Genomic DNA, 105,972 nt, shown 5'->3' on the forward strand with positions numbered 1-105,972 from the left:
TATCCATGTGGAAAGGCAAAGGTATCTAAGCCCATACCACCTTGAGGACCATAAACTATTAGATATTTATTTTCATAATCGATGGGCTAGCGATCAGCCACTATCCACTAATAAGCTCGCCATATAGCTAAAGTCGCCCTTCGAGATTTTGACTCTAGGCTCTGTCTATCCCGTAAGGAATAAAGACGTGATATCTATATAATTTGATCGTTACATGAAATGGAAGCCTCGTAATTTCAGTGTGACGGCTCAGAAGATATTTATTGATCATATGTCGACCACGGTCCACGGTTCGCTTTCCAATTGATTTCACGATCCACAGAATGGGTTTCGTCGTGGATCTGACGTTGTCGTTGGTCTTGGCAAGGGTCGGCTTGCTTGATCACATGTTCCTTATTATATTATCGTATTGGCATGTGTTTCGTGCGTCTGCACTTGTAACATATTATTGTTAACATCTCGGGTTCTAAGCAACGTGTCACGATAAAACTTATACCAAAATTTAAGTTTGACCATTTGCTATACAACTGTGAACAAATTGCATTAAAATTCCATACAGTAGATTTTGCGTGATGCGCAAACAAACACACAGACAGACAGTTAAAAATTCTTTAAAAAAATGTTTTGGCTTCTATTAGTCCATAAAGATACCCCATAATTATTTTTCATTAATAACTCCTATATCCAATTACAGTTTTATTATAGTATGGATTAAACCTTCACGGTTACTTTCCCACGTTAAATTTGAATCTAGCTAATTATTTAGCACCGTGGAATTAGTAGGTACTCCGTACTGAGTACTTACTAAATCTATGTTTAATACAGCTAGTAAAATAATTATTCTCTATGAGCTGAGGCTATTAAAAAAATAGCTACAACCAATTAAATACAACTGCTTTTTAAATTTTTTGTTGGTCTAGCCGGTACAATTACATTAAGATTTATTATTTTTTGTTAATCTATGCCAGTGGGTACTAAAAGTTTGTCTATCAATTTGAACACAGTTATTTAGTAGATCACAATTGTCACACAGAAATAGATGGACTGAAAGTGATTTCGAGCAACAGGTGAGACGGTGAACTGTGCCCAAAACAACAGATCTCGCTGCCACGCTACACGTATCTAGAGTAATCTACATTGAGCTGAAATTCAAAAAGCAAACATAACACCATTGCTTTTGTGTTTTACGATTTCAAATTTTTTCTCCACACTACATTCCAACTAATCCTACCTATTATAAATGCAAAAGTAATTTTCTTGAAATTATTTGAAATTTGGCATATAAGTGATAAAAAATAGTAATAATTTATTACAGTGAGACCTTGATGTACTTATACTAATATTAGATTAATATTTAATAATTTTAAAAGAAAACAATCGCCAATAGAAAACAATCGTTTACAAGTATTGCATCGGAGTGAGTAAATAATCCTATATGAAAACATATTCACACTAAGTTGCCTTTCAAATTCAAATTCAAAATTTTTTATTCAATTTAGGATGATATACATCACTTATTGACGTCAAAAAAAAATTACTTAAACTAAGTCTACTGCCGGCTTCCAAAGCGCAGGTGAAGAAGAAGCGGCGCAACAAACTTCACCGCAGCCTTTTCTCCAAGGACGTCAATTAACAAATATAGGTAGGTTATACATATATTAAAAATTAGGAGGACGAATTTACATCATTATTAAAAATGTCAAAATTTGAATGTCTCCTGTACGGCGTAGAACACACATGTTGTTTTTTGTAACTTGGAGTCGCGCAATAAACCGACATCTGAAGTTATGAACTCTGTGTTTGCTCTCAATCATCATCTAAATGAACCCAACACTAAAAGTAGTCCCACAAATTAATAAATAAAACAAAAGTTGTATTTCCAATGAAATTATTGAAAATTGTCACACAATATATATATATATATATATATAAATAAAAAGCTAAATGTACAAAACGTCCGTAATAATGTCTTAAATCAATTACATATGTTATGAGGATACTACACACTGAGTAGAATTTATGTTAAAGTGGTCAAAATAATTATTTCTACCCTTCGTACTAGTGAGCACTGTATGACGGTAGCATATATAATATATAATTTGAAGTAGAGAGTATGGAGAAGGTCACAAGGGTACCTTTCATCCCGGAAAAAAATCTGTTCCCTTGGGAAATTTACGCGGGCGAAGCCGCGGGCAAAATCTAGTAATATTATAAATGACAAAGACTGTATCACGATCATGAAATTAGTAACGAAGTACTTACTAAATCCATGATCACGCTTTCACTGCTGACCGACCAACCGACATGACAGGATTCGATTTTTTAAATATATATTTTTTTATATATGACTTTACTTGTGGCCGTTTACCTGAAGTTGACTTGAGACAGACGGCCGCTTGAAGAGAGTTGGCCCTCTTTGAGAATGCTGTTTCCTATCAGATATCAAAGTTTCTCAATTCCTTAGTCGTCTCATAAGTTTTCCACGAGAGGAAATAGAGCGGTTTATATTTTATGACAGAAATCACGCGCCCAGTCGATTCTATGCGATAAACTCACTAGAGAAACAAATCATTACCACAGTATAATAAATAATGTTAGCACAGTATGTTAATAAATGTTGCCAAAACGTCCCGCAATTTGACCGATGACTTATGATGCAATATCAAAGGTATTGATTTTGACAAATGTTTGCTTTTGTCAGTTAGTGATTCGCTTCGTGCATGCAATTGCATGGCGTATATGCTTTGTAGTGAAGTGACGCCTCATCTAATTTACTCGGCATGAGCCTCAGTTGCACCAATTGACGTTAATTTTAATTTTAACCTGCGCAGAACAACGCAAAGTTTCGCGGATAGAATATTATGCATGTTACGTATGTATACATATATAACCTATATAACCTCCCACTTGAAACACTATCTACATTTTTAAAAAACCAGCATCAAAATCCGTTGCGTAGTTTTAAAAAGTAAACATATATAGGAACAGACAGACAAGCGAATTTGTTTTATGTTATGTATAAATGATATGATAATGATATCCTTACATATTTTAAAACAAAGTCCTCTTACCGCGTCTGCCTGTCTGTTCATGTTACTCAAAAACTACTGCACCGATTTACAAACGGTTTTCACCAATAGATACTGTAATTCCTGAGGAAGATTTAGGTGTATTATTTATAATGGGCCGTTAGTTTAACAATCAAATATTTGATTAAATGTTTATTACATTCCTAAATTATTATTCGTCGAAAAACAAAATTTAGATAGATAGATAAACTCTTTATTGCACCATTCACAAAGGAGTACAGTTACAACAAGATATTCAAACATAATGAGTGCAAAGGCGGATATTAATTTACTATTTGAATAATTGAAAATTTACTATTTGAATAATTAATTAAACCTAACCGAAATGTTGATTTTCTGTAAATCAACATTTCGGTTAATTACACAAGGAAAACATTAGTTCATTGTCACCACAATTGTAGTAAATCGCTTCGCAGTGTATTCTTGTGTTGCATGACATACTTAGTTCGTGTATGACATCGCGAGTGAATCACAACGAGGTCACTTATTTGTGAATGGAGCCACGTGCACTTGTAGAATAGCTTGTAAAGAGAGTTTTGGTATATTATTACCAAAACTCTCTTTACAAGCTTTTCGATAGTTTCAAGCAGTTTCGATGTTTGTTCCTCTGTAATCATTTCACATACTGTCTTGTTCTACAGAGTTGAAATTTTTCACGTCGCTTCAGTTTTAATGAAAATGAATTAGCTACTCATACGAGTATTGTGATATGTATAAGCTTGGGGTGCTCCCAGGATCTCAAAGAGGGTTAGGTACCCTCCTGAACGATTTACATGACGGGCATGAGATTTTTTGTCACGCGTTGAATGCATCTAGATTTTTTTGACGACATTAAATTTTGGGGCAAAAAATTACATTTTTGACATGGAACATACCTACTTTCGCATATCTATTGTTTAAATAGTCGGTCTATAATAAATTAAAAGTAGCGTGTAGTGGTAATGAAAATAATTATATTGAACTTCCAAAATGACAAATCTTAATTTTACATATTAAAGACCATCGGCGGCAATCTTATCTGTCAATATGAGAAAATATTTAAACCTAGAATACATTTTGATTTATTCTTTTATTAGTGGCCAGTGTACTGAATATAAAACCTGGACATACCGCCCGCCAAGGACATAATTGCATAATGTCCTTCACCAAAATACCGCCCGCCATGCCAAAATATGGATAGAGATGCATGGCAGATGCTTTCATGTCCTTGGAAGTGGAATCATGTTGACATCATAAATGAAAACTCAAAAACCTTTAAAAACATGCCACAACTAATTATAATAATATATAGTGTCCGTAATATTCCAAAGCCACCAATTAAGGACAATAAAATAAATGAAAGTACTTAGTACAATATTAAAACTGTACCTAAATTATAGATGCCTATAAAATGAAATATCCTGGGAGACAATACCCTTATAAGCATTACAATAAATTTTAAACTGATAACACTTTATGAAACCTCCGATGACACGGGTAAGTAACAATCCTTATATTTACTACAATTTATTAAATGTTTCTTAAAATAAGTATTATTTTTAACCAATCACAATAATACCGACATCAACATTACATACCTATCTAAAAGTGCCTATACTTTTCATATTCGAACTCTATGCATGGGACAGCAGACCTGAAGCTGCGAGGGATGATGGTAAGTAGTTTTACATTTAGGTTTATTCATACCAATTTCATAAACCTTCCTACATTTATCACTAGATTCATAAAATTTTACACAATGTTGAGGTCCTTTACAAAATTTATCTAACTTACAGCCTTGACCAGTAACCTGACAAGGTAAATTAGCCACAGGCCTACCCCTGACATATTGGGTGCCTAGTTGGTAATTACATTTATTATAAAAAGGCTTTTCTGAATAAGGTCTCCTTTTTATAGATGGTCTAGCGGCAAGCGATCGATTCTCTAAAGTGGAGTGCATCACAGCTACATGAGAAAGACCATGTGAAGATACTTCTTCAGCCTCTACTTCTTTGTGGACTGTATCAATAGATGACGACACACCCTTCCCCTGGACCTTACAATGAGACACAGAAATACTGCAAGGGTGAAGTAATGTGTGGTGTCGTCCCCTACAAAATTTACATTTAAATATACATTTACAAAACCTAGCTGTATGATTTAATCCTAAACATATAAAACACAAGCCCTTTTCCTTCGCAAAGCTACGACGTGAGTCGTTAGACAGTTTGCGATATTTTATACAATAACTTAATCTATGGGGCTCTGTACAATATTCACACGACTTTTTACACTCTCTTATATGAAAAGACGTCATACGTCTTACACCTCTGTCATCACTGGACAGCCTGGGGTTATCCTCTAAATTTTCCAATCCTCGGAAGCGGCTCGTTAAAAACTCCGAAAACTGCACCAAAGTAGGAAATTCGTCTGTACAGTCAGACGAAACCTTAAGTTCCCACGCTTTCCGAGTCTTCAAGTCTAATTTAGCACTTATTAAGTGTACTATTAAAATGTCCCAGGATGAGACATCAATACCCAGGTTTTTAATAGACTCTAAACAGTCTAAAGTCGTGCTTATCAACTCCTTGATACCACTAGCCGATTCAGAATTTGAAACCTTTTGACTAAATAACCTATTCAAAATTGCATTTACCATATACTTCTTATTATTATACATACGCTCAAGCTTATTCCAACTGCTTAGGCAATTATCCGAAGTTATTTGAATGTTTCGTAACAGTTGTTCAGCTTCTCCCGATAAATGGCCTTTAAGGTAAAAGAACTTCTGTGCATCATCCAAAGATGAGTTTTTATGCACGAGGCCTAGAAATAAATCACGGAACGTCTGCCATTCAGTATACTTTCCTGAGAAGGTAGGTATTTTAATTTTAGGCAACTTAAGCTTGACCGCACACTCACTATTGGTTTGGTTGTTAGTGCTCACTGGATTGGCTAATGAATCAATATTTTTATTAAATCTAAACAGCAACTCTTTTAAATCCGTTTTATACAATATATACAAATCCTCAACCTCTTCATACATACTTTGATTATAATAATCCGAACTGTGTAGTATTGCCTCACTTACTGTGGTTATCAATTTAGTATGTGTGCTGTTGAATAATTCCCACTGCTTTTCTAACTGTTCTAACATAATTTCTATGTAAGACACTGTAATACGTTCCTTAGGTATCTTATTATAACTAGTCTGACCTCTGCAGATTTTCTGCTTAATATCAACTTGAAGAGCCAGTAAGGAATCCATGCTTATTAAGAAATATGTACAAATTAAACCAAATAACTAAATGAATTCGCAATAACAGTACCTAGTTACACAATATATACACAACGCACTATAAAACTAAATTAATAAATGTACAGTACATAACAAAATATATAAGTAAACATAAGTGAAACCTCATTTAAAATCTACGAAAGTCCGACGTGTCCACACAAATCCGATATGAGCTGCTCTATTCAAATCTGACACTACACAAACAACTCTTCATCACCACTTGGGACTTCCGAAATGTAGATAAACAAATGTACTTACAATTTCTCACTTGCATCTATGTATATCACTCACTAATGCAGGCCAAGGTTACTGCAATCTTAGCCACTTCCAATCGCTAATCCACACAGTTAAGACGTATGTAAATCCGAGATGTTTGTTGTTCCTCCGGGAGTCGAACTCCCGGCCTCCGTATATACCTCACACTGTATCGCTCAATCCTCTTCTTGACCAATCTTTCCTTTGCTATCCATCAATATAAGCGGTCCGAAGCACGACAACATCAATTTGTTGTCCCAATATCAAGCGTACAATAGTGTACCACTACACTTTTAAACCAACCGTTGCTAGCATAAATATCCGGCTCGAAGGACCAAATGTTTAAATAGTCGGTCTATAATAAATTAAAACTAGCGTGTAGTGGTAATGAAAATAATTATATTGAACTTCCAAAATGACAAATCTTAATTTTACATATTAAAGACCATCGGCGGCAATCTTATCTGTCAATATGAGAAAATATTTAAACCTAGAATACATTTTGATTTATTCTTTTATTAGTGGCCAGTGTACTGAATATAAAACCTGGACACTATAATATGTTTAATTAAATTTTGTTACAAAAATTTTACTTCATCCTAGTCCTGTAACGTGTCAGTCTATTTGTCATTATCAGAGTATGAACTTTAGTCTTCGTCCTCTAAAACTGATTCATGAATGATTAATCAAATTATTGTAAACTAGCCTTTGTCCGCGGCTTCACCCGCGTTTATTGCGTGATTACGTGCTCATAACTTATTTTTGTTATTATCTCTGGTTCTAAGCTACGTATCGCGATGAAACCTATATTAGATTTTAATTTAGACCATCTGTTAAATAACTTTGAAAACCGAATCAAATTACATCCAGCAGTTTTTGCGTGATACCTACGCGAACAAACATACAGACAGACAAAAATATAATATAAATTGTTTCGGCTTCTATTAGTCCCATAAAGACTAATTTATTATAAAGTTTATATTTATTTTTTCTTTATTATCTCCTATGTACAGACATAGCTTACTTACAGTTTAATTATATGAATTCCTGTATAATTTTTAACGTTCAGTAGAGTCAACAGCACATCAATCTAAACAAATTTATTGCAAACTCGTCGCTATCACCGCACCACAGAGGTTCATGCAGGGTAACTTGATGTGCTGTTGACTGTACGTGACACATACTGCACTCTCAGCCGAGTAATTGTTTTTACAACTTTTTCCCTATCAATAGTGATGTGGGAACACTGTGTTTCCTGAAATTGAGATAAAATTGTAGGTCAAGTTAAAAATAACGCGGTGTGTAATGTGTCAGTGTTAGTTGTTAGTAAATTGTATGGTTCTTTTGATTTTATTTAAGTTATACTTTTTCCCAGAACGGCTTTGTCGCCTGGAAGCCATAATCAAGGTCGAGCCGCTTTCACTGCGTTTAAAATAAACCTAATTTTGATCATAAAACAAAGTCGTGTCGCTTTGTTTGTCCCTATGTATACTTAGATGACGACCTCGGTGGCGCAGTGGTAAAGTGCTTGCCTCTAAACCGAGAGGTCCCTGGTTCGATCCCCGGTCGGGTCATGATGGAAAATGATCTTTTTCTGATTGGCCCGGGTCTTGGATGTTTATCTATATATGTATTTGTTATAAAATATAGTGTCGTTGAGTTAGTATCCCATAACACAAGTCTCGAACTTACTCGGTTAACTTACTTTAACCATCTTTGAGAATGTTGTTGTTGCCTACCCTGTCAAGGCTTCTCTTACTCGCTTAGGATAACTTCCACCCGAGAACATGGAGTGGTTTATTACATTGTTGGATCTAAATGATTTTAATACTAACCGTTCATGGAGAAATTGGCAATATAAACAAAAATAGGCACAGTTTTCAATAATATATAAAAATAAATAGACAACACTCAACGGCCGACAATATGCAATAACCTTATATTGAAGAAAAATCATCGGATTGTGTATTAATCTCAGCAAATTAAGGAGATTCAAGGAAACATATGCTTATATTTCATGGTCGGAGGTGTATGATATATGTCGTCGTCCAAATCAAAAGGGACCTTATATTATAGGCATAAGGTCCCTTTTGACTTTTGACAACCACATATGACAACAATATTCTCTCTTCTCTGATGTCGGTTAAAATATTGCTCGAGGTCTATTTATTCACTGACATTTATTGAGAACATTTGTATACAAAACTAGACAAGGAAAAATTTTATTAAAATTGTGGATGGTTTTTACTTTGGTATGTCATGTCGTAAAACATGTAAGTGAAATACAAGCATATATATATATATATATATATATATATATATACCCCAACAGGGGTTAAAATAGTGTGAAAAACATATATCTATTAGTAAAAATAAAAAGAAAATGTACTTGTAAAACTATATTATTTAATTAACGGTAAATAGACCAAGAGGTGTTACTCGCGACGGCGGTCGGATGACGACTGAGGTCCATTTGTCCATGGAATACACCCGCAAGGGACGCATACACACATACACACAAGCTAACAGTATAAGTAATTATGTACTTGTGAGAAAGTTTTCGCGAATTAGACCTTAGGTATCTCTAGTTTTGGCCAAGAATCAAGTTTGGTTACAAACCACATGAACATAATAAAAATCATAACTTCCATGCAATAGCAAAAGTTTCAATTGCCATTTTAAATTACAACAAAAGTTTACTATGCTTTATTTAACCCACTAAATAGTGATGTGGCTCGTTAGTTCCACGTAAGTGACACTCTTGACAATGATGTATGGAACAAAGACGACAATAAAGTACTTATTCAATGAAATGTCATATGTATAGCTTGGCACTCAACGCTCCACAATTGGGTAAATGTTTCTCTCTGCCCGCGTGTTCCATTCGGAGATGCGACGCCGCCGTAAAGCGTAAAAATAAACGTAAAAGATTTGGATGTGATTTTATAACCAGCTTCACATGAACCATCCTTTTAGAAATGCTAAGGCTGCTAAAGTTATGTGTCCCTTAGTCGCCTGGTACGACATCCACGGATACATATACAACATCCATAAGGATAGTTCCCATTCTTGAATCCGTCCAAGTCCGTTACTGGTAAAAATATATATTAGGAATGTAGTTACTTATTGCAGCTAATACTAGAACATTTTCAGGCAATGTTTGGTTAAAACTAATAAGTATCAATATTTTCTATGCGTGTTTGTGGCAAAAAGAGAAAGATCTGGCCAAATCATACTAAAATCCGCTTTTTATAGAAGTAACTCCTTCAAAGTATAAACTTGATAATGAACGAAAAAAACTACATCATGTACACTTTTAATTAATAATACTTTAATTCTAGTTTGTTCCATCGATCGCGAAGAATCGTCCCGCAATGCATAAAAAATTTTTATTCGGTAGCCTGTTACCGGTTATTAGGCGATAGGACCAATAAAAAGTGACAAAAAAAAAAATCAAAAATCCATTGTATAGTTGTATCCATCATTAAATAATTCCCAAACCACATTTAAATGTATTTATCCCGTGTACAATCTGTCCAATTTCCAAGATCTGCGAATATAAAAAATAAATAAATCATAAAACGCCGTACCTACCTATCTCGCACGACATAAACAGCCGATAAATTGGGAGACATAAAACAGAACGAATTATCAAATTGTATGTTTTGCCGCCAAAATTTACGACCAGCCTGTTTATATTAAGCCAATTATTGCGTTTTGCTAAATTTTAATTACATTTTCGCTATTGGGGTGTTTTGCTTTGAATATTTTTAAATATCTAGATTGAGAAAAAGTAAAAATTACCACGGGGCTTTGCTTTTGTAAAAAAATCTAGACATATTACTAATCCAAGTATATCTATACTTTGTAACGATATTAGAATCAACTTATTAATTTGAGTGAACGAATAAAACATCGAAATTTTCGATTTGACCAAACCTTCAAATAATTCAAATTTAAAATTCTTTATTAAATTTAGGATAATACATCATTTATTGACGTCAAAAAATTACTTAAACTAAGTCTAAATATTAAATTACTAACTCCGTGTGACTTCGCTATAGTAGAAATTTCGTCGTAATACAAAAAAGTATCGTGTATACTACTAGGTTATATATACCTAGTCGAGTACCAGTAAATTTTAATAGAATTCGACTATTAACTAGGGTTTTGTGTGAATAAGAAAATTTTGACATTTGAAATATATGTAACTAAACATTTTTTGACAATAAATATATATTAAAATTATATTTACAGTTTGTTTTTTATGTTACTAATTTTAGTTTAATTAAACTAAAAACAGTAATTTATAAAAAGTTTTAGTAATAGGGAGTATTACTGCACATTTATCCCGCCAGAGTACAGCATTATATGTTAGGTGTACACAAAAGCTTTGCCGCCTTTTATTGCTATGTCGATTAAAACGTATATTTTAGAGTACTTTATAATCCTTTCATTATGTGAGCATTCGTTTGTGACAATATACAATGTAGCATATTCTGGTGCCGAAATATTTGGAAAAATCGTTTTCCATAAGATAAAAATACTTCGAAAACTTTGGGATAGTACGCCTCACGACGTAAAATTTTCGAGCCAGTAAACGATCGAAAAGAAGCTCGGAACGCTTCACACGTGAAGACTTATTAAAATATGGCCTTCATACAGGTAAGATCTTCAGTCAAAATCAAGTTTATATCAGTTTATGACCACAGTTGACCAAATAATGCAGAACATAACTTAAAATAGTGTTAATATTTTCAGGATAATCCATATATCCTTTCTTTTTCTTTTAAACTCGCACCACGACTGCATAGAAGGTATTTTTGGTCATAAATCTGCAACAATATTGAAAATTGGCGCTTTTTGCCTCCATTGGCAATGTTTGTGTATCTTAGTTAGTTATACCAGTAGCGCCATCTGCGCTGAACTTTGCCTAATATGCCCTATTCCTATCATGGAATTAGTAGGTACTCCGATGCAGTACTTATTAAATCCATGATTCCTATACATATCATCTATCGTCTATGAATCGAGAAAAATCCGCGCCTTGAAGATCCCGCCATTGAGAGATAGAACTGTCATTTCGAACAGTTTTAATTTTAAAAAGTTACGGCATGGCAGAAGAGATGAAAAGTTTGATACAATCGTAGGGCCGGGAGACAGGTTCGAAATTGATTTTCTTGCTGCTCCAGAACTACTTGACATTCAGAAATATGCCATAGATTAAAATAAGTACAGAAATAGCATAAAAGATTGGAGAAAGCTTTTCGTCGTCGCTGCCATTGTATTCATTTTACAAGAAAATTACCTTTTGAAATTCCATGAGCGTTTCAGATTTCAATCACCGCGACAGGCGTAATATCCTTATCGTTCTGTTGAAAGGAGTAACTATTTTCATTTATATACATTATTATGAGGTAAAATGCCAGCAATCAATATTATAAAGCATCATATTCATCTACGTAATGTTTAATTTGTTATACGAATGAAATCTGGAAACTGTGCCAATGCCAAAGACTTATGAAAAGGGTTGACAATTTGTTCGTTCGATTTGCTAAAAATGTCGAAATATGGTTTTATAGGTATTTTCAAACGTAAAATCAGTAAAAAATAACGAATTAGGTATATTACATAAATTATGTTAAAATAGCTTGAATTTATTAGGATAGATAATTAATCCTCTTGTTATAATTCTGCAGAAATATCGATAGAAAAAAAATGTCTAATCTACCCGTCATTACTGGTACTTACGCATTCCGCAAATCCATAGATTAGATTTTACGTGATTGAGTTATACTTTTTAAGTTCCAAACAAACCTCACATTATCGTATTTATCGCAATTAATACATTTATACCGAAGTGTGTTATTCTTCATCACATTTTTTTGATAAAAATAACATATTTCCATTGATATAAAAACATTGAAGCATATTTCTAACCAGCGTTAAGATCTTAATTACGACCTTCATTACAGACAAAGGAACAAAACGCAACTGTGTCAAACTAACCCAAAAGTACATTCTTCAGCTAATATTGACAACTGTAATGGAATGCATTTCTAGAGCAACGGAGATGGATCCCTCTCGTTTTTATGTTGTGAATAACAATTAATAATAATCCATCAATTGTGTTTGTATTTATATTGTGTAGTCGGAGAGACTGGTGCGAAGTAATATTTCATATAAGATTCATTCCTTGATGTCATGTTTAAAAAAAAAAAACTATACATGATTCAATTTCTGTTGTTGATCAAGGGCCTCAACATATATTTCAATTTATTGTTATTAGCGTAAATCTGATCACATATTTCAGTAGATTTTAGTTGTGTAAGAAAAATTTATAAAATATGATATGAAAATAATAAGCAGATTTGGTGTGTGTAAACAAAAAATATTGTTGATCTGAAATTACTTTTATAGATCAAAAAATACACATATCATCTAATAAGATATCACCATCTACTTCTCTAAGAGTTATTTGAAGACAATAATTTATTCTTTCAAATAAATCCCGGGCCGTATTCTGAGCACGTCAATCTTACTTTGATACTTTTATATGTCATTTTCTGTCGCGCGCTCCCAGACTAATAATTTACGGATCGATCATCGGATAGCTATTATCTTTCATAAGGGACGATTTCCTTTTATATAACTAGGCAGTGTGTAAATTGTTATATCCGCTAAATACAAACTTACTTCCATTTATAATATTGTGTTTGTATTCATATTGTATAGTCGGAGAGACTGGTGCGAAGTAATATTTTATATAAGATTCATTACTTGATGTCATGTTTAAAAAAAAACTATACATGATTCAATTTCTGTTGTTGATCAAGGGCCTCAACATATATTAGACAACACAATAAATAAGTAGTTATGGATAAAAGTCTACTGCATCGCTCTAATAAAAATTAACAAAAGCGTTTATTTGATTTCATCTATCCCAATATTTGTCTGTCTTGAAAACGTAGTAGACGTGCGTTATGAAGGAAAAATGTCTAACCCAAGCGCTGCACGTTTCGTCTAGATTTAGACAACAATAAGCGATTAATATAGACGAATTAAGCCTTGATTACTATCTGTTAGTTATAGGTTAATGAGACCCGTATTCGGTTGTAGCCTTGAAGTTTACAATTTATGATGTTGCTTACATGGATTTTAGAAAAAAAGGAATTAATAAATTTGTAAGTCGATTTTGTTTTTTAACCTCTAACAACAGAAGGTAAGTTATAAGATTGATTAATCGAGATTGTTATTATTTATCTTTGAAAAATGTATGTTTAGCTGTTTGGAAACTATCAGCACTTTTCTAGCAGATGAGAGGATGTCATCAACTTGATCTTTGCATTTAATTTTTATATCCTGTCTACTTTTCTATCATTATCATTAATCAGCGCTAATGCCTTCCAGTCATAGCACAAAGCTCAGCTGGGATTCCTTTTCGTATACGGCATATATCTCATTAGTTTGTAAGCAAGTGTGTCATAAGTGACGTATGGTCCCTAAATAGAGACTCTCCATATCCTCCCAGGGTCTCATTAACCCTTACGCTAATTAGGCTGCAGCTAAGGGCGCGAGGATCGGGGGCGCTGAAATCGTACATATATTGATTTAGCATCATTGTACCTATGTAACCTAAATATGTCAAATATACAGACAAAACATTGAAAATAAATCCTACAAAATATATGTATAAATGCTCTGCGAACATAACATTTTTGGGAACCCCTGGTTCAAATTGGGGGGAATGACAGCGCGGCCGCAGCGGTCGAAACGCTCTGAGAACCATCGATCATCATAAAAGCCTAGGCTGTTACAACTCTTATTCAGTCGATGTAACTTCCCGTGGTGCTTGGGTGCGTTGATTTAGTCAAATGTCATTTTGGACGTACAATCAACAGCACATCAAGTTACTCTGCATTAACCTCTAACTGGGTGGTTTTCAGAGCATTTCGACCACTGTGCAACTGTTATTACAATTTTTCAAATTCAACAAAGACAAGAGATTAGTTTTACTTTCTGACTTTAAAATAATTAATCTGGAAGTGTGGTAATGTCAATTTTATGAATGATTGATTTAGAAATTTTAGAAATGATTTAATCCTCGAGAAAATTGATGGCTCGTAATGACAACGCGGTCGCAGCGGTCGAATCGAAACGCTCTGAATTGTCTATGTCTGAGAACCAAAGAACTGCGTACACGAGTGCATGTCAAGGTCTCTCCTTAAATTAACAATTTTCGTGGTGTTTGGAAGATAAGTTTTAGGATAAATTGATTTTAGTATTTACACAACGGTAATTTATTTTATCTATTCGGAAAACTTACAGGTAATTTTTGCAAATTTAAAAACACTTAGACAAATAACTATAAAGCCATTTACAAGTTTTCACGGTAGGATTTCGTAAGTAACAATACATAAATAATACTTACTTATGAAGATAGTTTTTAGTCTAAGAAACGCTAACTTTACACAAAGGTACCGATTGTAAATTAATTACTCAATATTATTTTAATATTGAAAATTAAAAAAAATCTAATAGTCATTACGACTATCACATAAATATAATAAATAAAATTCTATGGTTCTTCATCTTCATCGATTGTCGATAGCAAATCTATAAACACTTTACCACCTTTGGATACTAGGGTTCGTTGTGTCGTCAAATTTGACCTCGGTCAAACGTTTAGACAAAATGGCGTACTTAGGTACCTACCTACCTAATTACGCCATTTTGTATAAACGTCAACGGCTATTATAACATAAAGTGCGCAGAAAAACGTAAAGTATCTACTTTACGTTTTTCTGCGCACTTTATGTTATAATAATTTTCTTGATCGAACCGAGCCACTTTAATGGTTTCATCAGAAACTACAATATGTGATTCTAATAATTCGCATAATTTATTTTTATTTAAAGAAAACATTGCTCGGAAGAATGGGATTCTTCCCTCCATAAAATTTTAAACACGCATATTTGCATCTCATGCCGCCTACACTAACGCCGAACTCAGACAGATGCCCACTAGAATGAATGCACATTCATTACCTAGTTTTTTCGAGTGCTTTAATTTACCGCAATGAAAACCGAGCAATGTATGTCGAATCCATCAATGTTTGGCCAACTGTTCAGCGATAGTGTATTGCCATACCGGCATGTCTATAATTTGCAAGGGGCAGAAATATGTTATCGATAAATACCTCCCATAGACATGGCTGAGATTCCGTAAGATTATCTATGCTACAAGATCGTGCAGCGACGTAGTTCACGAGTTATAAACTATGTGTATGTACTAATAAGCTAAATTGGAATTTTGTACTTTTAGAACAGCATTATAAGAAGCATTTGAAGTCATTCAAGTTTATAGTTTTCGATGTGACGTCAAAGTGATATCGAATAAGAATATAATGAAAGACAAATGTAATGGTTCATTATGATACAAATGTGCGAATGTTGATCATTACACACGAGGCAAAGCCGAGCGCCATAATAGAGCCGAGTATGTAACGATCAATCATGCATACACATTACATACGTGTTATGGGACGCTTTTCAATGTTTTCAACCAGTTTTCAGTTGCATTTATATTACGGCGAGTGTGATAAAAAAGTTAAATAGTGTCATTTTGAATCTTGGCGACTAATGTCAAAAGCGAATAAGTAGGTACAAAGTACAAGTAAGTATAATACAAAAATCTATAAATTTGTCAAATATAATGATCTTTCCTAGATTTTCTCTCATTTCACTACAAATAACAGTACAATGCTCATGTCATGTACATTCAAACAATTTTAACAATTTTACAATGAATGAATTCCACGAAGACAGAAAAATCACAAACGACTTTTTCATTGACCTCTTTTCGCACATAGGAAAACTTAGAACGCGTCATCACTACCGCGTCATAGACAAGAACATTCATGATTCGAACGCGGCTTTCCCGCCCTCGCATTTCAAACTGAAAATCTTGGGAAATTTTCGTCTTCAGCGGCCAGTAGTCGCGCGGCTTGCGCTGAGAGAAGACGTCTATACGTGATTTGCATTTGACGCTCGTAAAGTTTCTCGCGAAACATCGCTACGCAATAATCGATGCGTTGAAGTTTCTTGTGTTAGATTTGTGTATTTTTGTGGTGTTTGTGTGTGAAAAATTATCATCGAAGATTATTTCATGTAAGTGAGTTTTAATTAATTGATTAAATTTACATTAAATAAACATATTAAACATTTAAACTTACTACACCAAATAGAAATACTTACAATAATGGTACTAGGTAAATACTTAATTTATTTTATGTAAAAAAAAAATATTTTTTCATCGGATATCTACTTGTTTAATAATTAAATTATAGACTAATCTTAATTTTATTGAAACCTTTTAAGGGTTGATTTTTCATCTTTTGAGTTTATTGATTTAAACGAATTTAAGATTTGAACGAAAATCCGTGATTAAGATCATGCGAATTGTCGATTTTTGTGTTTTAATACGTTTCTAAGAACCAAATCGTTTTCATACTCGGGAACATATTTAAATTAGCGTTTGTATCACAGACATTTAATTTATCAATTACTAGCGACCCACTCCCATGTTACATGTATATAAATCTTCCTCTGGAATCACTCTATTTATTAAAAAACCCGCATCAAAATACGTTGCGTACTTAGTTAAGTTGTATGCATACATGTATAGGGACAGACAGCGGGAAGGAACTTTGTTTTATACTATGTATGTTTGTAACTCAATTGTCACTCCTATTTACAAGATACAGATTCGCTATTAAATAAATAATATTTTAAAAAGACGAACGATTTGGTTTTGATGGCAACACATTATAACTGAAAAGATGCCGCCGCGAATGAACATATTTACGTAGATTGTACATACGTGAGCTTTTTTTTACCACAATGGAAAACTGGCTATGTACTCGTACGAATAGTCGAAGTTCGACGAACTGTTTGCCTATAGTAGGTATATAGCCGTCTTCTAGGGAATATTACCTTGTGTTTGAAATGAGCCTGATCGATTTTTTAAATACAAAGATTATTTATTTGCAAAAACATGAGTTTACATTTTTATGCAATGTGGTGTTAAAAGAAAAGCTTAATCCTACATGTTCCCCCGTCCACGGGTATGCAAATTTAATTGGAGAGCATGCTATCATCCCACAAAACAAAATCGAATAAATAAAAGCAATAAAATTTCTATCTGAGTTTATCTTTAAAAAAAGTCGTTCAAATTGTAATAACGTTTATCAATCTGTACGGACCTGAGGTGATTTTAAAATAAATTTAAATTCTGATCTTTATATTGTTGTGTTCCAAAACCACAGTTTTAGATTTTATCTTTGGACACTTAAATAACTGTTAATTATATTATTCATATTCGGTTCTCTTCTATCTCTTCTCCAAAGGTTGGTTGAGAAGAAGACACTGCTTTTGTGCTAAGTCCATCCAAATTTGTGCACATTTTAGAGACCGGCCGATCGATATGCTTTGTAAAACACGTTTTTGAAATCAAATCTTGACTACGTACTGTTGAAATAGAAGTATTTTTGATGTCATATAATTTTATAGTTTACTAGCTTTTGCCCGGGCTTCGCCCGCGTGAATTTCTCACCGGAAAAGTTATTTTTCCGGGATGAAAGGTATTTTATGTCTTTCTACTTCAAACTAAATGGTAGCAAAATTGCATGAAAATTGGTTAAGTATATAGAGCGTGAAGAGGTAACAAGCAAACAAATAAGCATACAAACAAACTTACTTTAGCATCTATAATATTAGTTAGGAAGTTAGGATTAGGATTTATTATGACATACATTTTATATAGGTTAAATGTAAATTCAAATTCAAATCATTTATTCAGAAATTAGACTTTCACAGGCTGTTTTTCTCGTCAATTTTTATATTTATAGTTATTTCTCACAAGCTACAAACTACTGGCATTTCGGAACGACCACTGCTGAGAAGAAATGCCGAAAGAAGCTCATTTGAACAGTGTTGGTCCCTATCATGCCAGATCCGCTTACCATTATTGTTTTTTACAATGTTTTTTTTTCTAATAATATATAAAAGTACATAATGTACATAGTCAAAAGGTATATCAAAACAGGTTATGATAGTGATCCGAGTGCTGATTATAATATATATATATATATATCGATGTGAAACACCATTAACTTACATGAAAATATATGAGAAACGAGATGACCAGTTCCCTCTGGCAACACCCGTTCACGAGTTGACGCATGGGACAGCCATCGCGTAGCTCAACCATAATAGAGGGAACCTCACGACCCGGCCCACGACGCCACCACCAGATTGACCATTTGAGTGAGCATGACACACTCGATTCCCATGACTTCATAATTACAATTCTTATTCGTCGAAATAGAAGTATAATTCAGACACTTGAATATCACAAATCACGTAAATGTTTTACAAATAAAATTTAAATGTCACAATATATGAATTATTATAACAAAAATAACAAATTATGAATAAAATAATAAAAAAACAGTAAAATAAAAATTAGGAGATCATGTGTGCAAAGCTGTAAATGGTTGAATAAAAAGTTGATCAATTTAGATGTATTGCACAATGTATTTAATGAGTACTTCGCACAACGGAGTACCTACTAATTCCATGGTATTGTTTCAGTCTAAATTTTATCTTTGTTTAAGTTTGAGATCAGACATAATATTTCATAAAATAAATGACACATTCTAAAACAAAAGCCACCATTTTGGATGCAGTTTATCTTCTATTCTTTTGTTTCGTGGAAACGAATGGGCTTGAATATCTCTCTAGAGTTTTTACCTGGTTATTTGACTGTTACAAATTTTAATATATTCAAGAAATTACTCAAAGATAATACAAAATTAAAACGGACTAACTAATGATATGCTATGGCCTTACACTAAATTAAGTTAAATATAAAATCTTTCTATATACGAATATTATTTTATGATAGATAGTAAATCCTAATGTTAAAAAAACAAAAGTTTAGTAGTTTTTTGAAGTGAAAACTTCTTTAGCGGCGTTGTGCACTTTTTGTGATGGGTAAAAAATGTTAAACTCGCGTCAGGACACGTGACCCTGATCGAATATTCGTAAGACGTCAAAAGCATTTTTGACTTTAATATTAACGTTGTGCATACAACGTTAATATTAAAGTTTTGACTTCTGCCGGCACTCCCGGAGTGCAACCAGTTTTTACTTGTTTTTTTTGCACAGGCACAGGAATAGAAAAAGCGTTCAGAAGTAAAAAAGGACTAAATGCAAATGAAGTCGGGAACAGCCACTATGTGCAATAAAGATACCTTTATATCTCCGCCTTGTATAATAATGTTTAGCACGATTCTCAGGTAGCAGTAATATTTTTACCGAAACTGAATCGCATTGTGAGGTTTATTCTCTATGTGACCACACGGATCTGACCATATGTGGTCAAATTGATTTTTTAAAATATTTTTTATGTAACCTATAACTGTCGTGTCCCGCTGCTAGACAAAGGTCTCCCCTCATAAAATGCATTTTTTGTTCCTTATCTGTTTCCATTGCTTCGGGTCGACGACAAGTGTGTTTATCTAATAACTATCGAAACGAAACGCAACTTTCACTGATATTGCACAATATATTGTGGTCTCAAAGTAAAAAAAAAATCGAATTGTTTTTGTGTGTTCCCGTTTGCAGTTTCGGCTGAAAATCAATGAAGCGCGTCAACGTAAAAATAGACCTTTAAATTTTGAAGACTCAGCTGTAAGTTTACAACTGGTTGCCTGCCTGATATTAACCCTCGTTGGAAATGATATTGTTGCCTATGAGCTGCTAAGATTATGTATTTCAGTAAACAACCACGGGAGGATATGGAGCAGTCCTATTCTAGGGCGGAACCACACGCCCCATAGGGAATAACCAACTAAATCGCGTCGACATCGTGACTACCTGCCCGGTAGATTTTTACCACTGAACTTTACAAACAACAGTTGACATAATTATACAGTTTTTTTTAGTTAAATAAATCGACCTGAATCACATCTTTATAATTATTATTCATGATAATATAATATAGGTATCTTATTGTGTTATTTTTAGGCGACTTAAATAATTACTCATTGTTCCTTGAATGGGTAAGGTTTTAGACATAGGAATTAAGGGTCCCCTTAATTCCTATGTCTAAAACCTTACCCATTCATGACGGTATGTCCATACCGTCATGTTCTCTCCCATTTAAGAGTGCACTTTGTTGCATTCACGTCCAGCCACCATTTTGACAACTTCCCTCCTCGGGAATGCTGTTTATTCCTATGAACTGTCAAGGTTTTTTCAGTTCCCTTACTCGTCTCGTACGACACACAGAAGGATATGGATATATCTCTATTTTTTATATAAAAAATATAAGATTTTATTTAAGTGCACTCACCTCAAAAAGAATATTTCATTTGCATCACCCCTAAAAGCTTTAGCCTAAGATCGTGTTTTACATGCTTTTTTTTTAAATAAATGACAACTCTAGATTATAATAACTCAAAGTGAACCCGAAATCTTGGTCCCATTTAAGCACACACCCGCCTATAAACCAAATCTCTGAGCTATAAAAAGAGTCCCCCCCATGTTTCTCCATTAAGATACACGGAAACGAATGTGTTATGTCGTGGTGACCACGTTAAGGGCCCAATCTAATAGGGTCAAACCTTACAAATTGTAACTTTAATTATTTAATTATTTGCACGATTAAGCAGAGTTTAAGCCAACATATAATCAATCCCCATGCAGGCAATCGACAGCCAATTGTAACGCCGGCTCCAAGCTGTCATCGAACAGTTTGCCAAACTGTGGCGATTCGGTATATATTGCTGGTTTTTCAATGCGGTAAATAAAAGCACTAATACAAACTAGGCAACGTTCACGCATTTGTCTCGGCATGTGTCCGAGTTTAGCGATAGTGTGGAGCTGACAGAATGAATTAATGTATTAACACGTTATATTTATACCTTAACTAATTGGCAACTAAATAACTATTTAATTGGCAATGACACAATAAGGTATGCAAAACTATTTATTTCCTAATTTCCTTTTTATAATTATTATATATCCCTATATTATTTATTTACTCCGCACGGATTACACCATCCTATATACTCGATTTGGTCCCATACATTCGGAGTAAATTGACTGTGACAGACGGACGGACAGACAGATGCAGGATGTGATGATGCAACCGCAGTAAAAGAAACAAAAGTATAGGTAACACATAGGTATATGACGAATAGCTACTTATTTGTTATCAAATATAATAAAACCAGGCCATTAAGTAATTGACCACACGATAACAAAATTTTTGTCTGATATCGAATGGAAGGTTTCTATGATAAATAGAAGCTCTCTATATCAAAGTAACTTAACCTAATTTATCATGAATTTAATTAAAATGATAGGTATGTCAAACATATTTTATTTTCCATATAAATAGATTCTTAAGAGTTGTTGTTCATTTGCTTCATTTATCATACGTTGTCCTAATGATATTTAAGCATAACTGTATTTTCGAATATGTATGTTTACAAACTGATAGTATATAATTATGCGTAAACGCATAATTTTTAAGCATAATATTGTTGAAGGCATATCTTTCGAAACATTTTTGTGTTCACTTGTCTTAATTATATTTCCCTTCGTCAATATGTTGGCTAAGTAGTATAGGAAGGAAAAGTAACTAAGTTCAATAAAAAGTCCATCACGAACTGTCGTCTAAATCACACGTGCCATCTTTACATGGCGACCCTGCCAGGATGATATATGTCCAGATAGTCTGCAATAACCGCTAATCTCTCAGTAACTGGGTTACAGTTTGATCTTCAGTGATTTATACCAGCTTTTAGACTTCAATAATAGACAGAATTGATATTAATTGAGATGATTGCTAGATATGATAATAATATGGACAGGAAATTAATTTACGAAAATAGTATGAAATTAAAACAATGAATTATGTATTTTTACAAGGATTTATTGATGTTACTATGTATGAATATGTTTCGGGTGGAATTGTACACATGTTTAGTTTGGATGATAATGCATTATTATCATATGCATGATCGGATGGTTCATACAGGATCAGTTCCCAATGAAAAAACTCCTCAATGGAAAAACGATTTTTTTATCTTAAAAAATCTTGTGTAAATTGGTGTTTTTATAAAAAAAACTTGATTGCATACGTGGTTACAAGTTTTCAGATATTTTGCTTTAAATTTTATATAGGTAATATTTTAAATAGGTAACTTTTTCCTGACATTTTTGTACAGGGTCATAATAAACTTTGTTTCAGGTGCGTTTAAATCCGCACGTAAACTAAAAGCTCGCTAAAAGCTTCATAAAGTTTTAATAGAACTTTTGTTTTATCAAAACGTTATTACGAGCGTGAAACAGACGGAAAACGGTTTGCGCGATGTTTGATAACGCTTTAGGCGACATCTCTGTTCCTTCATAAAATTAAACATTAAAGACTCAGTGTCACAAACGTTTTTAATATCCAATTGAACTGAAACTGTGGTGGCCCAGTGGTTAAGACCGACTGTAATCGAAAGGTCAAATCCATACAATTTGAAAATTTGTAATGACAGACAAACGCTCAAGACAAAACGCTCTGAAACGTACAAAAATAAGACAAAGAGTTCTTTTCACGCCCTTTTTTAATATCTCCATGTTGTAGTCCCTAGGGGAAACTATTGCGGGGAGCTCATTCCTCTCCATAGAACGCGAAAGGCAGTTCCTTTTAAATAGGCTGGGTTTTCAACAACAGTCAAAAACTCCAACGGCAAAAGCATACATTTGAAGTTCAAATCGCGACGTCTTTATTTTTTATTCTATTCTAGCTCCATTCCAATATGTCACGGCAAGCTTCTGGTTGTCTTTGTATAAAGCCCATTGTGTAAAACTATTGAAAGCTCAGTATCGAAAGTTTGTGAATGTGTGAAATAAATCAAATCTATTCGAAACAATATGTATTGTTTCAGATACTTTTGTTTGTTCTTTACAAAAATCTGTTCGCGAAACATAGAGTGGGTTGCACCAGTCAAATTAACCTGGGTCTTGCAAGTTTTAAAATATAGCGTCGTTGAGTTAGTATCCCATAAAACAAGTCTCGAACTTACTTTGGGGCCAACTCTATCTGTGTGATTTATTCATTTATTTTATATATTTATTAAATTGGAAGTAAACTTTAACTAGCGCAGATTAAAGTAAGCCTTTTTGTCTTATTGACAGCGGCTTGCATTTTAATGTCAACGTCAAAGTTGACCGGTACAACCCATCCTTAGTTGTTGTGGTTTTACGAAAATATAATCTTGTGCATTAAGCTACGAATACACTAGGCAGCATTTGACGCGCAACATATCACGCATACACTACAGTAAATTCTAAATTTAGGCTTTATTTACATACACATTTATCAAGATATACGGAAATAAAGTTCTAAAAAAAACTTTAAAAAATAAAACAACTGAAAAAATATAGCTTTTGTAGTCGTTGTGACCAAAATAGATATCATAATTTGGGATAGCCATTTCGGTCAGAGGTTCATGAATAATTTGATCTTAATCGTAAAAATCACAGCGATGGCTCGTAAAATACAGGGTTACAAAGTCCAAGGTCTTTTTCTCTATCCAATTCCCCCCAAAAATCAACGTTTGATAAAAATATCCTATCTATTCATTGGTCTCGAAAATTATAATTTGGTGAGGTTGAGCTGAAGATAAATACCAATAATGGCCTAAGTAGTAGATCTGTTTCGCGAATACTCAAAGGGTTTAAATTCATAATTATCTGATCTTCTTATTTAGTTCATCAGATTCAGATCATTTATTGCAAGTCACAGGTTTAAAAGATGTCACATCAATATGTCTTTTTTATTTTAATGTTTTATTTTTTGTCTATTTATTTAATACTGTCAAGTTTACTGCACCCTCTTAGTTCACTTGTTTCCCTTTCCATCCAAAGGTTGGCTGGAAGAAATTGCATTAGCGATAAGTCCGCCTTTGCACTCATTATGTTTGAATATCTTGTAACTTATAACTCCTTTGTGAATGGTGCAATAAAGAGTTTATCTATCTATCAATATAAAGTACAGGTGACGCCCTGTAAGGAAGGGCGCAGTAAACATTGGATCTGCAGCTACTAGATGCTAAAAAGGTATGAAGTACAGGTGATACCCTGCATGGGTACAGTAAACATTGGGGTTACTAAATGCCATTTATTTGAATATAATTTAACAGGGTTATGCTAATAAATAATCAAGGAAATCGAAGGTTTCACTGATTAATTTTATCATAAAAAATCTCTGAGTTACATAATAACATTTGAGCTATATAATAACATTTGTCTAAAATATTAACTTTTTTTTTCTTTTTTGTTTATTTTATCATTTCTTACTAACATATTTTTAAGTATCAAATGTTCATTTACTAACAAATGGATTCTGTTATCCGAAATAAATAAATTTTGAATTTTGAATTAAAAGGAAAGCTTTAAGATGCTTATTAAATATAAAAAAAAATATATATTTGATACTATTTGGAAAATATGATTAAATATTTTATAATAGCCATATGGTGAGGACTAGACGCGACTAATTATATATTGGTAAGTGGAATTTATAATTTGTTTAAATAGCGATCTTTTTTTCTATTGCGATTATTCCTGAAAGAATATAACTCTTCGTGATTTCGTACTAATTTGCATTGATTTATGTTTCAAATATGTGGCGTGTGGTTCGGTTAGAATCTTTCCATGGACGTCGTATGAGGCGACTAAGGGGTACACAGTCTAGGCAGCTAACTAGTAACAATATCATTCCCAAGGAGAGTTGACGTCAGGCAAGCAACCTTATTTTTACGCAGCCACCTACGTAAACGGAAGTCACCGTAAACGTAACCTAATGTTAGATTTGGTTGCGTTCGGTCATTGGGCAAGTGACTGAAGGAAAAATGTAAAGAGCTCAATCTAAATTTAAATATATCGACAGTCCTCCATTTTATAAAGCCGGCGAAAAGATTGATCATTGCAAACTCTTTACTTATCTATGCGCAATATAAAATGGCGTCTCCATTCCTCACAAGTGAGGTTATGATAGCACATATGTATTTATGGAAATCAGTGACTGTTCGCGTCGTAAAGACATATTGAATTTGATTCATAGTGAAATATTGGATTATTTGAGCCACATTTCGACACTTTCAAATTAAAAAAATATGTTTCACTAATCTTCTTTTTTTTTTTTTTAATTTTACTTTCCAACTGACCATAGATATCAGTCACACACAGCTTATCAGTTCCCCATTAACTTTCTTCATATAAAAACTTTTAATTTATCTGTCTTGATTCATCAAAATAAAAAACGCATTTATTTTGTTGTTATTTGTCAGATATTTATGTTATATTTTCAGTAATTTTTTGGATAACATTTTCCAACTGTTTGTTATCACCATGGTGAATAAAACATCATATATTCTCACAAATTTCGGGATAAAAGGTATCCTATGTGTTATTGCAGATTAAATTCTACCCGTGTACCAAATTCCATAACAATCCATCCAGTAGATTATGCGTGAATGAGTCACAAATATAAGCTCTTATATCTGTGACTCTCAATCAATCAATGTAATGTTCTTATATGTAGATAGAACACACATACATCCTCACAGTCTTTCACATTTAACCATGGATTTAACTACGAGTATAATATCATTAGGATTTAATATTTTTTGTTCACATTTCATTACATAATGAAACCGCTTTTTGACTCCAACATTGTGACGCCACTGCGTGCGGCTATTTTTTGTTTTATTTTTGACACATGGAAAAAACCTTCTTATTTTATTTGATGGCAGCTAAGTACCCTACAAGCTCACATCTCCAAGTAAACAACAGTAGCTCGAATTAACCTATTTAATTAACTAGATTGCTTTATGAGATAGCATTGTTTTTGACAGGACGTTCTAGAAGGAAGCGCAGTGGGACACCAACTGCATCAAATTGGATGTGGCAATTGGACATTTAGGTCGATAACACGAACGCACTATAAATAAATGTCTGGGGATCGATACCTACGTCATGGAAAATGTATTTTATCGTGTTTTCTTGTCCATATTTTCTTTGAAGTTTAAGTCTTACCAAGCTTAATAATTTTCACAACAAACTTTTATTGTAGCTGAACGGTGTTATGACGTCACTGATTTTGGAGTCAAAAAGTGTTTCTAATATATACCTTAATGAGACAGAAAATATATTAAATATCGTGATTAATAAAACTGATCAATAAATAAATATATTAGGACAAATTACACAGATTGAGCTGTAGTCCCAGAGACTTGTGTTATGGGATACTAACTCAACGATACTATATTTTATAACAAATACATAGATAGATAAACATCCAAGACCCGGGCCAATCAGAAAAAAATCATTTTCCATCATGACCCGACCGGGGATCGAACCCGGGACCTCTCGGTTCAGAGGCAAGCACTTTACCACTGCGCCACCGAGGTCGTCAATCAATCATACATTTAATTATTATTTGGTTATTTGCATATATGTGATACATATACATACCTATATATTAAATATCGTAATAAATATGCATTTTATTATATATATATATGCATTTTATTTCATCGCTGAAATAAAAACCCGTCAGCGGTCTTAGATGAGTAACTATATGACAAAGAACTTCAAAGAAAAACCACAGTGAAATTTAAATCCATCAGAGCAAACGCTATCAGTGTCCAACAATCGCAACTTGCTCCAACTCCCAGCTAAATGTACCATTAATCCTTATTTTTCCAGCTCATTCGACTTCTTAATCAATTTGCCGAGTTTTAAACTGTTTCAACTCGGTATCTCAGTTACAGAATGTTTGTTGAGTCAACTATTTACTTATTTGAGTCTTCTTGTCTCATGCATTAGAGAAGATTTGTAAAAAAAATTGGAGTCGAGTAGGAAATTAATACTTTGGGGCTAACACAATCTGTGTGATTTGTCGGTGTACATATAATTATTTTATTTATTTGTTGATCACATAGGCGTGGAGATTTTGACCGCGCCGTATATCCTACACAGTTTAGTCTTAGAGTTCGAATATTTTATCCCAATCGTTCATCAAGAAACTAAAATGGATTCGCTTCTGTTAACCACAGATAATCTAACAACTTGCTGAAGTGTTCTTGGCATTCGTCCCGTCATGGCCGATGATTTACGTCACTAGTGCAAATTATGACGTCACAAAAGTGTTAGATCGTGAATGCAACGAATTAATATTATAACCTAATAAAATGCATATTTAAAACTGTAGTAAGTATGAAATAATAATTTAGTAATCTTACTCGACATACACGAAAAGCTAGTAGTTTGTAGCTTTGAGAAATATTACATAAATATTTATTTATTTATAAAAATAAATGATTTGTCTTTAACCCAAGGCAAATTCAAAAGATATAGATACTTTATTAAATTCCTTCATCTACGTAAAGGCTAGGCGATAGGTGAGCTGTAAGCAAAGGCTAGTTACATGTAATCGCACAAGAGAACGCACCCAGGGCAGCCAAGGATGAACCACCACTACCCGAAGAAGACGTCAACAAACTGTTCAAGCCCCACCCTGTACCACCCAGGCTAAACCCGATGATAGTCGCCGGACAAATCAACACATACAGCCAACATATTAGCTCGTTCTGTTCTCAAAGCTTGGCGAAGTTGTATTTGGCCCAGGCGATGCAGAATGACAAGGAGGCGAAGCAAACTACATAGGTTTTGTAATTGAATAAAATTTGGATAAATTAATATCGAAAGCAAAATGAAACGCCTCTCAAAATAAATTTATTTATTTTTAATTTTTTATTATATTTTCACGCGGACCCGGAGGAGTCACAGCCTATTATATGAGACGATAAAATACTCTGAAATAGTTTCTTAACTTTAAGAAATGCCACAGTGCAGCAAAGTTCTCACAGTCGTCTAATTGTGTCCGTGGGCGTGCGCTTCGTTATTTCTTATTGAAATTCACATCGCATACAGTTTGTACTGAGCTGAGGGCCCCGGGGCATTCAGAGTGATTGAAATGTGAAACCAATTTGTGAAAATACCAAGATGTGAATTTTTTGACCTGATGTAGTTATGCAAGCGGTGGTGTAATGGTTAAGACCTGTGGATCGAAAGGTCACAGGTTCGAATCCTACTCGTGCCACAAGAGTTTGTATACCAATCTGATTCATGTATAGTTGTTTTCATCGATCACCACTTGCTTCCGGTGAAGGGAAACATCGTGAGGAAACCTGTACACTGGTTGATTTCTAACTTGTGTGTGAAATGGAGAAGGCAATGGCAAACCACTCCATTACTAATGCCAAGAAAGTTGTTGTGTGTGTTTCATTCCATGTAGTGACCACGACCCTCAGCCATAAGGAATACGACTACGAAGAGAATCTAGTTATATATTTAGATTTTTTATAACAGGCTCAAACTTGATGGGATTAGGAAGATATGTTTTTTTTTGTTATCTACAGAATTTTCACCTGTTCCCATAGCTATTTCTTTGCGCAGCGTGAAAAAAAAACCTTCAATTATTCTATCTATGATATTACAACCGGCAGCGCGTGGCTGATGGAAGATTAGAAAGCCTCCTTGGGGATGCTATTGTGACGCCTCCTCATACGACACCCACGATATGCAGTGGTCCTATTCTAGGGCGGAACCACATGCCACATACTATAACATCCATAATCAGATCTATTATAATACAAATCTGTACTCGTGATTAATGTGTGCTAGGTGCTATTCCGGTTGTGTTCAATCCGTGCACTAAAACAGTTTGTAAGTTACCTGTGGCAAATTAAGAGGCCAAAGAAAATTATATAATTATTTTTTGAATAACATTATTCAAAAAATAATTCGCGTTTCATTTTTAAATATAATACAAATAATGTTAACAGGTATTACACGCGTATGTACCTTTTTTATCACGCATGTTTCGGATCCACCTGTGGGTGACAACGCGTGTACGTACGCGTTTACCTGTATACGTTATTTATATTTAATTTTATTTATTTATATGTTACACAATACAATACCAACATCCTTTATTGCACATTATAAAGGATTATAGAATAAATACAGAATAAATTATACATTTAGCTTAAAAAACTAAATAGTTAGGTAACAAACAAATGCGCAAAAGGTGTCCTTATTACTGGAGCGAACTTTTGTTCACGTTATAAGATTGCCTGGAAGCAGGCAATCTTATAACGTGAACAAAATTTTTATTATAGAACCCTAGTAAAGAAACTCAACCTGAATCAAAAAGACTTGACATCAAACCTATTTAGCTGCATTTTAGCGACTGTAAAGTCTGACCAAAATTGTACACCATTAGGTATACACATTAGTGCAAAACTAATCATGCGAAAATTCTCCTATTTGGTGTGCCATTTCTAATAATAGATTGACTGTGAATTGGTTTGTCTGTCTGTGCCGTATTTCCAGTATTTGCATACGTATCACAAAGGGTACGTGTTATGTCAAAATGTGGAATTTATTAACCGAAATGAGGTCTTTGTGTGGACTTGCCTCTGGGAATTGGGAAATTAAGTATTATTTGGAGGCTATTTAAAATTTACGTTTATTTTCTCGGACAAAAAATAATCTAATTTATACTGTAAAAGTGTGTTTGTATTTCATTTAAGTCGCAACGGAGCTACGGATTTAGTTAATTTTTGCCGTGGGGATAGTATTGCGGGATAGTAGAAGAGTTGAAAAGTGAGTGATATATACTTACCTACAGGGTTACTGGTATCAAACGCAAAACCTCTGTAAGACTACTTGGGTAAATCAAAACAAGGAAATTTTATTCTACGACTTTTCGTGACTCGTAGTTTTTTTTTTTACAATTTAATTTGCGATTCTACACATCCTAACTCTATGTAATATAAAGCCAAGTACAGTAGCGTTATGTAGCGGAATCGGGCATAGAGATAACGTATCATAGAAAGGACAAGGATTTTTTTTGTATTTATTACATTTAGACAAAAGATGTAGAACAAAAGGTGTTAGTCTCTATGTACCTTATGCGCCTTTGGAAGGTTATGCGTTAGGTAACCCTGTATAGGCATTTTTTTCGCCCGAACCTGGAACCTTGGACTCCTCGTAACACATTCATTATCACAAGTTGGATTAGTCATCTGAATCATTTATTTTTTATTACAGTAGCACAGTTATTTGCAAACGAATAACATTTAAGTGCAAACATAATTGCAAAAATTATCGAAAAGTATGCAAGCGTTATCGTAATTGGGCTGAAACTGGTTCGAAATTCAAATCATGATTAACATTGCAAAGGAAACGCTGCACATAAGTAATGCATTGATAACAATTTCTTATCGGGTGTTTTGAGGATGTCGTTTGTTCGGATCACTAAGAAAGAAATAATTAATATATATATATATATTTGTTAAACAATCGTAGATGCACAATGTGTTTAGTAAAATAAAGCATACAAATACATGGATGACGATTTATGGGTAAGAAAATTAACAAATAATTATATTAAGAGCGAGAGATAATTATATATTAATGGTGAGGCGTGTGGTCCCGTCCTAGAATAGGACCATTCCATATCCTCCCGTGGATGTCGTACGCGGCGGCTAAGGGACACATAGCCTTAATAGCCCTCTCTCATCTGAGCGTTTTCTCGGTTTCTTCTTCAGCCGTTGAGCTTCGGAGCCCAGGGTCCGCTTTCCTACTTTTTCGTCTTCACTTCACGCGGTCTTCGGCATCCCTAGTTGTCAGACCATTGGCACGGATATCATCCCAAAAATTGTTAACGACAACAGGTTGTAAAATCTTCAAAAATATTAATTTTTATTTTTTTTAATATTAATTTTTTGGAGACCTTGGGCTTTAGGCGTCACAGCTCCAATTGTAACCGGGAACACGCAAAGCTGAGAGAAGGAGAGATAATTATATTGATTGGTCAGTATCTTATCAGAAGGAGGTCGCCTTCATGGAAAACAGGCGTGCCATGTTCAGTCAAAAGCACATCGACCTACCCAAATTCATTTTATTTTCGTCCTTATTACCGGGAGTATATGGCGGGTAACTTTACATGCGCTCGACTGTACAGTATGATTCCGGAGCGAAGCTACTTGGATATAAGATATTACGAAATTTTATTATGAAACCTAAGACAAGTCGATTTAATATTAAAACCACGCACTGGTAATCTACGATATGTCTCATTTCGGTTAGCCACACCGTATGGTTAGGTATTTACTTACGCTTACGCCCGCGGCATCGTCCATGTAAATTTTCCACGCGAACAGTTATTTTTCCGGGATGAAAGGTACCCTATGTCTTTCTTCATACTTCAAACTAAATGTATGCAAAATTTCAAGTTAATTGGTTGAGTAGATAGAGCGTGAAGAGATAACAAACAAACTTATTTTCGCATTTATAATATTAATTAGAATCTTCATCTATAATAAGGGGTCGTTAGGCGATTGGGACTGCTAGAATATGTTGTATAACATTACTTTCGCGGACGCACGACTTCTGTAGCAGTCGTGACAATTAAACTTATTTTGTGTCTCGACGAGCGTCCACGAAAGTGTTAATCCCATTTGCTTAACCCATATACATGCAAGCTATTTCTATTAATAAGAAACGAATTTTAAACCACCCATCCGTCTATTATAGATACACCTGAGCTTCTTTCGCTATGAGTAATGGGGCCACTAACAAACAGTGATCGTTTTATAGCCAATATAACACTGTGTTAACACTAAAAATAATTTTATAGTTGTTTAAGCGATTACAAAACAGAATTTGGAGTATTAATTGCACTGGTGAAGATAAGTCATTAAGAAAAATGAAGTTTTTGACACAAGCTTTTATTGTGTTGTCAGGGAGATCTTATAGCCCAACATACATAATATACAGGGTTACTGGTATCTAACGCATAACCTTCCAAAGGCGCATACGATACATAGAGACTAACATCTTTTGTTCTACGACTTTTGTCTAAATATTTTTTTTCCTTTTTTTTTTTAGTTTTAATGTCGTTTCTACAAAACGTTAACTCTATGTTCGATTCCGCTACATAACGCTACTGTACTGTCTCGCCTTGCTTGGCTGTTACATAGAGTTAAGATGTGTAGAATCGCAAATTAGATTGTATTTTTATATCAAACTAAAAACTACGAATAACGTAAAGCAGTTGAAAAAAAAAAGTTGCTTGTTTTGATGTATCCAAGTAGTCTTATGGAGGTTTAGGTGAGGATCTAAAACTACTATTCCTTTACTGTACATTCAATGTATGACAAAAAAAAAACAGGTTTACCGTGCAGTAGCTGATTAGTTCCTGGGTGCACCGTCAGGTCATGCTTATCATAATAATGCATTGTCATCCAAATAAACGTCGCGATTCGATTTACATGCATCAAAATTGAGTTACAAGATTCCAACCGAACATACATTAAAAGTATACGTGGTATACGGTATACCTGTGTAAGTGTATCTATATAATTATTTTTTATACCTTGTATGAACTGGACAAAATATGGTTCGAATCCCTCGGCGGCGCACGGACGCCATAAATATTACATTACATAAATATTACATTACATATTACATTAGAATTAGATTATATTTTATATATATATATTATATTTTATATATATATATATATATATATATATATATATATATATATATATATATATATATATATATATATATAAAATAAAACAGTAAGTCGCGCAAAACGTAAAAACTTCTGGATGGAATTTGATGTGGTTGTCTCAGATGTATAGTACATGGCTTAACTTAAAGTCTTGTGTAGGTTTCATTGCGATAACGCGGGCGAAGCCGCGGGAAAAAGCTAGTATGTCAATAAAACCTCATGTCAGTCACTGAAAAACATTTTGAAATGGCAATAAAACAATGTTATAGCATTTTAAATAGCTCCCTACGTTATTGGCGTGCGTGGTAAACAAGACGAGCTGTTTTTTTGGCCAGTTTATCTCGTAAACTGTGGCTTTAATTTACAATTACTCCGAATCTGATTTTATTGTGGATTTGTAATTTGTAATTGACGAGATAAAATGTCATATACATACAAAGGAACAAACAAAAGAGTAATGAACCATTGTCTCAATTTATTTGAATACACAGATACATTTAAACTCATGGCAAAAAACTCATGGCAAAAAACTCATGGCATTATTTGTAATTTTATGCTTCGATTGGTGTTACTTTACTATTTATTAACAGACTAGCTATTCCCTCGGCTTCACCTCCGTTTATTCCCCACGGGAACAGTTATTTTTCCGCGATGAAAGGTACCCTATGTCCTTCTTCATACTCCAAACTATATGTATGCAAAATTTCCAGAAGATTGGTTGAGTAGATAAAGCGTGAAGAGGTAACAAACAAACTTACTTTCGCATACATATATATCCTAATTAATTTATAATATTAATTAGGATATATTGATTAAATTTGGTGAAACATGGCTTATTTGGAGTTGTTAATCTATGGTACATTTTAACAAGCGAATAATATAATATAAATAAAATATATTACCTTATAAATTTTTATAAATCAAAATTATCTGAAGAATGTCTCATCACATGTAAATGATGTGCCAATTTCATAATATTATCGATTTGTTAGAACGAACCATTTGAATGAAGTGTAAGCAATAGTGTACAAGCATTCTTAATCGTAACAGATCTCGGCAATAAAAGTTTACAGGCGCACTCCCGATGTTTACTTTCGTCTAGACCACTTTAAAATTTGGGATATGTATTATAATCTCAATTTTAGCCGGATAACCAAATTGGACGTACAAGCGATAACTAAAGTACTGCCAAATATGTGATTTGTCAGCACATTGAAAGTGTCATTTTGGACGTTTAAATCTACCGATTCTTTCATTCACCATAATTTGTACTTACAACAAAATTTATTTGTTGTATCAAACTTTTAAGTAGAATAAAATAAATTTCATTCTTTAAAAAAAAATACTTACAATTCCGCAGCCGTTAAGTGTCGGATCGGTGCCCTGGGTCGTCATTGCTTATTTTTCTTTTCTACGTTACACGTTATTCTGGATTTACACTTGTCAGACTATTGACACGCATATCGTTGACAACATCAAGCCAGCACTTTCAGCAAATACGTTATCAATCAATAAATAACATCAAACTTCAAAGAATTATAAACCAATGAAAAATCAAATAAAAAAAAAAACAAGAACACCATATTAACATCGTCAAATCTTCTCAATTACATATTAACAAGTCAAATAGCTCACGCAAAAAGTTACTTTGAAATAAAATAAGAACAGATTTCGCAATAATTTATAATGAAAACGACCTTGAAAGTAAAAACAGATTTATCGTAAGAATCTTTTTTTAATGAATTCGCCCGACACCTGATTTTGATCTTTATATTAATTTAAAAAGTAGGATTTTTTTGTGAGTTCATTCTATTAAGTATCTTAATTTGTAGCACTATTTAAACTTTGCTTTAATGCTTTGAAAAAGATTTCTTGTTCTGCCTTCAGAGCAAAAAATCTTAATCTAAGTGATATAAAAAAATGTAGTGTTATAAATGTCTGAAATTGTGAAGATTCACGTTTTATATTTATAGTATCATTATAAATCTTTCAATTCTTTTTTTGTAGGAAACTCTAAAAAGATAAACTACTCATTTCACACAATCTCTGTCGAGACATAAAGATATTATCTCGAACACTTCCGACCTCTGTGCGATTCTCATCACCTTTTATCTCATTCATTCAAAAATACTCATTCACTTGATGTTTATCACTGGTGCGCGCGATTGTACTAGCAGCTTGGCGTCTATCCAGCGCTTTGATGTCGCCGAACTAGTATAAAAGCTACGATTCCACTGGCGCGTACTATGTGCTATTTCTATATGGGTCTGCTGGAAGAGGTTTCTTTAGAAATAAACAGCTTTTATATACTAACACTTAATGTATAATTAGTCTATATATTATGTTTCGTATACATAAAGTAAATAAAAACAGTTAAAGACAATTAAAGGAAAAATGAAGTGAGTGAATGGAAAAAAATATGTTATTTCTTCTCTTTATCAATTAAACTGCAATATCAGGGGTATTATTCATGCCCTGTCTACTTTATGATTTATTTCTTATAAAATGGGAACCTTTATTGCCCATGGTTAACGCAACTTTAACATATAATTATATGAAAAAGTTGCGTTAAGCATGGGCACAATGGAATTGCGCCTTACTCCGGCCGACCAAAAATGTAATTTCTCGATGTAGTCCAAAAATTTGGTTTCGTATAATATAATGATGCTAATAAAACTATTTGCCCGACAAAGAACTGATTTCATTTTACGAGGAAAAACTTTTGCGTTTGATTGTACGACGTATTTTATCACAGATACAAAATAAAAATACTGACTTATCGCCGACCACAGAAATCTATACATACGTATTATAATAAAACTGTAAGTGGACTATGTCTGTACATAGTGGATATTAAAGAAAACTAATTATGGGGATCCGTTTTTTGATTCTCTGTACGGAACCCTAAAAACCTTGATGGAATCCAAGCTGATTGTAGTTTCATTGGAGCTCAAACGAAAGCTAGATTTGGTTAAATGCTTCGTATAATTAGATCCAATTAGGTTTTCCTTGGAGTTCCTAAGGGGACTGTCTACCAAATGTGAGGATTGATGTAAAACAACACAACAATACCTACACGAAGAAGTGTACAAAATACTATAAACTTTTGTATTATTAACTCCGATTTTGGGGAATTTCGGACAAGATATCTATTTGGAAATTTCCCAAAAACATTTATGTAGATTTGGCTTGCATTGATAACACGAGGATAATCAGACATTTTCTAGACAATTTGGTATACCTAGGTGATAATTAATCAAGATTTATTAAATAAAAAAAATAGACATCTATCATAAAACTTCATAAATTTAAATTAAAAATAGAAAAAATGCCCGCGACGCGTCGTGCCTCGAACGCTGGCTGCAATCCCCCGTTGGACAGCGAGACTTGGAGATCTTCTGAGATAAATAAATAAGGGTATTGAATCACAAACATAATTATCAAAACTTTCTACTATACTAGAAAAAAATATAGTTACGGTGTGACGTCATAACAGTAATATTAAACATTTAATTAATGATATACATATTGATGTATGCTCCCATTGTATGTATTGTTTAATTTTGTTTATCTATGAGTTGTGATGACTATTGGACTGTGACACGACACCTAATTCAGTTTTTCAATTTTTTTTTGCGATAGCTTAGTTAAAAGTGGAGTTATGTATGATTCGTGCGGAATTATTTGTGTCCTCGTTTCGTCTGAACTACGTTGTAGCTTTTGATAAATAAAATGTGTATCTGCATATTGTGCCCACTTGTCAGTTTTACGATTATTTTTTATTCATTTTTCGCTAAAAACAAGCTAAATAGGAACAAGTGATTTTTATACATTTGTCTGAAACTCATTTTAGCGTGTTCCTGGTTGTACAGGCTTAGGAACCACAAGACATGTCACATACATATATATATATATATATATATATATATATATATATATATATATATATATATATATATATATATATATATATATATATAATATTTATCTTCTAGTAGTTTATGATTTTTTTGTATTTTTATTTGAGTTACCTTTCCTTGTATTTAAAAAAAATCCTTGTATTTTTTGTATGGAATGGAAATAATTGAATGAAATGAATTTTCTTAGTATCTGCTCATAAACCTACTTATAATGAGTCGCTTTGTGTTTTCAAATATGTATTTCAAAAATATTATGCAATAAGATTTCCTAAAGGTTCTGTAATCTAATTACACCTTTAGCAATAGAAAAAAAGAAAAATGAAAAGAAAAAAAAGTTCAAAAAATCCGTCCCCTGACCACAATACCCTGGGATTGTCTCGCATCATTACTGTGACCTAAAAACGTAGATAAAAACACAGAAAAAAGTAAGCAACAGATCTCACTGGCGATAAAATCGTGCCGGAGTGCCTTTACCATTGCAATGGACGAAAAAGGGATGTCGCTTCTAAGCTTACCCATGTCTATGGCTTTACGATAGAGGAAAATCTAGAAAGTAGTAGTTTATTCTGAAAGAACATTCTGGATCTTACAAAATTTTTAAAACTAATCAGTTTTCCATATATGAAGTGAACACACCGCTGTATTACCCGTGTAGGTAATAAAAATAACTTTGACGACCTCGGTGGCGCAGTGGTAAGATTCTTACCACTGAACCGAGAGGTCCCGGGTTCGAACCCCGGTCGGGTCATGATGGAAAATGATCTTTTTCTGATTGGCCCGGGTCTTGGATGTTTATCTATATATGTATTTATTATAAAATATAGTATCGTTGAGTTAGTATCCCATAACACAAGTCTCGAACTTACTTTGGGGCTAACTCAATCTGTGTGATTTGTCCTAATATATTTATTTATTTATTTATAAAACTTATGTTTTATCCAAAGTAGCGCTATCAACCTACTTTATAAAGCGCCATTGTCAATCAGACTTACTTAATCTTACGGGAATCGCGTACTTTTGAGTATTATAATATATAATCCAAGTTTGAAAGTATTATAATCCAAGACATCAACTAGTTCAATAACAAATTTCATAAAACTTGTTTCAGCCGTTTGAGCGTCAAGGTCGTTGGTAGTATAAATACTGGTCAAAACTGCTTCAGTTTCCCAATAATCTAATCAGTTACGTCGATACGAGGAAGAAACAAACAGAGTATACACATGAGATGCAATACGATAGAGTTTTAGTTTAGGCAACAATAACATTCCCAAAGAGTGTTGACATCAGGCAGGTGGCTGGTTCTACTAAATGCAGCGGTCATATTCCAGCTTCCGTGCTGGAATATGACCACTGCATTTAGTAGAACCACTAATATTAATACTTAAAATTTAAAAAATAAGTTTATGTTTAAAAAATAACTCTAAAAATGTTTTTTTTTATAAGGAAAAATTACAATAAAGACAACATAATACAGAGGCAAGAAATCGTCCATTTTCTCGCGGAACGTAAAGCGATCTTGTACTTAGCTCCCTCCCGTACTATGCACTGCACTTGCATCGCTGAGTGCATTATCCACTCGATTCCATTAAGCAGCTTAGGGTTTGTGACTGTTTGCCAGCGAAGAGAGTGTAGGATTTCTCTCTACTCCATGGCATACAAGAATAAGCTACGAAACAAAATTTAGGTTCATGTAGGGAAGTTGACAAGGTCAGAGAATTGTAAAAAATATGTATAATCTAGGTAAAATAGTTATTAGACTAACATTACACTTGGGGCAAAAATACATTTTTGTAGTATGTATGTATGTTTGTAACGCGATATCTTTCGAACCGTTGGTCCGATTTTGAATGAAATTTAAAAGGTATGTAGGATCTGACAATAGAATTTTTAAGTTCGTGGGGTATCAAAATCGGTGAAGTCGTTTTTGAAACTCATCAAAATGTATTGTGTTCGCGAGGTGCAAGTTCGTGGCGAACGATTCAGCTGAAAACAATTCAGCTGGATCATTCTGGATCATTATACTAAGATTTAAAAAAAAGTTGGAATTTAAAAAAAAGGTCGGAAAGTCCATTTTCAGAAAGTTTGAAATTATAAAAATAAATTGAACCATAATAAAAAACAAAACTTTTGTAACAACTATGTCCCATCTCTACGGGGTGGTAACATCACTAATACCGTGCTGTGATTGGTCGACGGCACGCGGCTTTCGGTGGAATGGTCATTCAAAAAGACCCGACATGTTTTTTCAATGGCTCTCGTTAATTCGATTTATTATTTGTTGATTATGTATTATATCCAAGTTTATATATAGATATATTGTAATCGAGATAAAGTCACAGTTTCATTTAAAGCTCCCTAATAGCACCCACATTAGCGCTAGTAGGTACCATCACATTTTCATCAATTTCTTTTATTTCTTATCGAATTATTTGAACTGATTCAAATTCAAAATTCAAAAATTCAAATCATTTATTCAGAAATTAGACCTTCACAGGCACTTTTTCTCGTCAATCTTTATATTTATAGTTATTTCTCACAAGCTACAAACTACTGGCATTTCGGAACGACCACTGCTGAGAAGAAATGCCGAAAGAAACTCATTTGAACAGTGTTGGTCCCTATCATGCCAGATCGGCTTACCATTATTGTTTCTTACAATGTTTTTTTTTTCTTTCTAATAATATATAAAAATACATAATGTACATAGTCAAAAGGTATATCAAAACAGGTTATGATTGTGATCCGAGTGCTGATTATAATATATATATATCGATGTGAAACACAATTAACTTACATGAAAATATATGATTGAAATATATGTTCCCTCTGATCAAGCCATACTAGATAAAGGATTTTCTTAGAAAGTATTATAGTTTGCATAATGTAGTCACAGTTGACTAAATCGAAAACGTTGTGGTCGCTAAATTCCTTTTAGTCTACTGTGACCACATTGTATTATAGAAAACTATAATATAACTTTCTTAGCGAAAATTAAAAAAAAATATTTTAATAGATTATGCCACATTAAATAAAGAATTTTAGTAAAATTATTCAGTGTGCCATAATCTGTTTTTTTTTTTCAATTTTCGCTAAAGAAATAAATTAAATTAGAAATAATTAAAAGAAATTAACAAAAATGTGAAGTGGCGTTAGTATGCGGGGAGTAAGTAATCACATCAACATTAAAAAATAGACAATTATTACTAAAAGCTTAGCCTCTTCATGTTAATTAATCCAAGGGCAGGTTTGGGCGTATTGATAACTATATACAGATATAGATATGTACCGTAAAGTATGTTTTATTGTGTTATTAATGACGTGTCTAATAGAGCGGGTCTGCGTAATACCGCGGTTATTGGCACGAGATGTGTGTGAGCCTGGGTAAAATCAGCAATTTAATATTTTTTTTTAATCATGTATATGGGTTAGTAGATAGTTTTCTATGTTAGCTTGTTGAAATATCCCACTGTTTTCAGACAAAATTTAGAAAAAAAAATACTTTGTTTTAGTTTCAATACCGACGTGTCAATGTCTTTCTGACACAAAGACTTGGCTGTATGGGCTAGTACCCTTTACCTCCTCAATAAAACGAGGGAATAAACAAAAAAAAAAATCTTTCTGACACGACAACAAACAATAAAGTTAATTTCGTTGGCAAAACCATCGTTTTGCCAGCCATAAGTACAACAAAAGAAGAAGAAAATGAGTTTTAAATAAAATAAATAAATCTCCATTGCAAATTTTAGCCAATAGTTTTAACTAATGAATGTATGCACAGCACAGCATCGTTGGCCAAAATCTTTGGTCAGCAAAAAATAAATCGAAGATGTAGCAGTCATTCACTGAAATTATATTGCCCTTTTGGTTTTTACAACAAAAAGAACAAATTTGTCAATTTTCATATTAAAATCAATCGGCGGGAATCCTTGTATATATCATTGTAAAAAAATATTTTAAATTAAGGAATGCAAAAATAAACTTTTTTTTTTGTTGGTTGCCAGTGCAACATCAATCCTGAACAATCGTTTATTCGTCACTTTCAAGGCGTAAACACACCCCACAAGAGAATTTACAGATATTCATTATCTCTTACTTTTTGTTATTCTCGTTGAGCTGCCTGCAACGAATTTCCAATATGAAGGTTTAGGTTAATGATTTATTATGGTTAACACAAGCGAAGCCGGTACGGTCCGCTAATTATTAACAATGTTTTAATTAATCACCTGGTGCAATCAACGTATGTTTCAAGAGATACCTGTTACGAAAACAGGTATATCTTGAAAAAACTTATCACGTTTTTATCAAGGATAATAATCACTCCTAAACCCATTGGTCTGAAACTGGGCCATTTTTAGCAAAATCTTCCATTTTCACTTGGTCTTTTTCCATCGTGGTCATGACATGATCCAAGTCTTCTTTGTAATTGAATCCATCACTTTACGACCACTTACTGTTTGACGGTTATATAGAAATAAATTGTTAACAGTTAATACATTTTGTGGTTATGTTTAAGACTTGGGTCGGATATTTCGAGGAGCTTCTATTTATAAACTGTTTTAAAATTACTAAAACTTCATAAATTTGAAGAATTTATATTATTTTACTTTTGACTTCGGCTCTTTGTTTCGACACTTCGATCATAAGGTGGACATTTTCTACTTTTTTTTCTACCTTTTAAAATACTTTGTTTCAGTTTGCATTGTCAAGATAATTTTCATGAATATTTTGTACGAATCTTCGAAAAAATTAACGCAATTACAAAAAAAAGAACGCGATTTTTCTTCATTTTTTTATTGATATCTGGGTATTAGCAGCCCGTCCCGGCTTTCCTCGGGCAAAACTATAATAAAAAAGTTACCTACATAGGTCAGGAGTCACATGACTCCTAAACCTTTCGTCTATCTTAGTGAAAAATTTAATAAAAATCAGTCCAGTAGTTTTTTCGAGTTTATTCATTACAAACAAGCCGAGTACCGGTGCACACTATGAGAAAAATCTTCATTGGCGTTTGGCTCGGTGTGTACACAGCATTAAAACAATAGCATTCTACATACATACTCCGGTAAAGTTCAGTGAACCCCGGGTTGGCGTGAGCACAGAAAATATCCCTGTTATGAGTTCACAATTCAAACCACACAATGCAGGGATGACCTGACAATTAGACATGTCTTTAAGTGGCTTTGGAACATTCTGAATTAGCATTACCTTTAAAAGTTTTTAGGGTTCCACTAAAGCTAAAATTATACAAAACTAGCTGTTGTCCGCGGCTCCCACCACGGGAAAAGAAGCTTAATATAACTGTTTCTATATCTCCCACTATCTCCATACCAAAAACCAAGGATACTAAAATGTATTGTATAATTTCAAGAATACTGATTGAGTAGATGAAGCATGAAGAAGTAACAAACAAACCTACATTCGCCCTTACAATATTGGTTAATATATATTAAGATTGGATATGTAAGTAGATAAAGCAAACAAACCAATTTACTCTCGCATTTATAATATTAGTCTGACGACGCCGTGGACTGTCCGAATCGAGGGAGAAACAGTGTGAAAACGGATCACGGGCGCTATGGCTGAGGCTCTAATGAGAGAAAGAGAGAGAATTGATAGGATAAGAATATATTCTTATCCTATCAATTCGCCCCGGGGCGAAGCTAGTAAGTATATATACTTACTAGCTTCGCCCCGGGGCTTCGCTCCTGTGGGAATTTCGGGATATAAGCTACTTGTTCGGTGTAACCGAACACCTATGATATGACGTCGGCCGACGCACGGCCGACTTTAACATAATTATTATACTTAATTTATTATTTTATTTTATTTTTATAAATATATCAGGACAAATCACACAGAATGAGCTAGCCCCAAAGTAAGTTCGACACTTGTGTTATGGGATACTAACTCAACGATACTATATTTTATAACAAACACATATATAGATAAACATCCAAGACCCGGGCCAATCAGAAAAAGATCATTTTCCATCTTGACCCGACCGGGGATCGAAACCGGGACCTCTCGGTTCAGTGGCAAGAACTTTACCACTGCGCCACCGAGGTTAATAGTTTCGTGTAAATAAAGTAAAATGCTTTACACCGGCCTTTTCTCACAACATCAACATCACCTCAATCCCCGAACATTACTATGTGTGTTATTCCAGGCTATATTATACCCGTGTACCAAATATCCTAACAATTCGTCCAGTAGGTTTTGAGTGAAAGACTACCATACATACACTTGTCGAGGTTTTATCGTGGGTTGGTTAGTAAATAGGCACTAGGCAGTAGGTAGTAAAGTAAGTTTATTATAAAACTTAAGGTAAGACCCTTATTGGGTTTGTTCTTATTATTTTATTTAATATTTTTAAATTTATCACGGCCACCCTCTTGCCTCGCTAGCTTGATCGTAATGTTTACGTCAAAGTGTTCGAGCGGATTTAGAATTTTAAAATGTATGACAGTAGATCCAAATGTGCCAGCGCAGGCGAAATACATCGAAAGAGATTCCAAACAAAGCGTAGCTGCGTTGCCCACTCTCACAAGTATAGAATATTCTGAAAGGATATATCAATTTATAAGAGAATAATAGTAAAACGAAAGGGACCAAGTTTTATTCGATAGCCTAAAGAAAATCTATTAAACAGCCCATAGTCCAGATTGTATAGCCATTCCGGAGTGAACATAAAAATGGCCGTTTTTAGCCAGATTCCCTTTATAAATGGATATTGGGAATCACTAACACTGTATTATATTGCTTTGTTTTTATGATACCGGCGGAGATTTGTTGATTTGGCAGATTTCATTCGATTTTTACAAGCTTTCATTTCTTTCTCTGTCCGCGGCTCTGTCCGCGTATATTTTCTATGGGTACAGTACTTTTTTTTCGGGATATATGATACCCTTTGTCCTTATGTCCTCATGTACATATATAACATTTCAAGAGGATTTGTTGAGTAGATAACACCGGAAGACAAATTATCTTGCGAACGAATAGCATCGATTTTGAACCAATTTTTGTTCCGATTTTAGATTTTACTATATATATATTTAGATAATTTTTTAAATTGTCAACTGTAAAAAACATAAGATAAAAGAAAAATTTTAAAATATATTAATACTATGTAAATAATAACTCCCAGCTCGAGTCTTGAATTTTTTTTAAATCTCATATTTTAAAAGTTTAAAAATCATTTATAACTTGCATACCTACCAATATAAAATATCACTATTGTTTTAAATTTCTGTTAATTTTTTTTATAGTCGTATTCCTCATTAATGGGGGGTCGTGGTCATTACGAGGTTTGAAACACATACAGCGACTTTCTTTGGAGTGGTTTGCTATTGTTAAAAGGATGCCTTTTTCAAGAAAATTGACGGATCGTAATGACAGCGCGGCTGCAGCGGTCGAAACGCTCTGCCAATCAACCAAATATACTAATAGTAACAATCTTTTGTGATCCGGTTCAGTTGAAATTAAACAAGACGTAAAATAAAAAATACTTTTTTTTATCGAATACAAGATAATGTAAAAAAACATCGGCAACGTTGCCAAGAAATCCTTCAAGCTGTCCACAACAACTAAACGGATTCGACGCGCGAACTTGTTGACACGGTAATGAATTTATCGCTTTTTTCTCGATTACTCCGGATTTCTGGCTAATCCGGCGTCCTAGGTGAGCGACATAAAGCGCCACATCTTGTTGCGATGCCTGTTTTTCTGCTGCCTTGCGTCTATCCGGTTGTATTTCACAGCTGCGCTGTACTCAAGATCCGCGCAAAAATAAACCTTTTATTTTGATCTAAGATTTTGCGGCTGGTCTACTGACGTCAATTGTCTTTGGGAATACGGTTGTGTCATGAATTCATATTTCTTAATTACGCGTACGATATCCATAAGAGGATATGGAGTGGCACTATTCTTGGATGTGTATTACACGTCTCAGAGACGCCTTTGTTGCTTGTACAAATACAAATTTGATGTAGATGCATCTCATCGCATCTCTTCGCGCTGCCTTGCTGCTTTTATCGTTCACCTAGAACGCCGGGTAAATTTGGCAGGCAAACTTTACAGATGTAACATACTGGCCGGAGATTTTGAATAATGTAAAAAAGTAAATGAACAGTAAATATACGATAGTCTAAAATTGCATCTTGCTCTGTGATTTTGCTTTTCTAAGCTCCCAACGCAACAATATTATAATTTTCTTATAGGTATCTATCGAAATTATACATCCTTATGGACGGGTGTATAAGGTATTTGTATATATCACTTTTTTTTAAATATCAATATATTTTAAATCGATTTTTATGATTCAAAATTTGGGTCAGGTAAACATAACCTCATCACAACATTAGCACATTTATTACCACAGGGGGTCAGGTATATCTGCTTCCGACTGTATACGCTTTTTTAAACTTCTCTCGTCACCTCTGTATTTTTCTTCTTGCAAAACAAGTATCTATATTTATATTTAGAATTAATTAGCGTTTCGCGCCATGTTGCTTGTCAGTTGTGACGTCACTGTCCGAGCAACAAGTGGGTCATTGGGTGCGGAGAATAATGGACGCTATGGATACGGCAAATTTTCAATTAAAAAAAAAAAACATTTTTTTTAATTATGGCACAAACATTCATAAGTATAGAAAGTATTATAAAACAGTAAACAATATAGTAGATCAAACTGTGTCGATTATGTATATTTTACGAGGCATCTTGTGAATTACAAATTACAACATAAGTATTTGACTACGTGTGTCCCGGGCCTTCGCGTCTGTAGGAATATTGGGATGAAAAGTACCTATGTACTATTCCCGGCATTATATTACTTTTGTATCATAATTTCATCGAAATCCATCCAGTAGAATTTGCTTTATTAACCACGATAATACAAACTTAATGCTGAAAGCATTATCTATCAGTCAACATTCAGGAAAATGTGCAAGAAAATAAAAATAAAAGTGTAAATGAATATTGAATAATGAATGCTATTTCACGTTACATTCTACCCATGTACTAAATTCCAAAAGAGTAACAAACACACACACACACACACGCACGCACGCCGCGCGCACGCACGCACGCACGCACGCACGCACGCATGCACGCACGCACGTACGCCGCACGCACGCACGCACGCACACACGCATGCACGCACGCACGCACGCACGCACGCACGCACGCACGCACGTACGCCGCACGCACGCACGCACGCACCCACAAACACAAACACACACGCGCACACACACCCACACACAGACACACACAAACACACAGACACACGCACGCACGCACACACAAACACACACACACACACGTGCGCGCGCACACACACATACATCCTCGCAAACTTTCGCACTTATTAGTATAATATTAGTTGGGACTAGGACATTTAAGTATAAAAGTGGAATAGTTAGAAACTGAGGTGACAAGCGTTTAGATGAAATTTAACTCGTCAGATTTGAAACACACAGGTGAAACTACATGGACGCCTGTTGTAGGTCCAAGGTTCGAGTCCTACACTCACCACATGAGTTTGTATAACCAAACTGACTCATGTTAATAGTTTTCAAAAAGAAACAATCAAGCTTAAAACTCATTAGTGCCGTTGTCACATTTCGCATTTTGTCGCATTTTGCCAAACTTTGGCGGATTCGGTGTACATTGCTGGTTTTTCATTGCGGTAAATAAAATCACTCATACTAACTACGCAATGTTCGCGCATTCGAGTCGGCGTGTGTTCGAGTTCGGCTTCGACTGGAGTTGGCATAAGATTCGTACATCCTTGCGTTTGTTTTTATTAAAACTTCTGCGAGCTGAATTAAGCGGGCTGTACTTGCAGAATTAGTCCAGTCTTACCTTTGACGCTTAAATTTCTCAAACACCTTGCTCTTCTTAACTGGGTTAACGATCTCTTTTTATCTGAGGTGGAATTTGTTTCTTTGTATTTTCTGCATTCACATTATAAAGGTACTCGTTTTTATTAATCTACTAACTTTTGCCCGCGGCTACGAACGCGTTGATGTTTCATAAGTCTTCTGTTAAATTATGTTTCATACGTATGTACATTCAATAACTCTAGACAAATTAAATGTCTGTGGTTACACACAAACTAACAACATAAAAGTTCACCCCTTTAGCGATGGAATTTCCTTCATCTACCTTTCTGACAAATTTCATCTTTATTGACTTAGTAGTTTTCTAGATTTCGTGATGAGTGAGTGTTTTTCGCTTTTATATAGATAGATAGATTAGGCTTCGAAACACATTTTATTGTCCATCTCTCTGTTTATGGGTTATGACGTCGCGAACCCCGTCAGACCTCCTCGGGAATGCTATGTAAAACTATCTGTGTCCCTTTTTGCTTTCTACGACATTCACAGAAATATATGGTGTGGTCCTATTCTAGGGCGGAACCACAGGTCACAAGCGTATAATATGAGACTTTTAGTAAGTCTGTAATGGGTCTTTAAGTAAGTAATGGCATTGACAACTTTGACGTTAACTTAACGCGCACAGAAAAACGTCAGCGGCGGCGCGGCGCGCCGGTTAAAATCAACATCAAATTTGACGGTGCAACTCACCCTTACAATTTCAAATCAAAGTTTTTCCAGTAGGTACAAGTTCTCTCAAGAAAATCAAATCCCTTTTCAGAAGCCAAAAGTCGCACGAAGTTTTCGCGACATTTTAAAAATATTTTGAAACGCGGAACAAATTGAAATTCTTGACCAGACGAACTTCATACTTAGTTAAATGGATTTTATTACTCTAAGGCCTTGTATAAGTACAGTCGACAGCATTTATGTGTACCTAAATTCGTCGAAAACGTATCGTAATTATCGCCGTATAATACAGGGATGTTTTTTACTTAAGATTTGGATAATGAATCTGAGTTGGTTTTGGAAATAATGTTCAAATTGACTGCCTGCTGCTGATCAAGTGATTGGATTTTGTGTGAAGAAGTCGAAGCTTTATGTTCTTTCACTGTAGATATTTTTTTGGCAGTTCTTGTATACCATGTGTATACCAGTATACCAGTCGAAAAAACTTTTTAAACGTCAATTGCGCCAATATTTTTCATGGAGGTTAAAGAAAATTTTGGTTTGATGTTGTTATATTCTGTTATATTTAATCCTCGGGCATCGGTTGGCCAACGTTAGAACGTCCTTTGTTGGGAACTGTATTCTATTTTATAATAAATTGCCTAAATGGATTCTTAATATGCCAGATAAAAAAATTTGGAATTATATGAAAGAAGTAAGTAATTTGTAAAAAGGCATATTACAAGTCTGATGATTATGTAAATGACAAGAATGTTTGGCCCAAGCATGGTGCAGTGTCCTCATAACATATGTAATTGATTTAAGACATAATTACATATACGTTTTGTACATTTAGTGTTATATATATTATATACATTTTTTTAACAATTTTCAATAACGTTATTGAACATATTATGATTTTTTTATTTATTTAAATTTTGTCATTTTTTAATAATGATGTGAATTCGTCCTCTTAATTTTTAATATCTATATGTATAAGACCTACATTTGTTAATTGACGCCTTTGGAGAAAAGGCCGCGGTGAAGTTTGTTGCGCCGCTTCTTCTACACCTGCGCTTTGGAAGTCGGCAGTGGAGTTAGTTTAAGTAAGTTTTTTGATGTTTCAATAAGTGATGTATGTCATCCTAAATTGAATAAAGAAGTTTTAATTTGAATTTGACATTGGAGAATTATATAAACCTTCGAAATATAATCGAGAGAATCGGCAACGTTTTTCCACCACCAGAATCAAGCCGATAAGCATTTGTAATAAATACTGCAGTGATAAAAGAATTGACACGTAGAATACGGAAAACGTGTCATGTGGCTCACTGTATTATGATTATAATATTGGCGCGTTTCAACTTTGATTTAAATAACAAATCATCATTTGTCAATAGTTATTCTGTTCATTATTATAGTGATTATGTTCATTTGTTCATGTATTTGATTGACGTCCGTTCATTTATCGCGTGCATTTGAATGTATCTTGAATGGAAATGTTTATTTACTGTTCTTTGAAGGCCAACCACAATGATAATATGCAACTTGTTTATTTAATTACCTACTAGTTTTTGCCCACAGCTTCACCTGCGTTTTTTTCGTGCCACCGCTAATAACTTATATTGACAATATCTCGAGTTCTAAGCAACGCATTGCGATGAAACCCATACCAGATTTTAAGTTAGATTATCCCCATACAGCTGTCAAAACCGCATGAAATTCAATAAAGCAACTTTTGCGTGGTGCGCGATGAAACATAAAGACAGATAAAAATTAAAAAAAAAATTGTTTTGTCTTCTATTAGTCCCGCATAAACCCCCCATAAGTACCTATTTTTCTTTAATATCTCAAATGTACAGACATAGCCAACTTACAGTTGTTTTATACGTATAGATAAAGATAAGATATGTATCACACAGTAAGTACATAGTGGCTATTGGTCAGAATCCTATTATAGGCAGCCCTGTTGGTTTTTCTTGGGTTCCTGCGAGGAGTGGGTTACCCAATTGTGAGGTTTATTCGATATCTGATCCATCTGTAATCTGAGCATGACGTCTCGTCTGAAACGTGCCAGTCAGAAATGTGGTAGTATCGTGTTTGTGGCTAGTGTAAGATCTGTGACTGTCTGAGCTCGTCTGTTGATAAAAGTTGGTTTATTACCTTCAAATCAAAATCAAAATCAAATCATTTATTCAGAAATTATGCCTTCACAGGCACTTTTTCACATCATATTCTAAATTAAATGATGTTTACCAAAGCTACAAACTACTAGCATTTCGGAACGACCGCTGCTGAGAAGAAATGCCGAAAGAAACTCATTCAAACAGTGTTGGTCCCTATTATGCCAGAAGGGCTTACCATTTTTTAAATATAAATGTATGTATTAACGATGTTGAGGTTGGTCTGGAATAGGTAGTTTGCAAGTTCCTCGCCACGTGGATTCGGATCGTCCGAACCCCAAAGTGGGTGGTGTGCGTTAGCGTCAGTAGAGATGATGAGATCTAAATTGTGGTGTTCGCAGTAACTTATCAGCTCTGTGAGTTCAGGGGTAGGTGCTTCCGAGTCAGATGGTAGGTAATGAAGTAAGTAAGTAAGTATCACGTATAAAAAAACTTAGGTTAGGCTTACCAGCCTACCACTTTATGTGTGGTCGGTACAGCATGACAGTCTTTTGACGTCAATAAGTGATGTATATCATCCTAAATTGAATAAAGAATTTTGAATTTGAATTTGAGTCTCCTCCACGTCTCCTTGTCTGATGTTAACCGATCTGTTACATATCTCTTTATACTTTAATACTTTCGCGTTGCATAATTATATACTGAACAACAGGTATTAAACGCGCACATACCTTCACAAACAATTCGGAGCTTGTTACAAAGGTCCGTGGTCACTGAGCGACTGACTCAGCGAGATACGGCGACGACGTCTGTCAGCTGTCTGTCTGCGTATGAATGAATGAATGTTGTGACCAATAGATAGTCTGATTCCTGAAGGTTTTGGTGTATAATAATTTATTATGTTGTTACCCGAGCGAAGCCGGTTCGGGCCGCTAGTCTAGATATATTTATGTATAATTTTTAAAATGCAATGTGTTTCGAAACAAATAAGTCATAAAAATGACGCCAATATGTTAAAAACAAACAAACAAATTGACGTGCACCAGTAAATAAGATAAAAGCTTAAAGCTTTCGAAATAACTCAAAAGAACCGTGGAAATCTCTTTGTTTAAAAGCTCCCTTGTCTACTTAGTCTATGTCTAAGCTAGTCAAGAGCTTTTAAAGTGATGTATCCATACATGTTTGCATTTGAACATACTTCGGTTGTACCAAAGATTTTTAGTACCGAAAATTGTCCTACTATTATTATAAATGCGAAAGTTTGTCATTGTTGTTTGTTACTCTTTCACATAAAATCTACTGGACCGATTATTATGAAATTTGATACACAGGTAGAATATAATCTGGAATAACACATAGGGAACTTTTTATCCCCAAATTCCCACGGGAGCGAAGCACCAGGGCGCAGCTAGTATTATTATAAATGCGATAGTTTGTGATGTATATTTGTTACTCTATCACGTAAAATCTAGTGGTAATCCGATTGTTATGAAATTTGAATATGAAACATGGGGTACTTTTTGGAAATTACCACGGGAGCGAAACCCCCTGGACGTCGTAGCCGAGAATACAACCAGGAACAAGCGAGTATGATGCGTGTGTATATTTACTGTGTTTATTTAATTTAGTGGTTATTATATTAATTATTTAATAAAGTTTGAAAGGTCACGTAGACAGAAACGTGACGAACGTCCAAAGCTATGGATTAATTAATGGGACTCGATTATGATACAGACAGACAGCTATGACAGTTTTCTATTAGTTGTATGACACGCACTTTCAATTTTATCTCCAACTAACTTTTGCTTTGACTTCGCCCGCGTTTATTACGATAGTTCAAGCTAAAGCAATAATATCGAACAGCTATTGATAGCTAATGAAGCAAAATTGTCGATAGTTTTTTTTATATTTTTACTTACCTGTTCCTTCTATTTGTATAATGAAATTTGATGTCTATAGGTGTTTTTGACGAAATTATGTGTAAAAGCGTTTTTAATGTCACGACACAATTTCCGCGACACTAATGTCGTTGTGAAAATTAAACTATAGAACAGTGTTGTGGCCAATCAAAGCCTCTAAAGCAATTACTGCAATAATATTATTGAGACTGGTGTCAATCTCCCATGCGGCGGTAACACTTAACTCCTTAATATGGCCGCGGCCTGGTCAGGACTGGGTCAACGCTGACACGTGGCATATCCTACATCTATGACGAGATAAAAACATGGAGGAGACGCCTTTTTGCTAGTTCTCTAACAAAAGTTGACGGTACGCGGGGCTGAGGCAGACGGGGCGGGGAAGCGGTGGCTAACAATTATATGAAACAACTCTAGCATTTATAATGTTTGTTGGATGCGATATACAACGCCAAAAAATAAATTAAATTGAATTGAAATAATGAGATTTTGAAAAATCTAGACAGCGGACTCAAAATTCAAATTCAACAGATATACGACATACGATATACATGATATACGTCAAAAAAAATATTTCAACCAAACTGAGCCAGAGGCTCCGACGGCTGAGGAAGAGACCGTCAACACGTTAACATGAGAGTGTGTTGTGGCCAATGGTTGTGGCAATAATCTCTATAAGTGAAGATTTGCAAATGGCCAAATGGCTATTAGTTGCTATTTTTGTTATTACATAATCTGTTTAGCCGATAATCTTCCATTCAAATTAAAAAAAAAGGCCAATCATAGCCTCCAACCAAACCGGTGACTAGTAACAACATGGCTTCCCACGGAGGCCGATGTAATTGCCCCATGCAGGCTTAACAATATCTGTTAATATCGCCTGAACGGCCCTGGGTCAGCGTTGACACGTGGCATATCCTAGAGGCATAGCTATTGAACAAAATCAAAGAGGGCGTCAGTGTGTACGCCGCTCGTCAGTGTGTACTTTTGCCGCTGTATTAATAAACATTTAATTATCTGATTGGGCTTGGAGTAGTTTTTCATTGTTTTGTCCCTCTCTCTATTTAAGTCTCATTGAAAGAACGAGATAATACAAAGAATATTCTAATAATTTATAATATTCCGGTCTGAGGCTAATCAGAGAACAATGTTTTTATTAATAAGTTTGAAAACAGCGAAGCACGAAGAAATTACAACGTGGTGCGTCGGCGCAACGGAGCACAACTGAGTAATGGGACATGGGCGCATGGCTCTCATCTACACTGTAACGCCGAACTGTGACAGTATTGCCGACGCGAATGAACGAACATTTCTTAGTTAGTAGTGCGAACAAGTTAAAACGAGTCATGTACGTCGAATCCGCTAAAGTTCGGCGAACTGTTTGCCGATAGTGTATGGCATTGCTAAAGTTGTGTGGCGAGACTCGGTGCTGAGGACTGGGGGAGCGGTTCTGACGAGATATCCTTACATTATTATAGAACAAAGTCCTCTGCCGCGTCTGGCTGTCTGTTCGCGATAAACTCAGAAACGACTGCACGGATTTTCATGCGGTTTTCACTAATAGATAGTGTGATTCCTGAGGAAGGTTAAGGTGTATAATTTATATGTTTTTATCCGAGTGAAGCCGGGACGGGCGGTTAGTATTGAATAAAATTATCGTCACAACCAAACATTACACACATATTCCGTCCGGGGTAGATAGAGCCGACAATTACGAATCTCGAAGGCTTTATGGTGGGTTTATTGGTGGCATATTTCCAAAACTTTCGCATTTATAATATTATTTCATATAGCACCATAAATTAAATGAAAAGAAATATAAGTAATTACTTAGACGTACAAATTTTAGGACTTTGTTTTAAAAAGTATGCGTGGTATGGTACTAATTTCAAATCAAATTACTTACATTAAAAATAAAATGAAAGCTAAAATTCGAGTACATTCTGTTACACGCGGAAAATATTTAAACCAAAATATCTCATCACACGAAACGTGCAAAATATTCCATTAGCACAAGTTTAATCACGGAAATTATTACTTCGGACCAACCTCACAAAATGGCGACAGACAGATACGTAGATAGATAAATAAAACACTTTATTCACCATCATTTTGTACTTGTAACTTCCACAATACAAGCAATAATTAAATAGTTAATTAAACAGGTTGAAGTTAAGAACGAAGTTGACTAGTGTAGTCCGCCTGTATGTGGCCGTACAAATCTAATGGGACCTAATGGCGGCTGGCACTTAGGTCTTTGTTGCCGTTGTTCGAATACAAAACAACGGCAATAATGGCGTAAGTGCCGGGCGCCATAAGGTTCATTTTGTTTTGGACGAATATGATTAGATTCGACCATAATAACTGTAAGCTGTTACTATTCATCCGTGAGGGGCAAGGAAAAGGGCGTGGCGAAAAATATAAGGAACTTTACAGTTGAAAGACATACTTAACACTAATCATTACCTGTCCATACTGTATGTATCTACTAATCACTTAACACTCGCTCTTATCACTGAACAAAATGAATAGGTACTTCCGCAGATTCTATATGTTGTACATCTCTCAAGGATTAATTAAAATGACCGGGCAAACGGATGTTAACACCTATACCAGTTCGCCCAGAGTCTCTGATGAGATTTAAATGAAATCAGGGAGCCTAGAGTAGATTGAATTTTTCACGCTGTCTCCCAGAGAATAGTTTTAATTTTTAATTGAATTTCAGCGCTCGTTCAAACGGCTTTGTCTCCATGAAGTTTTTAATGGCTGCGGGTTTGAACATCAACCGCCCGTTCTCGTTCTGAGTTACTTAAACTGATTGAAAGGAAGTTTTCTTTCTTTCTTATATAGGGTTACTGGTATCAAACGCAAAACCTCCTAAAGACTACTTGGGTACATCAAAACAAGCAACTTTTATTCTACCACTTTGCGCCATTCGTAGTTTTTTTTTCATATAAAAAAAATACAATCTAATTTGCGATTCTACCCATTTTAACTCTATGTTATAGCCAAGCAACACGTGGCAGTACAGTAGCGTTATGTAGCAGAATCGAACATAGAGTTAACGTTTTATAAAAACGACATTAAAACTAAAAAAAAAGGAAAAAAATTGTATTTATTACGTTTAGACAAAAGTCGTAGAACAAAAGATGTTAGTCTAGTAGTTAGATACCAGTAACCCTGTATGTTTTATTGCTAACAGTGATGTGAGATGGTATCAAGTTGCCTGAAAGCTTGTGCCATGACTTTTACGACTGCCTACCAGTATCTACTAGCAAGTACTCACATACTAGTGAATTAAAATGTAAATTTTTCCTCGCGATGTTTTCCTTCGCCGGAAGCAAATGATGGTCTATGAAAACTACTATACATGAAACAGATTGGTATATAAACTCATGTAGCATGAGTAGGATTCGAACCTGGGACGTTTCGATCACAGGTGAACGGTCTTAGGTTATTATTTTTTAATTCGACATATATTTTTTAAAATGACATAGTTTTAATATTTGACGTCACACTTTACCAGGTTAAATGTAAGGGCCAAGGGACTGGATGTATGACCTTTTAACATACATTTACGCAAATAAGTAAATTTGAATATGAAATATTATTTTATACACTTCTTCGTTGCGTGTCGATGGCAAATCTACAACGCTATCTATTGGGTTCTAAATATATTCATTTATCGAAATAGAAATAAATTTGTTCATAACACTAATATACACACAAAAATGTAACAATCAGAATTTTTTGAAACATATACACCGTACATTTCTAATGTAGAAAGTAGTAGTAAATACGGTGGGTAAAAATAGCGGGAAAACGTTACCAGTGTCATAGTTATATCGTAAAAATTTGTTCATAAAACTTGTTTGACATCGGCCTATCTGGAAGACCCAGGAAATGAATTTTGCCGCGAAAAATTGACTTTTTTACGGTGAAACCAACTTTTGTCATCAAATTGGCGAAGTTTTTGTTTTCGTTTAGTAATTACGCGATTTTACCGCCGCTCGTAATTTTAGCTTAGGTATTTATGAGTTGCGTGATTGGTTTAGAATTATGAAATTACTTTTTGGTTATAAAGCACAGATTTTAGTATTATTTCCTATGTACGATTGTATCTACTCATGTCTCAAACTCAAACTCAAACTCAAATATCTTTATTGCAGTAACTGTGTAGTACAAGGTGTGGCACATACAATACAATAGTTTCAACAGTTTACCCTTACAGGCATGCAATATTAGCGTTATGTTACACTTATAACACATACTATATTTCTATATATATTTATATATATATGTAGATGTAAATATAATTAAAAATAGTATCAACTATTTTTTTTTCAATTTTATTTAAGATATGGAAGGGTAATTGTGAGAAATACCTATTGTTCTTAGAATCCTGCTTATTCACCTTAATTTGGCCGTTATAGTAAGGTCACAGGTAACAGGTACACTGAACAAAAGTTATCGAGTACAGTTGTTTACTGTCGATAAATGAGTTATCGATAAACTTTACTCATTAACAAAACTTTATTTGTTTACCTCTAGGGTTATGGGAAAGTCAATCATTCGACATTCGTGAAATATTGCAAGAAATGATAGATCTCTGAACTGTCCCCGTGAGAAATAAACGCGGGTGAAGCCGCGGGCAAAAGCTAGTATTTTATATAAATTTTAACCTGTTAGATATTAATTATTTACATTAATGTGTGATTTATGTGTTTTCTTTTGGATATATTAGTTACATTCTTGTTACACAACAAGAAGTCATTATGTTAAATTTTCATAAAAATATAATCTGTAATAAGTCGTTGATTACTGCTTGAAGCGTGTTGACACGATATATTTTTGTTATTGTGACATCTTAATACATAATGTTTTTATATTTGGGTTTGGAATTAAAAAATCCTTTCTGTCGATATTTTTATGAACTAGTATGTAGTACTAGTATGTATATAGATAATAATTAAGCATGGAACTTTATTATTCAGTTATAATTAATAATTAAACTATTATTATTGTCATAAGTGTTTTATGCGTCAACATATTCATAAATAGGCATATGTTTACGTCAAAAATAACATAAATAACATCTCATCTAACATAACTGTCACAGATATTAGAGCATAATCACAAAGTGCTTGTCAACCGAACGGACAGACGGACACAAAAGTAATTTTATATAAAGGGGAATAAATTTAGAGAAATATATTTAGAAATGACGACAATAGTTCGTTGACAGCGGCGTAGGAGAGAAAAAACGCGGGAATTTTTTATTTTTAAACTTCAGTGTCATGGCCGTTAAGACTCGTCTTTTTGCGTGATAGGAAACACTGGCTGGAATTTTTCAAATTATTCTACAGCTTTTCCATTATTCTACCTACCCTAATTAAACAATAGAATAAACATATAAGAATTTATTTAATTTGTTTCCTGTACTTAAATAATATAACTTAAAATCACACGTCTGACATTTTTGGGTAATAGTATATAATGCTAGTCAGCAGTTACATTTTTAAGACTAAACACCTGGATCGTTTTAGATGCATTCAAAAAAGAAAACTGTCAGAGAGTTGAAGATCGTAGCTATTGTAATAGTTTGCAAACAAATTCTTTAGTTCAACGTATTTTTATCGATACTTTTGACAGCACTAACTTGGTTCGCAAAACTTTAAGAAACCGAAGTACCCAAAGGGTTATTTATCTTTCAAGTTCTAAATTAACTGAGATTTACAAAGCAGGTGGGTATGTGTTGTAAGACAAATATACATTTTGATTAAAAGTGTTGCGACTTGTCTATGTAGGTGTGTGTACATATACAATAGAATGTGTTTATATAACACCTACAACCCTGGAAATCAGAGATAGAATTGACCTAGAGTTCAAAACCGTTGAAAAGAAAAAACTAAATCACCTGCCTTGCCTTAACAAACACATGAGCTGGGGTCGGCGCAATATGTCTGCTCTAAACAATTGCCTATTTCTTGATAAAGAAGAAAAAAATATGTAAATCATTTTGTACTAGGCATTTTGATATTAAGATATATATTCGATTAATCAATTTAATTTCTCCTTGTTACAGATCGCGGCATCAACATTACTGACGTTACTGCGCGACGAACAATGTGAAATATGACCGGACAAACCCCCACACGCACATGATTTCAATAAACAACTTCACACAAACACAAAATGCGTACGACATTCCACTCACATACAAAAATGACACACACAACGACACTGTCCAATCAGACTTCGATTACGAGAACGTTACGTTCGAATATTCAAATTCGACCGTTGCGAATTTCACCGAGTACCCGGAGATTCCGTATTACATAAAAGCGACGTCAATGACATTTTGTATTGTGATAATGTGTTTAGGTGTGATTGGGAATGTGATGGTGCCGATAGTTATATTAAAAACGAAGGATATGAGGAATTCTACAAATATTTTTCTGGTGAACTTGAGTATAGCTGATCTGATGGTGTTGTTAGTGTGCACTCCCACTGTTCTTGTGGAAGTCAATTCGAAGCCGGAGACCTGGGTGTTGGGTAAAGAGTTATGTAAGTATTAAAACTTGTTCGATTTACAAATTTGCTCTGAGTTCCATATATAGTTAGGATCACTTTTTGAAAAAAACTCCACCTGAGTAAATTGCAAAATATTAAAATTCTCCTACTACTATTATAAATGCGAAAGTTTTTGTGGGTGTGTGTATATTTGTTACATGTATGTTTGTATATTTGTTACTCTTTCATACAAAATCTGCTGGACGGGTTGTTATGACATTTCGTACACGTTTAGAAAGTACCAAATTTCATAACAATCGGTCTAGTAGATAATGCGTGAAGAGGTAACAAACTTACTTTCTCATTTATAATATTAGTTGTCATTGGGAAATATTGAAATGGCTGACTGTCATTGTAATTTTAATTTGAGAACATTCACAGTGGGTTGCACCAATCAACTTTGACGTTAACTTTAAACTGTAAAATGGCGTTGGTACTTTACGCATTTGCGCAAGTCAAGTTAACGTGTCAAAGTTGACTGGTCCTCATGTCGGAGTGACTTCCATATCAGCCTATCCTTAGCCATCCTTTTGTTTCCCTCATACGACACAGCTATTGTCCTTTATTTGCTCTATGTAAGCCCTTCTCGGCTTACCACTGCGTCTTTTCCTTCAATTTTCTCAATTTTTCCTTCAATCAAGTTCTTAAAATTGTCATGTCGCACAAGGTCGCCAAACATCTTTCGTACATCGTACATAATATTATTTATGTGGCTTTATCTATTTATAACTAGCATTTGCCCGCAGCTTCACCCGCGTGATTTTCTCACGGGAACAGTATTTCTTCCGGGATTATATGCGAAATTTCATGTATTGAAACGTAAGGTACGTTTCGCATTTGTAATAACAATAGAGTGAAAAGTTAGCTTATAACATAAATAAAAGAAATATCTATGGCTTATAATATTAATTACAATGTATATTTTATACTTGATAGGTACATAACTGCACACATCATATTTTTACCAATTTTTTTTGTTATTAGCGAAAACTAAAAAATCCTCTTTCCAAATTCTTCTACACTAGATAAAGGAATTTATTGCAAAGTATTAAAGTTTTCCATTACACAATGTAGTCACAGTCTGCTAAACCGAAAACGGTGGCCATCAAAATCTTCATAGTAGAGTTATGTATCACCTTAACATGTACCTAATTTACTTTGTATCGTAAACAATACAGCGTCAATCCAAAATCAAACAAAACACGGTACGCATGATGAACTCCGAATCTTCATTACCCACTTGCATCATTAGTAAATAAATATTCAAGGAAAAAAGCAGTGACGCAAACGACCACGACGAATTTAAGGCACGAGTACAGAATATCGAAAGTGTAGATGTACCACTTCAAATATATTTTAATGTCGCTCAAAAATCACTCTCTCATCTGAGCGTTCTTTCTGCATCTACTGCCAATTATATTTATATATTTATTAGCCAACTGAGTGTGCAATGGTCTTAAAAGTTTTAGTTCATAGTCCGCTTTCCTACTGTATCTCTTCTCGTGAAATGATAGGCGTCTTTATAAATATCGCCTCGCTATACATTCTAAAAAAATAATAACGTATGAATTTGGGTTAAAAACCTTATATCTAGGTTTTTAACCCAAATTCATACAGGAACAATTCGCAACCTATTTATTTTTCTAGGTTTTGGTCTAGTCCATTCATAATTCGTCTAAGGACATAAGTTCATCTTCGAACAAAAAAAAATAGCGGACCTTTGGCTCCGACGCTCAACGGCTGAGGAAGTAACCGAGAAAACGCTCAGATGTGAGACAGAGAATCCTAAACCAAAAAATGTTAAACATTTAATTTGTAATTTTAAGTCGGATAGTAAGTTGTATATTATTGTTTACATCGTTGTAAGTTTATGTATTGTTTTTGTCGAATAAACATATTTTCTCTATTCTTTTTTCATTTTACAATGAAGAAAGAATAAAGAAAATATGTTTATTTATATAAAATTGTTGTTTGTTTATAAAAAGTTTGTTTATAAAAAATTGTCTTTTGTCTTTGTCTTTAGTTTCGCTCGATATTAGTCAGATTAAACATCTATCCACTATTTATTCCGTAACACGATTATTCAAATGTGTCGGCCGATTGCACTCACTTTACGAGCAATTCATGAGCATTAAAGATCATTCTTAAAGTCATTTGGCACAAATGTATTTAAAGAAATAACAACACTCCTCTTTTTTTAAGCTCAGTAAACGTAATGGCCGCCACCTGTTAATTTATTCCATTAACTTGGTAATTTTGGGTTTTGGAAAAGTCGTTTATAATGCAGATTTATTAATTTTTTAAGCTGCATATGTTGTGAGCCAAGGGACCTACTTACTAGACAATAACATAACATCTATTTTTGGCTTTTACCTTATATGTAGGTTTTTCGGGTTCCGGATTGTACAATCAAAAGCACCTAGACGATCCAAATTCATTGTAATGTCGGCTGTACAGTACATGACTCCAAATTACACCATTTTACTAAAATACGCAATTTTAATAGAAGGAAGATATTCAAAACGAAAAAGTTTTTGCAAGCCTAACACAAGGAATACTAAGAACAACTAATTTAGTACACAATTACAAAGGAACTCGGAAACTTAGATCAGTATGTGAATCTTTAAACTTGTAAACCAATTTGCAGAAAAGTTTCTGAGTATCATTATTTAGGGATTAAGGGCAAAGTTCCACGTAAGAACCCGACGAAGTTGATGTTTTAAGTTGGTGAGGTGTAATTAAAGTCTAGTTATTTACACTGGTACTCATTCATATTATTTATTCGCCAAAATGTTCCAATGATCTTGAAATAATTACAATTAGTGTGTATGACTAAATAAATAGATATATTAGGACAAATCACACAGATTGAGCTAGCCCCAAAGTAAGTTCGAGACTTGTGTTATCGGATACTAACTCAACGATACTATATTTTATAACAAATATATAGATAAACATCCAAGACCCGGGCCAACCAGAAAAAGATCATTTTCCATCATGACCCGACCGGGGATCGAACCCTCGGACCTCTCGGTTCAGTGGCAAGAACCTTACCACTGCGCCACCGAGGTCGTCAGACCTCGACTTGAGTCACCTTTTACAGGTATTGTGAATTTGCGGCGCCTACTGTAAACCTATTAATAAACATTTAGATTTATAGTTAGAACCAGAGATTTAGACTCGTATTTAAAATATCCTAGCAATTAACAATTATATGCGAAAGCGTGCATATTTATTTCTCACTCAATTTCGCCAAAACGTAAAGACTGATTTAGATACATTTTAGCACTCTGGTATACTCGTATGCCTACTGTATTAATAAACATATATGTTGACTAAAACACGATTTTTCAGCAGAGTCCAAAAATAAAATTGCGTTGTAAAATATATTAAAAAAATATATGTTTGTGGGTTTATATGGTTGGCGATTTTATATTAAATATTATTCTTAAATCAGAAGTCGTTAATTTTCGTTAAAAAAAGCATTTAAAATAAATAAAAAACTAAAAAGCAAAAAATCCGTCTACATATCGACTGAAAAGATAAAACTAAACAGAAGAAAACAAGATCAAATGAAAACTGATAGTAATGTTGAGAACATTACTTTTTTAGATAGTTTAAAATGTTGTTTTTAACATTATAAGAAAGTTTCAAAACCATATTTTTTCAAAATTACGTTTATGTATCTCAAATAAAATAAGATTTTTATTTTACTTACAATATTTTTATTCAAACGTCTCAATTAGCTATCGTAAAAACAAAATACGACCATTTTGTGTGAACTGAGTAAAATATGAATATTAAATTATCATTTTAAGAGCAATTTCTGAGCACATGTGACGTTAATTGGTAATTGGTGTACAGAATAAAAATATAATATTATATTTGATACAAATGTTTCCGCCGTACAAAAGCTTATACCAAATGGCTTGTGGTTCCGCCGTCAAATAGGATCACTCCATATCCTCTCGTTGTTATCGTATGAGGCGATTAGGGAACACATTCTAGGGAACTGCTAAAAAAAGTAAAAGAAGGAAAGCGATTCCTGGACCCCGACACTCAACGGCGGCGGAAGAAAACAGGAAAACGCTCAAATGAGAAAGAGTCTAGTCAGTTGGTAGGTAATAATAGCATTCCCAAGGAGGGTTAACGTCATGCAGGTTGTAACATTATGGCTGAGCGCGTGCTTTTTGTCTTTTTATTAACATATACGTTTTTTTCTTTACGGGGTAAATAGAGTCAGGAAATTAGAAGTTGAGTTTGTTATAAATTATGATTACGTTTTACTGCAATCTTGTCTGAATATGTGGTTTCAATGAATATTTGTTTTTATACAATGAAGTTAGGTAGGTACCTATCTCAATCATTCAATGTGAAAAAAAAAAAATGTTTTTTTTTATCTCCCGGAAACTGCCCTGTGACAATGTATCAGGATATTAACAAAGATAGTCGTATTTTCCGTATCTCCCCGAGTTACAAACCAAGCTGTTTTTGTTACAATTACTTGACCAGCGGTGACAATGGCGGGAGAAAGGTGTGGTCCCATTGACAGCGCATGCATATATCAAAAAATATAAAGACAATGTTCTGCAACTTTTAAAACTTGCTAAGGTAAGAAAGAGACGTAGAATATGTCAAAATTCTGCCATATAACTGACGTAATAATAAATAGCGTAATTAACTGACATAGTCAATAGCGGCCCAAAGCCGCGAGCTGACCTCCAAACTTCAATTCGAAGATGGCACCCCATGTTGATGAAGAGTCAATCAATAAAATGAAAAAAAAAATACAAGTAAGTATGTACTAACAACGTAAACCAGAGTAAAAAAAAAAGCTATGAACATATGTTAAAATGGAAAATTCATCTGATTCCATGGGAAAATTACACAATCTATTCAATAAATTGAAACTTATTATTAATATAAGTGTTAATTTACTACTAATTCAGAGCGGAATATTGTCCGAACATCAGAAGTGAGTATGCTTTTGTAATTAATTTAAATTGAAAGCTAATAAGTAGTTAATAAAAATATCGTTTATTTAGTGTATATTATAAATCTTGTAGGTTTTCCTTGAGGTATAGGATGGGAGTTAAGCTCAGGCGGCTGAGGCTTAAATTGACGTACGACTAAAGTAAATGTCAAAGCTCCAGCTTAAGACTACGTAAATTAAGTTAATTACATTCGGTAATTAACTGCATTTCAGTAAGTCTACTCAGTTGTTTGTTTGTACCCAAATATTTTCATATAAATCCGCTGTCACTCACACCGCACTAATCGCTGGCAATTCGTACCACATGCTGCCTTTGCCCCGAACGACCTATACAAGAAAATACAATTTTTCACCAACACAACCTATAGCCCTTTCTCCCGTGAGATAAGGTTCACTTTTGCTTGTACGGGCTACGAAATACATTTTTAAGACCACAATACGCCCTAATTAAGTGCAATAAAGTATTCTTTGCGAATTTATGAACAGGGATGCGTTTTTTTTTAAATTTAAAATTTTGACAATGACAGTCCTTTTTTTAGGATTCTGTACCAAAAACGTCAAATGGATTCCTAAATATGCCTCTTCTGTCTGTCTGTCAGAAGTTCTATAATAATAGGTGGAGCCATAGATAAAAGAATAGGGAGAGTAGACGGATATTTTAAAAATAGTTACATAATATACTTTTTATTTGCATACATGTGCTTTCAATTTAATCTTGTCACTTACTTGATAAATATTAATAAATATATTGAAACAACCAGGAATCGACGGCTTAGGTTGCTTGATTAGTTTTTTTTTTTGTTGAAAAGATGAAGGATTTTTTTTCCCAATCAATTTCTCGCATGTTTTATTTCCTTGTGACCGTAAAATATCCGTTTTTGTCAAATCAAATCATTTAAACAGAAATTGAGACCTTCACAAGCACTTTTTCACGTCAAATTTTATATTCATCATCATCATAATTTCAGCCACTTTGTGCCCACAGCTGGTCACAGGCCTCTCTCCGCGTACGCCACCCTCCTCTGTCCTGTGCCTCTCTCATCCATGTACAACCTGCGACTTTTATTATATCGTCCGCCCATCTCATCGTATTCGTCCGACACCACTCTCGCCGGCCCTAGGCCACCATTCAGTCAGCACTTTACTCCACCTGCCATCACGCCGACGTGCCAGGTGTCCTGCCCAGTTCCACTTCAGGTTCATGACCGCGTCTCCCACGTCCCGTACTTTGGTACGCTGTTTTGGAACGCGTTCTTGCAATCTGTTGTCGAGCATGGCCCGCTCCATGGCTCTCTGTGCGACTCTCAATTTGTACACAGTCTCCTTCGTGAGCGTCCATGTCTCGGCAACATAAGTCATGGTGGGCAGGACACTTCGGTTAAATAAGCGGGTTTTTAAGCATCGTGGAGTGTCAGTTGACTTTTAAATTTTATATTAAATTGTAATTTTTCAAAAGCTACAAACTACTGCAAACTACTATTGCTCTAGATATTCCCTTTACACTTAATCATATTTTTAATAAATTAATATTTGTTTGTGTATATCTGGAATGTGACAACCCTACAATTACTTAAGAAGTTTAGTATCCTCGCTCATGAAGTATGTCTTCCATGAAACGTGATAATATAATTACTTTATAGCTCTTTTATTGCCCTTCATTTAGCGAAGTATTGCAAAATTATTGTTATTATCATTCAACTCCTGAATATATGTCAAAAAATTTCTTGTTGATGTCAATTAGTGTCAGTGTTCACACAAAAAAAAATTCAAAATCTCTTGGAGAAGTGGAAAAACGGATCCTGAGTTCCGGCGGCTGCGAGAGGAACCGATAAAACGCGAAGTTTGAAATGGTTGTGTTGTAATGGTTAAGGCGCCCGCGATCGAAAGGTCTCAGGTTTGTGACATACAAACACACAAACGCGGTAAGCGTTTGTATGTTTTATTTATATGATTTGCTCTATCGGAAATTGTTTTTTTCCATATTTTTCATCCACAATCAAGGAAGTAAACTGTCCATAAAACAGTGACAATTGACGAAAGAAGACAAATAATAATCCAATCCCTGAAAATGATCTCATGTCTCCCTCCAAGAATGAAATATTCCCGAGTTCCTTCGCATGTTTTTGGCAGATATTAAATTTCTAGAATCACAATGAGATTGGCTTGCCACAGTTCATATTAGGATCGGAGAATGGAAGAGATGTGGCAGCAGATTAGGTAGCTATATAAACGTATTTATTTATAGAGAATAAAAAAAGACATTTGCAATAATTTTCAGTTTTTCATAGATAAATTAATAATACAAATTTAAACTAAAACTTAATCTCTAAACTCTGACTGTTTTACCAACTCCTTCCGCAGCCATAGAGTATATAGTCTACTTTGTTACTTTTCTAATTGCAACAAATATTTTTCAGCACAAGAGTTGTGGAAAAATAAAAGGTATATAATATTTTTTCAAAATTTAATTAATGAGATTAAAAAATTTAGGACTCTCAATAGGACGTGTGATATGCATGCATGCTACCTATGTATATAAAATATTTTTAGTTTTCATAGATTCATTCACTCACATATTTCTCATTTCCTACATCTACGTATGATATGCGGGTATAAGTAGATTATGTCGACATTGGCAGTTCGTTGTTTCGAAAAAATATATATCAGTATGTTAATGTATGTGGGCCGGCTTTTTGGCACTAACATATACTTATTGAGGTTTTATGTACGTAGATAACACCTTAATAGGATAAAGTGACGCAGATATTTTGCAGTCTCCCTGTCATGACTGCAAAATATCTGCGTCACTTTATCCTATTAAGGTCCTTATCCGACAATGTTAAAATGAGTTTCTTTCGCCATTTCTTCTCAGCAGTGGTCGTTTCGAAATATTAGTAGTTTGCGGCTTTGGTAAATCTTATTTAATATAGAACATGATTTGATTTTGTAGTTCCGAGACTGGATTAAAGTTAACAGTTTTCAGAAGATAGATAAAATCACATATACTGCTAGTGTAAATGTCAGTGTTTTTCAGTTAAATTTGGTAGGATGGATGAACGAAGTGAATGAATGGATGGGTCACCATTGCCTCTGTTGACATGCAATCGGGTGTAATGCCGGTTCCACACTATTTGCGAAGAGTTCGCCAAACTATGGCAGATTCGGCATACGTTGCTGGATTTCATTGCGGTAAATAAAATCACTCATATAAATTGCGCAATGTTGTGCATTCTCGTCGTCATTCCAAATTCGGCGATGGTGTGTAGCCGGCGTAACGTGTAACTGATTTCAATGCAGCGATGTATTTGTGCATGTGCACTGTTACTTGTTTAATGCAGCTTTCGAGCTTAATTAAATGCTTTTCAGCAAAGTTCTCAAGTTTAAATTAAGTTTTCGTGAGTTGTGTGCAATTTCACAAGAAACTGAATAAGAAAAAAAAAACAAAACTAAGACAAACATGAATTAACGACTATTAATATTTTTTCTATTGCTTTGTTAGTGGCAATGGAACTTAATAACTATTAGTTTAATTATTTAGAAATGATTTAAACAATGACGTTTATTAATGTGATAAGATGATAATACCTATTATTAATGTTAAAAAAATATATAACTTTAATTATTTTTTTGTGAAAGGATAAAGGTGTTTTTTTCTTTGTGTGTGCAAACAATGTCCACATTTATCTCCTGAACGATCCAATCGATTTAAACTAATGTCTTTGTAAACGACGTGTGATTCACTATATAGGTATATTTACCTACTTAGATTTTAGATGTCGCATATGTTTTTTTATTTCAAAGACGCGTGTGTTCTCTCGAGTCGACACTTTTTCATATTCCTAATACCAAATTTTTAATATGTACTTAATTAAGTTTTAAAAGATATTTTTAGGCTACAGCTAAAACAGTAAAAAAATAAAAGTGTTCAAACGCTGACGTGGCATTTGAGTTCACCCAATCTTGATTTATTACAGTCAAGATAAAGATGACGGACTTTATCACAATTTTTCTAAGATCCTTTTATTTTTTTGACTTCGAAGTTATTTGGAAAAATCAATATTTAAAGGAGACTTTGGTAAACTTAACATAAATGCATATTTAAAATAGAATTAATCTTTTTTTTTGTTTATTCCCTCGTTTCTCGAGGCAAAGGGTTCTAGCCCATACAGCCAAGTCTTTTGTTTTTTTTTTTGGAATAATAGTATTAATCAATTTTTTTTTTGGTTTTGTTTATCCATGCGGAAAGGCAAAGGGATCTAAGCCCATACAGCTGTCGTCTGTATTATCCTATTTACTTAATAATGTTGTATTATAAGACGTAAGCCAAGTCTTTTTTATCTTTTAGTCTTATTCCGAATATCTTTCTTTCTCTTTTTATTTTCTTTGTCAATCAAAGTCATTTATTCTCATATAATAAAATAAAAAATATATATTTCACACCAACTAAAAGAGTACCTAATCTACATCAAACATAAAACTGTTCCATGCCACGGGTTTCAAAAAAAAACATAGTACATTCAAATAAAAAATATTGTACATACATTCGTCCACTCTTGTTTTCAATATATTTACAAAACCTTGTTATTTGATGTCCTTGGTGAAAAGGCTGCGGTGAAATTTGTTGCGCCGCTTCTTCAGCTGCACTTCTGCTGAGTTGGCGGTAGTAATATTTTGACATCAATATGCGATATTTATCATCCTAAGTTGAATATATAATTTTAAACATGAATTTACCCCTACCGAAATTGCGTGTTGGCTTCTGAATGATACATAATCTCACGTATACTAGAATATCGGATGGGTTCAACCTCAAGACAGCAATATTTCAACAGTAGACTGTGACAGAGGTTTCTGAATAATTACTATGGGTGATTAATGTCCTATGATCGTTTGTTATTTGTACAGTCGACTACATTATAGGTTACAATGAGTCCTCTATTCGGTAGGCATAAGGGCGAGTTTGCAATGACTTTGCGCTGGTCCAAGAGCGGTGACTGTAAGTACGTGATACAGGATGAAGTCTATTTATGTTTCAATGAGTTACATATATCTCCATTACTTTAATTGGATATAGATACGCATGACGCGTCAACTCGAGAATTCTGTCTGTTTAAATTATAAAGTAAGTTTGTTTGTTACCTCTTCACGGTCTATCTACTCAACTCATCTTATTGAAATTCTGCATTTCAGTAGTTTGAAGTTTGGAGAAGGACATAGGGTACCTTTCATCCCGGAAAAATAACTGTTCTTCAAAAATTTTGGCGGCCGCTGGCAACAGCTTGTATTACATACAATTTTCAGTTTGAAAAAGTGACTAAAACACATGAGACTCAAACACGTTTTCTCCCCGCAGGTCTTGCAGTACCGTTCGTGGAGCTCACCGTCACCCACGCTTCAGTCCTCACCATCCTCGCCATCAGCTTCGAGCGGTACTACGCCATCTGTGAGCCTCTGAGAGCTGGCTACGTCTGCACCAAGACCAGGGCGACCTTGATATGTGCTCTGGTTTGGTTTTTCGCTGCCCTTTTCACCAGGTATACATTCGTTGGGAATTTTGTGTGACTAAGTTCATGGTGATTCTAACGGGGCATTACACAACTAGCCTTAAATAAATATTTCTAGTTGTCATCAAGCTTCTAGCCATAAATCATCTTCAAGCCTATTACACAATAGGAATTTCGTGTTTCGTTTTCTGATTATTATGAGGCCAGATATTTTTTCTTTAAGTCAAGCTTATCGAAGCTTGACTTAAAGAAAAAATATCTGGTAAATATCAGCTCATCATCCCAGTTAATGATATAAAAACTCGTTTCTGGCATCTCTCCTGTGAGATGTTCCTGCCATTTCACGAGTGACTCGGTTGCTCGTATGCTGCCGTATTCTATAAAACAGTCCTATAATTCACATTTGGTCTTAACCCTGATGGCTCTGTGTGCAACTTGACAAAGACTAAAAATCTGCCATTTCTTTCATATTTCACTTCAGATTTTACATCTGACAGGATATATTATTTAAATATCTCCTCATAGCCGGTCATGTCAAAGGCTTCTGCATTTAACGACGCGACGCTTGAAATTTCAGCTGAAGAGGTTTTAAGCAAATAGCGGGAGTTTTTTGACGTTTGAAGTTATTGAGGTTGTGGAGCGAGTTTTTTTATTCGATTGAGTTTTTAGACCGGATTTATCATTATGCTATTGAAAACTAATGATTTATTTAACGATCTTTTTTATTATAATATTTAAAAGTTTGTATTATCACACATTCTTAATTGGTTTGCAATAAGTACCATTCCAGAGATCTTGAAGCGGTGGTAGTGTAATGGTTAAGACGCCCGCTTGTGGATCGAAAGATCCCAGGTTCGAATCCTACTCGTGCCATATGAGTTTGTATACCAATCTGACTCATGTATAGTAGTTTTCATAGACCACCACTTGCTTCCGGTGAAGGAAAACATCGTGAGGAAACCTGCACACTGGTTGATTATTATTAACTTGAGAAGGCAATGGCAAACCACTCCATTAATAATGCCAAGAAAGTTGTTGTGTGTGTTTCATTCCACGACACAATGACCACGACCCTCAGCCATGAGGAATACGACTATGAAGAAGAAGAGATCTTAATTCCCAATGTTATAAACCATAGAGTTTCATTCGTCGTTTCTGCACAGCAGTGGTCGTATCGAAATGCTAGTTGTATGTATCTTTGAGGTTAATAATAATCGATGAATACTTACGAAAGACGTGCTAGTCAAATTTTATAATACTTTTGATTTACGGGAATGAGTGTGTCTCTTTTTTGCTTCCAGTTTCAGTCTACTTTACATATTTCAATAAAATTTGTAAACATGTTGTATAGGTAATACAATTTCCGACATTGTAACAAGTGTGGAATCTCTTTACAAGGCCACAGAACTAATATTAATATGTAATCTAAGTAGAACTGTAGGTACTAGTATTTTTAAAATGTATATTCGCAATGTTTATCCGTGTAGTGCGCCATTTTACCGGGAGTTTCATAGCTGGTAGTAAATGCTAAATTGTATTTTATTAGCATCAATAAATGCATTTGAACAAATTTACAGTTGAAACATCTAATGGAATAACCATCTCGTTTGTTACCTAAATGGAGACCTCAATAAATGTTATTAGGTAATACGGCATTTTAGGCGAGACGAGAATCATTGTTATTTATTTCAAGTTCAAGATAAGAGTTCAATTGGCAATGAAAAGGCCTTGAAATTATTACAACCGAGACAGAGATAACTATAGACTCCGCCTTATCTTCCATTTCACTCATACAAACATGAGAAACGCCTGTTCCCACGGAATAATAAACCTGTGTTTATTTTTCCGTGCCTGTTCCCTACTTGGCTACTGAAAGGGCACCAAACTGTCGTCGAACAGTTTGCCAAACTTTGTTAGATTCGGTATACATTGCTGGTTTTTCTAACACTCATACTGGCATGTGTATTAGTTCGGTGACACTGTGGAGCTAGTTATATAATCGGTGTGGTCCCTCGTTCTCAGGCACCAGAACTCTGTCCTGGGTTGTCTGTGTTGAGTTTTGCGTGTTCCATATCCTTGCGGAGATGAGATCCACGGATGAGATTACGGAGCGGAGATCCATGTGGCTGGCGGTCTGCCATTAACTGTCTTCTTCTCTGTATAATAAAAATATGAAACATAATAATTACATATGATAATCATAATTGTCGATAACTCCTTGTTATAAAAATGTTACTACTAAAAAACATTCTGTGGTAGAAGCGTGGAGCACTGAACTCAGTCCGTGGATACAAGTCACGTATGGATTGCATTGGACAAGCTCCCAACCCGGGTTCGTTCGTGTGGAAGATATTGCACGAGTTTGTATTACGAAATGTTCATATATGAATATAATTTGTACTTATTTACTTATGCCTCGTGCATGAATATTTTGAAAAATAATATTTTAATTGACAATTGAAATTTGAATATACGAATCTAAAACAAAACTTATATAAGCCTAATTAAAAATCATAAAACTTAACTTTAATAATGGTAATCTAGACTTAGAAAAGGGTGGATAAGCAATGGGGAGACCTACCGATTTTTATGGGAGACCTTTGCCCAGCAGTGGGACCCGATTAAACTTAAATAAATTAAGTAAAAAATTATATTTCTAATTTGTATAGTCCATCAAGTGCTTTGCCAGCCGCATTGTGCCCAAAAGGCTGCAACCAATGCCTATTTGGATAGCAATCCTTGCAATTAGGTGCAGCAATGACTCTGAAAACAGCAACATTGAATCCCATTTACATTTTGGCAATATTTATTTCAATCTGAAACAAGCATCAGTTCAACTGGGGTGAAAATTAGAGACATATTACAAATTCAACTAAATTACACATAGTACTTATTAAATTAGTGTATATTTGATGTAAATATGCTAGAAAAAAAAGAAGAAAGAGAATATGTTGATTTGTCATAATTTACAAAACCTTTACAGTACACAAAGAGATATCAAAAATCTACTTAAACAAATTGATCTCCGCTCAGCATAATGCCATGGCTTGAGACCACGACGCTGATCTTCCGCGGATGCCATGAAATAAATTAAAAAATAAACACAATACCTATTTAAATTGAGACACAACAGAATATATTAAAAAAGAACTCAAAATTATCTATAACTACATACAAATAATAGAGCTGCAAATTACAGTTGTGCTGCTGTGCTAATGTTATTTGAATTCCTGAAATATATTTCTTAAATTTAACTTTAAATGATTTTACAGATACAGGTTTCTAATAGGCGATTGTATGCTAGGTTAATTAGGTTTTTATTTATTCTTCACAGCGTTACCGTATATTATACGAAACATATTTACAACTAAAGTAAGGCCGATCAATTAACTCATTTGCGATTTATCAGTTCGTTACGATCCAAGAAATAAATTAAAAGCGATAATTGTACCGCCACATGAAATTTTTATATATAATATTAATATCGCGTCGATATCTATATATCTATTGTAGACAGATTTGAAAATCTCTGTAATCACTTCAAAACAAATGGCTTTTTTTTTAATTTCAAAAATAGAATTATTATCATGAAAAATTATTATCATGAAAAAAAAGGTAACCTACACGAATAAAGTAAGAATCGGTCATTGATTTTTCTAAGTAAAATATAATTTATACATTCATTACGCGACAATGTGCTATTGTTCAATGTAATCCAAATTTAGGCTTTGTGATTAGAATATTTGATTTATAAAATATATCTATAGTGAAAAAACATACGTTTTAACTTTTTTTATGAATAGGACAATACTATCAGCAAGATATATATGTTTTTGGTCATAAAATAGTACTTAGGTACTATTTATGTTTAAAAAAATATATAGCATAATAATATTTGAAAAAAAAAATACTGTTATGGCTAATAGTGGAGTTTCTAGCGTCAGCTAAAAATTGTCTAGGAAATAAGAATATACTAGAAAAGGTATAGAAACGGCAAATGAAATTCCCAACCGCCACGGGACAAACGAACATTGCAAATACACAGCATTCCTAGACATCTTTAATGCCAGTGCTATTGACTAAGTTGAACGGACATACGGGAATGGATTGTGAACTGTCTGACGCGTTTAATAAGTCCTCATTTTTAAATTGCGAACATAGCGTTCTCGAATAACTTTCATAGTATTGGAAATATACTAGAAGAAATTCGAAATTCTAAACATCGTGCATCGATATCAGCATAAAGTCAATTTTATTATTGTTAATAGCGATTTAGCTCACACTGCGTGGTAAAGGTCTGTATCTCCCTTCTTCCCTCTATTGTTTCCTGGCTGTGGAGAACCTGTCAGCAATGTACAATGTACAAGTCGATCAAAAGCAAGACAATTAATTAAAAAAAAAAAATGGTTATATTCAACGAGATGTTCCGAAGTTATATTAAATAATTAATTCGACTGCTGTTGTATAAGTCACGTTTAATAGTACCTTGGAAAATAATTCACTCAAATCCTTGCTACTTCATCTAGTGCAGATTCCATTCCATTTTTGTCAAGAGGTCGACTTCATTTTTGTCAACAGTTAAAACATTTGTCGAGAAAGATTTTCTGTGGCCTTAAAAATACTTTTCGCGTCGATTCTAAAGATAATGTACACCCGTATGTTATGAAACTGTCCCCTGAATATTGGTTCCGGCGTTTAAAGAATAGATGGTGTTAGCTGTAACAAATTCAGTTGAAACTGTCCGCCATATTGGATTGCCAGTTTTGCCCGCCTTTTCCGATTGCTGGCGTAAGGCATTTTTCTTCATTACCATATATCCTTTTTCACTATATAAGTCGACCAATTATTTCGGAATAACTTTTGTGATGATAAATGGTATTAAAATGTTTTTTTTTTCACTCAATCTGTGTGATTTGTCCAGATTTATTTTCTTTAATTGAGCCTTTGAAATCTTTTTCATTGTGGGATAATGGTATGAGATTACATAGTCAAATTATATTCTTGTTTAGATACTAGCTACGCTCGCGACTTCGACTGAATGTAAAAATTCGAGAAATCTTGTCTACATACGTACCACGACTGTCTCCGGCCTGAAATTAGGGATGTGCAATAATCAGTTTTATTATTATATAATCATAATATTATGAATGTGATTGTAAGTTTGTTTATTTTTTTAATTATTACCGTAACGTTCCCGAGGATTCTGGAAGTATTGTTACATATGTGCCGATGATTATTCTTGCCCATTGTAGTTCGCGACCGAGAGCGTTATTTTTACGTCGCAGGTTTTTAACGAACAAGTTTGTTCTTTTAGTTCGTTAGTTCACCACTTCAAGTCAGAAAGAGCTACTTGTTGTGACCACATTGTTGCAGTGCATTGAGAGTGGCGCCGCACCGCGCTATCGAAAACGAACGAAAGAACGAAACGAATTAAGTAGTGACGGATCTGGGAATTATATAATCACTCTTCCGAACTATAGTTCGTTCGCGAACTACACAAGAATCGTTGCCGGGTGAAGCCGCGAGTAAAAACTAGTTGATGATAAATAGTAGAAGTTAATCTTAATGAATATATAATTGAAAACATGTTAACTTGAAATTATTTTTATATTTTCACAACACACATAAAATACACTTAACGATTTTTACGTTTCTCCTAAAAAAATTGGGTCAATAATCGAGGTTAATGTTTTAATTAGATAAAAAAACAGGCATATTAACCCAAATATCGAATGAAGTTTTTTATTACATTTTATATGTTAACATTAGATATCAAAGACTTTCGCCATGCGAAATTTCGGTAAACATCACTGCGTTAGCTTTAAAAATAACATAGTTTTTGCGCGTAATATTATCCTAAAATATATTCGACAGATATATTTGAGAATGTTTAATAGGTCAAAAATTCGTATTCAAATTTAACATTGGCGTATAAATATTCGGATTGTGCTGTATGTGTTCGATCTCAGCCAATTTCTTCTCTCATCCGTAAATACTCTTTCGTACTCACTCGTGCATCAATTTATTTTTTTTTCTAAATTTATACGGAATCCTTTAGGAATGCACCTTAGTCATGCAAAATAAATTTTACCAAAAATTGTGATATAAATTAGGTTGAGCAAAGAACATATGTAGTAAGTATGGACAATACTGGATCGGATGAATGGATAACGGCTGAAATACGGAACAAACCTGTAATTAATTAACCGTTCTCAGTATCGAGTATTTAAATTTGATTATTAGAAATTATGAAATGTGAATCGATTTGCAGATCTGTGATTTCTCTTTGACATTTTTCTACACGAAACTGGATAAAAAAATTAAATATTTTCTCAATTTCTGATTTTTTTTTTATGTGTATATTTTATAACGTGAATATTTTATTTTTGAAGTGACTACCGAAAGCTTTCAGACAAACAAAACCCTTTATGAAACAAGGTTCGTAACAGTTTGCTTCAGAATATCGATGTTTCAGCTTCAGTACAACAGCGCTTTTTTTGTTCGTATGTCCGTTTTTTAGGGTGTGGTCTGACTGCTAGCGATTTATGATAACGACATGTAAGGCGATTCAGCGGTCGGTCGGTTTTCACTGCCAGTGCGACGACGTGAAGCCTTGTGATAATCGCCTTATACATTTAACCTATGTAGATGAAATGTAAAATTATTAAATTTCAGTTTAAATAAAAAATATTTCTGGCAAATCAACTTATTTTTTTAGCTTACAATCGATAGTTGTTTGTTTCGGTGCATTTGCTTGTAGCCAGACTAAACATTTTTATTATTGCTTTAAAGTGTGTGTATTTGATAACAATAAATGTTATCAAAAACACACTTGAAATTTAATTGAACATATTATTTTTTAATTTAAAACATGCAACTATAAAAAATAATCGAAGAACATGAATGTTGAATGTATTTTATTTAATTAAAGCTTATAAAAGTTACAAAAATTATTCAAATTAAATTAAAATCTTCTTTTTAGTCCCAGTTTACTTGGGGTCGGGACTCCCCGAAGAGTATTTTATAATTCAAAGTCAAAATTTACAAGTTTTTTGATGAAACAAATACAGAGTTAGAGAGAGACCTACTACATCAGAATACGCCCCTCGCTGTCAGTCAGGCCTCAGCCTTACATGTTAACACACACCTCAGTCATGCTTCGTGATGCACCATTAATTTTTATTTTCCGTTTTTCCATACAAATGTTTCGACTCGTTTTGTTTATTATATCTGTAACTGTTTATTGTATGCTTCCGACAATATTTATCGTTTTTACATATGTTAATTTTACACGCAATTATGTTAAAGTTATTAGGTTTCATATTTTTATATAAATTATACTAATACTAGCGTCCCGAGCCGGCTTCGCTCGGATAAAAACATGAAATATTGAAAACAGCATGAAAATCTGTGCAGTTTTTGAGTTTATCGCGGACAGACAGACGCGTTAGAGGACTTAGTTTTATAATATGTCGATAAGGATAAATTGAGGGATGATGTGGCATGGGGTGCTGACCACCCCACCCCACCCTAAGAAAATTACCTCTCGTGGATGACGTACGAGGCGGCTAAGGGATACGTAGTCTTCCCAGTTCATAGGCAGCAATAGTGTTCTTAATGAGCGTTGACGTTAGTTGTAAATGGTCGTAAAAACAAAACCGAATTTTTAAAATTCTAATGTGTATTTTTTTGCATTCGGGAACAAGGGAAGATGTGACAGAGAACATATAAAGGAAGAATGTGATCAATTCCTAGCAGGAATTATACATTTTTGCAATATAATTTAATAATTTCAAAGTTATTTGGGAAGGGGAAAATATCATATGACATTATATATTTAATCTTTTATAATAATTATATATTCAATATATATTTAATCTCCCTACAGATATATATGAATTTAATATTTCTATCATAGAAAAAAAAAACACTTTTATACAAATATATTTCCATCTCATTCTCATTATAGACATTTTATAGAGACAAAGATATATTCATAAAAGTTATAAAAAATAGCGTTTCGGGACGTTGTTCTTTTTTCCGCTCGTTTTAGAAATGGACTATAGTATGTTCCTTAACTACTTAAGAGGGATCTAAAAGTCAAATAGCGAAATTAATTACTCTCATAGTAATTTGGGCTAACTTTATGGGGTTCACTAACTGTTCAGATGGACGTAAAACATTATAAATTACTATTGAGAGGCCATTCCCTCTCACATAAGTGAAAACTTCCTATATAATTCAGAAAGAGGTCGCGACCATGTAAATTATTCGCCTTATAACTGCTTGTATAAGTCGACTAAATAAAAAGATTTGAAAACTTTGTCAACTTTTTTCATTTTCATCTAATCGCCTTCGTGCGCAAATATCAAAAGCTTCTTTTTTTTTAAATTCAGAATAGACCTTTCCTGCCAGTAACTTTATTGAAGTGTTAGTTATTAGAATTATTATTTTTTTTTATTATGTATTTTATGTTTTGTTATACTTTTCTGTAATATTGATCTGTCCTTTTTTATTGTCTATCACTTCAATTGCTAAGTAAGAACAAAAGGGCTTCGGTTACTGCGATCTTTTTTAGCAACATTAAAAAAATATATATTATTTTATAATTAAATCCACATTGCTTAACTTAAAGTAATTTATAAATAAACTCATATATCATAAATGTCTCTAATATTTGTTATCTATATAGAAACGAAAAATAATTGAGATAGATTTTACAAAACTAAGTTTCATTAGAAACTAGTTGTCCGTCCCGACTTCGCACGTGCATGCACGTGGAATCACACTATCCATTGGTGAAAATCGTATGAAACAATTTTTGAAGTTATCGCGAACATAGACGTAGACATAGACGCGGCAGAAGACTTTGTTTAATAATAGATGAAGACGGAAGGAAGGACTAAAAAACTTAGCTATTTTTGAAAATAAACTGCAACTTGTAGTGTTAACGACCTTCCATTTACTTTTTTAACTTCCCTGAAGGAAACCGTTTTACAATGCCTAAACGGTTTCCTTTAAAACTTTTTATAAATAGTTAACTCATGTGTATATATCCGACGACCTTTTTATACCGCTCCGTTCGTTCGGTTTTACTCGGGTAAAACTATAATAAATTGTATACACTTATACCTTCCCCATTAATCACACTATCTATTGGTGAAAACCTTACAACAATCCGTCTGGTTGTTTTTGAGTTTATCGCGTTCGCGTTCACACAGACAGACGCGACTTCTTATCAAAATAACGTAAAGACATTGCAATAAAAGATCGCAGTCACTCAAGTCCTAAACGAACCATCTTCTAAGTTACATTTTTCTTTTCTTTCAGCCCTATATTGGCGATTGCTGAGCACAACAGCTTTTCCGGACCAGACGGGATCACCTACTCACAATGCCTCACTCAAGCCGTGAATTTCTGGCAGATAACCTTCTTCATCACCATTATCCTCTTCCTCTACGCTTTACCCCTCATCATCCTCGTCATCCTTTACAGCATCATCGCCAAAAACCTCATCACTGCCGCTTCCAAGGTCGTCATGAACAAAACCGTCGATCCCTATAACACACGGGCCAGAAAACAAGTAATATTAATGCTCGGAACTGTCGTTTTGTGTTTCTTTCTCTGCCTCATGCCTTACAGAGTTTTAACTCTATGGATAATTATAACACCGCCGGAAATCACTGAAAACATGAGCCCGGAGAAGTGGTACAATATTTTGTATTTCTCTAGAGTAATGCTGTATATAAACTCGGCTATAAATCCAATACTGTACAATTTGATGTCGTCGAAGTTTCGCATCGGCTTCTGCAAAGTTTGCGTTTGGTGCAAGAAAACTTCAGACGATCAAAACAAGCGTGTACAAAGAACTATCACCAACGGATCCACTACAAGCAGTAGTTTATCACGTACCACCAACAGTCTTAAGAAACTTTTCACCCACAGAGGCAGTATCGACAAAAGCGACGACGATTCAACCAAAGATGATTTTGAGAGAGGATTTTTTGATAAGTTTGCAAAGAAATTTGTTAGGCAGCAGTCTGTGCCAGTCTGTAATCCAAAGACTATAGATAGTATTACAAGTGAAGGTAATGTTGAGATTTCTGATCTTACTGATGTAGATAAAGGAAGAGGTGATGCTGAAAGATTTATATGTCATTCCGATGGTAAAAATAGAGATATCGAACTAAATCGGACGCATGGTTCGTTAAGGCGTAGTGTGCTCATAAACAGTGCTAAAGCTAAAAGTGTTGATAGTGATAGCAAGAAATCTGTGTCGTACCAGAAGGTAAAGGTGGATTGTGTGGTGTTCCAGAAGTCGAAGAGTGTGGATTTTGAGTGTCCGGAAAGTTATGTGTGATTGATTTTAGCTTGTTTACTTGCAGAACGTGTTTATTGTTTTTTTCTTAAGAGAAAATCGTTCAATTGTTTCGATGTTGATTTTAGGATGATCACATCATTAATTATTGTGAGATGATTGAAAGTAATTATTTAAATAATTAAGAGTCGATGAGAAAATTTTCGACAATAGCACTTAGTAATTAGCATTTTAGTGGAAATTTAACGAAGGAATTTTGAAAGAGAATTTTTGGGAGTCGTCGAAGGAGATTTCTGAGAATATATAATTTTCTATACATTAATATAGAAATGCATTTTTACATACATCAGTATGTTTTAATAACAAAAAAGAACAATTTTTGACGAATTATTAAAAAATTGAAATACAATACTTGAGATATTTTGATATTAATGTGCCAAAATACGTAAAATGACAGTGTTTCAAATTAGATATTTAAGTAAGTTATAGTGCTTTTGTAAGTAAATAATCTAAATGAAACATTTAAATTATGATAGAAAATTAAATGTTATTTATGTATGTTGTATATTTATTACGCGAAATATAATGAAATCTATTTATTCAGACGAAATACGTTGTTTGTTTCATAATTATTTATAATATAAACTTTTTTTCACAGTTCCCTCGAATCTTGGTAAGTTAAGTTTGTTTAATTTTTCGTTTTTAAATAATTTGGTCTTTTTATATTTAATTTCCTAATCGTTATCGGAAAGAAATTTTCTTTTAAGAAAAATATTACTTTCCGAGAACGATCTCGTAAAAAATTATCTATCGTTTGATCGGACTTATATACTACCACAGGTATTTATAATACTTCCAATAGTACTACTATTAAACATTTTGGGAGTTGTATATTATTATTTATTTATTTATTGCTATACAAAGGCTAAAATGACATCCTAAATTCAAAAGATGTAGCTTTATTTCCTTCCATCATTCCCACACACTGCTAATAGGTTTACTCGAACATACAGCATTGTTCTGTATGACAGATGCTTGCAATAAACTCGTGAGCGTTCATTCACATGTCTCTTAGCAGTATTCCACGTCATTCATAACACAGTGGTATATGGAGATTTGTTCACGAGGTTAGCATACCCAGTGTTCTAGTTGAATGAGCAAAGCTACGCGACGCGGCACGCCGCTAATTTTGTAGCGTATGTATCACCGTACTCACTCCAATTCTCATTTATAATTACAGCAGCTCAGTCTTGAAATGTTCTCGGAATTTCTTGAGAAAATTCCACAGAAAGTTTCCGAGAAATTTCCAGTGAGAAAATCTTCAAAACATAGGATTTTTGTTTAGGAAGAAACTTGCGAGATGAATGTTATCGAAGATTTATTCCCAATAAATATCTCGCAGGCATCATAAACTAATAGTAAAACCGGCCAAGTGAGTGCCGCGCCACGCATTCCGTGACTACGACAACCAAACAGGTCAGTGAATCTGAATTCACTGACCGAGAGTAATATAGAAAGTAGTTTACCATAATACTACAGAATCATTGTTCATAGAAATAGTAGTTTTCTGGTTTGGTAGCTACCCGGGGGGTTCTTAGGGAATACATAACGCCACGGGAAGGATAAGAAGAAGCGGAATACCGTAAGCCCTAGATCATAAGTTATAAGGTTAGATTGTTAGATTGGTTAGATTGAGGTTAGTTGCCGGTTTCTGCCAGTACCGAAAAATGGCAGTGGTAGCCGACTGCGAAGTTAAGGAGGTATTTGCCTGTCACCGGGCAATTATCACCAACAGAGGGGTTAGTGCGCCATTACGACGCAACGGCAACCACACTGCAATGTGATCGGTTCGCTGCGTCTCACTTCGAATTGATTCGATGGTGAGAAGTGAAATGCAAATCCGCACTTCGCCTACAGGTTTCGCGTTATTCTGTTGGGTTATTTATTATTGTTTCATAGAAATTTATCTGGAACTCGAAAACTTCCTCAATTATAGTTAATAATTAGGCAAAAGCCTAGTCAGCATAATTAAGGTGCGATTGACGACCTCGGTGGCGCAGTGGTGAAGTTTTTGCCACTGGACCGAGAGGTCCCGGGTTCGATCCCCGGTCGGGTCATGATGGAAAATGATCTTTTTCTGATTGGCCCGGGTCTTGGATGTTTATCTATATATGTATGCGTTATAAAATATAGTATCGTTGAGTTAGTATCCCATAACACAAGTCTCAAACTTACTTTGGGGCTAGCTCATTCTGTGTGATTTGTCCTAATATATTTATTTATTTATTTATTGGCTTACTTTACTAATTTAACCGCTATATCAAAATCCAAAAATAAATTAAATATAAATAGCCAATGTGATACAAAATATCTTTCGAACAATAGCGAGCAACACTGTTCACATAAAATATTACGCGTCGCGTGAATTATGATAGTATTGTGTGTTAATAAACAGGGCCGTCGGGAGATTCTGCAATATTCCAGACTAACTTCTTATTCATAAGCTAAATTATATCTTGTTCTGTCAATGTCAAAATGTTCGAAAGTGCTTTGACAAATCTTTTCTTTAGCAACCAATAAATTCTTTTGTCCAACTACGATCTTATATTGTTCTTCAATTGAAGGTAGTTATAATTTATCATTTTTGTAAGAATTTATTTACGAATAGCTGCGCTCATGTAGGAATGTTAGGATAAAAGCTATCTATAATTCTAATCTCGAACCAAATTTCATCAAAATCCATACAAGATAACTCCATCATCCATCTTCTCGGTTACATTCCTGACTTTGAAACATAAGCTCACCCGATATGCGTAAAAAATAATCTATTTAAATTTTGAATAATCGCCTTTACTTTAGGACAAGCCTTCGGCTTTACTTCAGGACAAACCTACTTAACTCCAGCAACGGTAGAGATCCGCCTTTAAGAGTTGCACCAGTTAACTTTGACATAAGATGCGCACAACGACACAAAGTTGGCATTTTTATCTATGCGACGATCTAGGTGCGTAGGTTAAATTGCTGTTAAAGTCGACCGGTGCAACTGAGGCGTTTAGTTTTAAATGAACACAACAAATATAAAATTGCGCAGAATAGCCCATAAGTATAGTGATGATAATTTCACGCTCACATTTGTACAAATTCCTACACGGAGACAAAATTTGCATCGATTTTGACTAATCATATTGTTAACTGTTGCGTGTTTTGTATGTCTGTATATTACCGAGTTTGAATCTAATAGATTAACAGAATAGCTACCATTTTTTTTCACCATTGGGCAATTCAATTTAAACCCTATCACTATAATAATAACATTTTCTGTATTTACATTAAATATTATTGTTAATTGTGTAGATTTATACTTTAGATTGTTTGTTACAAACTGATCGATCACTCTAGCTGTGATAGTTGGTTTAAAATTGAAGTAAGTAACATTTTATAATTTTGTACTCAACACCATTACTTCTGTGTTTACCAAATTAACTAATTAACATTGGTTAATAAAGTATAAATTTAATAAATAACTACAACTCGGCTTCCGGCCTAATGAAAAGTCGCCAGTTTTTTCCTTAATTTCCCTTATGACTACTAAAAGATTTATCTTTGAAGTAAATGAGGTTACTAAAATGCCAGAAAAGAAGACGGAACGACAGAAACGAAAAGCTTATTTTTTTGAAAAAACCTTTGTAATTACCGAGTACCAATTTGTTCATATTATTCGTGTCAGGAATTATAAAGGAAAATGTTTTACTGCATAAAATAGTATGTATTTAAAGTCTGTGAAGGTTTTTTGCAACAAATATTTATACTTATACTAACAGGAAACTGACATTTATAATATTTTTTAATAATATTAAAATAGTATGTCCCAAACCAAACTCTGCGCCGACGCAACTAAATACAACTCAAGTACTGTTGCACGTAAACTCAGATCTTTCAACTTTAGAAAAATGATATTTTTGGCACAAGTTTTTATTCTCGTCAGATACATCGTGTTGCATTAAACATAAAAAAATCATGTCGATCTCGTCATGTCGTGTAATCAGCTGAGGAGTTCCCTAGTCGGGAGCCGAACTTGGGTGCACCATCACGTCATTATTACGGAAATTGAAGCGGCGTGGAAATTTCAAGACAGAGTGGAAGTAGGAGAAATGTGACTTGACTTGCAAGATTTGATCACAGATAAACATCAAGTTGAATTAAATAAAAGCTTGTAATAATATTACTTACTTTTTCGTAACTTATATTCATAGATAAAGTAACCTAAAAATAGCAGAGGCAAAATAAATACAGAAACCGCAAAACAAAACTGCAGGCGGCGAAAATTAACTGGGTTTTACTGAAAATAAAATGAGACAGTTAATTTTCAAACACTCGTAGTTTCGGTGCTCGTCTCCGGCGCGTAAAGGTCGGGTCACACTGTTGGCGGGACGTTGATAGAGTGACTGCGAAATATATATTTTTACTAGCTTTTGTGACTTTGTATGCACTTGAAATATTCCCTATCCGTTGGAATTTCGACGACATATCTCTGTATTCGCTAAACAACCTAAACTTTTAATTATTTTAAAAAACAGTTTTAAACGTGCGTTATCTGTTGTCAGCCACTGAAGAGTTTTGACATACGAAGGAAGAACCGTTTAGATTTAATAATAATGATACTTAGTATAATACTTGGATAAATATAGCAACAGATTCGTTGAAATCTAGTTATTTACAACTAGCTACGCCCCGGGGCTTCGCTCCTGTGATAATTTAGGAATAAAAGTACCCTATGTAGTGGTGTTGATTGTATTCTACTCGTATACCGAATTTCGTCAAAATCCGTTGAGTAGAATTGAAGAACACATGCAAATTCTCGCATGTTCACCTCTACAATAAGTCAGTAAGGAAGTGTTATTATGTGAATATTATAAAGTTTACTTTTTAACCAGGCAACCAACCTGAGAAAATGTCATAAATCTAAAAATGACAGAGTGCACTTTTACGATACAACATTCATCGCGTGAGTCGGTAAAAGTAGATCAAAGAAGATCATAATCTAAACAAAGACTATTTCAATATTCGAAAGTACATTTTGCATTCTAGTCTTGCACTGCTGTTCAACACGAAAATGTCAGCTAAATAGTACATAACTATTGAGCCAAGGGTTCAATGACATTAGAATTCTACTAGAAAACTTGCTGAGTTTGTGACAAATAAATGGAGAACACTCAACGGATAGTGTCGCGGATCCGATGGACAAAAACATAGAAACACTCATACTTAATAAATACTCATACTCAACTAAGCATTGACTTGTATTGAGTGTCCAAATGGACACAACAGACGTAGAACCGCAGACAAACATCTATAATGACAAGTACTAATATTACCCGAATAGTACCCGAACGAATCGATCCAGGACCTCCAGGTATTTCCAATTCTGTACAGCACACAATTCTCTAAATTTTTGGATGTCCTCTTAAACATTTGTAGGCATTTTGGCATTTTTTTTCACTTTATAGACACCAGCCTATTGTAATCCATTTTGTGAACATACAATGCTTATGAGCCCTTATACTATAGCAGTCGATGGCCAAAAACACGCTTGCTATACGCGTTGGTATGGTTGTTGGTTGGGTTTGAATTACATAAGGTTCGCGGTCTGTCAACTGCTGTCGGAGACGCGTCAACGGCAGGCGTCGCGCGTGTCAACGTGTGCAGTTGGTCTGCCGTCGACACAATGTCGCTCATTTCTGAACTGCCGTCGACACAGTGACACTAAGAGCCACAGAAACTTGGCAGATGATAGCTACAATAGCAATTGAAAAGATGATGGCCGGTTATAAAATGAAGATGTGAACAAATTGGCTCTTTCACGTCTTCATGTGTAAGAAAATATAGTGGAGGCTAATAAAAATTATATCCTAAATACCAACACATTTAGCCACGCTACAGTACGCTCGTAATGGAACTTCACCTTCTAAGGATTTTCTCTGTAAATCTTCGAGGCAGATCTTACTTATATTGTATATTTACTATGTCGTTACTTCTAGATAAATATTAATTTCTTCTCAGAAATATTTTGTATATATGTGCCTAGGGGCTTATCGGTTTGATTATTACGCTCTATATGTAAATAAAACTGGTTTATTCACTTTATTATTGGATGGGATGGGACACCACAGAAATAATACAAATATATTTGGGTGGTCTACATCGTCGTGAGACGTAGTCTTAAAGCTTCTAACCCGTTTTTTCAAGTGTGACATTTTGACCACACAAATTTGCATTGCACAAAAATATCGCGTGGGTATTAATAAAATCATAAATCAATATTTAGAATGGCATAAAATTTACTACTACAAACTAACTGCGCTCCGGGGCTTCGCACCCGTGGAAATCATGGGATAAAAAGAACTCAAGTTGAAATCCTTTCAGTAGATTCAGCGTGATTGAGTAACAAACATACTCCAATATGCTCTCACGTACATCCAGACTTTTGCACTTATAACTAATATTAGTGGAATCATAACAATGTGTTTTCTTTCACAGCCCCATTCTTGCCGTCGCGACGTTCACCTACGAAGACTACGGCGACACCAAAATACCCGTCTGTCTGACCCAAGCCGACACCTTCTGGTCGGCTCTGTTCTTCATCCTCACTATTGCTGTCTTCTTCATTGTGCCGCTTGGCGTCCTGCTCGTCCTCTACAGCGTCATTGCCAAAAACCTAATGGAGAATCCCGCCATCATAGCCCAAAACACCAAAAACACAAATAACAGTGGCAACGTCATCCGCTATAGAAAACAAGTCATTTTGATGCTCGGCACTGTTGTTCTATCATTCTTCGTATGTCTATTACCGTTCAAAGCGTTAACTTTATGGATCATTGTATTCCCGCCAGAGACAATAATGTCGTTAGGTCTAGATGGTTATTATATACTTTTGTATTTTTGTAGAGTCATGCTTTATTTGAATTCGGCGATCAATCCTATTTTATATAACTTGATGTCGTCAAAATTTAGAGAGGGGTTCATCAAATTGTTGAAAATTAATAAGCTGATGAGATGTGGCAGGAATTTGAGGGTTAATATGCAAAGGAGGGACACGTTTAATACAACGACATCTACCGGCTTTTCAAGCAGTCAACAAAACTCTGATTCTTTTTGGAGACGTTACAGCAACAGAGCCTCGTCTCAAAAGAACATTGTTATTCGCGATAGTAAAAAACTTAAAGATGTAGCCAATATACAGCCAATGAAAGTAAGTGAGATCATAAGCGTAGAAAATACAAGAAGAAATAGCATGAAAATCATTGCTGCAATGAATGAACTTAACGATAACGACAATTTAGATGTAGAAATTCATCCAACAGATGATGTATCTAATACCACTGCCACAGAGAACAATAAGCAACTGCAAATATTAAATTTAGATGTAAAAACTAATAATGTTTATTCTATAACGTTGGATGTTAGTGAGAATGAAGGGAGAAACAAATTTGTCTGTGTACCAAATCAAGATAAGGAGAAAATTTTTGTATACGACTTCAGCAGTAAGGAAAGTTTTGTGTAATGAACTGAAATTTTAATATAAACTTATTTATATATATATATATTAATAAATATAGAAGTTATGTGAAACATAATGTTATCGTAAGTTTGAATTTTGAATAATGTTGAATTTTCATTTGATAATGATCTATACAAAATACTGCCAATATTAATTTTAGATACGATTCTGAAGATAACAATTGAAATACAATAAAAAAAACTTAGCTATCGCATTTAAAGTATTTAAGTTCTAATTTATGAGATGGGAAAAAAGTCGATTCAAATGTTTGCACTGCACTGTTTTTTGTAACTGAATAAATCAAGGCGCCATGAATCCGCACATTAGTGACAACATTAAATTGCTTTTATTTCGTCGAAAAAAAAAATCAATAGATTACATATGCCACATTAGATAAAGAATTTCATTACGAAGACTTTAAGGTGAATTGCACAATCACAATGCACAACGTCAAATAGTATAGTTGATGTTAAGCGGTGCGCCGCTGACATTTAGACAAAATGGCGACAAAGTGGCCTTTGCGTTTTTCTGCGCACGTTAAAGTTAACGTCAAAGTTGATGGTGCAACAAACCCTTATAGTTTTCTAATAATACAATGTAGTCACAATTGACTAAAAGGATTTTGGTGGTGAAAATTCTTTTTTAGAGTAACATAATCACGTGGGTACAAAGCGCCTTAAGAGCCAAATTGCTTTAAAATCTTTAAAAAAATATCGAATAAAGGCCAGTGTAGAACAAATGTGTAATACGTCTTTAATAACTAATTTGTTAAACTTTCTATCAACTGTCTGTTTTACTTAACTATTAACTGTGGAAGCATTTATTTTGTATAATTTATTAATTTATATAAAATAACGTATTAAATAAGAATATTGTTCTTAATGACTATTATTTATGTGCAAAGTACATAATAAAAGTTTTTTTTGAAATTTATCTTTTATTTCGTCGCGGCAAATTTGGGATTAAGTTTACTAGGTGATCTATTCACATACCCTACATCCACACACACCGGACACTTCAGAGTTTCGTGCCGAGGCCTAGTTCCTGGACCCCCTCCTGCTTCGGTGCCCTCCGAGTCACCAGCGGAAGCCGAGCTGCTCCTGCTCACCTTCTCAATTTCGGGTCTTTTTCACCAGATAATCTCAACTCTACCATGCACTCCATATTGACTAAAGACAGTCACGCGTCTGTAGTTTTACTCAAAATGGAGGTTTTTGAGTTGTCGAGAGAAGCCTCAACCTATATTTTAATAAAGACTGATTAGTGAAATAATTGGATATTATTTGGTAGGTATAATAGATATTTTTATACCTAAAAAGTGCCAATCGGAATATATTCAATTTTGTTAAGCATTAAAAAAAAAAGTAAATTGAACAGATTAATTGGTGCTTAGCACAGTACAGTGGTACAGTCATGTAAATAATATATTATATTCTTTTGAAGGCGGCATTGTCAGGATCCACGGAGCCGAAAATTTTGTCCAAAAATAGATTGATGCCTTGCCTCTCGATTTTTAGTCCTAGTTTGTGTTGTATGGTAATAAAACCATTCGCAAACAATAATAATAATAAATTACACATAGTCCCAATCATCATTTAAGCGACTGGTGTTGTGCCTAGGAGTTTGTATCAAAGTTTAGATGCATGAAAGCCCACGAAAATAGGGGATATTTTCATCTCTTGCAGAAGGCAGTTGTATTAAATACTTGCCGTCTAACTCGGAAATTTCTCACTACCTCTTCAGTATCTCATGCTTTTAATACCATCATATAACTTCTATTGACGATGGTCCGTGTAAATATTTTTTGACGACTTAGGTGTCGCAGTGGTAAAGTTCTTGCCACTGAACCGAGAGATCCTGGGTTCGATCCCCGGTCGGGTCATGATGGAAAATTATCTTTCCTGATTGATCCGGGTCTTGGATGTTTATCTATATATGTATTTATTATAAAATATAGTATCGTTGAGTTAGTATCCCATAACACAAGTCTCGAACTTACTTTGGGGCTAGCTCTAGCTCAATCTGTGTGATTTGTCCTAAAAAAAGAAAAATAAACCCCATATATAATATATATAATATAAATAAAAATAATATAATGTTGTGTAGACAAAATCCACAAATAACTAATATCTAAAATCTTACTCAAATATTTTATTATCTCACCATCCAGTGCCTCAGCTCAATTTTTTAATATCTCAAGATATTTCCTTAGCAAGAAAATAACACTGTTCACAAACTGGACCCATAAATTGGCAATATTGGCATATTTGGCAAATGCAAATACGCTACTAAAAGACCGGCTGTCTCATAAAAAGCAATATGTAAAGTGTAACTTTTTTAGGAACACGGAAAAGATGGTAGTCCAGTACCTAAATATTTTAAACAAAATCAAATATATAATTAGTACAAGCTTTAGCACTTTCACTTTTGTAGTGGCCAACATAAAAATATTAATGTTTCAAACTGTGCACACGTGTGCACGTATTTTTCCGTGGTCCGATAGACCGGACATCCAAACTTAACCCCGACATAAAAAGGTAGGTACTGGAATCAATAATAAATTCTTTATTATAGGTATCATACGATTGTATTAAAATGTTAAATTGTAGTGTTTGGTTTAGTGTTAGAGCTAAATAATATTTTCTTCTTATCCTCTTGTATTCCGGGTGTCATTCTCGGCTGTGACGTCTGAAGCCCGGGTAGACCCCGGTCTTCGAACGCCGGGTTTAAAACAATAAACTCGATAATAGGCCTGACGTCAACCCTATCTGGGAAAACTGTCGTTGGCTATCAGCTGTTAAGGCTTTGTATCCCTTAATTGCTTTGTAGACGACATCCCAAAGAGGATGTGGAGTGGCCCAATTATAAGGCGGAAACCACACGCCCAAGGGATGAAAAGCTTCACAGATTAATTATCGCTGAAAAATCATATCGTCAAACTTAAACATGTTTTGTAACTAGCTCTGCCTCAGGTCTTCGCTCTCGTTGGAAATTTAGGATAACCTATACCTATTACAGGATACATTCTAGCTGTGTACCAAATTTCATCGAAATCTGCTCAGAAGATTTTGCCTTATTGAGTAACAAACAGTTAACAGTAAACTTAAACTTTCGCATTTATATATACGGATGATGATTAACAGTTATAACGAATATAAAGAGACCCATTCATAAAACAGTAGTCTCTTAACGTACATATAAAACCTATCATCAGGGATATGTACGCGTACTTTATGCTTTTTTGATGTGGTTCCAATATTTTAATTATCATTAAGATTGTGGTGGCCATCGTAAAGACAAGCTGTTATAATAAAAACTCAGTTTTGATGGCTTAATCTCGCTTAACTGTTATTACTTTTTAACTTGGTGGTAACTATAAAGTGGCAATTTAATAAGTAGCCTTAAATTTGCAAGAAATAAGGTACACATACACACACACACTCACTGACTCTCACACACGCACGCACGCACGCACACTACACACTATGATGCGGTGAATTGTTTACTTTGAAAAATAAACCCACGCTGTTTTCTGATATACATCACATATATACTTAGGGTGAGTGGCACCGTCAAATTTGACGTTAACTTTAACCTGCGCAGGACAACGAGAACAATGCAATGTGCGCCATTTTATCAAAACGACGGCGGCGAGAAGGTTATAGCCATACCTCTATCGTGATCGGTTGCGACGTTGTAGCTCAGTTTTCCAGTTTGACACTGACGTGCGTTGACGACACCAAAACGACGGGGCACGTCTGAGCAATGACGCATGGCTCTTAAAGTTAACGTCAAAGCTGACCGGAGCAACCGACGATCGTATGTCTGAAAGATCGCAAACTCATCAATGGCGAGCTTGACAAAGGGGCACTATATCACCGCAAATGATTTTCAATCAACGTCGGCTTTCAACGGGTAGATTGGACATTGCCATATTGGGACTATACTTACATTACGACCCTTTGTAGTTTTAATAAGAACCGGTTTTCTGTCTCTTCTCTCGTAAACTGACAAAATGCGATAACAAATGTTTGGCTATGCCGCTTTCGTCTGAAGAACGACCTAACGACCCAAGAAGAGCTGGCTTGATGTCGTCAAGCGATATTGTCAGCTGATAATAATGACAATATTTTATACAATGTTTGTTACTCTTTTATGAAAAATCTACTGAACCGATAATTATGAAATTTGGTACGCGGGTAGAATATAACCTGGAATAACACATACACATACTTTTTATCTCGAAATACCCACAGGAGCGAAGCAGGCAACTAGTTTCTCTATAAAAAATGCTATATTTACCTTGCCACAAAAGTTTTCGCAAATATTTCGTATTGGTCAATAAAAGATTCCTTTATATTCAACCCGGGAATCAAATGTATAACCCAATCATTCATAAATGTATGTCGTCGCTGGACATTACTCGTATGTTTTATTCAAACCGCATCGCGATCTGTCCAGTCCGGTTTGCCATATGGAAGGTTTTTGACAATGTGTTGTTTCGTATTTGCTTTTTAAATATTTAAGACTAGCGGTCCGTCCCGGCTTCGCTCTTCCCGTTCGGCTTTACCCAGAAATATAGCCAATATCAAAGACAAAGATTATTTATTTGCAAAAACATGAGTTATTTTTTTTTACAATATGGTGTTAAAACTTAATCCTACATGTTTCACCGTCCACGGGTATGCAGATTTAAATGGAGAGCGTGCTACCATCCCACAAAACAAAATCGAATAAATAAAAGTAAGTAATTAAATGAACTAAATTATTATCTGAGTCTATCATTAAAAAACTCGTTTAAATTATAATAACATTTATCAATCAGTAAGGACCTGAGGTGCTTTTCTGATTCTGATCTTTTATTGTTTAATAATATATTGTTATTTAATTTCATACGATATATTGTTATATTGTTGTTTAATTGTTGTTTAATTTCATACGATAATTACTGCATACACTTGATACTTACATCAAAATATTTATACATTACACCAGTTGATCGCACCTGGCAACACAAGATTTAAAATTAAACTGACACTAATAAAAGTGATTCATTTATGTCAGACATTTTGTAATGGCGCATCGTTATTGAGGACAAGCGGCCCATCCCGGCTTCCCTCGGGTAAAATAATAAAATAAATAAATACAACAGGACAAATCACACAGATTGAACTAGCCCCAAAGTAAGTTCGAGACTTGTGTTATGGGATACTAACTCAACGATACTATATTTTATAATAAATACATATATAGACAAACATCCAAGACCCGGGCCAATCAGAAAAAGATCATTTTCCATCATGACCCGACCGGGGATCGAACCCGGGACCTCTCGGTTCAGAGGCAAGCACTTTACCACTGCGCCACCGAGGTTGTCAAGTAAGTGTAGTTACACTAACCCTCCCTTTAATCACTCTATCTATTAAAGAAACCGTATCAAAATCCGTTGCGTAGTTCTATAGATCTAAGCGTAAATAGGGACAAACAGCAAGAAGTGATTATGTAGTGACACTACATATCATATAATTATCACTACATAGTGACAGTTATGAACGATGATATCGTTTTGATAGTAACAAGATCATAAATGCCCGTAACGCCACAACTCTGAATGCTTTTAGATAAATTTTTATTAATTAGGTTTTATTTTTCAATAAAGTCACTTTTTCACATTTTTATTTTGTGTCTAGATTACGGAGAAAGAGATGAACACTATAATATCTGCAGAGGCCACAGGCAACATTATAGTTGAAATATGTAATAATATATATTCATAAATGGCGTACATGTTAAATTTAACGATGAATGTCTTGAAAATATTCAATTGAAAACTTAAGTTATAAACTTAATTATAGGTATACCACTCGCGGTCACATCGTTTTGTTGCACGTGTGACGATGTGTGATATATTTAAGTCGGCGTTCCACTGTGGCGTTCCACTGTGGCGTTCCACTGTGGCGTTCCACTGTGGCGTTCCACTATTCTGTAAAGGATCGAACGTTATAATGTATGTAGGTTAAAGATCGTAAGTACTCTTTACCCCGAAATTCTATATGTACCTATGTGCAGGTTACATTCTGCACATGTAAGTAGGTAATTACCAAATTTCATAACAATCCGTCCAGTATATTTTGCGCGAAATAACAATAACAAACATACTCACATTTTCGCATTTATAATATTAGTAGGATTCTTAGTATAATATCTAGTAATTTGGAACATCTTCAATGAAATAACGGAGAAATAAAAGGAACAACGGTTGCTTCCCTTGATCACTCGACAAAAGCTTCAAAAAATGCTTCAAGAACTATGTAAACAAATAATTTAGACACGAAGCAGCGACCGCATCCTCAATTACCGCCATCTATCTTCGAAACAACGAAATAAATCTGCTTTTATTAACGCCAGACATTATTATAGGGCGCAATAACTCTGCATATTTAGATGACATTTCGAAATGTGGTCTAAAAAAGTTTAGTTCCACTTTTTTAACAATCATATTTTATTATATATATCATACTTTCGTCGAATGGGTTAATTGAAAAAAAAATATATATATATAATATAATGTAATTAAAAATTGTGTAAAATGTATCTTTTTGAATTATTATTTTAAAAAAAGATTTGATTCTAATAAGAATTCGTGAATAATGTTTTTCTGACAGAATTCATATACCGTATACTAAGTACTGATTTCTTTAACAAAACAATCCATCAAAAATAAAAAAAGACAGATAGGTAAACACATAGCCATAAAATATATTAGGTACCTAAGTAACTCTACGACTCTCTATGAAGCCGATTCAAAAGATTTACTGCTAACTTAAAATATAATGACAATAAAACCTCCAGCTATCTAGATTCTATTAAAAACTCGATTAAAAATCTAATAAAAAAATAAAATTTTACACGACGTTTGTTCATAAAATAAGATGGCATTCTGTCTTATCGTGCGTGTCGGGGACACGAAAGGCACTTTACACTTTAGACTGTCTTAATTTTTATTTAATTTTACCTGTCCCTGTGTATTTGTATTTGTATTAATTTAAATATTTCCTGTTGACGAATTCTCCTGTTTCCAACATAGCTGAAGTTTAGAATTCTATTTTCTCATAACTAATATTATAAATGAGAAAGTTTAGATTAGTGTATGTATTACGCAATCGATGTTTTTTTAATTATGTCTACTTTTACCTACCACATCGATATTTGGTAGGTAAAAGTAGACATCATTAAAAAAACACTAAAAAATGCACAGAAGTAACGACTTCAATATACACATAATACCACCTAATTTATGTACCTACTTTAGAAGTTAATAAAAATGTTACATCATTATCAACCTAACCAAAATCAACGCAGGATAAACTTGACAATACTGGCCAGCCAGAATTTATTCTGACATTGAAATTTAAAAAAAGAAAATGTCACACATTTCTTTCGACCAGTCTTATGTAAATACTTTTTTTTAAACAATAGAAGCACAATACGGCACTTTGTAAACGATCTTTTGTCTGGACAAAATTACCCACGTAAAATATGATAGGGTGTTTTACTGGACTTGGCTTTATGGACTACAATATGGAATGTGAGGGAGTGTTGGAATCCTAAAGCAATACGCTTTACGTCCCTAAATGTTTATGGGTTAGGTTTATACTTATTAGAAAGAGGGCAACACTTTTCGATTGAGATAAAATGGAGATAGGGTTTATAGAGGTACTGCTTACGACCTTTACTTACACGGTAACAACGACCAGTGGGTGATAAAATAAACAAATTTAAGATAACCGTGCAAATTCTAGACGATCCTTTTTTCAGAGAGTAGCTGACAGAATTATAAATCGGGAATACAAGAAGATGAGAAAGAGAGAGAGACTCGAGACGTTGCTATTTTTCAACACTAATGGAAAAGTGAATGAACATCAAACTCACAAGTTCGTTTTTACTCATAATGACTATTGTTCTCTCAAACTTGGAATGAGTCTCAAGTGTAATTTATTACATAAGTCATCAACATCAACCGCGTACCCGCCTAAATTCGCCCTTATCATAAGGCAATAGAGAACTATGCGGGGCAAAATTATGTGGTCGACTGTACTTACTTAAAAGAAAAGAACTTTTGCCGACGCGTTAGATGAATAAGTTTTCAGTTTCTTAATAATGGTAATGTGATGTGATTTATATGTATATAAACTTAATTTGGTACATGCAGAACTGGATTTCCTATCATTATCATCATCTAGAGCCCTCCGTGACTCTGTCTCCTTCTGTCTACGTCTTTCTCTTTCCTGGGCCATGGATTGACCATCAAACCTAATACCAAAATAATATACAAAACGTGAATACTTCCAAAATACAAACAAACATTCTAAAAACTGTTTCTTCAATAATTTTCGCCTAATTAAAAATGTCATCATACATCTATAGGTATATTATTTTATTAAGTATTTATTAAGTTCTCACAACGGATCTGAAACGTTCACTAAAACCAGCCTGAAAATTTTTATGATAATTTATTGTTCCCCTTGGGAATTAATATAACCCGCTCGAAATAAATGTGAACATCGCTGTATACAACACAATTCCGTCGTGTTACATCAATATGTAATGACAGCAATAAGTATTCTTTTTTTAAAGAAGTATTTATATTGCATAGGTACTGGCTGAAAATGCGATTCTATTTTTAAAAATCCGAACAACTGCGAATGTGAATATTTGATGGACGTTGCTATGATTATTTATGTATTAGAAATTGTATTGTATTCTTTTATTTTCATTTTTATTATCGTCGTAGACAGGTGTCGTATAAGCGCTATGTCTCACTCGAAATAAAGTACGATTCACAACTGGAGTGCTTGCCACCCTCGACTAACGTCTCGAGTCTCAACATACGTTACACACTGGTTAGAACCTGTGACTTTCATTCCTCTGAAAACAATGTACTGATATATGATGTTCCAATATCTTATGAATTACAAAAGTCCAATTTTATCTTTGTTGAACGTATCTAAATTAGGTACTTGTCGCCAATAATTTCGGATTGTAAATATTTAGTTTATATCAACTTATATTTTTGCAGAGGGTTAAAAATAAACACATTTTTATCATTACGTCCACCACCCCTGACCTCATAAATATCGTATAAGGATATAAATCACTAGTTAGTGACATTATTTATAGTCTTGGTCGAATACACACTTACTTTTCATGAGCTCGAAGTGGGGTTTAGTTAATGTGCATGTTAATTTTGTTTCTGGTAAAAGGTTCGAACTCAAAAAGTGCTGGCTTGACGTCATTACGGAGGATATGCGTACAAATGATCTGACAACTAAAGTAGAGGACCAATTTCATAGGTCACATTTGACACTTCGCCAAAATTCATAAATGCAACCTTGTAAGGGAGGGCACACAATGTTTATTGTTCCAAAATCAGAACTACCAAAACTTTATACCATTAAAATACTATATAAGGAAATAATACCAAGAAAAGAATGTTCTTTTGTTTAACTTATTTTGTTTAAACGTCAAAAAATATCTATTTATTGACAGTTCTAGCTATTGAACAGATGTCAGCTTGCTGACACATGTCAAATGTGACCTTTGCCCTTTTTTGATTGGCACTACTCTAAAAATAAAATAAAATGCTTTTATTTGAGACATATTCGACCATAATGTGTTATTAAAATACAAAAGTTTTGAAACTTAGAATGGAGGAAAAAAATAGTAAAGAACCAGGAACCAGGAAGAAGGAACCAGGAAAACCGCATAATATTGCACACGTGCGGAGCCGGGGCGGCTCGCTAGTTTTTAATATAATAAGTAAATGAACTGAATTAGAATTAACCTTAATAACCTTAAAAATATCTCTTGATACGCCCATGACCTTGCGCCATTTCGACAGAAAATATTTTTCTCTTTTATTTAATACCTATAAGAACTGATCTCGTCTCTGTCAGTCCATCTGTGGTCGATCAACGACTTTACAATCCATTGCTTTCAATCCATTTGGCAGCGATACGCTTGTGAAATGGACACCGAACTCATGCGGCGAACGAAAAAATAGATTTTAAAACAAGTTGAACAAACTTGATTAAAATGAACAAGAACAAGCGAGCGATTCGGATTTTCTCAAATTATGAGTCATTGATTTCTTTATGCAAAAATGTTTGCATTGCAAACATGAAATTCATTGTAACATTTTAATTAAATCTTTAATTTTTTTTTATTGTTTGAAATAAATTATCAAAGAAAAAGATTGTATTGAATAGACAATATTCATAGCACGTTCAAATCGTCATGAAATTGTTTAGTAATAAGTTGACGGCATAAATTTACAAACAATCCGCTATATATATTTCAAAGATGTAAATAAATGTTGATTGATTAGTAGCAAAGAAGCAGAAGGTCTACCACGAAACCTAAAAGCACGTTACTCTTTTTCCCATATCGTTTACGCATCGTGTAAAAGAGAGAACGTGTTACGTGTGTACAATTGCGTGCTACGTTTTTTATATTTCACTAGCTTCGGCCCGTGTCTTCGCTCCTTTGTTTCCCGTGTCTGGTAATTTCGGGATAAAAAGTACCCTATGTGTTATTCCAGGTTACATTCTACCCGTGTACCAAATTTCATAACAATCTGTCCAGTATATTTTGCGTGAAAGAGTAAAAAAACATTCGCATTTATAATATTAGTAGGAAGTAGGATGGTAGCCTCAGTTTGTCTGCGTAGTTCATGGTCCAGGCTGTAGTTTAATTGGCAAATTACATCGATGCTTAACTGCGCAAGTTTTAATAGCATCCAGTGCACCGTGCGTATCGCAACTTGGATCATTAAGGGCTATTGATTATTCTACTTCTTACCAATAAATAAATGCGAAAGTTTGCGATGATGTGTGTATGTATGTTTGTTACTATATCACGCAAAATCTACTGGAGCGTTTCTTATGAAATTTGATACACGGCTAGTATATAATCTAGATTAAAAATAGTGTACTTTTTATCCAGAAATTTCCACGGGAACGAAGTCCCGGCGCGCACCTAACGATTCTATAATAATATAATAATAATAAATCTTTATTGCAGACACATAGATAGGTAGATAGATAGATTCTACCTATATGTATATAGATAAGGCATCCTTTTAGCCGATAGTGTATTTTTAAATGAAAACTTACGATCAACAAGTTAATTTACAAGTCCCTGAAGCCCCAAGGGCCAGCGAAGTTAGGTCTCGCCTCAAACGTGCCCCGAATGAAGAAGAAATTGAACTAATATAAAACAACTTCGCGAATTTTGTTGGCAAGAGTTTTCTTTGGTTGAATTATATCAGTGTTTTTACTTGTCTGTGATTCAAACGATATAACGATACATTTTACACAAAAATGTATGTGTGTGTCTGTATATCAACTATCTGTGCCCCTGAGTTTCGCTCCCGTCGGAGTTTCGCGATAAAACATACCCTATATGTTATTCCAGATTATTTATTCTATCCTTGTACCTTCATAACAAACAGAATAATTTTCAAATATTACCCATACAAAGTTCCAACCCCTTATTTGCACCCTTAGGCAGTGAATTCTATTAAACCGTGAAACACGTATTCAATGAAATATTTTTAAGTCTGAATTTCAATATTTTATAAAAATCAGTGCCGATTTTGCCATATAAACTTTCAACCCCTATTTCACCCTTCAGGGTAAAGATTTTTCAAAATACGTTCTGACTGGAATGTAAATACATTATGAAAATAAACATCTATCCAAATTACACGTTTCTACCATCAGCGGTTACGGCTGTGCGTGTGTCTATACCTCAGTCGTGGGAACTTCTCCTTTATATATTTTTTTTATTACCTACCTCGTGTTCGATGAAACATCTACAAGCGTCGAAACGGACAACCAAATGATTCTAAATAGATAAGGCATCCGTTTTTACCTTATGAGGATACCTAAATCATCATCATCATCATCATTTCAGCCACTTTGTGCCCACAGCTGAGCACAGGCCTCTCTCCGCGTACGCCACCCTCCTCTGTCCTGTGCCTCTCTCATCCATGTACAACCTGCGATTTTCATTATATCGTCCTAAATAACTACCAATAAATACCTATATCTACTAAAATGGTGCATGGACCTATTTAAGTAAATAATAGTGATCGTATTCATCTGGCAGACAAAGAATAGGTATATAAAATTTTAAAACACTCCTTTTTGCACTGGATGGGTTTAATAATAACTCGTTATTTTCGAAAAAAAATCAAGTTTCCATGCAATTTTCTGCGAGCAGACGGCGTACGAGTATCATATTGAATCTGGTCTCAGGATCATCAATCACTTTAAATTACTTTAGTTTTAAGACATAGAAAACTCCCTTAGATATAGCTCTCTCTTTCTGTCTCACATCCTAGCCTGTTTTAGTCGCTAAGCCTAAAGGCATAGATTAAAATTGACAATTGAAGCGTCGGCTGTGATTTCACGTCAATTGCCTGCAACCTTAACCCTCTTTGGGAATGCTATTCTCGCGTTCGGCTGTCTATGATAGTCCCTTCGTCGTCATGACATCCACAGGAGAAAATGGATAGGTCTATTGCGGAACCACATAATAGAATATAAACTATGCAAGTATCCATGGGAATTTTTATCTAAATTTTTAGGTTAATATAATTAGGTTTTCCATCTAAATCTGTTTGCAATATGAAAATTGCAAACAGATTTAGATGGAAAACTATGGACGATGCCAAAGACAAAACTAGTCATACCTAAACTCAGGAATTATACTATCTACTGGTGAAAACCACATGAAAATACGTACGGTAGTTTATGAGTTTAACGCGAACAGACAAACACGGCAGGGGACTTTGTTTCATAATACGTAAGGATAACAAATAGACACTGAAAAAAAAATACGCATGAATTTTTATAACAATTACCAAAAGCGTTGGAACTCTCAAAGAAACTAAAAGCTAATTCATTTCAAATGAAATTCAATTGATACCGTAAAGATCAATGTTACACTTAGAGGCTATACAGAAGTGAAGAAAATCTCGCAAAAGGTTGGCCATTCACGAGGAGGGAATAGATAACATTTAAAAGGTTCAAAAGGTCAAACCCTAAAGGTATATGACGACCTCGATGGCGCAGTGGTGAAGTGCTTGCTCCTACCGAGAGGTCCCGGGTTCGATCTCCGGTCGTGTCATGATGGAAAATGATCTTTTTCTGATTGGCCCGGGTCTTGGATGTTTATCTATATATATATATATATATATATATATATTTGTTATAAAATATGGTATGGTTGAGTTAGTATCCCATAACACAAGTCTCGAACTTACTTTGGGGCTAGCTCAATCTGTGTGATTTGTATTATAAATAAATATATATTAGGACAAATCACACAGATTCAGCTATTTATGATATAAGACTGACTGAGATAGTGTGAGACATTCAGTTCGGGCGAAAACAACCATACTAATATTATAAATGCGAAAGTCTGTCTGTTCCGCTTTCACGGTTAAACCGCTAGACCGATTTTGTTAATATTTGGTATACACATAGTTAAAGACTCCCGTTCAAATATAGGGTAGTTTTTTTTTTCAAAAATCAACCCCCCAATTGACCATAATGGGAGGTGAATGCTTGTGTTCCGCTTTCGCAGAATAACTCATGCGGGCTAAGCCGCGGGCAATAGCTAGTATTAAATAAAAATAAATATAGGTATAGTCACGTGAGGAATTAAATATTTTTTTATAATTCAAATCATATTTACTTAACAGACGCATTGAATCTAAAATCGCTTTTATACAATTCCATCAAAAAATTAACCATTTACACTAACGTTATTTATACCAAAAATAGGAAAAAAACGCATAAATATTTAACATTTTCTTTGAAGAAATAGAAAATCAAGACAAATGACTACACTAAGCTACATAGAGAAACAAATTAATAAAATTTTGCCAAACACTTTTACTGGGAAAGTGATATATTTATATGTTGCAGTCAAATGAATGGTCACATTATAACAGCAGCATGCAGACAGATTGAGAAATGTCCGATACAAACTGAAAGAACGTAATATTTATAAACGGTGAGTATTTTTGTGTGGTACAAGTTACAGGCGCTAAAATAAATAAAATAAATAAAATATTGTTGTAATATTGCCTTGGACCGAGATGGGTCTTGCCGAGCAGTGGGACATGTCATTAAAAGGTTATAGAAACACGGTTGCCCTTTGATTCGTTTCAAATTTTCGTTTCTAAATTCTCTTCGTCAAACCTTATTGGCCTAAACTTACAACGCACAATTATTATCCAGTCTAATAGATTTTTCTGCGCTTTTATAATTTTGCCTTAGCTGCAATTTTAGAAACTCTATTGTAAGACATCCTAAAATCGTTTGGAATTTATTTCTTTAGACTTAACAGTAACCTAGTTTAATAATATTTGAGACAATATTCTCATTTCAAATGTATGTATGTATGTATGTAATAACAATTTCGATATGTACTACAACAGGTTAAAAATTCAAGTTGAACAGCAGATCAGGGGGGGCGCAGCCCCCACCAAGCGAGCGATGCGAACGGAGCTTCAAACTATGCCAACAAAAGTTAAGGTGGTTAGGTTTGGATATCTGTCCAAAAAGTTAGGTTAGGTTGGGAAGAGCCTACACTTACTGCATGATGGCAGGTAAATAAAGATTATTGCACAATAAAGATTGGGCGTTATACTTTTGTACTTAATTGTTTAGTGAGAAACATAATTAAACAATTATGAATATTAGAAGTAATAAATTATTTGGACTACTGACTAATTTGGGAAGTAAATGAACGACGGTAAAAGGTTAACGTAATCAAAAATAGGCGATACTAAATTAAGAATAATAAAAATGTACGAAAAAAATTTAAGCATAAAGTTTGTGTGCTAACCTAAATTAGTAATACAAAAATTAAGGGGAACCAATAGAGACCCAAGTAATACACTTATAATAGTAATAACTAACTAACTTATAAAACTAAATTAGTAATACACTTAAATACACGCGAGATAGCGTTTCAAGCTTTACATGGGAAACGAAGTAATCCTACTTATGTGTGTGTGTTTGTTACTCTTTCGCGCAAAATCTACTGCACCGATTGTTATGAAACTTGATACACGGGTAGAATATAACCTGGAATAACACATAGGGTACTTTTTCTCCCGAACTTCTGTTTCCGAAAAGGCATGTATTTTGTTTATTTTGGTCGCAGGTCGAAAGGCACTCATTCCAACAGTAAAAAATATATAAAATATAAAAACCAACAATACAATATTGATAAGTAAAACAAACATATTATTTCATTGAATCTCGTTTGAAGATTAAATTTTATATCACGCTATTTTACAAACGTTAATCGTCTTTATTTAAACGATCCTACTTTTTTTTACCACTTTAGAGGTATTCAAACTATCCAACTGTAAATTACTATATAACATTTATCTTATGTATTGTTATGTAAGAAGGTCGACCTTTGTGTATTGTAAATGCACGAGACAAATGTTTTTAAAATAAGCAGTGTCTGTTGCCCGCTCAATCGTTCAAATTGTACCATACCCTAGCATAATGAAGGGAGGCGTAAATATTTACAAGAACCGTATTTTTGTCTCACTCTCACTGAATTTCGTTCGTAACTTGCACAAAAATATCTCCTGTACTCTGATATCGGGTAACGAAAAAATACTGTACGTAATATTTTCCCAAAAATCCGGTATTTGGGGAATAAAATGAGAAACCTGGTAAAACCTATATCACATATAGCAAATTTATTTATTAGATAAATTAAAAAAACCCAGACTTTCAATATTCACTTCGCTACAACTTTTGAAAGGCTGAACCGATTTTCATGAAACATGAGCTTGGAACACTCGAAATAAAATTATCTATGACACAAAGAAAAACTTACACCAAAATTCATCCGTTTGGGAGCTACGATGCCACAGACACATACACAGACAGACACGTTAAACTTATAATCCCTCTTTTTGCGTCGGGGGTTAAAAAGAAAGACCGGAACGAGCCACTAGTAGATAAAAGAGAGCGTAAACATTTTTTTTTATTGCTTGAACCCGCTATACTATTTCGTAATGGTCACAATACTCAGCTATGAGGAATACGACTATAAGAATTTTTAAATTTGAAAACAATAATTGTACCGTCGCTTAGAATAATAACTTAGAATAACTTAACCTTTGGGCAAAAGGTCATGTCATAATTTTCCCGATTAGCAAATAATCCTGTTTCTGAGTAGGGCTATCGACACCCAAGGTCATGGAGGTCACCCTTAATGCGGAAACGATAATCGACTCTCCCGCAAAATCGTTTACTTGTATTACTATATACAGTACGATACAAAAACAATCCCAGACTCGGACTTGTTTTATTTATTTATTTATTTATTTTTTAAACTTTATTGCAAAATAATTACAAAATAATTTTGTACAAAAGGTAGACTTTGCGCCATATGGCATTATGTACCAGTCAACCAAGAAACAGAGGTGTTAAAAACTGCCAAGCCGTGACAGATTGCTAGCTTATTGAAAAAAAAATCGTTTTAATTTGTTATGAAACTAGGTAAGTATAAACACGAGTAAAATACCAACAATAATAATCTATAATATTATTATAAAGAGGTAGAGGAATCTCCGAAACTACCGAACCGATTTCAAAAATTATTTCACCATCAGAAAGGTTTACATTATCCAAGATTGCTATAGGCTATATTTTATCTCAAAATTTCCACGGGAGCGAAGCCCCGGGCGATATCTATTATAAAATAAACCGGTCAAGTGCGAGTTAAACTCGCATTATGACGGTTCCGTACAATGCCAGGCTAATTCAATTATTACTACAAGCGCTATCTAGTGATGTTTTGATGTGAACTAATTTCCGCAAAATGTTTTGCAGGCATTTGTAAAATACATGACCCATATCACGAGCTATAGAGACATTAAAAATAAAAATTAACTTAAGAAAAAAAAATGGTTGCCTGTAAAGTCGGTTTTACGGGCGAAGATTTTACGTGACAACGTCTTTTTACGCGCGCGGCAGACCGATCATAGTTGAGTGGGAGAGAGACGCAAGGCATTCGGCGGGCCTCTCTCTCGTTCGGTGACTCATCGTAACGTTACCGGGCGTTACACTTTTTCATAAGTGACTCCCAGCCGCAACCTAATTTAAGACGTTGTCACGTCAAAAAAAGTGATATTATTTACTGGCTGTATTGTAAATTATTTTGTATCTGGCTTCGTAAAACATCAGCCTGTTGTTTACCAAAATCCAATATTGCGGCGTGTACGCCTCGCAGTGTAACGTATCAAATGCTTATTGTATTGCAGCTGATTTTATTTATTTATCAGCTATTTGCCAGGCTTATGTTGAACTTGGGAGAAAAATGTTTTGCTCGTCGACTGTACCAGTCGACCGCATTTCGAGTTACCATTGACGGATCTTTAATCCACGGTATTAAGGGCGAATTTGTAATGAGTTTAGGTAGGTTGATGTGTAAAATACAGATTTTGTGGAACGAATACCTATTTCTTCTTCTTCATTCCTTTTTATGTTTTAATTTTTGTCCTTAAATAAGTACCTATATAAATCAAAATCAAATCATTTATTCAGAAATTAAGCCTTCACAGGCACTTTTTCACGTCATATTCTAAATTAAATGATGTTTACCAAAGCTACAAACTACTAGCATTTCGGAACGACCACTGCTGAGAAGAAATGCCGAAAGAAACTCATTCAAACAGTGTTGGTCCCTATTATGCCAGAAGGGCTTACCATTTTTTAAATATAAATTAATTTGACAAGATTTGGCTGTGACTTAAGAAATTTGAAATTGGACCTTTACATGCATATTACACGTCAAATTTATATTATATTAAACTAGCTTTTTCCCGCGGTTTCGCCCGCGTGATTGTCCTTTCAGTAAAATATTTAGACTGTTCTAGTTTCACCATACAAACTTTGAACCCCCTTTTAGCCCCTTAGAGGATGATTTTTGAAAAATCCTTTTTAGCGGATGCCTACATCATAGTAGCTATCTGCATGCCAAATTTCAGCCTGATCGGTCCAGCAGTTTGGGCTGTGCGTTGATAGATCAGTCAGTCAGTCACTTTTGCGTTTTATATACATATAAGTGATTTCTCAAAAAGCTACAAACTATTGGCATTTCGGAACACCATTACTAAGCAGAAATGCCGAAAGAAACTCAATTAAACAGTTTTGGTCAAATCATGTAATTTCAAATTTGTTTACCTTTATTTTTTAACTTTGAAAACATTAATCTTCTAGGCAGTTGAGTAAAAACCTAAAAACCGGATTAAATAATAATAATAACTAAAACAGTTTTCGTTGAAATGTTAATGGGTGTTTGTCCGAGTTGTTGTCAATGTCCCATGTAATGTAAGTGCTTCCAACTAATGTACTGGGAACTGCGGTCACAAGGTCAGTGTCCTAGGTCAGCGAAAAATGCGGCAAAACAGCGCGACACGAAGTGTGACAATGCTACAATGCGTCAATACGACCTTCACTGTGGAATTGTGATTTTTAGCGGAAATCGAAACTTTGACTCTGGTCTTCGGCTCGTTCCATTTATTATTACATTTATTATTTTTCCAAAAAATAAACTTTTTTTTTTTCAACTTTGAGACCTAAATGAAGCATATAAACATTTATTTTTTGATGATTGAAAGTTCGAAACCGAATACAAATATTCGATTGATTTGAAGCCTATTTTGTCACTACGTCGCGTCGTGCAGTGTTCCCTCACTCCTAGGACGAGGGGGTAAACCTCGACCTTGACCTTACAACTAGACAGATAAACAATTATTTTTTCAACATCATTTAATATTACAAAACAAATCGGTATCAGTAGTTTTCTTTGCATTATGATAAAAAAGGCGGGAAAAGATTTATCACGAAAATCAACAAATTCCTAGTGATGCACGCTTCGCGCATCGCTGAACATTTTCCATCTCGTGACCTGCATAGTTAGTGCATAAAAACATTAGTAAAATCGTATTTTTTTGAAAATTATTATTTTATTATTGTTTGAATTTAATTTCGATTCAACAACTGCCGCCATCTAGTGGCAGAAGTATGCATGCAATCAATTAGCTAGCGCGGAACGTTGTTATGAATGGGCTC

At 34.2% G+C, this 105,972-nt stretch overlaps 1 protein-coding gene across 2 annotated transcripts; it reads left to right on the forward strand.

Annotated features, from left to right (window-relative positions):
• The first annotated feature begins 16,613 nt into the window (after positions 1-16,613).
• LOC128680512 (thyrotropin-releasing hormone receptor-like) lies at positions 16,614-87,668 on the forward strand. Of its 2 annotated transcripts, none has more exons than XM_053763716.2 (4): positions 16,614-16,790; positions 57,931-58,412; positions 68,765-68,945; positions 78,246-79,843. In XM_053763716.2, the coding sequence occupies exons 2-4, from the start codon at positions 58,007-58,009 to the stop codon at positions 79,273-79,275; spliced, it is 1,617 nt and encodes a 538-aa protein (XP_053619691.1). In that variant the 5' UTR covers positions 16,614-16,790; positions 57,931-58,006; the 3' UTR covers positions 79,276-79,843. The 2 variants fall into 2 exon arrangements, with proteins under 2 accessions (XP_053619691.1, XP_053619692.1); XM_053763717.2 differs by lacking the exon at positions 78,246-79,843 and adding an exon at positions 85,771-87,668 and having other exon boundaries at positions 16,626-16,790.
• The last annotated feature ends 18,304 nt before the right edge of the window (positions 87,669-105,972 follow it).

Source organism: Plodia interpunctella, chromosome 24 (assembly GCF_027563975.2).
Source record: "Plodia interpunctella isolate USDA-ARS_2022_Savannah chromosome 24, ilPloInte3.2, whole genome shotgun sequence".
Classification (NCBI taxonomy): Eukaryota; Metazoa; Arthropoda; class Insecta; order Lepidoptera; family Pyralidae; genus Plodia; species Plodia interpunctella.

Bases quoted from the DNA above. Each gene is read 5' to 3' on its own strand.
- LOC128680512 (XM_053763716.2), top strand. From the start codon at position 58,007: ATGATTTCAATAAACAACTTCACACAAACACAAAATGCGTACGACATT. The intron at 58,413-68,764 runs GTAAGTATTAAA...TTCTCCCCGCAG, and splicing joins GGTGTTGGGTAAAGAGTTAT to GTCTTGCAGTACCGTTCGTG. The intron at 68,946-78,245 runs GTATACATTCGT...CTTTTCTTTCAG, and splicing joins TTCGCTGCCCTTTTCACCAG to CCCTATATTGGCGATTGCTG.